The sequence below is a fragment of the Sinohyriopsis cumingii genome, unplaced genomic scaffold (genome assembly GCF_028554795.1).
Source record: "Sinohyriopsis cumingii isolate HCF-2022 unplaced genomic scaffold, ASM2855479v2 utg001196l, whole genome shotgun sequence".
Lineage (NCBI taxonomy): Eukaryota > Metazoa > Mollusca > Bivalvia > Unionida > Unionidae > Sinohyriopsis > Sinohyriopsis cumingii.
Genome location: NW_028315971.1, coordinates 332,687 through 463,882, shown reverse-complemented (window position 1 = coordinate 463,882; position 131,196 = coordinate 332,687). Strand labels below are relative to the sequence as shown.

The 131,196-nt window shown below is 36.7% G+C and overlaps 1 protein-coding gene and 1 pseudogene across 3 annotated transcripts; one reads left to right on the top strand and one right to left on the bottom strand.

The window, feature by feature from the left end:
• Window positions 1-50,356: 50,356 nt before the first annotated feature.
• On the bottom strand, window positions 50,357-115,545 carry LOC149772724 (3'-5' exoribonuclease HELZ2-like). Of its 3 annotated transcripts, XM_089947432.1 has the most exons (21): window positions 115,395-115,534; window positions 106,572-106,737; window positions 99,595-100,348; window positions 99,148-99,339; window positions 98,192-98,231; window positions 96,055-96,158; window positions 86,784-86,993; window positions 83,848-83,884; window positions 83,397-83,521; window positions 81,310-81,435; window positions 80,836-80,896; window positions 74,325-78,078; window positions 73,426-73,511; window positions 63,131-63,274; window positions 62,508-62,645; window positions 61,273-61,641; window positions 60,113-60,366; window positions 59,024-59,305; window positions 58,233-58,389; window positions 57,593-57,760; window positions 50,357-55,733 (listed from the first exon to the last, which is right to left on the bottom strand). In XM_089947432.1, the coding sequence occupies exons 3-21, from the start codon at window positions 100,327-100,329 to the stop codon at window positions 55,588-55,590; spliced, it is 7,128 nt and encodes a 2,375-aa protein (XP_089803558.1). In that variant the 5' UTR covers window positions 100,330-100,348; window positions 106,572-106,737; window positions 115,395-115,534; the 3' UTR covers window positions 50,357-55,587. The 3 variants fall into 3 exon arrangements, with proteins under 3 accessions (XP_089803558.1, XP_089803557.1, XP_089803559.1); XM_089947431.1 differs by lacking the exon at window positions 106,572-106,737 and having other exon boundaries at window positions 115,395-115,545; XM_089947433.1 differs by lacking the exons at window positions 99,595-100,348; window positions 106,572-106,737 and having other exon boundaries at window positions 115,395-115,533.
• Window positions 67,492-69,636, top strand: LOC149772725 (uncharacterized; annotated as a pseudogene).
• Window positions 115,546-131,196: the final 15,651 nt, after the last annotated feature.

Below are 131,196 nucleotides of genomic sequence, written 5' to 3'. Positions count from 1 at the left end.
AGACATGAGGCACATACAACGGGAAAACATACCTTGTCTAACCACAGTAATGATAGCCATGAAAATAGCCCACCCAGAATGTATGGATAGAGTATACTCCATAAACCCTAATGGATACAAAGGCTAATTAATAAGACCAAAAGGGAAGAAACCAATCTTACCATATGGGGAAATACGTATTGGGAAAGAAAGAGTGACAATAAAGGAACCAGAACCATTGCTAAGGGAGATAAAAATAACGAACAGGAGAATTACATGTTACAGACATCCCGCTGGAAATTCCAATAGAAGAAATAGTTAAGCGCTTTGAGGAAAAATTCAGTATCCCGGTTATCTCAGCAAGGAATAGAACAATAGAAACAACATCAATTTTAGACGGAACACGGATATTAGAAATAGAAAGCAGTAACATGAAGAAAGTAAAGAGAGCCTTTTACATATTCGGATTCTTAGCAAAGACGTGGTACAAAGGATGCATTTTTGACAGAACATGCAATAAATGTGGGAATACAGGTCACACACCATTCAAATGTCCCCAGAACTCGGAAAATATAGGACCAACAATGACATCTACAAAAACAAGCAGCAGACAAATAGGAAATATGCAGCCACAACAACAACAACAACAAAGAACACAGTTGAGCAGCAGCAACAACAACAGCAGCAGTTACAAGAACAGGGACAACAAATACAAGAACAGGAAATACCGAAACAAGCAGCAGAATAGATAGAGCAAATACAACAACAACAAGATGAGCAGCAGCAACAACAACAACAACAGCACTTACAAGAACAGGGACAACAAAAACAAATACAAGAACAGGAAATACTGAAACAAGCAGGAAAAAAGCAAAGGATAGAACAAATACAACAACAACAACAAGAGAGAGAAACTACACACCAGAAAGAAATTGAAAACAAAAAAAAAGGGCAAAATGTTCAACTGCAACAACCCAAACAGACACGAGGGCAACAACAACAACAACAAACAAAGATACCAACAGGGCAGCAACAACAGGTGATGGAAAATAGACAAGAATAACAACAAAAGAAAATAAAACCACAACAGCAACCAGAAAACATAGAACAGCAAGGGAATAAAAGTCAACAACAACAACAACAACACCAACAGACTCGAGATCAGCCTCCAGAAAACGAATCACAGGGATGTAAACAACATCAAATACAAATGCAAATACAAGAAAGTCAACAAGAAAATAACAAGCTAATCCAACAAGATATTGAACCTGGGCAACAACTAGAATGCAAACTACACCAAAATCAAACAAAACGAAGTCTACAAGAAAAAGAAGTGATACCAATACAGCAGTAGTGAATGGGGGCACTTTACGGACAATGGGAATTAGCATTACAAGACCCCTTGGGGCACTTTACGGACAAGGGAAAATTAACATGGAGAAAAATCGTGGGGCACTTTACGGACAAGGGGATTTAACATGGCAATAAATCGTGGGTCACTTTACGGACAAGGGGAATTGAACATGGGAATAAATCGTGGGTCACTCTACGGACAAGGGGAATTTAACATGGGATTTTTTTTTTTTTAAAAAAAATTTAAAAAAATTTTTTTAAAAAATTTTTTAAAAAAAGGGGTAGGCAATTCAAAGACTATCTCTTTTCGAGATATATGGCTGGCCCTGACAAGGGCCTTTGGGTTTTTCTTCTTCTTCTTTTAACTTCTTAACTTTTTCCACCATCCTCTTATTTTATCCATCATTCCTTTCTTCTTTTTCTTTTCTGTTTCTGGTATCCAGTCCGGGTGACCCATGGCTCGGAACTTGGCCTGTATTTTCATCCAGTTGTTATTCAGTTGGTCGAATTCTAATTTCTTCTTCTTATTCTGTTCTTCCTTTCTTTCTTTAGTCCACCTTTCCTTTATGTTCTCTACTTCTTGGGTCAGCACTCGTTTCATAAGTTCCTCGGTTTTTATAAGTTGGTCAACACCCCATTTCACAAAAGACCACTCACTCCAAACTAAGATATCTTGTAGGAAGCATCTTACTAATGTTGTATTATCTAGAGCTTCCTTCAAGCTACCTACTCTTACATAGGGAGGGTTAATTAATCCTCTTATTTTCTTCACTTCTTCTTGTAACATACCGTCAAGGAGATCCATAGCTAGTTTCAGACTCCTCACTTGTCTGGTCACAAAATCCCTTGTAACTGGATATTTCCATTCCTTTTCTAATCTTTCTACAACATATACTCCATCTACTATCCAGTAATAACAGTGTCTCAAGTTGTTGAACAGGTCAGATACAGCTACCATTTTCTTTCCGTTATTCCGTAGAATGGTGCGAACGACCAACACTGTGGGTCCTTATAGTGAAAGCGCGGACGTGAAGGAAAACATCCCCCTAAAACATAAAATTGATCTTACCTAGATCATGACCTAACAACGCGCGAACGTGAAGGAAAACATCCCCCTACTTTTTTCATTTCATATAATAAAACCCTAACTATACTCTTCACATACGCTAAGAAACAGTAAAAAACCCATAAACTACTATTCACACAAACGCACAATCACACAAACACATACCCTTCCACTATTTAAAAAAAGAGTTAGTGTTTATATTCACACTACTCTACCTACGCACATTGGCAAATCGATCGTTATTTCTTTTCTAGAGTATTGGGTAGCCCTGAAAAGGGCTGTTTTGTTTGGAACTTCATGGGCACCTGGTTAATGGTGGCACCTTCCAGGCCTGGCGCCACATACACATCTTATCCCCCAGTTACTTTTTACCTTTTGGGGGGAGAGAGCAGAGGCAGGATATGTCGCTTCAGAATCCCAATTTTCGCTCTCTGGGATTTTGAAATTTCTTCTCTCCTTTTCCTCCTCCTCTTCTTTATTTCTTCTTTCCTCTTTATATCTTCTTTCTTCTTCTTCTTTATATCTTCTCTCCTCCTCTCTTATCCTTCCCTCCTCGACAATGGCTTCCGCGGCCAGTTCATTTAATATGCGCCTGGCATATTCCAGATGCACATGAAGCTCCAACAGTTTCTCCAGTCTCGTGTTCATTTTTGGTGTTGATCAATCAACAAGGGTAGCTGGACTGCCGAACGAGTTTCAATTTATAGTGAAAGCGCGTACGTGAAGGAAAACATCCCCTAATAACATAAAATTCATCTTACCTAGATCATGAACCAAAAAAAAACAACAACGCGCGGACCTAAAAGAAACACTCACTCACTTTTTTATGCTACCCATTACTATTTTAAAATTTTTTATAAATCACTTCAATAGACTATCCACATATGCAAGGCAATCCAATCTAACCCCAAATATACACCTCAAACAGCCAAAAAAAACAAACATCATTTTAATCTACTATCCACACCAACCTACTTTATCACTTACAAACACGAACACACAAACACATACCCTCACATTTTTTAAGAGAGAGTTAGTGTTTATTTTCACACTACTTTACCTACACACATTGGCAAATCGATGGTTATTTCTTTTCTAGAGTATTGGGTAGCCCTGAAAAGGGCTGTTTTTTTGTTTTGCTATGGCATTCTTTTTTAGTTTCTAAGAATGCGATGTCCTCTGAGGATAGACTTTCTGGCAATAGGTCTGCTTCTTCGGAAAGAGAAGAAGAACTCTTTGGTGTCGATACGGCAATCGACAAAGCCTCTGTCAGGTTCAGGTTGCTGTTGTTGTTGTTGCTGTTGCTGCTGTTTTTGAAGTCTGTACTTCTCTGTCCATTCTTCTTTTTCCCTGTTCACTTCTTCTCTGAAGAGCTCTTCTATTAGGTCTTCAGTGATTTTTAACATTCTCACATTCTCTATTTCTTCTGGTTTCGGTATCAGACTATGTCTGACCCTATGCAAATTCACGTAGGCTTCGTTGAGCTTAGCTAGTTTGGAGCACATCTTCGTAGGAGGATGAGTCGACAATGGATGGTTAGACTGGGAACAAACCGGTTCTTAAAGTTAAAGCGCGGACGTGAAGGAAAACATCCCCCACACGGTTTTCGAACCGCAACGTTCATGAGAGGGATAGTAAGAAATGAAAGAGCATCAATCCAACATTCTTATAGCTAAACAAACCACAAAGGCATTTTTTTCTAAACACAACATTTTTTATTCAAAAAATCACTTAACACTAAACATCAACATTTTTAACAATAATCCAACATGATAACATCAAACAATTTTTTTCTTCAAATACAATCTACTTTAAACAAGGCTGACAACGTTGTGAATGAAATTGTGATTTCCACTGTTGGAAATCATTAGGCCATTGATGGACACTACGTTTCCTAGCTTGAGACAAAAGATAAGCATAATGGTCACAAAACCATCGATCTACTTTCACATCGTTTCTAGCAGAAGAACGAGGATCGAAATGAGTCACTAAATGTTCTAAGGAATAGCCCAGGCTGCGATGATGCAGAAAATACACACAATATTGTCCACACACCAAGGAATCTGTGCCTTGTAATTTCACATTATTGAATCGGGTGGTTTGAGCATTTCTTCTCATAAAGTCGATGATATCGTCTTCCAAAGGGGGCAATCCGTACGAATCGAAATATTCCACACAGCCTTCTTGAGGAAAGTAGACGGCTACCCAGTGGGTTCCTGGGAGATGACTTTCGTCCGTGTTGATCACGTAAGCTTGATGGTCTTTAGGTTTGCGATGAGGGAGTTCATCTTTAGCACAGACGACAGGATTCCAAGAAGCTGTATACGAACTGTGGTTCAAAAGGTAATAAAGTTCCCAGGTATCCATTGTTTTCTGTGTTGTTTTTTTCTTCTTCTTCACAGGTAATAATAAGTTGTCAATTCGATCCTGACTTTTTGCTTGAAAATGTCTGACGAATAAACGGTTATTCGTTCTGTTTCCTCACTCTGATTCAGGAGAGCTTCGATACGATGGATCTCTTGAGTGGTTAATGGTGGACAAGAATGTTCACGCAAGTCTTTATACCACTGGTGCAACACGTCTTTGTTTGAGATGAGACTCCAAGCTTCGTCCAGATACTCGTCCAATTTTTCTTCTTGACTCAACATCAGGCATTTATCGTGTTGAATTTGACTGGGATGATCGTTTTGACATCCATAGCAATTTTTCTTGATCAATTTCGTCATTTTGTCGACCAAGTGTTTGGCAAAACAGGAGACTAAATGGGCTTCTTGTTCTGGCCATCTCGACTTCATCATGACAATTTCTTCGTCTTTGTCTTGGGATTCTCCTTCCACGGTCTCCTCACATTTCATCTCCAAAGTTTCTTCACTAGGTAAAGAGGGATAACAGTCTTCCATGGCTTCTAGTAATCTAGAATGACTTCTCTCAAACTGTTGATTTCTATCGTATTGTCAAATTCTGCATACAGGATCACGTTCAACGTTGGATCAGCAGGGTCTCGATTTGCAAACTGAATTTCCACACGAATCTGGCCAGATTTTATAGGGTGGAAATGTCCCTCGTCGCTGCCTTGGTCTGGAGTGAAATCGAAAGCCCACAAAGCGTAGCCTCCTGCATAATCTTCGTACGTAATACCGTGACTGGTATTGGTTCCTAACTGTCCGGTGGCTTCGTACAGGGACAAGTACGATCTCAAGTAATTGTTCTGGGCACAAGGTCTTGCCGTCACGACTGACTTCGATTTTAGACACGCTAGAGTGTCGAAACTCAAAAGGATTTTCGTTGTGAAGTCCATTGAAAGCTGAATTCCTGACGATACCAACGATCAAACGCTTGGGTAACTGTCCTTGGAACAGATGATCTTCGATCATGGATCGCTGTCCAACAGGAATGGTGAACGTTTTCACTTCCACACGTCGTATGGGATACTTGGCGTTCGTTCTGCTCAACGTCTGACTGATGTCGTTTCCCACTTTAGGTAACACTTCCACACGGCGTACGTAAAGTCTGGCTTCTTGGATAACAGTTTTGTATTCGTTGGCATGGGCCATCAAATGGAAAGCGGCAGTGCTACGATTCAGTCTCAGGCGAATATCAACTCCGTTCAGTAAATACTTTTCTTGTAACCACATGTCCAAATGCAAACGATCCATCAGTTCTAAACTACGTCCTTGCAAAATTTTAGTTCTACGTGTGTTAAACCCCACATTGTGAGGATTGTCATCTTCTGTCAGGGCTGTGTCGCTAAACGTGCCTGCACCTGCCGTGTCAGGTTTCCATACCACGCAAGCATCCAGATGAGTATTCTTGGCTTCTTTTCCGTACGTCAAGAGATTTTCCAAGTAGGCACGATATGGGTAAGTATCCATGCTGCTGCTGACCAGTTTGTTATTCAAGTACAAGTCCACTTCGCTGAACAAGGAATGCATGAAATTGTTGACGGGCGCTACCCTATCATTGGCTCCAGGATTGGTGTTGTCAGTTTTGATCACTTTGACTTTCAAATACAGGTAACTGCTATTCAGATCGATGTAATCTTCGGGTTGTCCTTTGATTTCGAACTCGATGGGAGCTGAATCCGTCAAAGAGGAGACGGGATGAAATTCCACCCACTGCGATTCTTGCATCGTCATCATGGTGGGGGGCATGGCAAACATATCCAGTTCCGTCTTGGAACAAGCACATGACTCTCGGTGCATCATTTTTTTCTGTGTCTCAATAATCGAAAACGTCTAAGTCTCGAACGGTTCTTCTTTTCTTGGCTTTTCTAGCTTGAAGTCTGGTGAAAGGGTGTTTTCTTCGTCGTCTCTTTCTGCCTTGTCCTTGCTGAATGCCTGACTCGGTAGCGTGCAGGGCATTTATAGGTGTGTCTCGTCGGCCTAAAATGTCTTTGCCCGTTTGCAGCAGGACATTTTTGCCTGCCCTCATGAAGGCTTCTTTAGGGTTTTGTTTGTCGATGATGACATTTTGGAGAAATTCTTTGCCTTGCGTCAGTGCCGCATCTTTCAAGGCGTGCAATCCGCGTGTCACCATCGGTTTCAACACCGGGGCCACCGAACGAAAGGCCGATTTTAACATGTCTCCTAAACCGTGTCCTCGCTGTCGTGCAACCCCTTGGTACACTGGATACATGACTTACGAATCGTGAGAGAACCGTTTTCGAAAATGGAGTTTCACCGTGACTTTTCCTTTGGTGAATGGAATATTTTGTCCCAAATCTCCTTTTATAGTAATGTTGACCGTGTCCAAATACGACTTGCTGACCGGCAAATAATGAGGATGGACAAATTCGCGGTGAACGTGGTAAGTGTTTCCACCTTCCTCGTCAGCGTTTGCGGCAGAATCCACTTTGAAAGGAATGACACGCAGTAACGGCACGGAGGTGTGTCCCACCACGTTGTATTCCACCACATCGGAGTACACGAACATCAAATTCAGTCCTTGGTTCAGTTCTACTGGGGTACGAAATAACTTGCTAAAAGACTCGTTGTCGTAAACGATGGGTAATTCGTTGTTCTTGAGTATGGTCATTCTCAGGTTCATGTCTCCGCCCAACATGTCAAACAATTCAGGACAAAATAAAATGGACATGATTTTACTCCGCTCAAATCTCATCGAGAAGCGACGAGCTACTTTGTGGTACTCCATGGTGACACTTATTTTGGCATGCTCCAAAGCTTTCCCAAACACGCCATTAAACTTGGCAGCTATGACGTTGACCAAATGTTGACCACTGAAATAATAACCTGGGGGAATTAAAAAGTGGTAGGTCCATTTTTGAGTTTTCTCATTATAGATTTTATTGTCATACGTGACTTTCTTATTCAACTCCTGTTGCAATGACTCGTCATGAACTTCCACATTAAAAAAATTTTGATTGGGAATGACATTGAGGACTTGGGTCGGGTGAATGATTTCCACTAAAGCCACTTCCCAATGGGCTTCGTGATCTAAGGGGATGGCCTGAGGTAATTTGGCTGTGTAACAGCACAACGTGTTGTGGGGAAACACCTCCATGGAACTGTCACTGGGTAAGGTTAAGTAAAATTGGTTTTGGTGACTCATAATTCCAGAGTTCTGTGGCTGTCCGAGGGAATATTAGTGGATGTCAGAGGTGTGTCTCCGCCCAAAATGGGGTTCTGGTTGTGGTTGTTGGAGTGGTGACTGGCACTGGCACTGGACACAACGTTCCCGTTCGAGGAGAATTTCAGGGAGGGATTGGGAAGCAGGTAACCGATGCAACTGCTCAATAAAATGGTCCACAATTGTTTGTCTCCTTGTTGCAAACTCAAATTGGCGATGGCTGCCCCGATGACACAATACACCACGAAGATTTGGCAGAAAAAGACGATTTGCGTTTTAGGCACACGTTCTCCACACCACACCCACAAGGGTTGTTTTTGTAAATCTTGCACAGAAGAACTAGGGGAAGAAGGACTGGTCGACGTAGCTGCGTCTGCTGCTGTGTGAAAGGGCATGATGGTCACTTCTTCTTTTTATAGTCGATGACTTGCGAAGCGTCGATCCAAGAATCGAAACTGGGTGGATATCCTTTCCAACGTACTTTGACTTCTTTGACACGTCGTTTGCCCACTTTACGGGTTCTGCGTTCGAGAATGCTTTCGATGTCGTACACGTCGTCTTCTTTTTTGGTGACACGTTGTAACTCGGGCAAATAAAACGTTCCTTTGAGTACTTCTCCGTTCATGTCTTCCAATTTATAGACGGCAGGATGACGGCCATGTACTCGTCCAGTGACGCGAAACAGTTCGGTCGTCCAGTTAGGTAAGTAACCTTTGTCGAAAGTGCGTTTGGTTTTGCCAATGCGCACCCAATCTCCCACGGTCAACTCTCCACTTTTCTTGGGGACAGCCCTCGTCGGGGACGTACCGAACAGGCGCTCGAACACCAGCACTTCGTTGTCGGGAGTCACGTCTTGCGGGGCACGTCCGATGCTTCGATGGTAAGATTGGTTGTACGCTTGCACCAGGTGCGGTAAGATGTCGATGTACTTCAGAGTGTGGTGATGCGTAAAATATTTCCACATGCGTTCTTTCAAAGTACGTTGAAAACGTTCCACGATACTGGCTTTGGTTTCGGGATTCTCGGTGGTAAAAAAATGAATGTCACGTTTCTTTAATTCTTTTTGGAAAGCTTGGTTCAGAAATTCGGTGCCTTTGTCCGTTTGCCATCGAAGAGGGCGACGACCGCTTTGTTTCAACACCCGTTGCAGGGCTCGCACTAACTCGCTGCTCGATTTGGAAGTCAAGGGCACGACCCAGGCAAATTTGGAAAAGACGTCGATGACACAAAACAAATATTTGTAGCCGCGATTGTAGCTGGCCAAATGAGAGACATCGGCTAAATCGGCTTGCCATTGATGATCGATGCCTTCCACTCGGGTGCGACTTCTGGCAAACTTGCGTCGAATGGGTTTGTGTAAAGTGTAGGTAGCTTGTTCTTGTAACCATCGTTGCACTTGAGGTAAACGGAGACTTTTCAGTCGAGTTTTGGCAGCACGATACAATTTTTGAACTCCTGCGTAACCTGCAGGATGGGAGGGATCGTAGTAAATGCTGGCTAAGACTTTTTCCATTTTTTGTGTTGGTTGATGTGTTAATAAGGCACCCACTCTTGGAAGAGGCTACTCTTTTTCTCTTGGGGTATTTTCTTGGATTGCAAGGCTTTGCGTGTGCGACCAGCAATAGGTGTCGAAGAGGAGGAGGAGGATGTCTGTGCAGGGGATATCGGTTCTTGTTTCACTTCTGTCTTCACTTTCTTTTTCTCTTGTGATGAAGAAGGGGTGGCCATCATCTTTTTAATCCATCCAATTCTGGAGGTAGGTGGTGTTGTTAACTTGCGTACTTTTTCTGGTGGAGTTAGAAACCCTTCCTCTTCTTCTTCTCCTTTTTCTGTCTTGACCACTGGTACTGGTACTGGTACTGGTGATGGTGCTGGACTTTTCATCAAGGTCTTAAAATCTTTCAGAGTGGGTAGAGCTGTTTCGTCTAAAGCTTTCTGGTGAAAGAGTTGCAATCGTTGCAAGAGTTGACCGTACTTTTGCGATTTTTCTGTTTCGGACAAATCTTGGCGATCCATCAAGGACTGCAATTCGTGTTGTAACTGGGACATTTCGCTCAAATTGGGATTGGGAGGTAAATGCGGGGTGCGTTGTTCTTGCCACCGATGGTATTCCATCCATCGTTTGTAAGGCACTAAAGCTAGTTTTCGTCCTTCCATGGGGGTTGTCAGGGGTCGATTCTGAGATCTTGGAACTTCCGAGGCCTTTTTATCTTGCTCCCACCAGTCCTCCCAACATGGTTCCCAAGACTCCTTTCAGTATGGGGCCTAACAAGAGAGGTAAAATGCCTCCACGTTGGACCAACATCTTCTTTTTTTGACGAATGGGAATTTTCTTTTGAACCATTTGGCGAAGAACGTGACGATGTTTGCCTAAGCATTGTTTCTGGTGTTTGGACAAAGGGATCGTGCCTTTCAAAACGTTCAAACAACATTCGCACACGGTATCGATGACCTCTTTGGAGGCCGTTTGAATGAGTTTTTTTCGTAGGGGTGAAGAAGCTTTGGACAGGACAGATAACAGGTCCCCATGTTTAGCTAAACGTGGTGGCAGTCCTTTCCTTTTCTTTCCTTGGGGTTTTCTGGAGGGTGACATTTTTTGCTTGTGGGTTCCGGGACATTCACCGAACAGACACTAACGTCGATGACTTAACGCACGCCCTTTTATCTTTTTTTTTGGGACTATCGCTTTGTCATAAAGGTGACAATGTTTTTCCCAAAATCACCAAGGAATCCTCCCCTTTGTTGACGCCTCTTTTTCTTGGAACGACTGTGTCTTTTCTTAGGGTAATGTCGATGCTTGGCTAAGCGCTTTGTCGGATGACGCGTCTGCCTTTGTCTCTTTCTTTTGTGGCTTCTTGGAGGTGACATCTTTTTTACAAGTTCACTGATACCCCGACTTGGTCACAGGCTCTTTTTATACTGGAACGCGTCGCCACTGATTGTCTTTACGTTTTATCAGTTTGAGGACAGGCATGACACGTCGTGCAGGGGTACGCAACGGACTAAATCGAGCCAGTTCTTGCTTGGACAAATCCAGTAAACTTTGTAACATGCCCGATCTTTCTTGGACTTTGATTTTGGGAGAAGGTACTTTGTGAGCAGCAGCCACTGCCACTAAATTGGAGGGTCCTGCCACTGGGGAAGTTCTTTTGGGGGTCATCAACGGAGATGTTCTTGGTGTGATCAACGTCTCCAAGTACTCTTCAGTTCTGGGTGTCATCAACGGAGAAGTGGATGAACGTGAGGATGCCGGAGACGCAGTCACTGCCGTGGCAGGTCGTGGTTTGCGAGTGTAAGGTTGCGTCCTGGCCGAAGTGCCTCTCTTGCGACTAGTTTTCTTCTGTGGACTTTTCTTTTTCTGGGGACTTTTTCTCTGTTTCTTTTTCTGGGGGCTTCTTTTCTTTTTCCGGGGTGGTGTCTGGTAAGAGGAGGGTCCTGCCACTGGAGAAGTTATTCTTCTTGGGGACCTGGTCTTTTTCTTTTTCTTCTTGGGGCTTCGTTGGACTTTTGTCTTGGGGAGAACTTTGGGGGCATTAGGATCCCATCTTAAGAGTGAGCGAATGATGACCCCTCCTAGAGTACCGCTCCCTCCAGGTTTCAAAATGATTTGTTTTTTGGTTTGAGTGTCGATGCGGGGATCGGCCAGTTGGACCAAAGCGACTTTGTTTCGATCGAAAAAGCGTTGGGTTTGATGAGGAATCTGAATGATTCCTTGGAGTAATTGACGTGCCGTCACCGTGAACCATCGTAAGACTTCTTTGAGACTAGCTTCTAAGACACGGGCTCGTGTTTGTGGATTTTTTTCTCGACTGATGCCATACAAGGCACGAATCAATTTGACGGGAAGATGCGACTGAAGGGACGTCATGTTCACACTGTGTGAGACAGACGAAAAAGGGTCTGAGGTTTTTATAGATTTTTTGATGGGGAGTGAAATGAAGTCGAGGACGGAGACGTGTACAGGACAGGCCCTCCGTCTTGGCACCAGTGGTGAAACAAGTGGGTACGAAATCGCAAATCCTCGGGGGTCGTAGGTTTCAAATCGACGAGTAAATAGGCGTGTGGCGTTTGAGTGGCATCGTCGTACGCCTGAGTCAGCCAAGGCGTTCCTAACTGTTTGGCTAAGACTTGCACTTGCGATTTATCTCGAGGGCTTTTAAACAAGACCACGTAATGTGCATTGAGACTGATGGTGCGATGGGCTTTACTTTGTTGAAACAAATTTTGGGTGATGTAAATGACACTGGCATTACGGTGATGCCCTTTGCGCGTGAACCACAATTTAATTTCTTCTTCGTCTTCTCCTAACATGTCGTCGAAAATGACCAAATGGGTTTGACGGGAGTCAGAGACGATGCCGTCGTCTTCTTTAGGAATGCCTTCCACAAACACGATGGAATCGCCTTGACTTTCTCGCAAGAGGCTGTACGCCGATTGCCACTCTTTGTAACACCACACGATCCGTTGAGGGGGTCGATCGATCAAATGATGTTTATGTTCGATCAAACGTTTGACGAATTCGGTTTTGCCCGAACCGCTAGGTCCAGCAATGAGCATGTTAAAGGGATGGCGAAGATACAAAGCCTCCCAACTGGCACGATCTAAGTGTTCGTCAATGACTTTGACAGTAGAGGAAAAGGGAGCAGAGACAGCAGAGGTAGCCATGGTGTGAGAAATGTCACTTGTGACACTAAAAACAAACAAGACAAGAGTTTATATACTTTTTCAGAACACGTTTATTGAATGTTTTTTTTCAAATATGAACACGAAAGACAAAAATACATACAACCCAAATAGTGATGTACAGGAATATAAAACACAGCAAAACAATCAAAGTGAAATATAAACAAGTGTCTGTACAACATGTTTTGGGTAACCAAGATGTCCTAGGGACAGTGTGTAATGTTCTTACAGTCTCTACATGAGGTATTGTCACACAAGTGTCCTCCCGGAATGACCTTTCAGGCATGTCCATGACAGTCCTGTCCTGAAGCGAGTGGTTGTTCTCGGTGACGGGTTCTTCTGGCACCGTCACTAACACAGGTTGAAAAGTAACTTTTTTCCTTGAACAACTCTTGTGCATACTGGGCCACTTCTTGGGTCCAAACCTCAAAACCCCCCTTTTTCCAATCACGAACATCTGTCCAATGAGGGTGTAAGTCACAAGCTACACACACATCGTCATACACGTCTTGGGTCGCTAAAAGTTGACGAATCTTTTTTTCCTGTTGAGGTCGAGAAGTATCCAGATGAAAACGCAAGGCTTTGAACAAAAGGAGTTTTTCGTGACCATTTAAGGCCATGGAGGTGGTAAGTACTGATCGTAAAGAGTCCACAAGGAATCGGCTGGTAAACGAAATCCCAGAAAACAAGTCACTAAGACACACACCACTTGTCGTCCAAAATTGAATGGATACAGTTCTTGTAATAATCGATGGTAATGATCCACGGTTTGAATATGGTCATTGAGTTCCTTCCACGGAATCTGTTGGATGACATGTGACATAAGTCGTGGCATGGCAGCCTGTTTTTATAGTCTCTTTGTTTCGGAAACAATACACGTACTTTCTAGCCAGAGATCTTCGTTCTCCAGTAGGGAATCTAAATCTTGCATACTGTAACCGAAACTTCAGAGTTCGTTTAGAAGTTTCCTCTTCCTCTAAGTAGATTCCACGTAAAATATGTTGATAATCCTTTAACTTGTCTTCCTCAATGTATTGCTGTAGGTGAATCTCGAAGTAACCAAAATCATGAACATTTCGATCATTCACTAACTCAAAGTGTTGAACAAGGTCAGACCACTGAAACAATTTCTGACGAATCAGTTCTCTTATACCATTCAGGTACCAGTGGTTAAAGATCTGGTGACGTAGCGGATGCAATTGTTCTTTACGTTTGACTTGTATTTTCACCAGCTCTCGGTAAATGCGTTCTCTCAACTCCACAGGCAAAGCACGAATGTTCTCTTGTAAAGTATCCATGAATAGGTCATACTAAATCCTCTTTGGTCTGACACAAGAAATGTACTCTTTGCACAAACATGGTTTCACTTCAGTGTCGAATTTAAATCGTTGAGTCACTAATCTACACATTACAATTCGTTCAGAAGTTTCCTCTTTCACCAAGTTGACATTGTGTTCAAGATGTTGGTAATTCGTTAACTCTTCCTCTGGAATTCGATGCAGTACGTTTACAATGTAGTAGATAGAATCGTCAATACCAAACCATTCCTTTTTATAACCAGGAGGTCGTTGATCAATGTCTGTCCAATGGAACACTTTCAACTCAATCAATCCTTGTATAGCCTTCAGGTACCAGTGGTTCAAACACCGGTGACGTAACGGATGCAATTGTTCTTTACGTTTCACTTGTATTTTGACCAGCTCTCGGTAAATGCGTTCTCTCAACTCCACAGGCAAAGCACGAATGTTCTCTTGTAAAGTATCCATGAACAGATGATTATGGTAAGAAATTACTTCAATGTCTCGGTCCCACTAAAGGTAAGTAATGACAATTCGGCGACCATCGAGCATGTTCTACGTAGGCCGAATCTTGCGGTTCCCAGTGGTGAAGTGACACACCGCAACTGAAGCACTTGACTTTATCTCCTTCGCCCAAGTAGAAAAATCCGGCTCTGGCTAATTCTTCGGGGGTCGGTCCTCCCAGATACTTTGGCCATTTTCCTTTGAACGATTGAAGACGATTTTCAAAGTCGCAGTATTCCGACAAACGCACAGGAAACGAATATTCGTCTTTCACAGGTTCGTTTCGATGAGGGTTGAGTGACATGGGTAGGAGTTTGCTCAGGGCTGGATGACATCCGTAGGGGGGTAGACGTGAAGGTGAACATTCCCCTTTAAACCCGGTAAAATGTCTAAGAGGACGAGCAGCATCGCTTTCGCATCCCACAGGTCTGATACGCACAGCATCACTTTCCATGACAGGGGCAGTGAGAACAAAGTTCCCATGATGCTTTACGGCATCGCTCAGGTCACAACGTACAGCATCGGTCCCATCGCAAGGCTCACAATCGCACTCGTCTGCAAACTCCGTTACGCAATTACAATGGTAACCACATGGACAATCGCAGTTTCCTTCCGGACATTTTCCGTCGCAATGCATGGGTCTTATCCATCCAGTATTAGTCACACTAGAGGAAGATACAACTTTTTTACAATCCCCAAACTGAAACGATGTCTTTTTCAAAGTATTCATCTTGTTCGCTCGGTCTTGGTAGTCACAATGAACTATCGATCTTGACCATAGCCCCTTTTTATACTAGTCGCAATGCAGTCTCCAGCTTGTACATCTTTCCTTTTTTACGTTTTTTATGTCTTGTTTCGGAAGGTACCGTCTCTAAGGTACCGTCAACATTGTACCGTAGTGTGATGGGTGAAAAGGCCATAGAAAGGTAAGGGCAGTGCGGAGACCATCGAGTATGTTCCAGAATAGCTGAATCTTTATAGATACATAGATCCATTCGTAACTTCAGTCCGCAAGCAAAACACTGTACCTCGTATCCCAATCCTGACTCAGGTCCCAAGTAGACAAATCCTGTTCTAGCTAAAACATGCGAAGAAGGTAATCCTTCCCTATCCGTAGGCCATTTCTGAAACGTGTCCAATCGACGGGCACAATCACAATAGTCAGGTAAGAAGACTGGAAAATGGTAGGGTTTGAACTTGGAGTTCTCATCGGGTTTCTCACTCGATTCTTGCTGTGGCGAAGTCATCTTTCTCGTAACTATCCTCTTACAACCAATGTTTTATACCAACGTGTCCATACGGTAAGGTGAAATGATTGGGAAGTCGCACTCGCTTCTGGTATACAATTTGATAGACTTTTTCCAAGGGTCGACTGACGATGTGGTGAGTGGGTAAACGTACAATCTTGTTCGGTTGATAGGTGGTCACTTTAAAGTTTCCATCCTCTCCCGATTGCAAGGCTTCTTTCAATACCCCAAAGTTGACCACTCGACTGGTACGATAATTCAGAGTCAGTCCTTTCACTTTGCACGTCGTGTGCACTTCTCCTTGTTTGTCCCGGTATTCGTAGCCGTAATTTTTGGGACCGCCACTGACGAAACTTAGAATCTTGTCGTCGGGATGCTCGTCTGTCCAGGCTCCTAAACGGTCTCCTTCGATGTTAGGGTGATGTTGAATCGGGTGATGGATGTAAATGCAACTGTCCGTGTCAAAGTACAGGACGCGTTCCCCTAACAGTTCTAAAGCTTCGTACAATTTTAAGCGAGCATGGGCTGTCACGTAAGCCGCAATGATGACATTTCCAAAAGGGTCGTCTTGCACAAAGTCCAGATCTTCTTCGTAATTGACCAAGATCAAATTCTCTCGAACGACGTCCACGTGTTTCATGTATTTGGTTTTGTCGTGAATCATCTGGAAGTAGCGGGAAGGTTCTGTCAAATATTCCGTCTTGGGTAAACACGGTCGTTGTGCCATTTTACCCCACAAGCAATTTAACATCACTTTGGCAAACGATCTCCTGCCTTCGTTTTTCTCGATGTGGTCTAAAGAGATGCCTTCTTGTTCGTAGTATTTCTCTTTGAATTGTATTTGGTCTTCGGGAGTGTGACACCAGGAAGGATAGCCGCTGGCTTCTTGCTTCAGTTTCAAAAAGGCATCCACGTAGTCGGCGAAAATGCCTTTCTGAGTAGGGTCACCCTTGCGGTATTGTTGTGTCTTGGGAAAGTGGCAAATTTCGTACACTTCTAACAGTTGGTATCCCATGTCCATAGCTTTGAACAATTCTACGCTGACCCAGGTTCCCGTCAAGGCACGTTCTTCCTGGCTGTGCTGACAAGGTTGGTCTTGGTTACACGTTTCGGCACAAGTACGGCACAAGGGAAACATCAATTTGCCTTGACAATGGTGAGGTAAGACGGGATGGTATAGGTTAGTGGGAGGCAAAACTTTACACTTGATCAAGCCTTCGTATTGTCGAATGTTTTTCAGGTCGATGTGTTCCGTTAACAATTGCGGGTGCCCTACAGGAAAGCGACAATATTTGCACACGTAGGGATACAGCGAACACACGTCCAAGTATTTGATTTCTTCTCCTTTCTCTTCGTCGGCTTGGTACAGCAAACAGGTGGCATTGGTCCTTCCTCCGTACAAACTATCCCTCGGGTTCAGCGGGTCCATGAACTGGTAACTTTCCACGAGGCGTTTAAACTCGGGATCGGTTTTCAAGCGGTGATCGTATTCGTGTTCCCACATTTCCACCACTTGGTATCCTTGCTGTTCTAACTTTAGGCGTCGCTGACAAGTGTCCTGGTACAAGTCTTCCATGGTTCGTTGCAAAAACTGATTTTTAGTGCCACGGTCAGGGTAACAGACGGGACATCCGTGAAATAAGCAACCGTTAAACTCGTACACGATCTTGGGGTTTTCTAAGTCCCAGCCATCGACCGAATACGTTCCGATGGTCTTTTCGCCCCCTCCGTTGCGGGCATGCTGAATCCACTTGTCTTCCTTGTCGCACAAGTAATGTAACCAACGTAGGGCTTTGACCGAGTATTGACGCTTGACATAGTGGGTCGTTTGAGGACTGATGACAGCCACGGTGTTTTCAAGCATGAATCGTTGGCGGTACACTAAGGAACACGCTTTGGCAATGGTGCAAGCTTCTTTCAAAGGATCGACCCCTCCGTGTTCCATGAACAGTTCTCGAAATTTTCCACAGCAACGTCGTAAAATGTCCACGTCGGAACGACAATACTTTAGCATTTCTTCCTGAAAGTCGAAAGGGTCAGAAACGTGAGCCTGGTACCAAGCGTAGAAAGCTTCTCGTTGTTCGGTACGCATGTTGTCGGGGTCGTAATAGTGAGCCTCAGGTAAATGGGGTAGAACGGCGTGTTGATTGGCTTCCGTATTGAAAAAGTGTGGAAAGTACCCTTTAGCCATTTCTGTCATTCCAAACGTTTTAGGCATTCGACTCAAAGGCATGGCCAAGTAACTCATCGAATCTTTAAACTGTACTTGTCCCACTTGCATGAAAATGATTTTGGCTCCGTTCAAAGTCACTTTAGGACGCTCGGTGCCTTGTTCCGTATAGTATCTGAGAAGAAACTGTCCATCGTATCCGGAGAAATTGTGAGCCATCACTGTGGCATGGCGATGACAATCTCCGTAACGTTCGATGTCCTCTTGGCTCCACGTCTTGTCGACGGGGTCTAAGACCCATTGGGCAAAATCGGCAAACGTGTTGGGTCCCCGAAAGATTTTTTCACGTCCTCCAGGAATCTTGCTGCAGTGAGGGCAATGACTGAAGATAGGTTCTTGAATGCACTTCTCGCACGCTCGATGAGCCACGCAGAAATTAGGAATGTGAATGCCGGTTTCTTGCATGCATTCGAAATCGAAAAAGATGAAATTGCCTTTCTTCTTGTGACCGTCCTCTTTCTCTGGTGGGGGTTGGTATTTTTGCACGTAACATTGGTGTTCCAAGTCCACGATGTGGTGACAAATGTGACATTTTTTCTTTCCTGAACATACGTGTGCCTTGACACTATTGGTACGTATGCCTTGTCCACACGTAGAGCACAATCTCAGCAGTTGACAAGCGCATTTCTTCTGTGAACCTTGCGTTTTCAGATGTTGTTGGTAACAGGTAGGGCTGACAAACGTGCGCAGACAAGTGGAACAAGGCACTGGTTCTTCGCTCAGACAGGGTGAAGAGGCCAAACATCCTGTGCATTTCGATCCACAATGCTTGTGTTGCTCTCGATTGTTATAACCATGGTCACATTTCTCACCGTAATAACTGTATTTCAGGAATCCGGTGATACTGGTAATGGTATCGAAATGTTCATCGTGATAATAGACATGAATGTATTTTCCGTCCTTAAAGTCTTGCCCTCGAAACAATAGAGGTCCGCGCACTTCTTGAGGGTGCACTTTCAAGGTGTAGCGTGGAGCTAGGACATCTTGCAATTTTTGCATCTCAGGAATGCCACAGGGTGTGTCTTTGGACAGGCCAGCTTGTTGCAACAGGAGTTCTGCTTCGTTTCGTTGTTTGGCTCGGTCGGAACGTTGAATAGTGTCCCAGGTTCTTTTCCATTCTACCGTGTCGTTCTTGTTGGCATAGGTTCGTCCCACCACGATGGCACGGGCTAAACACATCTGGTCATGAGGGTTGCTAATTCGGACGAGACTCTTTTTGGTGTTGCGAAGGTCGTCCACCAATAACATCTTTTTGCGTCCTGTCCCTTGAGGAGGAGAGACGTGGGTCATGTCCAGTGTGGCTTTACCATCGGTGATGTCAAACTGATCATTAGATTGTTGTACGTGTTGAATCTTGTCCATGACTTTGGAAGCAGTTAATTCTGCAGGGGTGCTAAACTCGATCCAAACAGGGGATTTCAAACCGTCGTGTTGTACGGAAAGTCTCAAGCGATCGTCTTCTTTGGGTTGACATTGTTGCTTGAGTGCAGTGAGCAAAGAATCCCACACCTCAGTGATGAACACTTCTGCTTTCTCTAACGGCACTTCAGCCTTGAAATCTTTAAACTTCACCGTGTATTTGTAAGCCGTGGTTCTAAATTTTCTAGAGGAGCGCTTTTCCGTCTCTCGAATGGAATAGTACTTTTCAGGGTTGACTAAGGGTGGTGAACTTGGTTTAGAGGGTTCGGATTCTGGTTCACTCATGTCCTCTTCAAAATCACTGGCATGAATTTGTGCCAAGATTTCAGCCCTGGTACGAGGCGATAGATCACGTTTCTGCCTCTTACTTTCTTCTTCTTTCTTCTCGAATGAATGGGATCGTTTCATCTTGAAAGCAAAAAGTCAAATGACTCAAGTTCAAACACCATAAACTACTTTATAGTCATAGTAGACCAGCGTATATAAAAGGGTGTGTGTCTTGTCCTTTCACTATTCATTTCACTCTCAAGCCGAGCACAACGATGGAAGAGACTGATCAGATGGAACGTTTCGTCAGAGCTTTGCGAGGGGTCATTAGAAAATTCTCTTCAGACCAGCCTACGGACTACTCTCCTTCCTTTAGAGATAAAAGTCAAGATACTTGCTATATCTGTCAGAAGAAAGGGCATTGATCTTCAGAGTGTCCAGACCGTCAAAAAACAGGAGCTAAAAAAGACAAAAGTAAAGATACCTGTTATTATTGTAAAGAAAAAGGACATTGGTCTCCAGATTGCCCAAAAAAGAAACAAGAGGAGTCAGAAGAAAAGAAGGATTCTTCAGAAGAAGAGAGGGATTCTTCAGAAGAAGAGAGGGATTCTTCAGAGAAAGAAAGCAGACAGGTGAAGAAAAAGAAACAGGAGAAGAAAAGAAGAAGGGAAGAAAGTGAGGAGGAAGAAGAGGAAAAGAGTGTGACAGTGAAGAAATTCAAAAAACAGAGAGACTAAACAAGGAGAAAGAAGAAGTCAATGAACTTTAAATTAAAGTGTTGTGTTGTGAATTGGATTGTAAAAAATGGATAAAAGAATAAATGAATGATATAAGGTAAGAGTCTTTGAGTTCTGATTTTAAAATAAGAAGCTACACTCACGCACTCATACAAAGACACGTACTATAGGGTAAAATGGGTGGGTTATTATTTTTTTGAGTTATTGGCAAATTGAAATTGTATTTCTTTTCGAGATATGTGGGTGGCCCTGAAAAGGGCCTTTTTTCTTTACGATGATGGGGCAAGTTTAAGCAATCAACTTTAACTGCCTTATGCCTTTGCCACGGCCAAGGCCTACTTCTGGACTGCGTAATGTTGATGATGATGATAATGATTGGGTTGAAATCACTAAGGGTGGTACGGTAGGCTTAGTCACAGGGTTGACATGTTTGGCTCGGGAAGGTCGTATTCTCTTCGGTCGTGATAAAGAAGTCTGATACATTTGTTTCAGACTTCTTAACTCCGCTAAAATGTCCAACAGTACCGTGACCGTTTGATTTTCACCCTCTTGTTTCTTTGCTGCTACTTCTTCTTGCTGTTGTTGCTGTTGTTTTTTTCTTACCTCTTCTTCTTGTTGCTGTTGCTGTAGGAGAAAAGCCTGTTCCGCTTCCTTTTGTCGTTGTATAAATTTCTCCAATTCTTCTTTCTGTCTCTGTCTAAAATTCTCGACTTGCGGTAATGAAGAAGGTAACGAAGGTTCAGGAACAAATTCTTGCGAGGAGAGAAAATCCACAAAATCCCAATTCACCTCTTCTGAAAGTAAGTCCGAGTTCCCTTGGGCAGTCTCCCCTGTTGGTGCACCCCAATGGATCGTTTTCTGAGTTTCCGTCATGTTGAATCACTGTCGCATAGACTGAATGCACACAAGCGCTAGCGAATCTATATTGACTACGTGACGTCACAGACTGCTCTCTTCGGATTGGATGCGAGCTGACTGAATTCTGTAACGCGTGTTTGGATTGGTGAATGAACTCAATCCGTTTCAATCCTTTCTGTACCTATAAATAAGCGCCGTTCAATGCATTGATTCACCTGTTCTCGTCGCTTCAAGATGTGGACTACAGTTGAGTCATCCACCCTTGTGTCTTCCATGATGTTTCGGACAGACTTGCTCATGTATGTCCGATCCAAGTGGACCGTTGTCCACAGGACAAACACCAGCCTGTGGATACGTAGGATCTACGTCGAAAGACAAGGATGCCTGAAAAGAGTGCTGATGTACGGACCAACAGTAAGACGCAGCCTAAGGACAAGAAGAAGACCAATGCGGTGCCATTTATGTTAATGAATGCATTAACATAAAACCCAAAGGCCCTTTTCAGGGCCAGCCATATATCTCGAAAAGAGATAGCCTTTTGAATTGCCTACCCCTTTTTTTAAAAAAATTTTTTAAAAAAATTTTTTTAAATTTTTTTTTAAAAAAAAAAAATCCCATGTTAAATTCCCCTTGTCCGTAGAGTGACCCACGATTTATTCCCATGTTCAATTCCCCTTGTCCGTAAAGTGACCCACGATTTATTGCCATGTTAAATCCCCTTGTCCGTAAAGTGCCCCACGATTTTTCTCCATGTTAATTTTCCCTTGTCCGTAAAGTGCCCCAAGGGGTCTTGTAATGCTAATTCCCATTGTCCGTAAAGTGCCCCCATTCACTACTTACAGCCACCAATACAAGAAAATGACTCAGAAGTTACAGAAGTTACAGCTTTCAAATTACAGCAGATTCAGAAAACACAAACACCTAGACTATTAGAAACACCCCAAATAAACAAGATACCGCAGCAAAATTCAAATGAAGACCCAGAATTGCTACAAACAATGGAAACAAGCCTAGATATAAGGAAAGCACTTAGAAAAAAGACAAAAGTGAAAAGACAAGAAAGGAGAAAAAGTCAAAAAGAGACAGAAGAAAAACCTATGTTCAGCTACGATGAATACATTGAAAGAAAATATGGAATTTAATAAAAAAAAATAAATAAATAAATAAATTACACTTCAAAAAAGCAATAACACAATAGCTAAACATACAGAATACCAATCATAACATGTAGGGCAGGAGGGCCTCCCTAACTGGTCTGTGAAGATCAAAAGGAGAGAGAACCCTCCAAAAAAAAAAAAGTATATTGCAGTGGTAGTCAGTTATCGTAAAAGATCTAGTCCATATACATAAAGTGTTAATCCAAAAACTGACAGATCGCCCGTGTTGAATAACTTCTGATGCCTTTTAAATTCAAAACAGTGTTTCTATTACTTATTTACTATCAATGCTTTTGGAGAATTCGGCACAGCAATGCTTCCAAATTTTGATCCAAAAGAATATCCTTATATGAAGTATCCGCATTGACTGTAGCGTTGTCTGTTATTTATTCTAGAATTAATCAAGACCTGGACATTTAAATCGGAGCACAATGAATTTTATATATACGGATTTCATGCAGATTTTGCCATATTATTATACCGCTCCCTTCGTAACTCGCGCGTGGATAACTCGTGAACCCCGAAAACATTGCCATACTATTATATCCCAGTAGTGTATTTTATGGGGTTCTTTTATTATATGGAAATCGATAGTCTCACACTTAATTTTGGTGATGATGGATTCACAGTGATTTTTTGTTTATTTGGGGGGAGATGAATTACATTGAAACTACTATCCGTACAGTCGTGCTTACATGGCGGACTGATGAATAACATTCATTAATTCTTTATGTTAGACACTGTGTGTGTGTGTGTGTGTGTGTGTGTGTGTGTGTGTGTGTGTGTGTTATCTGATTTGTATTTTTAACGTAGCCTTGACACTTTTTCAGTCATATCACTACGATATATGTAGTGTGACAGTTTATAGTGATGTCTAGCACTGGGGCGTCATGCCGCTGACACATAGCATGATGTCCCACCCAGTCACACTATCCTGACACCATATATTGTATGCCTGCTTTATAGTAAACACTAGAGTGTTAAGAAACCAAAAAATTGTTTATTCTGATACCTAGCTTTGACGAAAAGGTAAGGAAAAGCCACAAAACGCTACTATCATGTAACTAAAATTGAAAAAAGACACTCATGCTTCGAGAGGGTTATAGTATTAAATGTTCAAACTTCAAACACAAAACTAACAATTACAATTTATTCAGTGAATTTTATCATCCTACATGTATTTATTTGAAAATTAGACTTACATTTATGATAATTTAATATTCAAACACACAGTTAAAATTAGTTGAGCAAATGATATTTACAAGTGCTTTAGGTCACAAAATATGTGTAGCTTATCATCATTTGTAAAAGAAATTTTAAAAAATCACGTTGGATGATTTTTTGTAGTGATTAAATCATTTCGTTTCAGTCAAACAACCCTCACTGCCAATTATGCAAGAGATTTCTTGAAAACTGGCCTTCATTTCTTCTGGCGAAATGGATGGATCAGGTCTACACAGTACTGAGCATTAAGGCAGTAAGAGGTCGAACCTTCTCCCATCATATATAGGTGGCACTCTAAAGTTTCGTATTTTGCATAGGTTGGATTTTTAAAGAAAATGAATTTCCCCGGGTTTCCTAACTGGCTATAACTGCCTATTCAAAAACCGACCCTATATATCTTAACTATTTTTGGAAGAACTTTCAATGCCCTTTATTTTGGTCTATGATTGATATGTGTATTATGGGTTATAGAGAATACAGTTTGGCCTTACTTCATATGTGCATCTTTCAAAATCTGCTAGCTCCGCTTAGTCATATTCATTTCCCGAACTTCAGAGGTACATTGTAAAACAAGCTCCGAAAACCTTTTTACATTTTATATATTTGGAAATTCAATCACTGTACTTTCAGGAGTTGATATTTTATACTCTGGCAAAATTCAATTTCCCTATTTTAATAACTGCTAAAGATAGTGTACGTTAGACTAATTCGGGCTGAATTTTTTAGCGCAACGGAGCAGTCATTTTAGTTAGCCGTGTGCTTGGATCATGTACAATTTCCACAAGTACAATATCATCCAAAGAAATTTCAGCCACAGTACATGAAAGAAACAAAGAGATATACCGACATTCTCTCCACTGTGCATGTTCCAAATGTAGACCTCTTCACCTTGCACCGCCAATCTTTCAGAAATTCATTATACCGCTAAAGACCCCCCCCCCCCGCATCAATGTTGACGTGTTACATTATATGCAAGGCTTCACTGCGCCAACGAAACACCATGAAAATGTGTGACTTGAATTTTGCAAGAAGATCATGACTGCTGTGACTGTCTTCATCTGAAGTCATATTCCAAAACACATAATGAACAAAGTGACAAAGTGTTACGACGAATCTGCAGCACCCGGAAAATCGCCCACCCCGAACAGTAGAAATAAATAAATAATAAAATAAAATACGAGACACGAACGTACTTGGTAGCCCTTGAAAGGTTAAACACTACCAAAATCCAACAGGTAGGTTGTCAATTACACCAAGCCCATCCATAACAACTTTAGCCGTTTCCAGTGGTTCCCACTTTTAGTCCAATATGGTATATAGTTTCTACTTTCATTTTTCGTAAGTTGGTCGATATCAATCCACGTATCACACTTTTGTCTAGCAGAAATAGCCGAGAAGGTCCGAATGTGATTTCGTCCTCATTCGGGTTCACTGTGTCGTCGGCTGAAACACTAGCCACTAATCTGCACCATTGTAAAGGCTTCTGCTATCTGGCGATTTACTATCCAGTTTTTCTATACTATCCTTACGCCAACAAACTCGGAGTTGGCATCTGTATGTTCAAAATAACAAAATAGTTCCAAACACATGACCCCATTACTTTGTTTATTTTTATAATCTGATAATTGCATTGTAATAATTTAAACTTCGTGAACAAAATGTGTTAACCTGCTTTTGCAAAAGAAAACATTTCCTATGCTTATCGTAGAACTTAAGTTGCCAAATCCTCATTGTTGCAGGTGCGTAGTTTTGCTTTCAGTTTGGGAGGTAATTACCCATCCAGGTACCTTGGGTCGATTGTTAAAATGCTTGCCACAGGCATACAATATGGAATGACGGAATCCATTGAAAAAAGCAATCTGTGGGAGATTGTTCAGTTTACTAAATAAATGTGACAATTCAATATGTTCTAGTGGGGACAATGCTTTATATTTGCACAAAATAATACAAAGCGCTGAAGGAAAAAAAAAGTTTTAAAAGAGAATGTCCTTAAGAAAATTTTAGTGTTTGTACCACTTGTTGAAACACGTGACAGTTCACTTGGCAACATGTCAAGAACAAGTACACATGGACCCCGACGGATTAAGCATATTACATACGATCACGACAGCAAATTTACACGCAAGCTTGTGATATTTTCGTATTTAGTAAAACTCAATCTTTTCCGTTAATACTCCTTACAAATGTTTAATTCCATCAATAATACCAAAATGGTCATTAGGTTTGGTTTAAGTTTTGCCCAAAAGCTACTGTTTGGTTCAAACAAAATTTTCAGATGTATATAATTCCTCTGTTATCATTCTTCTCAGAGCTGTGAAAAACATATCTCAGTGTACGAAGTTCAGACTGAAAGCCATTCTTATTAAACTGCATATAAAATGAAATAGTGCACCTGGGAAAAGAATTAACTAAAAAAGTATGGAATACATGCAACAGAATTTGAATTTGCTTACATAATGTACAATATAATTGTTATATTGTACCTTATGCATGTGTAATCAGATTCTAAATATTTTTTGTGTCAATAATTTTGCTTTATTTATTTAGTAAGATACTAGTGATTTTCTCAAGGTGTCCGGGCTGCAAATGCACTGACTGTTACAGTATTAAAAGGTTAAATAAAAAGGGCATATTTTCCATCTGTTATAAGGACTGATGCATTTGAGAAGGAAAACCTGTTTTTTTTTTTTGTTGTGTTTTTAAAAGGAATGAAAAATAATGTTATAACTGATAATATCAGGATTTGTGATGTGTATCTTCAACTATCCAAACACAATTTCACATATGTGTGATGTACATTTAAATTATATTGTTTGTTGGATTTTCTTATTGATTATATTTTATGCACATCTATATTTTGTACTTGACTCTTGTTCAAAGTCAAGTTAATGGTGTACCTGACCAGTCACATTTATTTTGTAAACAACATAATACATAGCTAATAGTTCTCTATAATTGTGGATTAAATATTCAGATCGTTTTTAGGAGTAAATCTGTTTACTTCAATTTGCGTTAAAGATACAGTCTTGATTCTGACCTTAAAAACTTCCAGAATGAAAATTTCCTATTAAGTTGACAGAGTATTTTGTGAAAATGGTAATTGTGACCCAGGTCGTGTAGAGGGGTATATAATATTATTTACATTGGGATTATTCATTCTTGCCTTCACATCTGTAACATAATCAGCCTTATTGTTGTGTCCAGTTTTAAAATTTGGGTGGAATTATATATTCAAATTATTATTCACCGGAATTACCAAGTGCTCAATAATTTTCCTGGACTAAAACATTAATTTGGAATTATGGTTAATTCAGACAATTACATTTTGGATTATATCATTGTGATACATCAAAAGACTGTTAACACGTCATCACATTCCAGGTCGTGGGCACATTAGCACGTTCAAGACTCCAGGCATAACAACACATTCAGTATTGGAATTTATTTGGAACACCACTGAAATTGAATTGGAACTTCATGCATTTCGACTTGTGATAGAACTTTAAGGACAATATGGGATTTAATTTACAATACTATAAGTTCTTTTTGAATGTTAACTTTCTATTCAAGCGAAATAAATTATGTGTTGGATTTTACAAAACTTGTTGGTCTTCATTCTTTTCTGTTACTTAGCTTAAGACCAAATAATTGTAACAGAAAATTGGGGGCTAGTCAGAGATACGAGTTTTTCCAAAATATTTTAAACTTTGTATATGAAATTTAAATTTACTTTGTTTCGGAACTTTCTAACTCTCAGGTACATTAATTTCACATAGCTGAGAATATATCGTGAAACCAATAAGCTTTCACAATGTCATCTAAAGTGGAGAACTTTATTGGTAATCCTGCCCATGAAGGGTTAGAGCGCTTATTAAAGGATGAATTGCTCCAGCTTGATAGACAATATCATCTTTTTGAGGCGAAAGCTTATATAACGAAGCAAAATATACAAACATTTGGTCCAATATTTGGTGGGGAAGGATTTTTTGGGATAAAACTGCTTTGGGTTTGATTAGTAAGTATCTATATGGCTCTGAAAGCAAAGTAATAGAATTGAACTTTAAACACCAGATGGAAATAGAGTCAACACGGTATCAGCTTCAGAAAGAGAAAGAAGAATAAAATGCAGTTGTAATTGGAGAAAGAGGAAAGAGAGGGAAATGCAGCTTCAGAAAGAAGAGATACGAATTAAATTTAAATGAAAAAAGAAGTGATTGAAAGACAAATGCAGAGAGGAAGAGAAACAGAAGAAGAAAAAAAAATTTAGACTACAAGAATTAGAACTAGCAAGTGGAAAGCACCCACCCACCCCTTTACATACAAGTTCTGGTTTCCGTGTTACTAGAAATATAAGGTTAGTAACCGCTTTTTGGGAAAAAGTAGCGGATAAATATTTTCCTCAGTTTGAAAACATTGCTGCAAATCTGAAATGGCCAAGACAGCTTCGGACACTGTCGTTACAAAATATGCTTATTGGCAAATAACTCTTTATTTAAAGTATTACTCATATATGTATTTAAACATTCTGAAGTGTACAATTCTGACTTGAGTACAATCACCAGGTATAGCGTAAATATTGGGAAAATTCCAACGAAGGGAGAGAAATCTAAATACGAGAAAATCAATATGACCCCATCTGCAGCATCTGTGTCGTGTGCATAAAAGCGTCGTTAGTCCATTTGTGAAAAAATGTTCACAAATTTCACCCACGTTAAAAATAATACTAGCTACTATGAAATTCACATATGGACATATGAAAGATTTTAATGCCTGGGGCATTTTGCACTGAAATTGTTTGTTAGTATCCCTCAGTCAGTTTCATTTTGTATTTACAACATGGAGTTACCCAGTTCTATATAGAAACTCCGTCACCCATTCATTGACCATCTTGTTATAGTAACACTCAGTGGACTCACAATGCAGTTTTAGTTTCAATGCACTATCATAAGGAAGAATGTGTTTATCAATACATAGTTCTTACTATGCATTAGTCAGGAATTTAAAGTCATTTAGAATTTTTTTTTTATATAAAAAAACATTTTGTACGGAATCAAATTTTTAAATGAGACACAAACAAGTCCTGTGTAAGTGAACACTTCATGTAAATGTTCTTTAACACAGTAAAGTAACTTTACATTCAGAATTTAATCTCTGGTACAATTCGTTTGAAAAACGTCTTTATACTTTAACAGAACTAAATGTTACTTTCATTTTTAAGAAAAGATTTTTCTAAGTTCAGTTTTGCTACTGACTTACTCTTCTCACTGGTTCAAAATCTTCTGTAATGTAGTGATTTGTAATCACACTGCATCAGTAATATTACATATTGTAATAAATTTGGAATAAGCGCATTTGTTCATAGCGCTCCGTTTTAAAGATTTCTTAGATGTTTGTGATTACTTGTTTGATTATGGGAAGTAGGTCCCATGGAAATATTCCTCAGACTGAAATAATTAGCCAATTACTATTAAGTGAAGTGTTAGTGAGTTTCCATGATGCCATGGTTTAGTTTTGGTGAATTGAAGTCAGAGCTGCATGAGTGTCCCTGGAGTTTATTAATCGTTATTAAAATATAATTTAATCGAATACAACTTTATACGGAGTGTCAATAGAAAAGACCGAAGTTTGCTAGATAGAAAAGTATCACAAGCTTAAAAGTAAATTTTCTGTCAAGATCGTATTCAATATGCTCCACTTGTGTTGGTTCATGCTAACTCATTGTTGATATGTTGCTAGGGGAGGGAAGCTGTTAGGTTTGGTTCTTCATTCTTCATGGCACAGCAACACAAATTGATTATTTAGTGCTGAGACAATTGCCCAAGGACACACCATAGTAGCTCTCCCAGGCTGGTCCAGTAGTAGGATTTGAACCCGCCCCCTTTTTGTCATGAGTCCTTAACGTTAACCACTGAGCCACCGCAGCTCATGGGACGGAAGCTGTCATGTGATCTAAATATATTGTTTCTAATACTCCTGATTGGATGCCATACAATCCTGGAATTTTCTCTAAAAGACTTCTTATGATGCCTAGTTGGTCCTAAATAAAACTGATGCAGATCTGACATCCAAGACGGAAGCCATTATGAAATCTTGTTATCGCTAATCCTCCTGAATGGACGGTCAAATCGACATGTAGGTTTTATTAAAAGGCTTCTTATGATGTCTCGTTGTTCCTCAATTAAAATAGTGTCAGTCTGATGTTAATATGGCATACACAGTGGCTACCTTTAAAATCATCGTATCGCTACTTTTTCGACGTGGATGGTCATATCTACATGGTGGTTTCACCAAACATACCTCTTGCGGTGTCTAAATGCTCCTACATGAAAATGGTGCTGATCTGAGATCCAATATGACAGCCATCTTGAAAGTCTTATCAATAATCGTTTTGAATGGACAGTGATGTCAACATTGGGTTTTCATCTAAAGATTTATAACGTCTAGTTGCTGCTAAATAAAAATGGTTCCAATCTGATGTACAATATCACCATCATACATCATGTGTTTTAACAGTCTTCTTTCTGGTCTGTCACTGTGTGGGGCCCCGAGTGGCCGAGTGGTTTAAAGCGCTCTCCATTACGGATCACTACCATCTCACCTCTGTCTGCGTGGGTTCGAGTCTAGGATTCGGCCAATGTGGGTATGTGAGAAAGCTTGCTAGTAGCTTCTCGTAAGTCGGTGGTTCTTCCCAGGGTTTTCCCGGGTTCTTCCTCTACCATTAATACTGGCCGCCATGTATAGCCTATCGTATGCTGAAAAATGGCGTTAAATCCCACAACAACACAACAACAACTGTCACTGTGTCTCCTGCAGAAACTTCAAAAGGTACAAACCACTGCAGCTAGGAACATTCTTAGAGTACCAAGAACTGATCATACCATTCCACTTCTACACAAGCTTCGATTCTTGCCTATACACAGTAGAATCAAACACACAATATCTTATCTCTCTTACATTTCATCGACTGCCTCTGGTTTGAAATACTTACATGATCTCACAAGCGTGTAGACTCCTCCTAGAAGCTTGTGCTCATCATTTAACACCTGTATTCATAGTATTCCCAAGGTAAAAAGCGTAAAAGCAAAGTCCCATGGACGACGTTCATTTGTGTGTTAGGGAAAGCTCCTTGGAATGAACTGCCTCTGGATAATAATAACAATACTAATAATGTCAACTTAGGTTTGCGTCTAATCTGTAGAAGCTCTAAGCGCTTCACAACATTCAATAACACACGAAACCATATAAAACAGCAACATTGCAAAACAAACAATAAATCACAAAACAAAAACATGCTGATAATAATTACAGAAGTAAACATTATTAAGAATGTCAGTATGGATCTCAGACACAAAGATACAATGTTCACATTCAAGAGTGCTCACAGGACACAACTTTTTCACCAGTAAGAATAAATTTGGCATTCATACATTTGTCATTTTTTTAAAACTGAAACTATTGTAAACTCATTTCATGTTTTATGTCATTTTTTGTAAACCCATTTATATGTTTCATGTTGGTAATCTGTACAATAATTCATTTCATTTGTTTAATGTTGTTCTTCTGCCCCTATATGCTAACTTGATGTTGTAAAAGCGCTTAGAGCTTTTCATTTAATACAGTTAAGTACTCTATTAAGTCGTCATTAATATATATATATATATATATATATATATATATATATATATATATATATATATATATATATATATATATATATATATTCGCTTTCCTGTTCTTTCAAAATTGTGGTAACTTGTAACTAGCAAAATGCCAGCTTTCTAGTATCAATTGTGAACCCAGAACATACAATTTGTCTGTATCAATTTCTTTGCATGTATACAGTTAAACTACCCCGCTCTCTATGTGCATCTTCCACTTTTTTCAAAGCTTAAATCAGTTTACAGGGAAAATCAGTGATTTAGATCGTCAACCAAACATGCTTCCATTTAAAGACATTATCCTTCCTGACAAGGACTGGTCAGGAATCATTGTTTAGGTTTAGGTGACTAGGTACGAGAAGGTTATTGACAGGTCTAGTATGAGTTTCCTTCGACCATTGCAACCCAGTTTTCATATTTGGACATTTATGCGGAGTTCCAATACCCCAACATAAATGTCCAAATATCACAAATGGGGTAGCACGGGACCCTACACCCCCCAAAAAATGTCCAAACATAAAAATGGGATGGCAAGTTAACCATACCAGCTCTTGCTAGATTATATTGTGACAAGAAGTCAGTTAACGATTTTGACCTCCAAATTTTAGACTAATTAGTCATTAAATTTTATGATATGCCATCCAATTACTCAAATATGTCGTTTCTTCTTTTCTTCTTTTCCTTTTTATTTTTATTCTTTAAATTTACCTCAGAAATTTCATTCAGGTAAATCAGATGTATAAATTGATTCTAAAGTAAGACCAAAATATATTCCTGATATCTGTGACTTGATGACGTGACTATCACACTCACACTGAAATGTTTGAGACTTTTAAGTTGGAAAAAGAAAATTAAAAACAAAAAACCAGTCTGACCAAGGTGAAGTGATAATTATCAACTAAACATTGCTTACATGATTCAAATTATTGTCCTATTTTTTGAGATATGAAATTAGGAGTCTGGTTTGGAAAGGAGTATTGCATCATAGCGTCACAATGGACGTTCAGTAGAAAAAATGTGGATGAGTAAAATAGATCTGAGTATTCTGGCTCAATTGAAAATGTATGAAAACACATCGAAATCGAAAGTAGATTCGTTAGACAATATATTTCTTAACTATACGATGAACCATTTTTTAGCCCACTTGTAAATTTATCAAATAAAAAACATAACATAACATTGAAAGCAGACAATAAATATCAGCAACGCCAACATTAAATTCACACAATCAGTACGAAACCTAGGTGTTACTCTGGACAGTACTCTCACATTGCACCAACATGTCATGAACATATCCAAAGCTTAATTCACAAATATCTTTCAGTTGATAACATTAAAACACTCGTGTGTTCATTAGTACTTTCAAGACTGACTATTGTAACTCAATTATGTCTGGTTCATCTCAATATCTGCTCCAGAAACTTCTAAAAGTTCAAAACACAGTTGCTCGGATCATACTTAGAGTACCACGATCAGAGCATACCTCCACGCTGCTCTGTACCCTACACTGGCTATCCATTCGATCCAGAATCAAACACAAAATTTGTTCTCTGTGCTATGTTTCACTGTCGGACTCTAGTCCAACATACTTATCTGACCTCACCCATGTGTACACACCAGCAAGATACTTACGCTCCTCTTCTGACAATTGTATACTCATTATTCCCACTATGAAAACAAAGTCATATGGACAGTGTTCTTTTGCATACCTGGGCCCAGCAACGTGGAATGAATTGCCCACTGAACTTAGACACAAAGACACAGTGATCACATTCAAGAGGGCTCTCAAAACTCACTTATTTGGACTGCAAGAACAAATTTAAAGACCTAATAATGTTTTCTACCTGAAATATTCTCATCATGTTTTTTTATTTTTTAATGTTTTTCTAATTTCATGGTGTTTGTTTTTGTAATATTAGTATATGTTTTATATCTTATAGGTGTTGTCTAATGTTGTAAAGCGCTTAGAGCTTCTAAAGATTAGGCGCTATACAAAGTCCTCATTATTATTATTATTATTATAAAACAGATTTCTTAACCACAGGATACTTTCAGACAACTTGTAAATTTATAAAATGAAACATAGAATGTTTAGAACGTGCGTTACGTAACCACACTAGCTTTGGATTTTTCTCCAACTTCCGTACTACCGCGTGACAAGTACATTAAATAGAATTTATAAACAAACAATTGAACCTTTTTCAAGATAAATGAAGGCACAAAACTTTATTTTGATAGGTTCATCAATTTACAGGAACATGTAAGAAATAATATGTGAGTTTAACATATCAGTGAGAATCTAAGTATCTAAAGATAATGTGTATTTGTTCAAACGTTTGGTGATATTAAAATATCAAAACAAGCACACGATATAATACAAATATTTCATAGATTCCAATTTTCAGAAAAGGCCCATCCTGCAATGTTTTAGAAAAAACGAAAATACAGATCCCATTTGATCGTAATAGCATATATTTTGTATCAAGAAAGAATAAATGATGTAGTTTGATATAAAAAAAAACTATACAAATTCATATTTGGTTACATTTACAGTAGAATTCGAAGATCTCGTACACTTTACAAGTTTTAATGTAACGTGCAATACATGGTGGAATCTTTAATGGAAAAAGGTTTGAATAAAAACAACACATGGTTACTCGGTGTATGAAGTTGCTATTTTTGAATCGACCATTGGAATTACAAAGTGTGACCTAAATCTGAAATAATCCTACGTTTAGAAGGAATAATAAAACGTCGCAAAATTGACCAAAACAAAGGTTCCAGTCGTAGATGTTTTCCAGTGCTGGATATTTATAGCTAGTTCTGATTTAATAGTTTTTAATATGTCTAATTCATTTGGCAATATATACGTTTGCTGACATTTGCTTCGTAATTTCTTCCTCCAGTTTTTTTAAAATGTTTGTCAAAATGTTCGAATTCATTCTCAAACATTTATTTTTTAAGCGGCAACTTCATCAGCATCTTTAGTTTAACATATCAGTACAGCAAATACCATTCCAACTTGTTTTTCTTTATCGTTTCCTAACTGCTGTCCTCTTAGAAGTTGGTGAAACGTTTCATCTATTTCACTGTCCAGTCACCTTATTTCATCTCCATTCTATGGACTGGTACGGATGGGTTTGGAGGTATGAAAGAGTTTCGGCTGGTGTAGGTTATCATCAGCTGGATTTGGTTTATCAGAAATAGTTATTGACATAGTTGTTTCACTTACCTTTACCAAATTTAACACGTCAATTATAGACTTTGTTCAAAAGTTTTGAATGATAAGATGATTCGTAAAAAGGTTTTAAAACATGATGTAATTGGTAGCATCTACTAGCAAAGAAAGCGATAAGCAACAACAAAGCACGATGTTACAAAACGAGATGTACTTTGCCAATCAAGTTAATACCATCACTGGACAGCCGCCCTTTTCATTACAGAATACAGACTTTGCTGTTGGTTTGCTACAATATTTCTGATGAATTCGAAAACAATATCTTTCACTACATCACTGGCTAGAAGGAAACAATATCTGTTTTAATACCTGCCGGATACTGAGTCTATATCATATAGTCAAAGATAGAACAACACCAAATTGTGATAATGATGAAAGTGTTTATGTTGAATGTTTGAGACACAACTCAGAAGATCAGATAACAACTTCACAGTACACGTAAGCAACTGCAATTCAATATTACTAAGATTCATTACCCAATATATAAATTCGGACAGCTGTTGAAGCTGATACATTGTTCCTTGTCCAGTCAGTAACACCAAACAAGGCTCTAATTCGTATAACGTGTTTACTAGAATCGTTGCCAGTTAAAGACGTTTATCGCGAAAATTTTATTTCCTGCATCGATAATATGCATCATAAGCAATTGTAGAAAGTTTAATATCCGTAGATTTACAACTTTGTGAAACACTGGTATTTTGTGTCACATTTGTCACAGTCATCCAAGCAATAGGTTTTCATTGAGTACCTTCGGGTATATTGTTCTAACTCGTCAAATTGTAATTCATGTTCTTGTTAACAGTAATGCAGACGACTTGTGATTCTTTCTCAAGGACTTGGATTCCCATACTCAAGTTTATATTCTCAGTTTGTGTAGCAACGAGTTGGTATCTCAAGCTGTTTAGTTCTTATCTGATCTTGTACGTCTTCTCCCTCAGTTCATCTTGTATTTCGTTTATCTTTTGTATGGATGTCTATTGTCTTTCTAATCTAGCATATAACATTTTCTGTGGCGCTAGATAGCCTTACAGTGTTGGTGAGCCGTAAAACCACAACCAATAAACCTTCGGGTCCGAGGTTGAATAATTGGCCCGACGTGTCCTCGCTGCGTGTCGTAAGAGGTGACTGAGTGAAGGCAACCTATTAGCCGTGGGTTGCGGCCCGTGTTTGAGGAGGAAAGGATCTTAGTAGATGAACAGAGGCTTTCCAATGCAATGCAACACTTTGGCCGCAGCTTCTTCTAGACGGGTGGTCGGGATGGGCCCGGTCTCGACAAATCCGCTGATCCCGTCGAGCTCTAGGAGACTTTCTTAATTTACTTCTTACTGTCTCTCCATCTATTTGCCATGTGCTTATCTTGATATGACCGTTGCCCCTACATTCTACTACTATGTTTTCCTTTTTCCTCATCTGAAATGTGTCCCCTTGTTGGACTCCGTTTCGGGTGGGTAAGCAAGATGAATAAACAAAACAAAACAAAAATAGAAAATATAAGAAAGTAAACTCCAGAGAACCAAAACTTATCGGCTCAAAGGATCGACCATATATCGTGGAGTCATTTCCACGCTTCATGGCCATTGAATCAAAAGACAGTACAAGACCGTCTGCCGCACTATCATCATTTATAGTCGAAAAGATTATACTTGGTCTAGTCTCGGCACACCAAAAGAGTGCAAAAAATAAAATCGGGTAGTTTGCTTGTTGAATGTGAACCAAGATGACAGACAAAAAACATTAAATCTAAAGACTTTCTCTGACATTCCATTAATTTCTTTTGCTCACACATTACTCAATTATTTAAAGGGCGTGATCCGCTTTCGTGACTTGGCTGGAGTCAGTGACACAGAAATCGTCGAAGGGATGAACATAAAGGTGTCACTGCCATACGTAGAATTCGTATTAAACCTAAAAATAATTTGCAGGACACAGACGTCATCATACTCACCTTAAATACACCAACAATACCTATGGTAGTTACGGCTGGATTTTTACAAGTTAAATTTGAGATATACATCCCAAACCCACTTCGATGTTCAAATGTCAAACGTAATGCCATCATGAAAACAGATGCTCGAAAAGCCCAGTATTTGGATAATGCGAAGAACCTACTCATCGGGAAAGCGAGTGCAAAGCACTCCGCATTGTGTCTACTGCAGAAAGGAGCACCACGCCAATTCCAAGGATTGTGAAACTGGAAACAAGTGAAGGAAATACGAACGGTGTAGTTTACATCCAACATCCCCTTTCCACAGGCCAGAATGATTGTTTAAGCTAGAACCTTCCTGCACAGCCTAGCCTTCTCAACTGTAGTGAAGACCAATCCAAAAGCAACTAAATTTCTGTTACATGGCCTGTTTCACCACAAAAAAAGACAATTAGTGGATGTTTTCCTGAATATAGGGGTATATCAATTTATAGTTCCAAGTAATAAAGCAGTTCCTTTTGTTCTCAGGTGAAATTTGTCCTTAGAATACAATTTTAATTTGACTTTATTTCCTGTGTTTTCGAAAAAGATTGAACGTTACTGGTTTGTATAGTGCAAATTAAACTGTTCACATAGATCAATAAGTATTTCATTTACTGGGTTCACTTGTGCATCGACACGAGGAGGTATCCCAGGCACTGGTATGTTGTCTGAACATTTAGAATGCTGAGTGTAAAGCAGACTTTCATAATCGTCTTTGATTTTATCCAGGCTTTGACCATCACTAGCATCGTTTCCACCTGTCTGAACTGCTATTGTTATGTAAGATATGAGGTCCATGTTCAATACTCTGAACTACTATTGTTCTGTAAGATGTGAGGTCTATGTTCAATACTCTATCAGTTGCATCATTTATGCATACTCTATCAGTTGCATCATTTATGCTTGCCCCTCTTAGTCTCTTTATATCTGTCTTTATTAGTCCTTTTGCTTTGATTCCTTTAACAATAGAAGAACCAGTAATTAGAGTTCTATCATTGTCTCTGCTGGGTTTTGGTTTACTGATGTGTCTATTGTTTGTATCATGTCTTAATGGTCTTCTTTCTGCTATGATGGGTGTAACTAATTCATCTTCTATGGAATCTGGTAATGTGCAGGCATGATGAAACGCTCCTGTGCTTAGTAAACTATTTTGCCACCATCATATTCATGTTTACATGCTTGTGTGCAGACTGAACACTTTCTTTTGGCAGGTATTGAAGTGGCCTGGATGTGTGCACTTGCCATTTCTGGAATCGCTGTTCATGGAGCAATCTCACAGGTTATGGTGATCCCTTTTCCCTGAATAGTCCATAATTGTTTGTCTCAGTTCTTCTAGTTGTGCCTTCAGGTTATTAACTGTCATTAAGTGTTTATCAGTATATATTTCTTCATACTGATAATGGTTAGTTTCTTCTTCTTCACTGCGTTCCCAGTTCTTCAGGTCTGATTCGTCTGCCTGGCCTTGGAAATTTGGGTGTATAAGAAATTTGGGCACTGGTTGACTTGTATCAATCAACGTGTGAAATACAAGTTTTGCTTTCTTGGCACATAATGAGATAAAAGTTATGAGTCGGGTGAAGGATGGTTGTGCTGATACAATGCTGGTGTATATCATATTACATATGATATACACCATGAAGCCATTATAAATCCAAGTTAAATATTGAATAAATGCTTCCTTGTATTATAACTGTATTTTTTGTTGGAAAGATTGAGCATGCAAAATGCTTTTCATTTACAGAACTGATTTTATAAGCATATCCATGTTGTTTGGAGTTTTTATTGAGGTAAAGATTAGTTCTCATTAGATTATTGACCTGTTGTAGATTTGTGTCATTGTCAAGATGAACTGTTATTCTTGATTTTCGGTAATATTTATGATGCCAGGAATTACCTTTTTGATTGGTTTGGATCACTCACGATAAAGAACGGAATTACAAGCGACTACGTCGACTAAACTGACCTCTCAGCAAGCTTTGATTGACGGCTGCTACTTCCATTTTACTAAAGATAAACCCCAGAAGTCCAGCAATATTTCCTATCCACAAGGTTTTTGCAACTCACTTTTAATAAGATTACAGTAAATGGCACATTGTACTCCTGGCCCTTATTTAATATTCCTCTATGTAGATAAATTTAATTATATTTGTTTCTTCCAATCACAGTGACCTACACCTTTGACCCTAAAATCAATAGGATTTTTCATTATCCCCAAGTGTAAGCCATCCACAAAGTTTGGTCTAGGTCTATGATATGAAAACCAATGTTATTGTGCAGAAGCCATTTGTCTTCTTTCAATCATAGTGACCTTGGCCCTTGACCGTTGACTCCAAAATTGATAGACTTTCTTTAACCTAACTGCAAGCAAATCACAAAATTTGGTAAGTTCAAATGTTGTAGTTATTGTGAAGAAACTAAACTGGTGACAGGCAGACTGGCGGACATCATGCCATAATACACTCCACCCCACAGAGGGCGTATTAAAAGATGGAGTAGTTGGAGTAGCTGTCAATGCAAACATGGTAGCGTTTTCAATTATTTTTACTTCAGAATACAAAACCATCTCAGGAATAGTTATACGAGCAAGTAAATTAAGCAGTTTTGTGTGAAAACAATACAGCATTCCTAAAGTTATTTGCTATAAACTTTCTTAGATTCCGTTTCAGTGATAATATATTCAATAAAAATTATGAGTGTATAATGGATTAATTTACTGCGTAAGTCTTTTTCATAACGACACATGGAACATTTTCAGTGCAACAGTTTAGTCAGCTGATGAAGCTCAACAGCTAGAGAAAATTAAGCATCGTTCATAATGCATTATCTTGTTTATTATCCATTTGACGAAAGGAACATAATACGATTGCAGAACTTCTTGTCCTGAAAGAATGACGATTTTTCATAAAAAGGTATAAAGAGGATATTTACACAAAAACATTATTCCCCTCGCCAACAGGAGTGCATTCGTGCATTTGACAATATATAAACTGGATAGGATGGCTAAATGTGCACTATTACATATAAAAAATACAAGCATCGCTCGTGCACAAAAGTTAAGTCAGAGAAACCTACTGATGCATCCATAATAGGTTCGAAGACAATAGAGGGGAAACAAACGAATAACGGCAATAAAAAGCCAATCAACCATGAAAATCAGGTCATTGTCACCTACTTCTTGTATACTGTATTCATGACTTTGAGATGTAAAACAAAGTACAAAACACCGAGGTTAAAGCAAACGTATGACAAAGGAGTATACAAACAAACGTATAGGAAATGAAGGAAGAAACAAACAGAGGAAATGTCGTATCTTCACGCAACTTTGTTTGGGAAAGAAATTACACACTTTTTGAACAGAAAAGATTTTTTTTGTTGGTCTCAGCAAAAGCTTCTTTCACCACGTCCTCCTTTCTTAACATCCAAATTACATATGCCACGTTATGAAATTATGAGATACTAACTCGAAATTTCGACATAATATGTCGTCATTTCGAGTTACTTTCCACAAGATAAATCAACCAACTTGGCAGTAATGCTCCTCGTACATTTCCAAAGCCGAAAACAAACTTAGGATATGACTGAAATGGATGGTATTTTATGAAATGTCTTATGAATGGTTAAACCCTTCGAGAATCAAGTCACATAAATGCGTTTGTACAAAAGTAAATATTGGCTTTATTTACATGCAGTTGGTAAATATCCTTATTTGAAGCAAACAAAATCACTTATGGATAAGCTATGATTTCAGCTATCCTAACATGCTGGGGAGGTTTGGGGAGGGGTTGTTCTGAACCCCTCCCCCCAAATATATCCCCCCCCCAATAGAAAGGTAAAGTCACTTGAAATTTGACCATCGTTTGATTCTTTTGCACATTTATTGGGTATTATGAACACTCTGAGTAAATAGGCACATAGATTTTTGCGTTGATGCCAATTCAAGGAAAGTCAGGGCCCTTTTTAAATTTTGGAACCCCCCTCCCTCTACACTGGACCTGTTACGGCCCTGACATTTATCAGCTTTGCCTGCCTTGAGTACTTGAGTAATAATGCTGCCTGAACATTTTACAGCCTACTCGTGTCCTTACGACATTAAATAGAAGACAAAATATCATAAACCCATAAAGTTTTAAAATAACAATTAACAAAAATATATCCGTGCATAGAATCACCGAAACGCTCTGGAAATACCGAAACGCTATTCAGTTATATCATATATACCACAGTACATCACAGATTATGTAAGCATAATTCATAACTGTGATTAAATAATTATTAGTTAAATAAGTGATTCAACAGTAAATTTTACAGGCACGAAATGGAAAGCAAATTAATAAGAAGCTGGAAATTGCCTATTTTGGCGACAGTGTTGAAGGTTAATAATTTTATTAACACCGTGTATTACAGACTATACGTTAGCTTAATGCTTAAGCTATTAAAATTAAATAAATATTTAATAAATAATTATGTATTAAGTTTATTATTATATTATGATTATTAATAATGATTTTGTTATTATTATTTTAGGTTTTGGAATGTGTAAGATTGGCAAGATTTGAAATTATGTTTGCAATAAAAATAGCGTTTTCAAGATAATACTATATTCCTTAATATAACCACTGCTTCCTTGTTGCAATTTAAAAGGATGGAAGGTCGTGTGGGCATAAATACTTAGTTTATTCCAAACTTTAAAACAGATTCTTGTTAATTGTCTTGAAACAAAATTTATCTATCTTTCCTTTCTACTTTTCCTTTCCTTTTATTTCCTATCTTTCTTGCCGACAGTACCTAACATCCTACTGATTAAGAAAAAATGCTTAACAACTAATGAAATTAGCCGTTTCCTGTCCACGAATTTCTTCCTTTAAAAACATGTAAAGATTGCCTACGAATCATTTGAGTGTAAAGATTGCCTACGAATCATTTGAGTGTGATATTTGAGTGTCCAGATATTTTGTATGACACATATTTATTTCCAAGTACCTAGCACTATTTTTATTTATTTAACATTATGTTACATAAGACCTAGAGGTATCAATGCTATTCATGCTTCTGTGAAGACTCTAATATGATGTGTTTCTTGCTCCAAAACGTGTTTACATCGTCAATGTATCCTTCGCTGAAATACTTGAACCCGTGTTTTATGTTATTCAAAGATAATCGATATCGCTCAAAAATTCGGAGGAAGATCGGCTAATGGTGTTTATGGTATAACGGTAGTAACAACTGTAGAACGTCAGGTGGGCGGAGATTGTATTCAGAAATAAACAAAAAACTAGTTGTGATTTGTGGATTATGTAAGAATTGTAGTTTATGTCAGGCTTCAAAACAAGTCGAGCCTTTTGGCAACATATGGGATTGTGATAATTCATTATTTAGATCATATTCTTTTTTTTTCTTTTTTTTATTATTATAAATGTGATACATACCATGGAAATTGATCTCTTATAAATGGATAACTCTTACCATTGTTTAGTTCCAGCTGAGTTATCTCTCTTAAATGCTTTGGAGTACCTAGTTCTGTCCTTGTCAAACTGACAATCAAACATTGTTCTCTATGACAGCGTGTAATAGAGCAGCAGAGAGGGAGAACAGACCACTAGCTTTAAAGAAAACACAAAATTTCATACAAAAGAAGTGAAAAATATAAGCTTAATAACGTCAAACTCAAGCCTCTAACCATAATCGAGAGTTGTTTTTTTTGTCGTTCGTGTTTTTCTAAATTTTAATGCGTGTCTTTGTTTACCCGTCGGGCACTCATTTTTGGTCGCACCCTGCTGCTGTAATGTGTGAGTAATTAATTCATTATTATATCAAGAATGGAATAGCACAAAGCTAGATTAGCTCGAGAGCGGCGAGCAGCAAATAAGAACAATATTCCAGTCCGTGATTCTGTCAGACAAAAATTATAAGCGCGTCAGGAGTCTCAGGTGGAATTTGTAATAGGTGCAGAACAAATATTTAAACTAAATGTCGAACCAACAAAGAAAATTGTTAAATCAACTTAGGCGACTGGACAAGCTCTTGAAACATTACCTGTTGATATTTTTGGCCGTCTTCAAGCAGCCCAACCACCACCCCACCAACCTCCTCAACCACAACCTGAAGTTCAGCAACAACCTCCTCAACCATAACCTGAACCTCCAAAAGCTAGAACCAGGATAACAACCAAGATAATAGATACATTTACGACCGAATGTATTGCCGCTATTCATGACCCAGACCAATTACTTAATATTACAGTGTTTGGATATCATAATAGAGATAAGTATGACAAACCCGAATATGTCTAACTCTAAAATCTGCCGATTGGATTAGGGATCTATATCGCATCGCTACTGATACTCCGCAAAGCAGATCTGAGAAAGATGTTAATAATTTTAATATTTTTAACCATACAGTAGATGAGTCTATTAAACAAGCAAAACAGGAAAGGAGACAAAGAGAAGAAATGAAGCAGCAGCTTGAATAAGCAAAAGCAGAAAGGAAATCAGCCTCAAGAACATGGAAGAAAAAGCAGATAAAACAACAAGCGAGGAGGAACGAGAACCTACAGCAGAAGAAATAACTGATGAAACTTATTATAAATATTTTGGTCCAAAAACTGGAAGTGTTTTTACTATTCCATGTCCAATTAATGTCCTTGCCGATGTTGAACGACTAGAAATTCTGGTTGGCAGAAAACGAGCCGGTAATAATTCCCCATAAATCATTAATGAAGCAGCTGATATTTGTCAACGATTATTTACAGGCGGTATCATGGCCATTAGTGTCTATCGTCTCTCCTCGATGAAATCGTCAATGATTATCACAGTGATTGAGGGTATGTAATTAGATCAGTGACAATAAAATAATATGATTATACATAATGCTCAACGTGGACCTGTAATAGTCAGGGTGATACATTTGCGATTACCAACGTACAAAGCGATCTACGGAGATGGACTCAGTGATGTTGTTCAGGTTTTATTTAGAAGAATAGCACCAAAAGCAATACCGAGTGCAAACCAACTGGGAATAAAAGTTATTGACGTTGTTCGTGATAAAAGTAGTGGTGCTGTTGGTGATGTTGCTAGTAAAGCAGAATACGAAGAAAACCTCAGCCAGTAAAATTACCCAGCACTGAAGGTATGGCTGCAAATGTTAGTAAAATAATAAATCAAGCTGTAAATAAAAAATTAGCTGAGTTGGCTGGTGTACCCATGTCAGAAAAAGAAAAAAAAAATATAACGGCAAGTTTAATAGCAGGAGGTGGTCTTCGTGTTAGACGATAACAATTATAACAAAAATGTTTAAACATGTATCCAATCCAGCGTTTGACATGGACGCACAAGTTCTCAAAAATGAATCTGAGCATGATTATCAGTATTATTCTTATCACGCACGTGTACCTAATGCACGTGGACGAATCGAATTACATGTTCAAGATAAATGTAGATATTTTTTTACCTGTTGAAGCATTTATTGAAGTAGAAAGTAGACTTTTGAAAGCAGATGATACAGCATACGGACTTTTAGATCAACCTGGTTTTGTTAACAATGGTTTTATAGCATTATTTAACAGTGCCATATACATGATTGACGGAAACAATATTGAATTATGCCTTGAAAATGTCGACGTTGCCACAACGATACTGGGTCTGGTAAGATACAGCGATAATTACTCGAAGTCAGCTGGTCCGTCAGTGGTGTTTGCAAAAGATATCACTGATCACCCCGAGAACAGCGACGTGAGACTAAATGCAGCTGGGGACCCAGTTGCATCGATGAATAACACTTTAAACTTATGATTCGCAGCACGCAGACAAATGTTAAATGGAGAAGAAAATTTGTCATGTGTGATTCCACTATCACATATATTTGGATTCTGTAGAAATGTCAGAAAACTTATATTTGGATCTAAACCCACCGTGGTAGTTGTAAGAAAAGCCACAGACAATGATGCAATCTGGCGACCCAACGCAGTTAATGCAGGTAAAGTAATACTAATAAAACTTTCGATCTGGATGCCAGTAATGACTCCATCGATCGACGAAGAACAACGGTTACTTTCTTTAATGAGCCAGGGTGGTAAATCAACACTATCATGGTTGACAATGAATACATATATCATTCAAAGTAATGATGCTGGGTTATTCACATGGCATCTAGCATTACCGCAGGGAGTGCCAGCACCACGACATATATTCATTGCGTTTCAGGAAAATGCCAGGGTAGATTCGCAGGAAAAAATCCAATGGTATTTGACACGCTTCGGGTTAGTGAGGTTTCTTTGCGGATAAATGGACATCAAGAACCTTCTGAAGTTTTGCTAAATTTTGATCAAAATCATGTTGCACGTGGTTATCATCGGTTGATGGCATTTACTGGGCTCGATCAGAATGTTGGTTCTGGTTTGCAGATATCTCAGCGGGATTTCATAACATTATATCGAATCTATTACTTTTCATTGGGTCATTTCGATTTGTTCAGACAATCAGTCGTTCAGATACACTTCCGATCTCATGTAGCTTGACTGCCCGCTGGTGGATATAGAGCAATCGCTGTTATACTCACAGATAAAGCAGTGTTGCTTGAAGGTGTTGGTGGACGAATGAGGAATATTGATACCCTAGTAGAAAATAATATAATTAAATCGCTCGTGATATTATAAATGTCATATCATCATCTTAGTGTCAGTCTGACTCCTGGTTAGATTTTAAAAAACTTCAATCAAAGTCAACAAAGAACTGGAATAAAAATATCACTAAAAAAAGATCAGATCACAGGTGGTCAAAATAAACTATCATTGTCAGAACATCAACTCAATGACGCCAAACAATCAAAAACAGGCGTTAAACTTAAATCTTTCTGCGAGCACCATTAAAGATTCAATCAAGACTGGCAGTATATTGCCACTTCTTGCATCTATACCAGCGTTAATAGCCGCTGCAGCCCCAACTGTTGCAAAAGCAGCTGTACTTGGCGCTTTCTGAACTGCTGTTGGAATGTCATTAAAGGACTCAACAGGAAAAGGAATAAAGACTTCTAAAACAAAGGAAAAGGGTCTAAGATTACCAGGAACCCCTCACTTGTACGGAAAAGGTCTGAGACTTCTAGGAACAGTTCACCGATTCGTCCTATTTCAAATTTTGATTTAATCCATACTTCTAAAAATTAAATATAAAAAATGTCAGAGGTATTTTTATGCGTGATCAATCACCAAAACAACCAAACAATATTGAAACAGGCATTATTAATCTCGATAAAAGTTCCGGTCCAGGTGCTCATTGGGTGGCATACACAAGTGATCCACGTGGAATTGTTTATTTTTAATCGTATGGGTTGGTTCCACCAAAATAATTTTTAAATTACGTAAACACAATAAAAACTCCAGTCTGGTATTTAACATTGCCAACACAGACAATATCAGACCCGCCAAAATGCGGACGTGATGTAATTGCTATACTCGACGCTGTATCATCATCAACAATACCACCTCATAAAGTCGTGCATGAGTATACAAGCAGATGGTCCGTCGTTTGAAACAGATCTTAAAATATAATTGTAGATATTTATGGAAGGTCTTCTCTGAGCAAAACTCCATGCAAACCTCAAGGCGACTTATCTAAATAAGCAGCCCTTGATGAGGCCAAGGATGAACTCGCTAATCTTTTGAGTCTTGCAAATGTGGAGCAAAATGAAGTCGTTGTTTTTCAGAATAAACAAGGACCATTAAAGACGAGTAATATCCCGCTGACAGATATTATTCTGCGGGTTTCAGATGCAACATAAGATAACTTAGTGGTGTTTACTAAAAATGGTAAAATTAAAAAATCAGAGGAATCAGTTCTTTCTATCACGGGAGAAAATGCTGGACGCGTCAGAAGAATTGGGGATATTATATACGGCGATCTCAACATGAGTAAAAATGCAATTATTAATGTGAGAGAACCAAAATCAGATGATGATGTGGCAACAAAAAGATATGTAGACAGCAACAACAACATGAACAAAACTTATATTAATGATCGTTTATTAACTGCAGGTGATACAATGACTGGTTCTCTCCATATGACTGATAATGAAATTGCTGTCTTGGAGAACCAGAATCAAGCGATAACACTGCAACGAAGAAATATATCGATGATAGCAACATTCAGATGATGAACTCGTTAATGACAACCAATGATCGAATGACCACATTTAGATCTGAATATTATAATCATGGACAAAAGTTTTTAATTTTTCGTAGAAACATAAGTCATTGACGAATTTTTTGGAAGTCCAGCGGGTATTGATATTAAGCTCTCTGACCTAAAACTTTTTTTTACCGACAGTGTAGTATATAGGGTAGCATCTGGATCAACATTATGGTCACCGCTTAATAAATCCATCAAACATCGCGCTGTGGTTACCGGGTTAAACCGATTCTCAGTAGTTGATACTACGACATTCACGATATCCACAACAATACCACGGCTTATCCAATTAACGAGTTTGCTGTATATATGTTAGTTATGTTGGATCAAAACGACGAGGGAACATTCTTGGTGGAGCCCGAAGAAAATGGTAACCCTGTGTTTTAATGTTGGTTTCTTGAATTAGCTGCTAAACTACCACCTACTTAAATTATAATGAGGTCCCCAATCAACGTTCAACATTACAAATACAATCAAGCACGTGAATGGCAAACTAAACTGAATATATCGTTGACGAGTATACAGTAAAAGTAAAAATATATCGAAGACTTGTAGTTGTTGACATAATTGTGTATTCGGCGTCCTCTGTTATCGCTGGAACAGGCGTATTGCTATCATTATTAACAATGACATCATCAGCAATTATAACAATTTGTGTTTCAGCTGCAACACCAAATGCTGGCGTTTTTAATATCATAGCAAAAAATATCTACGTGTGCAAATACAAACTACATGAGTATATAATAAAGTTGCATACAGCGGCGCTAGCATACTCCAAATTATCTTCGTTGATATCATCAGGCCTTAGTGATGGAATAATATCAGGTACTGAGTTCATGGAGATGATTAAGATTTACAAAGAAGTAATGACTGTGATAGAATACACGCCCATTTTAAATAATAATAATAATAATGGCAGTGCCGAACGAGTTACTACAGCAGATTGTCGTTATTACAACTCCGTTAAAGCTACAATTATATCAGCAAGCTCAGCCAATCCAGAATTTAGCATAAACTTTCCAACTGCAATTCCAGTGAAAGAAATAGTACTAGCACAATTACGAGTATATCATAGTTGGCCAAATATTAGATCAAATTGATTCGGTGGATTACCAGCAAATAATTCTTTGGTATTTTCGTATAAAAATAAAAATAAGCCCGATGGAACTCCCGATTGGCAAGTTTTTATAATTCCCATGGACAATTCTCAAATTGAACAAATCAACGATGAATTTCAGTGCAGAATTAAATCTTTTATACGAAAAGAATCTAAGATACCTATCACTGTTAACGAACCAACATTATCAGCTGCAATATAAATAAATTCTCTAGATTATGATGTAGGTATATACCAATCATCAATCCAAAGCACGTTAGAATGGCCTGGGATACCATCTGTTTATCAAGGACCACCAGAACCAAAATGAGATGATTTCCTCCAGGATAAGAAAATATTTATAAAACTTCCAGAATATCGACAAAAAGACCGCGAATTCCGTCGAAATCTACTTTCTTTGCATCTGATGGTACAAAGCTACCAGCAATAGGACTTGGGTTTTAAATATGTATATATAATAAGTATCTCAATAAAGACGAATTCTACAAAGAGTATGTTAATGAATTTTCCGACGATATCAAGTCAGAATAAAAACGTGTGTCCGATCAACTGCAAAATTTGTTTTTTAAGCGTCACACAATATTATAGCGACGATACAAAACAGCAGATTATCGCAACGATACAACGTTTAAATCAGGTTATATCCGAACTTGAGTTTGTCAATAAACTTATCATTGAAAATGTAATTAACCATGCTGATGAAGTAGTTAATGTCTCAAAAATGAAACCATCATTCCTGGACGCATGTATAATTACTAAAGAACAATTACCACCATGTGTAATACCATAATTTAATGCTGAGGAGCTAACAAATATCAATCAACAATCTTATAAATGAAAATTTTCCAAAAATTATCGAGTCGTGGAAAAAAATAGCCCCGCCATCAAATATTCTCAAACATAACAATGATCCATATGGCGGCGGCAGACATTTTTCTCCAGGAATTGTAAATATAACATCAATGATCGCAGTCAATCTTGTATGTGATGCAATTAATGGCAGTTACCAAGCAGATCTTGAAAAATCCAATCAGGATCAGCAACGATATAATTTATATCCATTTACACCTCAAGTACCTCCTGGATATTTGTTTGTACAAGAACCCATTAATCCGGTCTATTTGCGATGTCATAATCTGCTTTTATCATGGATACATTTCAAACTTACTGACCAATCCAGATAGTTACTTGATTTGCGGAATGAAATTCTGAATTTGAATTTGTATGCAAGATCATAGATCTTCATGTTCGTGATTGGTTTTTAATCTGATTCTGAATCAAAGGAAATAAAATATAACAATTTTTAAAAAAATACTGATTCTTGCTCAGATTTCAGGTAAATGGTACTTGAAATCATGAAAACCAGTCAGATTTTATAATTTGATGGGATATATGGTACTCGTAATTGTGAAAATCAGTCAGATTTTATAATTTGATGGGGTATATGGTACTGAAAATTGTGAAAATCAGTCAGATTTTATAGTTTGATGGGATATATGGTACTCAGAATTATTAAAATCCTACCATAAACAGAAAACATAATAAATATTGTTATCAGAATAAATATTATTATCAGAATAAATGTTATAATCCAAATAAATGTTATAATCTGAATAAATATTATTATCAGAATTAAAAAAATCTTATTCTTCACTGATTATTGAATTTTTTAGGGTATATGGTACCCGAGATTGTGAAAACCAGTTAGATTTTATAATTTAATCGGGTGAATGATACTAAAAATAATAAAAATCCTACTAAAAACAGAAATTACATAATAAATATTATTATCAGAATACATATTATTATCAGAATAAATATTATTATCAAAGTAAATATTATATTCTTGTTCTTCAGTCATTTTCAATTTTGATAGGGTGAATGGTACTAAAAATCATGAAAATCGGTCAGATTTTATAATTGGATAGGGTGAATGGTACTTTAATCCATGAAAATCTGTCAGATTTTATAACTGGATAGGGTGAATGGTACTTTAATCCATGAATATCAGTCAGATTTAATAGGGTGAATGGTACTTTAATCCATGAAAATCTGTCAGATTTTATAATTGGATAGGGTGAATGGTACTTTAATCCATGAAAATCTGTCAGATTTTATAATTGGATAGGGTGAATGGTACTTTAATCCATGAAAATTTGTCAGATTTTATAACTGGATAGGGTGAATGGTACTTTAATCCATGAATATCAGTCAGATTTTATAGGGTGAATGGTACTTTAATCCATGAATATCAGTCAGATTTAATAGGGTGAATGGTACTTTAATCCAATGAATATCAGTCAGATTTTATAGGGTGAATGGTACTTTAATCCATGAAAACCAGGCAGATTTTATAATTGGATAGGGTGAATGGTACTCGTAATTGTTAAAATCCTACTATAAACAGACAATTACATAATAAATATTATTATAAGAATAAATATTATTATTATTATTATTATTATTATTATTATTATTATTGAATGATCCTTGCAAATCTGTTAAATTGCTGATTCTTGAAGGGTCAAACCTCACACACTTTTCCAATTGATTTTAATGATCTTTTTTATAAATTCTCAAGAAACACAGTCTGAAGTAATGTTTTTCTTTAATATCTGATTCTGATTAAATTTCTACAAAAAAAATGAACAAAATGAATAAAATTATCAATAAATCCTAAAAGCACTAAAAGAATCAGTAACAAATCGACTAAAATCAATGCAAAAACTAGAAATATTGACTAAATTTTATCAGAATCTCAGAAAATCAGCATCATTAATAAATATTATTATCAGAAAAAAATATTATTTTCGGAATAAGATTTTATGTAGCTGTGAAGGAAGGTCGCTCTGTAATTCCTTTGTTTTTACATCACTGTCATGCTTGATATATCCGATGTACCATAATTTATCTAAACTGTCTGAATATATAGGTCATTTAATGATTGGTACAGTCACATAGACAATTAATTATCAACAATAACTCACAAACGACCAAGTCATTTAATTCAAATACACTTAAATCATCCCATACGTTCATTTGAAAGTTTATCTTATGACATTACATCAGTTAAAGACATTAATGTATAATAAGTATATAATACGTATTCTTTCCATTAATCAAGCATTAATATTGGATGAATATTCATATTGTATAATCTAATATTCATGTGTTAAAGAAGAAGAAAAAAATGACCATTTTGCTTACACTTTAATTTACTTTTATAACAGATTTTATCTTGACGAGAACCCTGAATGTTCTAAAATGGAAAATTAAATCAAATCGTATTATTTCCAGAAAATGCTAATTGTGACCTGGGTCAAGTAGAGTGCTTTATAATCTTGTTTACAAGAGAAATTAGTCATTGCTGCCTTAACATCTTTAGTTGGGTGGATGGGGTGATATGTAACCAGATGACAAATTACCTAATATAACCTAATATATATATATAGAGAGAGAGAGAGAGAGAGAGAGATTAACCCTCCGCCAAGTTGCTGCTCTTCTTATGCTGTATATTGAAAAATAAAATGTATTATTTATACTAAGAAGTATTTACTGAAATAAATACAATTAGTGGTGTTCTACATGTTATATTGTTTCTGTCAATGTATGAATTACTCTGTCTCAACAACGAATCGAGAGGACATGCTAAAATATGACCCAAATTACAGACTGATTAAAAGAAGAAATGCAAATGATGAAACTCACATAACTGGTTTATTTTATGTTTTTGCAAGCATAGTAATAAAATATAAAAGATAGATGTTCATCGTTATGAATCATTACTTTTATAAGCTACATCATGAACTTGACATGCATGATCAATACCATTTATTGGATAGCCAGGTCTCGGTTGATCTCACTTGTCAAGTCAGATATCAAGTCGGGTTCCAGGACCACAATAATTATGTCCTGGAAGATGTTTTTCTCCTGGGTATTTAGCCCATGGAGTTCCTGGTAATTTTCCTAATGAAGCAGCTATATCACCACCAGACATTTTGTGTCCTGACTGTGTCATGATGATAAATATATAATTTTTTGTACCACATTTTTCACATTTACCTATAAGTATTTATTTTTTGTTGTTATTGTTGATAATCCACTTGTGCGGGTGGATGCTCTGCATCGAAGACAGTATAAATTCATATCATTTATTATATTTGTACAACATGGATGTAATTGATTTCTCAGCAACACGAGAGCAAGAACCAGTAAAACATATTTCAGCATTACCGAATTCCATCAAAATGATAATAATAGGTCCATCCAGATTGGGTAAAATACAATTACTGCTTAATTTGATAATAAGATGGCTCAAATGGGATACATTATATTTAGTGGCACCATCTGTCGATGATCAGTTGTTGTTGTTGTTGTGGGGTTTAACGCCATTTTTCAGCATGATAGGCTATACATGGCGGCCAGTATTAATGGTGGAGGAAGAACCCGGAAAACCCCGGAAAGAACCACTGACCCACGAGAAGCTACTGGCAAGCTTTCTCACATGCCCACATTGGCTGAATCTTTGACTCGAACCGCCGCAGACAGAGGTGAGATGGCAGTGATCCGTAACGAAGAGCGCTTTAGACCACTCGGCCACTCTGGGCCCCGTCGATGATCAGAGATGCTACGATGTGCTTAAAGATTTTAATGAAAATGCAAACTCGTTGGATGAGGATGGTAATGATATTATTGATTTTATCAACAATATTGATGAAGCCCCATCTGTAGATGACCTCGATGGATTTATTAATAATCTCGTGGTATATGATGATGTAATACTGGACAAACAATCAAATCCAGCTTGGATATTTTCTCGAGGCAGACACAACAACACCAGTGTTATATATGTTACTCAGAGATGTACATAAACACCTAATGTGATCAGAGATAACTGCAATATTTAAGTTGTGTTTAATGGAGTCGATACACATACTCTGCGAAATATTCATCAGACTTGGTGTAGTGGGGACATGGACATATGAATAAGTTCAAAAATTTCTTTTCACAAGCACAATCTACCCAACATGGATTTATCATGATAAATTTACATGATCCTCAATCACAATATCGTATAGGTCTTGATAAAATTTTTGGTTGCGAGAGTGATATAATAATGATTTAATTACTCACACATTACAGCAGCAGAGAGGATGTGACCAAAAATGTGTGTCCGACGGGTAAACAAAAAGAGGCATTAAAATTTAGAAAAACGCGAATGACAAGAATGAAGTAACAAAAAAAACTAACCCAGTTAGAGAAACTATCAGTTTTAGTTAGAGACTTTGATTTTGTGTTTATTACGCTTATATTTTCCTTTTTTTTGTATGAAGTTTTATTTTCATAAATGGACTTTAAATTAAAGCAAGTCTCTGCTGCAAATAGTCATACTGAGGTAGGATAGAAAGTATATTTATTTCACCAAACATTAGCACTGTGGTCTATGGAAAAACAATTGGTACCATGATACCTTATGTTCTAGCGATGAAGACACCATATTTTACACTTGTTTGTCCAGTGATTTCACTAGGGTTGGTGTCACACAGTGCCGTAACTCATGGTGTCACCCCCATGGACCTCCTTCCATAACAGACCATACAAAATTTTTATAGACAGTCATTTTGGTGTCACCCCCTCTGATGGTGTCACCTGGTGCGGTCCACACCTCCCTAGTGCAGTCTGCACTCCTCTAGTGATGCCCACTGTGTATGTCTAAGTTAGCAACAGACAGGGTTATCTTCCATACGGGAGAGAGCTATTATACGCTAAGTGGAGAGATCAATTACGGGACAGCACCTCTTATTTCTAAACTGAATATCTGAACGTCATTTAAACCTAACATCTTGATTATTTCAAGGAAAAGTTTATGTCAGTTTGCTTTTTTTAACAAATCATTTCCTTCTTTCCAAACTTTATTTAGATTAGAAGAATTTGGCGGCAAATTGGGGTTTTAATATATGAGTTAAGTGTGCATGTATGATGTAAAATATAAGCCCTAAAATCACTTTTTTTTTATATATATATATATGTGTGTGTGTGTGTGTGTGTGTGTGTGTAAAATGTCTAGTATATTAAAAAATGCAACGACATTAGAATTTGTATCAATTTTGGATATTTTTGGTATTTGCAGTTCTCACCTGATTGATGAGAATACATATCTTTAATGGCTTTTGCTATAAAAAATTTCATATCATAAATAAAAGTTTGATATTATTGTTGCACATACTTGAAAATTCCAATAATAATGCAGATCATGAACAGTCTTGCAAACCTTTATTATGTACATAAATCATTTAAGAACACATCCATCTAACAACACAGACTATATATCCAAACTGATTCAATAAAGGATGTTTCAGCATCAATATTTAGAATTACTGAGACTTGCACTACATTATAAAACTGCACACACAGAAACAATGATCTAATATATAAACATCTCACAGACATTTTCTAAATATGCAGTGGGATTTCTCATATATCTTGCGAGATTAATCCAATAATCTCAGCTTCAGATATGTTATAAACAATTATATATATACTTCGAAAGGTTGAAGGTATGTGGAACCAGCATTCTGATGCTAGTCTCAAGTTTTCCATTGTCACAGACTGCAGAATGTTTTACACTGTGTCTGTGCTAGAACTTAAATTGACATACAGGATTCACAGTATTCGAGTGATTGAAGTGTGAATTATCAAAGTGTATGTATGTATGTATGTATGTATGTATGTATGTATGTATGTATGTATGTAAGCATGTCTGTAAAAAATCTCAAGACTTGTACTTAAAAATCGAACTAAATTCTAGAAGAACACCTTTAACAATCTTCAGATTTTTACTTTAACATGGAACTAGCTTGTCTAAGCAAATGTTTAATCAATAGATTAACCAAAATCAAATCTTATTTTAGTACACTGGAGATGTGTTTATATATGTATTGTAATGTTGAACATTCTAAGAAATTGCATTGGTCCACTTGAGAATGAAATCATTAGTCTTAAGTTTATATCATAATCATTTTCATATAGAAAATATTACAGAAAATATAGGTTACATAGAATAATTATGGAAAGACACAAAAGCACACATACAAACGCACGCTAGCATATTGCCAAGTTTTGGCTACATCATTTGCTATTTTCAAAATCATGTTTGTCTCGTAACCATTTCTGCAACTTTCAAATACACATTGAAAACCTATAAATATATACATTTCTAAAATCTTGTTTTAGACAAGCACTTTTAATGAACATGACTTTCCGAGCAATTCAAGACTATAAAACACATGCAAAATAGTATGATAATAAAGTCAGAAAATTTGTACAATCCCATGGAACTATCATATAAATATATATAAACCTTTATCAAAAAAAAGCCATGTCATGATTTCTAGCCAGGATACTTATGCAAATACACATGGCATAACACTGACCCCTCATACATGCATAAATAAATAGTACAGATACTTTGACAGTTTTACTGTACTGAATATTTATGTGCATCAGAAAGCATTTACATCAGCTTAACAGAAGACAAACATAAATCTTCATAAACGGGTTTCACCACTGACAGATAATGTGCATGGTACTGGATATGTAGAACAATGGCTTGCAATTTGCATTTATAGAATGTAGAACCTTTACTTCCTATTTACATTTATAAGAATCAAGAAATATTACTTGCTTTGTGCAATTATATTTATGACAACATTTTTATATTAATATGGGATTGATGTTTATTAATTTGTGCTGCCAGCAGCACAAATCATGAGATGATTTTCACTGGACATAGCCACAAGAGTAAAACCCTGTAATTCAACCTTTATCGCCATTCAATGTCCGTCCTACGTCTATTTCTTCTAGCAATTTTGGGTGGAAATTCCTCTGCAGTCTTTACACATCCTCTCTGGTCATACAAATTAATAAGTCGTTTCCATACTTTATCACACTGAAGCAGATTCCGGTTGCCTGCAGAAAATGTTGTACATATCATATCAGTAGAGCAAAGTATCGACAATACCATCTCAGAGTGCCTTTTTTGTCTTGAGGAAATCAAGGAAAGTTTTATTAGTGGATACATATTATCTAGCTATAAAATAAATAGCCATGCATGAGTTCCAAATACCACATATCACAGGCACTTCTGATGAAATGCACATTTTGTTTACAAAGTATTATGGAGAATATGAAATTCATGAAATACATTTCAATCACATATCTGGATGCAGGAAATTTCCAACCATTTATCTTTAGGCAAACGTTTCATAAAAAACAAAAGATATCTAGAATTAACAAACGTCTGGCAATGTGTATAACTTCTAATGATGGTGGCATAGAAGGGAAGAGAACTTTTCAAAGTTTTGTCATCCAGATACAGCCTCCTTCTTTGGCCTATCTTGTATCAAGTGTTCAGTCTCTCCCTCGCTTAAAAGTGGCATATACAGAAAAAATAATATTGATAAATATATTTTTCATGGATACATGTCAACCAATGCCACCTTAGGGGCCATCCATTTAATATGTACGCAAAAATCTGGCAACGCTTGACCCCCTCCCCCCTCCCTGTACACATCCATACTTTTTTAACCCACCCCCACCTGTGTATGTACACTTGACGCAATCCCCCTGAATTCTATATTTAATCCATGCAGAAATGATCAAGGATTAATAATATTGACATGTTTAATAAAACAGATAGTCCACCAATAATGAATGTCTGGCTGCATCAAAGAAATAAGCTGCATAACTTTAAAAAGTTTGTCTAGTGTCCGCTAAAATTCAAATGCCGACTGAACCCAGTTGAACAGGTTACGTATTAGACAAATTATTATCGAAGTAACCCCCCCATTTCATATGCGTACGTACATTATCAGTAGACACCCCCTCCAATATGCAAGCATATGCATGTGGGTTAACCACCCTCTCCCTCTATGCGTACGTACTAAATGGATGGCCCCTTATGTGAAACTTGGATCGAGGCCCTTTTCATTTAGCAACTGTTCTCAAGGTATATGTACATGCTTTTAAAGTATATGTACATGCTTTTTGTATACAAAGAAAATCTTGTCACTGTGCAATCTCCTCATAGCAAAAAAGTTTAGAACATAAAATAAATTTGTGTTATTGTTGAAACATCATCAATCCATATTTTTATATATACAGAAAACATTAAACATTGAAAATAATCAAGACATTGAAAACAATTCTTAATAGCCCTTGGGATGTATCAATACCAGAGAGTAATGATGGTCATTGTTGATGCATCAACTTTTATTTCAAGAAAGAAAAAAATCCAGAATTCCAATTGTATCACAAACAAATATGTTCAATTTGTATTATAAAATCCGAAAATTTCCCCCTAATGAAACAAACCTTATAATTGAAACTAATAATGCTCTTAGCTTGAGACATCATAAACGTGAACTTCCTGAAATGAGTTTCCACCATTTCATCATATTAATGTTCATGATGATGATCAACTTTGTACAAATATAGTGCAATAAAAGTTAACATTGCTGACAACATTTTCCTTTAAAAACCAGGCTGCATCCTTTCCTCCATATAAAACCATGAATTTTCTTAGCTGATCATATGGATCAGACAATTAGGTAAGGGGTGAGGCAATTAAAATGCATTCAAGATATCAAGCAGGTTTAAGAAGAACATATGGACAGCGCTAGATCCATGAAGTTATACTGCCACAATTGTTTTGTAAAATTTAACAATTTATAGCAGCGGGACATGATTGGTTTAATGAAGATGCAACATATGGCCCCAGTGAGAGGTGACCCACAATGTTGGTAATGTGACAAAGTGAGATAACTCACCCACAATGACAATCCCTTTTCTGGCTCTGGTGAGAGCAACATTGATCTGATGGTGGTCAGTGATAAATCCAAGGTTTTGTTTGCACCAGCCAAATGTTGGGTTATGTTCTATCATGAACTCGGGTAGAGACCTCACCGTGCTAAAGATGACGTAGTCCCATTCTCCACCTAAATTTTTAAATGAGAATAATTATAAGCAGTGTCTTTCTTAGGCAAAGTAGGCAGGAATTCTTGCATGCTACTAGGTACTCCCAGGTATAGGGTATGAACATATTAAAATATTGCATGAAAGCTATTATTTCATTAGACTTTTTCAATTAGAGTTCATACTATTGTAGGTTCCCTTTGTAGCTCAATCAATTTCACTATCAAGACAAACAATTATGATAACAATTACTTAAAGTTATTATCAACTATCTCGTACTTGTTTCAAAATTCATATATATTTGGCTTTAATTTTTGTTGGCATCCCTGTCAAATCTTTCCTTCATAAAAGCAATCATAACTACATTTCAGAACTCATCCACTTTCCTTTTGGACAAATTATCACTATGTGCATTTTAATCATCTTCGTGTAAAAGTTGAATATGTGTTTGAACATTTGCTTAACATTTGTTGTCTATAGTGTCTTGATATATACCTTGACTGGCAACGACGGTGTTCACGTTGAAATTTATGAACCCCTGTAATGAGAGTGCTGTACGAAGTTCATGGCATTGGGCATTGTACTGAGAGATGACATTGATCTTTGCACTGTCAACCATCTCAAAATTCACCATGTGGGAAAACACTTTCACCTTTATAGATAAAAAAGACTTTTTATAACAACAACAATAAATGGAGGAAATCAAACATTAAATCGAAAATAAAATTTCAAAATAGACCTTAAAATTTTCTTTTCAACTTTAACCTAAATCTTCAATATTATGTTCTCTAACAGTCAACTTATTAAGAAAGAAAGAATTTCCCTTTTAACGGAAGCACTCATTCGTTAAAAGTGTCATTACAGTGTTCTATCACTATTGATTTCTGTTTCTAATTTTTAAACATTTCATTTGAAGAGATATTCTTCTCAAACCCTGCATCGTATTAGCCGAACATTATAAGAATATGTGAAATGAAGTAAATACTGAGGGAGACAAAGTCCATTATGTAGGATACATTATATAAGTCCAAAGTGTCAAGTAATGTGCATAGTCATGCTGACAGACATAAGAAAACAATACTTGTCTTTGAAAGAAAAAAATCAATGTTTTGAGATAAAATATCCATTAAAACTAGTTATCGAGAAGACATTAACAGACAAATAAAAGCTATACTGAAAATATTAACAGTACATAAACTACCTTTCATAAAGACTAAAAGTATCAGCTTTATACCAAAGATTTTTAAAAAATGATTCAGAACAACTGGATGCCAGCCAGTACTTACCATTTGTTTCACTTCTTCTTTATTGCTTCTCGAATGTTCATTGCCTTCTTCTGTTGTAACAGTCAGTACTTCTTCCTGACCTTCAATATGGCAGAAGACGTGAGTAAAATTTTCATGAGTGTGCTTGTTTTGAGGCCACATTTTCAGTGGATTGGGAATCCAATGATCAGGCTGACCATTAAAACCTTCCTTCCATTTACCTTCTCTCCAAAGGTCAGATGGCCCTGTTGTTAACTTGTTTTCATAAAACTCCATGGAAGGAAAATCACAAAGCCTTGGGTGCTAGATAAACAAAATTTTATATATATATATATATATATATATATATATATGGGAGACAGGAACTGTTTCCAGCTAAAATTTTAAAGACTGGTAATTTAAACAATTCATTTAACATAATCTGCAAAACACGTAAGCTAAGTCTCTATAAACCTACTTTTACAGCAACATTATCCACCTGTCACAAGCTTTGGAAAGATCACAACTGCAACTGACAAATATATTTTTATGAAACAAGAAGTACAATAAATTACCATTCCTTGAAATAAAAATTGCTGTTTAACTTTGTTTATGTCTAACTACAAAATTTAATAGGATGACTATGTAAAGATATGGAATCTAGTAACTTAGTAAATTGGATTAGATTCATAATGATTCATCCCAGATATGAATAAAAACTACCAAGGAGTTTAGGAATTATAACCAGGTGAACCACTTTAACCAAATCCTTAAGGCCAATTTTCCTCACAAGGTAAATGCAATGTTCAAAGGGTGTTGTATAATGAACTTAGCTTCAACTCGACTATAAGGGCTTTAGGAAATATACCCAAAAGAAAAATGTTAACCAATAACTTCACAAACTATTCACACTGCCACCATCGGAAATGTGAAGCTATGTCTCAGTTCCCAACTGTGAGCAACAACAAAACATTTTTTCCAATACCCTACAGTATGTGTGTACTGTGCATGTCAAAATGCTCCAGAGTAATATACCAACTGCTGTTCATAAAATGTGTGTTCAAATTTCAAAGTATAAATTCAAATCAGCCCAAATATTTCAACTGAAATCCTAAGGTTAGGTGGACATACCATACGGTACTGAATTTCCAAAAGTGTGTACTGCACATTGTTGCTGTCACGGAATTTTGATAAGGCATAGCGCTCAAACAACGACTTCTCAAGTCCCAGTTCAGCTGCCTCCTTGCACAAAATAATTGGTTGCAGCTGCTTGTGGTCCCCTATGAGGACTACCTGCTCTGCTTTGGTGGCAATGATCGGAACCAAACACTGTGGCTCTGGGCACATTGCAGCCTCATCGATCATGATTTGGTAGATATCAGTACCTGGAAAATTACATAGTAGATACTTAAGCAGCATTTGCATAGTAATTATATTACGTACAAAGAAAACAAAAGGAGGACATACCTTGCAACCAGTTAATCAGTAAGATGGATCAAAAATTATTACAGTTTTGCACTCCTTCAAAAAATATATAGTCAATATTTCAACTTCAAAAAACTACAAAAAGGTCATATCTGGACACAAGTTTTCAACCAACAGCAACTTTTGGCCATAATTTGAGATATGTATATCCCTGGAAAAAAATCTTTTCTCTAAATCCAGTGCATGAAGCTCAAATTAATGAAAGAAAAACCATACTAAGAGAACATAAGTGTCATCATAAGAAAAAGGGAAAGATATTAATTATTTGAACTTGGATAAACTTATGTTTAAAATAACTGCTAATAAAGAAGAAGGGAATCTTCAACTTCAAATAACAACTAATCCATATAACAGATTCAAATGTACCCATGCAAATTGTTTGATACTGATAACACAAAGAACAAAATGTAAGCAAAACATCTGAAATAGCGTGAATGAGAATAAATGTTTAAAACAAACTATTTTGCAAACAGAAGACTGCAGCTTTTTCATAAAGAACAACAATATCACCACATTTACACATCATAAAAACATACTGAGATAAAAAAGACCTTGGGCATTATTTTTCTCCTAAAGATTTATTTAACATAGCTTTAAATTCTTTTAGCTATGAAACATAATCTATTTCAATATATTAATGTATTGTATTAATTTTCCTATACTGGGAGATGAGCTGCAGTCATTCTGTTAAAGCGTGAATAACACATTCTGTGCCAAGGACTTTAGAGGCAATTAAGATAATTTCAAAACAGAATTAATGTTTGGTATGGGAAAATGGCGTTTAAGAAGGAAAATGTCTATCAAACCTTCCAGTAATTTGGCGTTTGAAGCTACAGCTGTAGTACAAAGGATGACGTCATGCTTCTTCAGCTCCTCAATAGTTGCGATCCTGAGAAGATGGATGTATTTTTGAACCTCTTTATGGTCTGGAATATAATCTGGTAGTTTAAATCTTTTATCAAATGCATTTATTTCCTCTGCATACGGTTTACTTTTCTTCCTAATGAGATGATGAAGGGAAATATCTGTAAGATCTTCTGCTGCTTTGGAATCGCGCATGCTCCGTTTAGACAAGAATGTTTTTCCTGGGATAGGAAAATCAACTGCCTCAATTGATCTTCCATACATGCGGACAATGTTGGGACAGTGCTCTTCAAGTCTGTTGATCATCCAACCTGATAGAATGAAGGATAAGTACAGATTGCAGTGAGTATTTTCACCATATTTGTCCATTAATAGCACTGCTGGTCGTTACCATTATAAAATCACAAATTGTCAATTCAATTATTTTGCACCATTTTTTGATCGAAGTGTCTTTAGTGTTAAATGGCTGCATGAAATGTACTTCTTGGGCGAAATGTGCTGTGACAAGTATGCTTAATCTATCTGATTCACATCTAGTCTGAATTGTTCTAGAATATCACCAAATCTAAATTTAGAATTGTAAGCATAATAACTACTTCCAGGTCTGTAAAAACCGGACAACAAATTTTGCATTAGACTCGTATCATAAAATAGTGTGTAATTATATGTGCTTTTTCTTTCAACTCAATCATGATAAGCAGCCACGATGGCCACAGTCACATAGTTTGGATTTGCAAAAGTCTGTTAATGATGTCATGTATAGAAAGAAAGTAATGCAGGAACGGATAAATGTTATACTGGCCGGAATGGTTCCAATGGTAGAGCACTCGTTTAAAGTTAGGGAGGTGATGGGATTGACCCCACCACCTAGTTAAGCTGTGCATATTTCTCCCCATTTACATTTGGTGGCAACAGTTTGGACTCACGCATGCTACATGTCATACTTGCCAAGTGTTCAACTTTCAAACCCAAATGGTATCTATCCGTGGTATGAATAATACAGACATGAGGATTTATCTTCTAAAAGCAGGGGTAATATGAATCAGAAACATATCTGGTGCAGTTTGTGTGGTAGAGTTCTAATCTGAAGTTTGAGAGCTACCAGGTTCAAGGACACTTACACTTGGACATCTTGCTTTTAATACAAATGACAAGGACTTTAACAATGTTAACTTACGTGCAATCTGATCAACGGATTTGTTAGAAGGTCCACAGAAGAGAACTTGCTTTCGTGGATTACCCTCCTTCTCCCACAATTTATTGATTTTGTTGAAAAGGTAAAGAAGTTTAATGCCTGTGTATGATTTTCCTGTGCCTGCAAAATGATAATGATGTATATTGGCATCTCTTCTGTTGTGTTGAAAAGAGTTAAATTCACGATGGCTAACAACACGTTTTAAGAATTATGATCAGCAAAAATAATTTCAGCTGAATAATACAATATCTAGTGGAAGAGAGTCGGAAGCATAATTTGTCAATATGGCTTGTAATGAAACAGACATATAAAATATTAATCATGCAGAAAACACACATATACATAACATAAAAACTATAAAGTTACCATTCCGTAGTTACAAACAAGATGAGAAGACTTCACCTGCTGTTCGCATCGGTGGGTTCTTCAGTCCACCGGGTTTGTTCAAATAGATTTTTAGCAATATTTACAGATTTCCTCAGCGTGCATGTATATATGAAAACACAGAATAAGTTAGCAGATATTATTTCTTACAGGTCTAGCATTTTAATTTGTACGGTGTGCTATTTGCTTACTCTTTGCTAGGATGATGCATATTATGTTACCTGGTGGACCCTGGATGAGCGAAAAACGTGATCTGAGGGCCTTAACAATAGCTTCTAGCTGCTTTTTGTTGTTTTTTGGAAGGTTTCCAACATTTAACTCTTCCTTGTCAATTATTCTCTTTGCCAGAAGTTGGTGGTCTTTGTCTGAAATATCAAAATCTGTCTAAATGCAATGAAAATGAGAACATGGCCATTAACAGCAGCAAGCTGTGAGACTTAGATGACTTTTAACCATTTTTCAGAATATATTCTAAGGAATATTCATTGTTAGCTCTATTAAAGATGTGCGCAATTTATATAAAAATTAAAGGTCTTGAAACAAGTACATAGAAATCTCTCAGGACCAAAATTCCTCTGGAGAAAATCAAAACTTTGTTCCTGCGAAGTTTCATTTTGCTGAACTTCTCCTTTTTCATTTAGAAAATACCATGTAAACATTTTGTCCACATACACATAAGTACATACAGGTGCGTTTTGATGAATGCATGCTTTGATGAAGTGTGAGAGATAGTGGGTGTGGGTTATAAGGGGTAGTGGAGTGTGTTTTAAAGAAACAGTTTGTTTTGTGACCATACGCTGGTTACGTCCCTACAAAGGGGTGAATGTTTAGGTTTAATTTGTACTGTCAAAGTAGCACATGGGAACAAAAATGTATTTTGATTTTCCTAATAGACTGCTTTCAGTTTACTGAGCAAACAGTATTGAGGTTTAAGAAAAAAACATTTAGTGTCTAAAACATTTCAATTTTGAAAGCCTTTGGGCTTACTGAGGTTTAAATATTCAAAGATTTGGATGTAAATAACGTTTCTTGTAATATGTTGTTCTGTGCATTGCTAAACAAAAAGTTACTTTCTACTAAAAGTAGTCAATGTGCAAATAAATGTGTCATTTGATTATAATAATGTGCAGTTTATAAAAAAAAAATTTTAAACATTGTGGTTTTTTTGTGTGGACAAAGTCCAGAAGTACAGTTTGCACCATCTCGATTTCAATATACGTAGATGTATGTCTCAGAACTTTGGACAGGGATGAAGAATGTAACAAAACAAAGCAATGAGGATCAAAGGTAGATGAATACGAGTTGTAAAAGAGATGCACACTATGTAAACTGATGTTACTGGATCAGGGAATAATTGCTTAAACAAAATGATCTTCATCGTAAATTAATATTGAAATCTTTAGTTAAATTGAACACTAAAACATGCTTTTTTATATAAAAAAAGAAACATTATATAGCACAAAATGTATAAAAAGCAAAATATTATTTGACCCCATCGCTGCAATTCATGTATCACAATGAATCAACTTCTCTATATTGATTTCAAACTTGAGAAGATAATTAATGAGAAAGTATGTATTCTCAATGATGACAAGAATGTCTAATAGTAAAAGCTGTATATTGAAATCTCTTTGGAACTATGACATTCATTTAAATTCTCATATTATTAGTAGATGGAATAAATTACTCTTTAATTGTGTCATTTAATTTCATTCTTAACAATGCATGTTGCAGTTAATAGTTGTAGATGTATCTGTATACTTGTAGGTATGATATATATGTTCTTTTATATTTACAATGTTTTAATTTATATCTATATTTTATTTTAGTGGTATGGACTTTTTAGTCTGAAATAAAGAATTCTTATCTCTTATCTTATCTTAGTATCAAAATCGATGACAGGTCAGACCTTGTCAATGTGGTTATAAAATGTACGGTAAACTAATTACTTGAAAGACTGGTTTAAATGTGGGGTCAAATACAAAACTTCATTAAATAAATCAGTTACAAAATCCTGATACACATGTTAAATAATGGCAGTTTTGGCAACAGCTAGTGAAGCGGATAGATGTAAATCGGCAAAGTATGAAGCATGAGAATTTCATACAAACAACCAAAGCGAGTAAACCCCTACTGAAACACTGCGTATCTAATCATTATGCAAAACATTTATCATTTCAAAATGCTGCCATTAAGTCTGTTGTAGCTAGAAAACTTGCATGAGTATTAACTGAGCAAGTGGCTCGTCGTTTTAAAAGGATCTCGAGCTGGAATAAGGTGCTGTGACCCTGACACAATTAGCAAATCTAGAACATAAAGAATCCTATAAATGTAATGGTGCATATGCTCTAATAGCTGCAAACAGTAACCTTCAAAGGTTCATCTCATTTTGATTGGTACAAGACTGAAATAAACGTTGCAGTCAAAGAAACTTTAAAACTAAATTTCGCTCAGATGACATTCATTTGTTCCCTAAAGGGCAGTGGCACCTTTATAAGTTACTTCGGGGAGCTCTTCTCAATGCATGTTATAAAATAACGCATAATCATTCAACGATATCTAGGCTAGGGTAGCTCTTGTACTAATTTTGCAATTTCATTTGTATCTGCCCACAAAGGGAGATATCAGGCCAGGTCCCATACCTGTTCCTTTGTTTTTCATAAACAACCTTAGTGTCTGCCATTGTGGAGGCACTGGGTCAGGTCCCGTACTTGATCCTTTTGGGACTTGTTCCTGGCAATCCACTCTGGTCTACATAATAGGGGTTCCCCACAATAGTTTGGTGCCCCCCCCCCAAAGTTTAATGATCATATACCAAGGTATCCTTGTAATTAATTATTAATTATTTCACAAGGGGTCCTTTATGAGTGGCTTCCTGGAACATGTTTAAAATCTTTTGTTATCTGCTCACTTTGGGAGATAACAGACCATGTCCCGTACCTGTCCTCTTTTTCTTTTGCACTTTTGCATCAGCCTGTTGGCCTGATAACAGGTCCGGTTGCATACCAGACCGCCACCTTCTATACATAGGCCATTTTTCTAAGGACAAAAAGTTTATATACATATGTATGTGTATATGTGTCTATCAATGAAGAAATTATATCAGGTAACCTTACATGCATCGGTTTGCCAATGACAATTTGTTTGTGCATTTTCCATTAAATAATAACATGCCTTGTGCATAGGACCATACAAGGTAGTCCATATTACTCGTTTCTTACTATTTACCATTACGTTTAATACATTATTTTTTTCTAACTTAATCAGATCATGCCACCCAAGCACAAAGCATCAGCAGGGGTTGAACGGGCTGTAAAAAGGGTTCAGTCATCTGGTTCATGGACTAGATCAGTTGATCGCCAAAAACAGCAGCATGGAGCTGGAGCAACACATGCAGATACAGTTGACCAAGCTACCATTGACCGGATAGCACAGCAGGTGGTACAGCAGATTACACATGTTATCACCGCTCAAGTGGACAGAAAGCTGGACCACATCTTGGAGATGCTGCATGGGACCACTCGTCCACAACAACCTGCCTTGTTGTCGCAGGAAACGGAGCAAGGGCCATCTGCCTCCTCCAGAGCCCAAACAGAAAGCAATGTTGAAAAGTCAGTCGAGGGAAGCATTGCACAGGCTACCTCAGCCTGAACTGGACTCTCTCATACAGGTATAGGTACTCTGAGTGATTTATTAGCACCTATTAATACCTTAGATACACACAGTCAGTCCAACTTTGTAAGCTCGTCAATTGATATAACTGTCTCTATAACTGATAAAATTAAGCAGCAGATTTGGGCTGGGACATACATAGATTTTCAAACTCTCCTTTCGACATCCATGGACAATGCATAGAGATTACAGTGCAATATCACATCAAACACATCTGAATTTAACCTAGTCCCCATGGCCAGGAAGTCCCCGCTCTCGATCAATCAGTGGTTGACAGCATGGAACAGATTTGCTATAATAATATGCATTAAATCCCCCAGGTTGAGCAGTGTTATCTCACCACATGGAAATTGTCATGAAGTTGTCTGAGCACAGGGCTCATTGGAGATACTACGATGAGCAGTTTCGGCGCATGATAGAGAGGGGAGAGGCAAAGTGGGGTTCCACCCACTCTGAACTTTACATGTGATCTGTTCTGGACAGCATTGGTGACAGGAAGGCCACCAGCACTGCCACATTACCATCCTCAGTCTCAAAATCGAATCCCCAGAAAGGGGCCTGCTTTACCTACCATAGGGGGCTGCAGTGTTCAGCAGGGCTAGCTTGTAAATACCAGCATAATTGTTTCAACTGCTTGGAAGCCCATCCCTTCAGCAAATGCAAACTGCCCATTCAACACCCAAATTGTTGCCAAAATATGCCCCAAAACAAGCTAGAACTGACAGCATGCAGCCCTTTCATGGTGGCTACAGACCTACTCAGTCCCAAGGACCTATATCAAACTCCTTACAACACAGCCAGCAAGGAAAAGGGGACCTGTGAAAATAGTAAGCTTCCTACTCCTGTTAAAGCTGAAAGGTTACAACATTGGTTGAAAGGGTACAACACTGCCATGATATAAATTTTGATACATGGGTTTACATTTGGATTTAAGGTGGGGTATGAGGGTCCTCTGTCCCCTATTCAAGCACATAATCTAAAATCAGCCATACAAAATCCACAGATGGTGCAAGACAAAATAGACAAAGAATTTGAGCTGGCAGGTTTGCAGGGCCTTTCAAGAACCACCCTTTCTCACTATTTAAGATATCACCCCTTGGCTTGGTTCCAAAGAAAACACACGGTACTTTTTGCATGATTCACCATTTATCACATCCTCAGGGGTCTTCTATAAATGATGGTATATCCCAGGGAAAAAGTGTTGTTCAATATCAAACTGTGGAACATGCTATTGCAATCATTAAAAAACTTGGTAGAGGTTGTGTTATGGCAAAAACTGACATAGCTAGTGCCTTCAGCATTGTTTCGCTGTGCCCGACTCAGTATCATATGTTTGGCTTCTCTTGGAATGACCTATATTATTATGACAAGTGCCTTCCCATGGGCTGTAGCTCCAGTTGTAAAATCTCTGAATATTTAAGCACTGCATTACAGTGGGTGGCAGGACACAAATTGGGCATTGTCCACATGGTACATGTTTTTGATGACTTTCTTCTGTTGGAATCAAACTATAACACCTGTAAGGAGAAATTAGACCAATTCTTAATTCTTTGTGCAGATATGGGGGTTCCCATGTCTGAGGAAAAACCATTTCTTCCCAGTACAACATTGACCTTTTTGGGCTATGAACTTGATACAATCAAGATGGAGGTAAGACTTCCCATAGATAAACTCCAGAACTGCTACAGTCTGATAACACTCTGCCTACAAAAAACAAAAATGACGCTCCATAATCTCCAATCCATAATTGGTACATTCAATTTCACATGTGCAGTTGTCCTGCCAGGCAGAGCATTCTTGAGAAGGTTGATTGATCTGACAGTGGGTGTGTCAAAACCACATCACTTCATACGCATTATGAGGGAAGTTCGGGCTGATCTGCATCTGTGGTACACATTCCAAAGAGAATTCAACGGTAAATCTTTATTCCTCCCTGATCACTGGCTGGACTTGGATGCCATTCATTTGCACACAGATGCATCATGCACAGTTGGCTATGGCGGTGTACTAGGCAGCAAATGGTTCTATGGCACATGGAATAAAGAATGGCGAGAGCTAGATATCACAGTCCCTGAGCTATATCCAATTGTTCTAGCCATCAAAATTTGGGTCCCTCAACTTGCAAACAATTGCATTTACTTTCACACTGACAACAAGGCATTGGTTGATATTGTAAATAAGCAAACCTCAAAGAACACTTCCATTATGTTCCATGTTAAAGACCTGGTCCTTGCATGCCTCAGATACAACATACTATTTCAAACCTGTCACATCCCGAGAAAGAAAAATGTTCTGGCTGATACTCTTTCTTGATTGCAGGTGCACAGATTCCGGACCTTGGCTCCACATGTGGACCTGGAACCAGTGTCAATACCGGCACTTCCCAACTTGATTCACTAAAAACACACTTGATACACTACTGGATAGTACCTTGACACAAATGTCAAAAGCAACCTACCGACACAGCTGGAACTTATATCAAGCTTTCATTCCAGAATATACCTTGGAAACCTCAATCCCAGTCTCTCAGGCTAATTTGGCACTTTTCATCTCTTATCTGGCTAACAAGCACTATGCCTCAGCAACAATATCCTCATATGTATCTGCCACTGGGTTTGTACACAAAATCAATAATTATGCAGACCCTTCAAACTCTTTTCTAATACAGAAACTGCTGCAAGCATGCCACAGGAATAAAGTTTCTTGTGATGCGAGATTGCCAATTGACAAGTGTATGTTAGAAAAACTTATCCATGCTACAACTTGCACTATAACTTCTTGGTACAAACAGCTCCTATTTCAAGCTATGTTTTCCTTGGCATTCCATGCCTTCCTGAGAATTGGGGAGATCACAGTGCAGTCCCTTAGCCTCCATAACCCTAATCTGTTGCACATTGATCAGTTGGCTCTTGATCACCATTCCATCACTCTAATATTTAACACCTTCAAACACTGCCAGGGTCAGAAGTTCACTTTAAAAATAAAAAAAAAAACAATAATGCTGCAGTGTGTCCGGTCTCAAATCTCCAGCGATACATCCAAAGGCAAAGTATGGGTCCAGGCCCAATATTTATGTATCTTTCAAACACACCTATAACTCGAGCAGAATTCAATGCACTGCTAAGACTCGCTCTGCAGTTCTGCAGATTTGATCCAAAATGCTTCAAGAGTCATAGCTTTAGAATCGGAGCAGCAACAACTGCTGCAGTGCAGGGCTTGTCGGATAGTCAGATTCATCAATTAGGGCGATGGAAATTGGATGCTTTCAAACGATATATTAAGATGTTCTGAACGTCACTCCAACCTCTAATTCTTTCGGTTTTCAATTAGGTTAGCACACAAAGAGGTATCGGGTGTTCTTAGTTACATTTTGTAATCCACCTTCAAGTACATTTTCCAACATAATCATACCCTGGGTAAATATAAGGTTCACCACTCATCCCTACGTTATATATAGATATGTTATATATATGTTATATCACATTATTTTCATGTCACATAAATACTCACGCAAACGTTTCTTTCCATTTCAGGTCTAGTGGGTTCACAGACCTGAACACACTGTATAATCACATCAGAATAGCAAGTGGGTTCACTGCTGATGAATATGACAGGAAAAGTACACATGATGGAACCTCAGCTGAATAATTACAACAACCACGGATCTCTAAATAACTTGATTTAGTGGAAGTCAAGAACAATACAACTCAAACGTGAATATAACAGCATTGATAGTTGTTCACTATGTGCAATCTTCACAGTTGGCACTTCTATTGTTCTCACTTGGGAGTCACAAATGTTGGTGAGCAGGCTGAGAAAGGCATGGTTGATGCGGGCCACAGTCCATTTTGGGGCTGCACATGCCCCATGCAAAGTGGGTGACTTGCATGGTTCCCGTGTTATGGCGGTCTCAGCTCCCAAATGGATTGTTTTTTGGTTTGATGGTTACAAATTTACATTCAGGTCTGAATTTAAACTGTGTAGTTTATCACATACTATGTTAAAGTAATTTTGTAAATAACCTTATATATGTTAGATCATATGAACATATTAGTATTTTCAATACAATTGTCACTTATGTGGCCTGCATCAACATATCATTTTCAGTATTATTCGTTATGCTCAAATTCTTACTTTCCTCCTTTGTGTTGTTATTCTCTCACACACGCTTCATCACAAAACTATTTGTGCTAGCGCAAGGATATTTGTGATGAGGGGTGAATGGGTCTTGTTATGCACTGGAAACAAAGCAATATCGACCATTGGGGGGCCAGCTGAACCCAGGAAGGGGGTCACATGACTTGTTCAGGCAATGGATGATAGTTAAGGTTTATGAATATATGGGTCAGCATCCTTAGCATCACTTGCAAAGAATTCTTGGAGATACGGGTAGTATATTTAGAGAGCATAATTTTTACATTTTCCACCACCACCCCACCAACCGCCTTGGGGTATAGCTTCCTATGTTGTAGTTAAATTTGGTAAATAATTGTAGACATGTTATATCATTTGAACATAACTTGTCTTAGCGTCATATGAATTTCTCAGCAGTAACACTGTATGATGATAGTGTTCACACCGGTACTACAGACATTATTCAAGTGTCATATCTTTCATGTCTTTGTATCCTTTGTTATGTGTATACATACGAAAACAATTTTTTGTATATAATTTTATTTTATATATATATATATATATATATATATATATATATATATATATATATATATATATAAAAGTAATAGCATGGTTCTTTCGGTTACATGTACATTATGGTGGTCTCAGCTCCCAAATGGATTGTTTTTTGGTTTGATGGTTACAAATTTACATTCAGGTCTGAATTTAAACTATGTAGTTTATCACATACTATGTTAAAGTAATTTTGTAAATAACCTTATGCATGTTAGATCATATGAACATATTAGTATTTTCAATACAATTGTCACTTATGTGGCCTGCATCAACATATCATTTTCAGTGTTATTCGTTATGCTCAAATTCTTACTTTCCTCCTTTGTGTTGTTATTCTCTCACACACGCTTCATCACAAAACTATTTGTGCTAGTGCAAGTATATTTGTGATGAGGGGTGAATGGGTCTTGTTATGCACTGGAAACAAAGCAATATCGACCATTGGGGGGCCAGCTGAACCCAGGAAGGGGGTCACATGACTTGTTCAGGCAATGGATGATAGCTAAGGTGTATGAATATATGGGTCAGCATCCTTAGCATCACTTGCAAAGAATTCTTGGAGATACGGGTAGTATATTTAGAGAGCATAATTTTTACATTTTCCACCACCACCCCACCAACCGCCTTGGGGTATAGCTTCCTATGTTGTAGTTAAATTTGGTAAATAATTGTAGACATGTTATATCATTTGAACATAACTTGTCTTAGCGTCATATGAATTTCTCAGCAGTAACACTGTATGATGATAGTGTTCACACCGGTACTACAGACATTATTCAAGTGTCATATCTTTCATGTCTTTGTATCCTTTGTTATGTGTATACATACGAAAACAATTTTTTGTATATAATTTTATTTTATATATATATATATATATATATATATATATATATATAAAAGTAATAGCATGGTTCTTTCGGTTACATGTACATTATGGTGGTCTCAGCTCCCAAATGGATTGTTTTTTGGTTTGATGGTTACAAATTTACATTCAGGTCTGAATTTAAACTATGTAGTTTATCACATACTATGTTAAAGTAATTTTGTAAATAACCTTATGCATGTTAGATCATATGAACATATTAGTATTTTCAATACAATTGTCACTTATGTGGCCTGCATCAACATATCATTTTCAGTGTTATTCGTTATGCTCAAATTCTTACTTTCCTCCTTTGTGTTGTTATTCTCTCACACACGCTTCATCACAAAACTATTTGTGCTAGTGCAAGTATATTTGTGATGAGGGGTGAATGGGTCTTGTTATGCACTGGAAACAAAGCAATATCGACCATTGGGGGGCCAGCTGAACCCAGGAAGGGGGTCACATGACTCGTTCAGGCAATGGATGATAGCTAAGGTGTATGAATATATGGGTCAGCATCCTTAGCATCACTTGCAAAGAATTCTTGGAGATACGGGTAATATATTTAGAGAGCATAATTTTTACATTTTCCACCACCACCCCACCAACCGCCTTGGGGTATAGCTTCCTATGTTGTAGTTAAATTTGGTAAATAATTGTAGACATGTTATATCATTTGAACATAACTTGTTTTAGCGTCATATGAATTTCTCAGCAGTAACACTGTATGATGATAGTGTTCACACCGGTACTACAGACATTATTCAAGTGTCATATCTTTCATGTCTTTGTATCCTTTGTTATGTGTATACATACGAAAACAATTTTTTGCATATAATTTTATATATATATATATAAGTAATAGCATGGTTCTTTCGGTTACATGTATATTATGGTGGTCTCAGCTCCCAAATGGATTGTTTTTTGGTTTGATGGTTACAAATTTACATTCAGGTCTGAATTTAAACTATGTAGTTTATCACATACTATGTTAAAGTAATTTTGTAAATAACCTTATGCATGTTAGATCATATGAACATATTATTATTTTCAATACAATTGTCACTTATGTGGCCTGCATCAACAAATCATTTTCAGTGTTATTCGTTATGCTCAAATTCTTACTTTCCTCCTTAGTGTTGTTATTCTCTCACACACGCTTCATCACAAAACAAAAGTAGTTTTGAAAGGAGAAAGTCAAACACTAAAATGTTTCTCAAAGTAGGAATATATGTATCTGTACTGAAATAATGAAGAGTTATCAGGAAATCATCTATATATACTTACCCAAATTAGGTATTTCTCTGTTGATGGCAATTTTCTTTGCCAAATCATTGGCTCTATCGAGGGATTTTAGATATATTTCTGTTCTCCTGAAAGTGACAAATGACCCAATATTTGATGACTGAAATTGTTCTTAAGAAATATTAACAAACTGTCACACAATTTCTGCTATAATAATATTCCTACTTTGTATAATTCTTCTATTGCAAGAAAATCTCAGTCTTACTTCATCAAGGATAAACTTGACAATGAATAACAACTTAATGCATAACGATATAGTTTACAAAAGATTAAATACTTAATTTGAAAAAACGTTATTGTGTCAGTCACTAATATTAGTATGAAATATTTCCATGTTTAGTTACTAATGTCTGCACATAGAGGTATATGAAGTAAATGTTTAAACAACGTCACCAAATATGTATTTGATCAGTTTCAAAATTTGCCAAATGAGCTCAACCCCAATCCTCGTAAATTAGTAAAGGTTTGCTAGTTTCCTTCAGTTTACAGCATCTAAGGATCTCTATTCATGATCATGCCTTTCTATAGATTGCTTTCTGGGCATAAAAAGCACTTTGTTTTTAATTTTATCAGGAACTTAGAACATTGTTAACCTTCTTGACAAAGAACTAGCGAATGGGGAAAGGATGCAATGATATTTCTTTCCTAAATAGTACATAATTGTTTTTTTTTTTTTTTCAGGAGCTCCAAATGTATATCCTTTTATTTCCTTAGAGACTAATAAAAATGTTTCAAACTCTTAAGAAAAGAAAAATATGAAGCTTATGTTTTGAACGATTGAAATGCAAAAATTATATTAAACACTTATTTCTCAAAGTCGTGTTTTGGCATTCAGATCTGTAATCTATTTTCTTGTATCTTCTTTGGAACTGTATACACACCTATCTACATCCGATTTGATGAGAAGTTCCACCGTACATTTTTCTACTTTCATGTCTTTTGGGATAGCACTGAGTGGATGAATCTGAAAGTGGACAGAAATTTCTTCCCGTTCTTTTCTCTTCTGAACCTTTGTGATCTGGCCATGAGCCACCCACATGGAATTAGGAGTCAAAGAGTCCTGTTTTCCTGGTTCTGTGTGTCTAATGCAAAGCCAGTCTTGAGATGCTGAAGCACTTTCTTCCTGGCTTTCATTTTCACCCAACTCATCAGTTTCCTCTGCTAATCCATAAGCACCACGACCACTGACTTCAATATTGCGTTCGAAACAAAATGCTTTTTGGAGTCTAAACTGACCGTTCATTCTGGAAAATTTTACAGGGAGATTGTTGATGGTATAACCTCCCTCACTGCGCATGGCAGTAGTTGCTGCTTCCATCAAAACAAGTGGAAGCCATCTATTCAGATACTCTTTGACATTTTGATATACTTCCAAGGTTGGTTTTGTTGAGTAATAATGAAGACACTTGATAGGATCTTCTATATGTTGCAGGCAACATTTTACATTCCTTGTCATATCATATAGCTGTACACATGGTGCAAGAATCCCTTTCTGTGCAGTTGCCATCATCTGAACCTTGACAACCTGTCCATACGAAAATGTAGTACTAAATCTGGAATGGGGTTGTATGAGTGTTGAGTCATTGGTTTCTGTGCTGACATCTTCAGCTGTTTCATATGAGCTTGGCAGCCGATACAGCCCATGGGTGATATTTCTAAAGGCCTCTAAAATACCATCTGCATTTTCTTTTAATGCTGAATGCAACGCACGTACCCAATCTTTATATGGTACATAAACCACATGCTGATTTGGATCAATTCTTGAAATTTGCCTCCTAGCTGTTGAGGAAAAACCACTGAAATCATACAAGCGCTTCCTCCATTCTACAGTCACAAAATCTCTCTTTGTTTGTGTATCTTGCTTTAGAATCGGCTTTGAGCTAATGTCCAAGAGGTTGAAAGGCAGTTCTCGAAAGTTACGATGCACAAACCTCAAGGCCGGAGTGCAGAAGTTCACACTTCTATCTGTAACATTACTAACAATGCAAAAGAACATGGATGGTTTTTGTTTCAGTTTCTCAGCAATTGCCAAAGATTTGCAATTCTTCTGGTATGCCTTTGCTCTTTGGGCGACTGTATTGATTCTCACACACAGTTCCTCTACTTCTTTCTGGGTGTAAGCTGCTGCCTTACCATCCATAAGACAATGAAGTAGCCTGTGGACAATCTGATCAGCATATCTACGGATTGGAGATGTAAAATGTGTGTATGGATACATCTCCAAGCTAAAATGTTTCCCTTCTGTGGTCTTGTTCTTCAATGCTCCAGAGCATCTGTAATCAGCATGCTCTTGAATCTGAAGCCATTCTTGGCGTGCTAGACATTGTAATGGATGAAGTTCATCAGTCCTCATACATTTTGAGGCTTTTGAACTGGACATGCTATGTAAAGCCTTAAATACTTTCTCTTGCACAGCAATCAAAATCTGTGAATTATGTCCATGTGTTGCCTCTAGGGATGGCACTTTGTAATTTGAAATGTGTCGGTCCTGAAGGCAAAGCAGCAAATCTACAATTTCTCCCTGTCTCTTTAACCAACTCTGCAACTCTCCATCTGGAGGTGGATTCTGACATCGAAGTGGTACGAGGCTTGGAAATTTCTTAATTAAAATTTCAGCAATTGTTTTGTTGGCGAGAACCATGAACTCTTCCACAAGATAATGGGCTTCAAGAGTTTCGGACATTACATCTTCATCAGTTTCATCGTCCAATTCCATGCTCAATGCATACATGGAATTTCCAAGTCTTCTTTTTCTCATTACTGTAGCCAATTGGAAAAGAATATCTATATCCTCTTGGACATCCTGATCAGACTCTGTGCTAGTTTTATTAATGATGCCCTGCACCTCTGCATATGTGAATCTCCTTGAGGATTTAATGACAGTCTTTTCTATGCTTGGTTTTCCTACCACATTGCCATCCTTTGTCATGTTAAAAGACAATGAAATGCACAGTCTACATTTTCCAGGCAAAAGACTGCAAAGATTCTGGCTAAAAGGTTCTGGTATCATATGATGTGGACTTCTTACTCCAGAGTAAAATGTTGTCGCACGTTGTTGTGCTTCTATGTCAACGGGATCCCCTTTCTGAACAAAGGTCGTAACATCAGCAATGTGAACCCCAACTCTAAAGCCGTCGCTCATCTTTTCTATGCTAAGAGCATCATCCAAATCCTTAGACCCTGGGGGATCAATGGTAAATGTTCTCAAAGATGTTAAGACCTTTCGACCCACCCTCAATGCTTCAGCTGGTTCAGCATCTGGATGTCTACTCATAACGCTTTCGATGCGTTTCACTGTCTGAGAAAGATATAGCCCTGGGACTTCATACTGAATATCTAGAAGCTTGATCCCAGAGTTCAAGTCTTCAGCACAAGGTAGGACTTTAATCACAGCTCCTCTTGGATAGATGTAATGCCTGGTCCATCCCATGTAGACTACAATAAATACAAAGCTATTTCTCTTCTCGGGTGGAACGTCGATCCACTCTTTAAATTCTAGCTCTTGGGATACAGGATTATATTTGTGTATTTCAACTCTATACTTTTTCAGCTTTGGACATTTATTCAAAATGTTTTGGTTCAGTATATGAATTTTGGGTAATGTCTTACAAATTGGCTTCATCAGGTGACTTTCCATATCGTCCATTGTGCATGCGTACACTGGATGTTGTACGTTTTCCCTTCTATTTCGTTTGATAACTTTTACCACCTTGCCAAAGACCTTCGCTTCCTGTGCAGTTGGGTCTCCCTTGTCTAGAATTTCAACCCATACCCTATCATCACTTAAGGCTTGGCCTGCTTTAGATCTCCCTGAAATCTCAATTTTTCGAATGTTTTCATTTTGATCCACGGGTGTACAATATGCCACATGCGAAGACTCAATCAGGAGATAGCATTCCTTGTATCGATCAGGTTGCTCTCTTCTTCTCTTCTTAAGTTCCTGTTCTGAAAGTTCTTCCTCATAAAAGGGCGGCCCTTGTGACCTTTTGTTGAACTTTCGCAAGAATTCTTCATCAAGTTTAAGTCCTTCCTGAAGCATCTTTGCCATAGTTATTGTTTCTTCGTCACTGATATCATTTTGTTCATTGAAATACAACCTACTTCTTTCAAAATAAGACACGTCAACACCATTCATTTCGCTCTGGTCCCTACCAAGTGCTTGTGATGTTTGTTCATCTATATTGGAATAAATACTATTAGAACTACTGCTGATATCTTCTTCTTCAGACTCCGACCAATGCACACATTCTTGGCTCTCAATATTCAAGGAAATGGATCTTTGTCGAGATAGCATGATGCCTGTCTGAGTACCAGTATTCCCTAAACTACAGGTACTATTCCCAGAAAGGTTTCGATTTCTTCGCTTCCTTCGTTTCTTCCCTACCTTGATTGGGGTGCTTCTACCAGAGGATGAAGCAGAAAAATCCAATGCATTTTTATCATCTTCCCCGCTAGTATTTGATCTTTGATACTTCGTTTCAGAAATGGGTGTGTCAGAACCTGATCCTGTTCTCTTGTACAGTAATTCTGTTTCAGGGAAAATAGAATCTGATGAATTAGTTATCTCCCTTGTTACTGCCTCTAAGGGACGATGTGTAGTATTCTCTTTGTCTGGCGACTTTTCCCTCCGCTTTGCTGTGAAGATTAAGAGTAAGGAATTACATTAATATGATGACCAATTCACTTTGTTGTCATCTAACTATATCTCTGCCAAAGCGATTTATAGAAGTCACACGAAAAATACTTTCATGTCACACATGTTCCACAGCTACACAGCTATACTTTAATCCAAATTTGAGAAAGTGAAACTTTGAGGCTTTAAGTGACTTTTCGACAATTTGAACAAATTGCACGATAATTCTACTACAAAAGATAAGCCACGTTACAACCTGTGAATCCCTGAATAAAGTCTTTGCTTTACATAACAAAAGAAATATAACGTTTGCAATTAATTTCTAATCTGGTTAGATACTTAATAATGAATTAATTTATAGCTCAAGTGGAAACTATATCACTATTGAGGCTTACATGCAGTTGACCACATTACCAACCAGATTTATGTAGTATTGTAAGAACATGGCCTATGTAAACTCCTAACCATTATATGTTGTTGATTGTACCTAATTTACATTGTTCTGAGAAAGATCCATTTAAAAGATAAAGGCTTAAGTTATACTCAATGTCTCTTGCTCATAGATCTTTCAAAAGTTAAATTGATTGCGAAATCTTTAATTTGTGCTCGATAGTTACATGGTATTCGCCAGAACCAAAAGTATGATTGGGGATGTGTCATGGCTTTTGTTTATTAAATCTGGAAGTGTTTCCTTTATTAAAAGCTAAAATACAAATTACTCTTTTCAAATAATGTGTGAGTAATAGCAATAAATATATACATAATACATGTGATAACAAATAAATGACAATTATGACATGGACTTTTATATGACAATTCTTGCAGTTGTAAAACTCTTATTTATCAAACATAACAAACTTGATTCCAAATTTTTAACCTTTCCAAATGCGTCACAACTCTCTGCAATTAAATTTATAAACTTAGTAATGGTTTGTACAAGAAAAATGTTTTATCTAATGGGAACAACATCAATATCAGATCAAAATATATATACAATTTATTTTTAGCTGTGTTAAAGAAATAATGATACTTCATTACAAAACTGCACATGGACTATATGATAGCCTGCAATTGTATATTCTTTCTAACGTCAAAGCAGATATTCAAAAGTTTAATCAATTACTATGTCTTTTTAATTGGTGTGCATCAGCGATACACAACATTTTGGTTTAGTTAGACTACATTAATGGATTTTATCAACCTAAAAGTAACTTTTGAGCTTTCTTATCATCAACTACTAACTCTTCCTACTACCACAGCATATCATTACAGTGTTGCAAGATTGTGTTGATTCTTTGGCTTACGAACTGAATTTATAGCCATCAACCTCACTTACTTAGAGTGTTCTTTGTTATTATTTAAACTATTGCTTTGGTTACACATTACAAACTATTTCATTTTAATCCTATTACGTACTGTTCTATTATTTTATTTATTCATTTTAAAAGGGAAAATGAACTGATTACATAACACACACAATGAAAACTAACTCTAAATATAATAAATTTCCTGCAAATATTTTGTCTACAATACAACCTATTCACCAAGTTTTCAGAGATTCAGTTTCTAGAGTGATAATATATTCAGCCAATCAGATGCAAAATTACTTAATTAATATATATGACTCCACTAATTAACGAATTTATCTGCCTTTATTTGAAGTTGATCACAATCAGATCAGAAATATAGCCTTCCAAGTGCTAACCATTTCAGCGAATCAGATACAATATCATCTCATTATGAGGCCTGGTTCTTGCATATTAACTGAGGTGGAATATTAACTGAAGTGGCATATTAACCGAGGTGGCATATTAACTGAATCAGCTGCAAGATCATCTTATCATTATGCATGGATTGTACTAGTAACGAGTTCATCTGAAAACTTTGCGACATGAACATGTAATTTAAGTTCGCTAAAAATTGGATGGGAATATGGACTCTAGATAGTGGCAAACTCAGCCAGCCTTATTAATAAGATAAATCTCGCTCATTATCAAAGGCATAGCTCATTATCAAAGGCATTTAAAACTGTGATCATATCGCATATATTCGGAGTTGGATCACAATCACATCAGAAATAAGGTATCCACAGCGGTAAAAAGTTGATGATGCAGAATCACCTGATGAACATGAATAGATCTTGGCAATATTTGACTTTGTCGGAAATATCAATAATATAGAGATAAGTTTCAAGGTTGATCAAAAACATGACATTCATGGTGGCAAGAAGCAAGTGTTGATGGACAGATGGACAGCAGTAGACGGAGTGTAGATTCAGGGAAATACCAAAAACTCATTTGGTCTTACAGACAGATGAGCTAACAATAAACACGAAATAAAGAAATGTTGCAGATGGAAACATTTACAATTTATGGTAGCCAGTGAGATTACAGAACACTGGAAACTACAACTGCATCAATAACAACGCCATGTATGTCTCCTAACCAATATCTAACACAACTGAAGAAGCAGTAAAATGACATATATCCAATAAGCAGACATCAATATACAAAATGCACCATCTGTATGGCTTGTATCTGGTGTCATTGTATTTATTAAAATTTAACTTTGAAATACAATAATCATATAAATTAGCAAGCAGATTAAATTATTAGAATATTAAAGAGACATTTTTAGAATAATAATGGTACCCTAATCAAACTCTCAAAGCATTACAATATGAAAATATGTGAAATTATATTTCTCTGAATTCTGAATATCTGCCTAATTAGGTTAGCATTGGCTTGTATTATACATACGTCTGTGTCGCTTTGTCTTTTTCACATATCTGCTTCTTGCTTCTTCTGCTTTTTGTCTTTCCTTATATGGGAGAAAGGTATAAAAATGTGTATAGGTCTAAAATGAAAAAGTTAATCAACTGCCGTCAATTTAAAATGGTAAATGGATGCCAGAACCAATGCTGTATTTAACTCTCCTTTATTCTGGTTTATGAACAAGCCAGTTTTTAAGGTAACTTCAAGCAGAAGTTAAGTACTATTATGGTAATCCACAATATAATATGAATATCTTCTTGCAAAACTAACTCACACCTTTTCTTTTGAAATGGATTGAAGTTTATGGCACTGCAAGTTCACTAATGTAAAAATACATCAAATAAATGTAGTTCTTAATTTTGGAACATAACAAAAATTATCTCTCCAATGAGAACACATACAAAAAATTAAAATGTCTCTTTAAACTAAAACCTAGTTTTACATGCAAATTATCTTCACCTCTGCATCTTTTCCAGCATTGGTTCCCTCCAACCAGTCAGATGGATCGTCCTCAGGTTTCCCTTGTTCAAGGTTTCGATGAATGTCTTCTATGAATTTTGCAATAACCTGTCTGTCTGTCTCTGACTAGAAAAATAAATAAATATAGCTTTGAATCATATCCAGAATGATTGTGGAAATCTCCATCTTTGATCTATTAGCTAAATACGATGAAGATACTGAACCTGATAATGATCCTAATTCTTCTTTAGATTCATGCTTGAAAGCATTGAATGAATTAGATTGTGTCCATCATGCAACCAGCTCAAAACACCTTTGACCTAGATATACTGTTCGATTATTGCCTTACTGCCTTCATCCAAGGGAACTGTGCTCCAAACATATTCCCTGGTGGGTATTGTGTAAACGAACAGCTGACATAGGAGATTGGTTTAGTGGTTTGGCTTTGATGTTATACTGCACAGCGACACAAGTAGGTTGTTGTCGATGTTGTTGGTTTAACACCATTTATCAGCAAACAATACATGGCAGCCAGTATAACTGGTGGATGAAGAAACCAAGAAAAACCCAGTAAGAACAAGTGAACCACAGGAAGATACTAGCAAGATTTCTCACATACCCAAATTAGCTGAGGCTGAAAAAGAAGTAGGTTATTTAGTGCCAAAGCACTTTGGAAGTGAGAAGGACACATGACATATCTGACTCAGGCTGATCCAATGGTAGGATTCAAACCTGAATCATTCTGCTTGTGAATTTGACATACTAACCACTAAGCCACTGTGGTTCATAACAGTTTGTATAATACATATGATGTAATATGATGTGATATGGCATTCCCTCAGCTCTATTACTGCATAAAGTGTAAAGACTACTGGTAAGGTACAGACTCTAGGCATCAAGAGGAAATGCATACAGTCCTAAAAGAAATACCTGTATTTAGCCAAATTAAATTTGATAATTTATTATGCTATTTAATAAATGTGCATACTGTCCGATGAATATGGTCTTCAATATTCCTTCTACTTTTGACTGTAATGGAAAAGACTATACCCCAATTTAGTCAGGAAGAAATGAGTTTATGGTACATTATATTATTACACCCAGGTTTAATATAATCTTTTGTAAAGATTGCCTGAAGTTGAGCACTTTAATAAAACCTTACTAATCAATCTGATGATCATGTGATCGTGTGCAGCACTATTTACATTCGCTTCGCCCATAAATAATAGAGAAAGAAAGGCTTACATAATCACATTTGTGTATAAAAGAATTACTTTGAATAGTCCAATAACTTAACACTAATATTATAAAACCTGTTACAAGTTTTATGGCATAATGATACATCTATGGTGAAGCTGTTGACTCGGGAAGGAAACTGATATCCTCAGAAGAAAAATGAAGTCAGTAAAAAACAACTAATTACTTACCAAACACTGTGTTCTTTGACCTCATTTATTTTGTGAAAAAAATCTAACAAATAATAATAATTTTAATAACAATAACGATAATCAAAATAATAAAGCAAATACTCATCTGCATTTCAAACTTAAGTAACTCATTGTAAATGAATATAGTGTTTCAACAAATTTTTTAATGATCTTACAATAGTATATGTAAGCCTTTTCAACATTATCATGTATTCAGAACAGTTATTTGTTATCCCTATATGAATGTCATTACTGTGACTTTATATACAAAGAATGTAAAGCCTAAGAACAATTTGGTTGAACAAAGCGACTAAACGATAAAGAGGACTTCTGTAGAGTTCATATAAAAGAAATGTATATATTTATCCTCACCATACAACACCCAGCAATGCATCAATTTATCCTCACCTTAAAACACCCAGCAATGTATCAATTTATCCTCACCATACAACACCCAGCAATGTATCAATTTATCCTCACCTTACAACACCCAGCAATGTATCAATTTATCCTCACCATACAACACCCAGCAATGCATCAATTTATCCTCACCTTACAACACCCAGCAATGTATCAATCTATCCTCACCATACAACACCCAGCAATGTATCAATTTATCCTCACCGTACAACACCCAGCAATGTATCAATTTATCCTCACCTTACAACACTCTAAAGCTCTTTCGGCTTTCTTTAGAGCAACATCATATTTCTTTGTCTCCCTCAAGGATATGGCCCACAGCATCAAGGCTTCCACACAGTCATATTCACACAGCTGTTCCAACACTGAAACAATGTAGACAATCTAATAGTTCCCTTAGCTCTGATTTGTTTTCCTTTTAAGCCAGAAGTCATATTACAGCAAATGATGTAAATTTTATTCCAGATACCCAAAGTGCCTGCCCCTTTTATTCCAAGTACACTATTATAGCAAATGAATTATGGATTACTTTGTGTAAAAATTGCCAAATGTTATCATGGATTAATTCGTGTAAAAACTGCCACACATTATTATGGATTAATTTGCATAAAAATTGCCAAATGTTATTATGGATGTAGACATAATGATGATTTATAAATTACTGACCTACTGCAACACAGTATATACATACCAACTCGGCAATTTTGATTGAGTGCAGGAAAATTTTTCTGAAAAAGGTAAGCACCGTTATGAGAATGAGTTTTTATATTTGTCTTTTATTTTCATGTAAATCTTAATCTGTAGAACAACTCTGAAAACTTAAGTGATTCAAATTTTTGTATCAAAATATCTCGTTGTACATAGCTTTTTACTGAGAAGCCTACACAAAATAACTTCAAATGCCAGCTTCATATATTGGAGAAACTAGGATATAAAAGAAACATGTGAAGCATTATCATCGTTTCATCACTATAGTAGTTATTAAGTATAAATGTACGTGCTCTTTGAATCTAAACCATAACACATATACATCTATTCAAATACAAGTACCAATATATATATATATATATATATATATATATATATATATATATATATATATATATATATATATATATATATATATAGTATGTACACTGTATCAATGATATACCATGAGATGTATACATTTTTAATTAAAAGGAAATGAGGCTTGCCCGAGTTTCCTTTTAATGAAAAATTTATACAACAAGTGGTATATCATTTATACAGCATACTTACTATGCATATATTTTATTTATACCACATACAAGTTTTAATTTTATATGGGAGATAAAACTGACGGCCATAAACAGTGCACGCTCAAAGAAGTTCTGTAGTAATTCGTAATTTTTCTGTACACTTCATTCATATTAATTCCTATATGTTTCCTTTAGCAATATTAAATGAAACGAAAACACAAGGCTGATAGTTAACATTCACATTTTTTTAAATAATGTGCATGCAAACAAAGAATTTGTAGCGTTTGTTGTCATGAACAGTATAGTAACAGGGCGGCCATTTGCATTTATAGCACAGTATGATTCGAGCCAGAAACACCAAAATAATGAAGGAACAAGAGGTAATTAAGCAATTTAACTTTAACCACATTTCACTGATATCGTTTATGTCCATATTTCGCTATTTGTACTGATTGTCAGTGTCACTTTCAATAATTCTCTTATGTGTCCGCTGTGTGGGCCCTGTTTGATAATTTGCCTGTTGAAAGAAGTTGACCCAGCTAGGGATCTTGTTCACGTTTTGCAGGAGGTTCATAACAAACATATTTTGTACAGTGATGTTTGATTCATAGAATGGGTTGCTGATAATTTGATTCTTTTGAATATTACAACTTGGGAACTTGATATACTACAGTCTGTTGCTGTGCAGTTGGATATTTCTTTGTTGTGGGGGTGGGGGTTGACAGCATCGTTACTTGGGTGGCCGGTGTTGCTCAGGTAATTGGAATACGTCTGTTGTTGTTTGTCACTAATGCTTGAGTAGCTGTTTATAGACTGTACATTTTTGTGGCATGAAATCTGCATGATATCAGTTGGGGGGAATATTTTTGTCTCTTAAATTCTGAATTAGGTACTTTCAGCTACTAGTGTTTGTTAATTTCTTTCTATTGTGATATTTGCCTTTTCTTTCATTTTTTTTCATGATGCATCCAAGTTTGTTAATTCCAGCTACTTGTTTCTTAAACCATTTTGGGTTTGTCACTGAGATCGGCATAGTGTTGGGCGCAATATAGAAAGGATCTTCACGTTGACAAAGATCTGCTGGTCTTAGTTCAGTACACCATTTGTAGACAGCAAGTGGATCTCTCTCTTTGTTGTTTTTGTTTTCATACATTTTAGGATTAATATCCCTGATGTCCTTGACATTGTCTCCTGTTCTTGTTTTTGTCTGCCTTTCATTGAGTTCAAGTTCCTCGAGGCCATTCGCATCTTTCTTAAGTGTAAAATCCACCCCCCATTTCAGACTGTAATGTTCAGTCACTCCCCTCAAACCAAAATGCACAGAGTTGTTAAACCACAATGTGTCAACAATGGCTACAGGTGTTTCCATCCCCATTAGTTTTTGCTATACAAGGCATTTATTTCTTCGTCTGCGATCGGTTGACTCTGATTGGGTTTATTTCCTTTTCCTTTAGATTTTAAATCTTTTTGCTAAGCCCAAAGAGCTTCCCTTGTTAATGCAAAATTTGTGTCTGTTTCTCTCATGATTGTACACTGTACTTGCATATTTCTTGAATTTTAGGTGGCAATCAATGGAGCTGATGATGCTTCTTAAGCTGTTCGGTTCAAACTCAGATCATCTTTTCTCCTAACAATGAGTATAAAACCAGCCAGATGCTGATCCAATTCAGATGAGTGTATCTTGTGTAAATTTCTGAATTAATTTTTTGACTGCAAGAATTCTGTCACTAGCCTTACATCAAAAAGTCTTTTTTAAAGTGTTTGCATTAATCTGCTTACTTTCTATAAATTTCTGTATATCATCAGGCTCGTGGTATACAAATCTGTCTTCCCTAATGCATTGATCATTTTCATTTACAAATGTCTCAGCCATGTCTGTATCAAACTCTCCAATTAACTCACAGTTTAGTAAATTAAATGTTGCTTCATAATCCTGCTCCTTATCTGATGTCATTGTTTTCTTTTCTCCACAGAGTTGCAGTGTTTGATTTTTGCCAGAGGGAGAGACTGGAAACAGCAGTGTTGACAGAGATGATGACAGCAGACGACACCGGGTGGAGCTCAATAATATTTATTTCCTGGATTGAGTATGGTTGCTTTATTTGGTGTAAAAATTTTAGTTTCTATAAAAAATAGTTTACAAGAAAATCATTTTCTTGTTATTTTTTTCTGTTTAAAATAATATTCCAAGAAATTCATATACATGTTTAGAGAGTATAATAGCTATAAAAACTTGTTTATTATGCGTATTCATACACCATGGGCAAAATCACAATTTGATATATCAATACTATTGGTATATCAAGTTGCTTTATGCCAACACTTCAAAGGCCACGTTATTTTTAATGTATGTGGTATAAATATATTTATATATATATTTTTGTGTGTGTGTGTGTGTGTCTCTCACAGTTTGATAAGTGCATCTCGCCATTCGAAGAACCATCCTCTTCTCACTGGTTTTGATGGAGTTATGATTCCAGAGGTTACGGCGTTCAGCATGTACATAGGAAGTGAACAAATTATGTGACACAAAACAGCACTTATCCCATTTTTCTTCTCGCTCCAGTTCCTCTGAGATTTGCTCAAGTTCTTGTAAAAGAGGTCTGAATTCATGCATCTAAAAAATAATGTGTGTATTAAGACATTTCAAGTTGATAAGACTGGTAAAGACAAAAGACAATTAATAATATCCCCACCCCAAAAAAAATAAAATAAAAAAATAAAATAAAATAAAGTACCATTCTCAAAAAAAGAAGGAACAAACTAATATTTGCAAATAAAATCCATATCTGATGAAACAACGAGACCGAGTGGGCCATTACCTCTAACATGGCTTACCCAACATTACAGTTGATTATTTCACTAAGCAGGCTTATGTGGTATAGTAATTACAACCCTTATAGTACATATGGTATAGTAATTACAATGGTATAGTAATTACAACCCTTATAGTATATATGGTATAGTAATTGCAATGGTATAGTAATTGCAACCCTTATGGTATATAATATGGTATAGTATTTGCAATGATATAGTAATTACAACCCTTATAGTATATATGGTATAGTAATTACAATGGTATAGTAATTGCAACCCTTATGGTATATAATATGGTATAGTAATTGCAATGATATAGTAATTACAACCCTTATAGTATATATGGTATAGTAATTACAATGGTATAGTAATTGCAACCCTTATGGTATATAATATGGTTAGTAATTGCAATGGTATAATAATTACTACCCATATAGTATATATGGTATAGTAATTACAATGGTACAGTAATTACAACCCTTATAGTATATATGGTATAGTAATTACAATGGTATAGTAATTACAACCCTTACAGTATATATGGTATAATAATTACAATGGTATAGTAATTACAACCCTTATAGTATATATGGTACAGTAATTACAATGGTATAGTAATTACAACCCTTATAGTATATATGGTATAGTAATTACAATGGTATAGTAATTACAACCCTTAGTAAACTGTCTCCCAAACTTTATATCATGTAACTTATTTTACTATAGACTGATAAACCACATTCCAAAGGTAAGACACAATTAATATACATAGTATCTTGATCATAATCAAAGTCACTCAAGAGCTTTAAATTAAAAAATTAGTTTATATTCTAAACTTTATTTGTGGTCAAAAGAGTCACATGACGTTCAAATTATTGTTCAGATTTGGGCTTTCAGATAACCTAAGTAATGCCACTGAATAGGACAAGTGGTATAAAATAACGTATGCTACAAATATTAGCCCATTATTCAGGCACTGTACGATGTGAATACTATGAACTATCAAACTCTTTTTACCAGAAATATCAAACTCTTGTCCAAATAGTCAAAGATTTTAATGGAAGCAGAGCAAAGTTTTCATAAACAATTCTCAGTAAATAATTTTATAAACTTAGACAAGATTTTAGCAAGACACATTTTTCAATGGATCAAAATCACTATTAATAAAGACAATTACTCCCAAACATATAAAAATAGTTGCCTAATGTAACTATGATTGATAATTGCAATATTTGACATAATTCATCTGAGTCTACAATTGTACATTTTGTCTAAAATAATTGGATATTATACTTCTCTTCATTTTCAAATTACAAATTGTTCATTTTATCAATAATGTGCATTTTTTTTGAACTTTTAAAAAAATGTTTTTTAAAATCTATATGCATCTTGCATTCTGGCATTTATTTTATTGTATCTAGTTTGCATACATTCTGCAAGCATGATGAAGAACTCTTGTGTAACCTGAAACAATCTAGTCTCAATAGCAAATATCATGGATTGCTTCCCTTCCTTCGTTTCGAGAATCAATAATACAAAAATTTAATGAGTATCGTATGAGTTGAGAATTATTTTTAACTATGCTGAATTTCAATAATATGCACAGATCTTTCTTATAATTAATTTTGCTAAGAATAGTGATCATTTAAGCATATATACTGAGGTATACAAAATACAGTCTTAAGATTATTAACAAATTCTGACAATTAACTGTAAAATCAACTTAATAATATGAGGGGATTTCTCTCACAATTGAGCTTGTCCAAGATCTATGATATAAGCATGAATTCTAAGCTTGTTAAAATCAGATCAGAACTATGGCGTTCAAAGTGGTAATAAACTTAGCCAGTCAGATGCAAGATCACCTCATTTATGTCATCACATTTGTTAATGATATGAATCTATATTTTAGGTGTTATCCAAACTGAATAAAAACATGACCTCCTGAGTCGTCTCAAGAAAATGTTGATGGACGGACAAACAGCATACGCAGAGAGCCAGAGCATAAACTCAGTTGGTCTTTTGGTCCGGTCAGTTAAAATAATATACGGGCAAGGAAGATGTACAACACTAACGTACAAGAGTTAAATGAGGACATGAGACTAAATCTGCTCGTAAATTTCTTCATTAGAAATAATGAATTTAGACAGTTTGTAGTACTGTAAGATAAATGTTCAGCTTAGACACTAAATGTATTGCTTGGATGGTGATCGGATATGCATTTAGAAATGCCAAACCAGAGTTCAAGTCATCAACGAAGGCCAGGTGAGTTGAGAACTATTTAACTAGCTCAGTTCTCAGCGAACAACATTGCATTTGCTCTTCTATATAAGACAATTTGATTTAAAAGATCTCAAACTTTACAAAAAGTATCTTTTGAGGCTATAAAAAACACTAGCATATTCCCTTTTACATGAATGAAGATGTGGCCCAAACCAATGCTATCAATATTTTTCTCTCGTGGTAAGCAAGAGTGCAAATGTGCCGTAATAAGAGTTTGATTCTTGGTTTATACGCACGTTGGGGTCTGCATGTGACATTGCCAGAGAACAAATCAGGATTAAAATCTTATGGAAAATGGATAAGTGCAAAATAAACCTTAAATTTAAGGAAAATAAGATGCTAGCGTAATGTAGTTGAGATAAATGGGATTATTTTGTTGAAGAGCTAAGATGGCAGGCACAACCAACATTTTACCTTAAACAAGAGTATATACACAAGTCTGGTTTTTGGCTGTCATATTAGATAGGCTCTGAACCACACACTATATATATATATATATATATATATATATATATATATATATATATATATATATATATATATATATATATATATATATATATATATAAGTACCACATTGATCATGCCATAAATGTATGTATATATGTACTGAGGTGAGTGCAAATAACATTTTAAAAATATGACGATCACTTGAAGCCGACACAATTAATGGTACAGGCATACATGAAAATACAATTAGGGTAAATCTGTCATAATTAATGTCTCACAGATGAACAGTTGGTAATTTCTTTTTCTAATTTTGAATGCTTCATACAAAACATCTGCCAAGTGTGCAATGTGGCCTTGGGTTAGTCGTGCATCTGTTCATAAGTGCAATTTTTAAACTTCTTTTCAAACACCACAGTATCAATTTAGACCAAATTGGCAGAATTGCAATCTCGCATGAAATGCTTTCCAATTTATCCAAATGATGCATCCTGCCATCATATTTGGCCTTCATTACTAATTGGAGTCAATCGAAGGAACTGACATTGTACATGCCTTAGAGAAATTCCACGAATCAAAGATAAGATTGTTTCTTCTGTCCTTTATTTGTTTTAAACTTGTTGATATTCTTGAGAAATTCCAACATACTAACTTTGCTAACAAAAATATTTTCTTACAAGTCTTAATTAAAACATTCACAAGATACATGTAAGTACATTACACAGTGCTTCATGGACTTTGACCTTTAATCTGATACAAGAATTTAACTGTATATGTACAAGTCACTGCATTCATAAGTTCAGTGAAGTACAAATATGCATGAAATGACCTTTGACTTGACCCCTAAGGTCAATCAGATCTTGTTTTCTAAACTCCTTCAAAATGGTGCAGATATGCTTCAATGTCAGTCAGAATGAATTAAATATTGTAAGAAGTCTTGTATTTGAAACTCCATGTCAATTCTACCATTCAGGCAAGAACATTTTTAAGTGATAACATGATTTTCCAGACAACCACTATCGTACCATATTGAAGGTCAAGTAAACAAAATGTTGTCAGAACCAACTACATAATAAAGTTAAGTGTTCCAGTAATATCCAATTTAGATAAGATTGCCTTTCAGGACAAGTTATGCATATTAGTATTTTCAGGATGGCCAAAAACGATGTCAATTTGCAGGTTAGATATGCGTCAATGTAATATGGGAAAAATCTACAATGCAAGAAAAAAAGTGTTTCTTCAGGGAAGGGGGTCTTTTCTTTTGGGGAGGACTAATTGTCAGTGCAGACACCCATTCAACTGAAGTATCTGCTAGCAGTACTGATATCAGCTTCACATGGACCAACTGCATCTAATGATTAATGCTTTACTGAAAGGCCCATATCGATATGACCATCCCTTCAACAGGAGATGTTGAAAGACCCATATCGAAATGACCATCCCTTCAATAGGAGATGTTGAAAGACCCATGTCGATATGACCATCCCTTCAATAGGAGATGTTTGAAGACCCATGTTGATATGACCATCCCATCAATAGGAGATGTTGAAAGACCCATATCGAAATGACCATCCCTTCAATAGGAGATGTTGAAAGAACCATGTCGATATGACCATCCCTTCAATAGGAGATGTTTGAAGACCCATGTCGATATGACCATCCCTTCAATAGGAAATGTTGAAAGACCCATATTGATATGACAATCCCTTAAATAGGAGATGTTGAAAGACCCATGTCGATATGACCATCCCTTCAATAGAAGATGTTGGAAGACCCATGCTGATATGACCATCCCTTCAATAGGCAATGTTGAAAGACCGATATCGAAATGACCATCCCTTCAATAGGAGATGTTGAAAGACCCATGTCGATATGACCATCCCTTCAATAGAAGATGTTGGAAGACCCATGTTGATATGACCATCCCTTCAATAGGAAATGTTGAAAGACCCATACTGATATGACAATCCCTTCAATAGGAAATGTTGAAAGACCCATGTCAATATGACCATCCCTTCAATAGGAGATGTTGACAGACCCATATCGATGTGACCATCCCTTCAATAGGAGATGTTGGAAGACCCATATTGATATGACCATCCCTTCAATTGGCAATGTCGAATGACCCGTATTGAAATGACCATCCCTTCAATAGGAGATGCTGAAAGACCCATGTCAATATGACCATCCCTTTGATAGGAGATGTTGAAAGACCCATATTGATATGACCATCCCTTCAATAGGAGATTTTGAAAGACCTATGTCGATATGACACATCCCTTCAATAGGAGATGTTGGAAGACCCATGTCGATATGACCATCCCATCAATAGGAGATGTTGGAAGACCCATGTCGATATGACCATCCCTTCAATAGGAGATGTTGAAAGACCCATATTGATATGACCATCCCTTCAATTGGAGATGTTGGAAGACCCATGTCGATATGACCATCCCATCAATAGGAGATGTAGGAAGACCCATGTCGATATGACCATCCCTTCAATAGGAGATGTAGGAAGACCCATTTCGATATGACCATCCCATCAATAGGAGATGTAGGAAGACCCATATTGATATGATTATCTCCTTAAGAGGACTATAAAAAGACTTTTAAGAAAATGGCAACAACTGATCATCATCATTTTCAACTAGGATCAACTAGATATCTTAATAGGGTACCCCACAATTTGTCCTTTATTACCAGTAAAGCTAATGTACACAAATCAAATTTTTCAACAATGGAATCTCAAAATTGATGAATAGAATTTATAAAACTTTGACAGAACGCGTCATCATGGCATGGAGGCCTTTCTGGTTTGTACAAATGATGTTGATTCATTGTTAGATATGACTGCGGTTACTCAACCCATTAGATGCCCGCTATCACTTGTCAGTGTTTTAAAACCCGTAAGTCCAATTTCACTCAGTCATGAAAAAAAAAAATTCCTAGCATTAAGTCCTTTCAAATATTTACAAGTATCATTAATAAAATAAGTAAAACAAGAAAAAAAACTCAAAATCCCAGTTGTCTGAATAAATTAAACATGCTACACAATTTCATTGCCTCTCCCTTAAATATACCGGTATATATATATATATATATATATATATATATATATATATATATATATATATATATATATATATATATATGTATGTATATATATATATATGTATGTATGTATATATATATATATATATATATATATATATATATATATATATATATATATATATATATATATATATATATATATAGCTGTAATGAATAACAATATGTGGTAATCTGTGGAGAAAAGAGACTGAGCTAGAAAAAGCATTGAACTTGAAAATGTACTTAAACTTCCACCATGGAACCTTGAGGTACTCGAGCCGATACAATAGCATGTCTACACTTTCCATAGAATGTCTCTACTAACGATACTGTAATCTGCTTGATGCTTTATTTTGGTTTGTTTTTTTAAACTATAGCATGGTTCTAAAACATTTCAGTTTTACTATTCAAGTGTCTAAAAGTCCCTCTCTCTCTCTCACTTTCTCTCTCTCTTGGTCTCAGTCTGTGTTGAATGGTCAGACAATAGGTCAAGTTTACCTAATACTTGATCCATATCTCTCAATCAATCACTGTTAAAACTAACATACTTAACCCAGCAACATACTCCACCTATCCAACTATCAAAACCCAAGAGTCAAAACATAACAAACTGGTCTTATTCCTGATATTTACAAAGTACTTGATAAAGCTGACTGAAACAGATTAATTGAATCGTTCATAATTCAAGGTCGATTACCAGTCAGAAACAAATGACTGGAAACGTATAGTTAAATACAAAGTCTGTTCTTCTTATGATCACATAAAAATGATTTGAAATGTAGACTATGGTAAATGTAGACTAACTGAATATGCATCGCCCAGAAGCTATAGCTTGAAGGCAGTTTGATCACGTCAGTATTTGCAAGGAAGTTTTCAGCTTCTCCTGAATCATGTCAAATGGTTGCCAATATCGTGTTCAAATTGTTCTCATCAGCGATGTTGTTGTTTTCATAGGTGAATGTAACTTTCTTAAACCAGACCGGGATAGGTGTTAGTGCCACATTATTGATAGATTCGGAGGTATAAGTTTACAAGTACTTAGATTCATTGGCTGAAATTGATTTTAACAATACTATTCTGCGAATGATCTTCCAAGATTTTTTAGTTCCTATTAGCAATTATCAAATTATGAATTTTCTTCTTCAGTCTATTACGACTGTTGTTTCCCTGTGGAAAAGGTACAAAAGAAATGTTTGACAGGGCACTATCATAATATCCAATGTGTTATATAACCCTATTACTTATTTAACATGTATGCTTAGTGACATGATATCAACTTCTGTACTCTATTTACTATCTCATTTAACATGTATGCTTAGTGACATAATGTCAACTTCTGTACTCTATCTACTATCTCATTTAACATGTATGCTTATTGACATGATGTCAACTTCTGTACTCTATCTACTAGCTCATTTTACATCCTCAGAGTGTAGAATAAAGAATCAACTAATCATTTTGCCTAAATGCCAGAAATGTTCTGGGTAACTTCTGTGCTGGATGTGCAGGGTTCACATAACCCTGTTAACAAGTGTACCCTGTGTTTAATATTTCATTCTTCTTTCCTCAAGTAACCACTAAGATTTCCTTTGTTCATCCCTGATGTATTTGTATTACTGATTGTCAACTTCGTAATATGAAATCTCTTTCTCTCTCAATGCAATGGTATCACTGGACTTTTGATGGTAAAAGCATCAACGACTGAGAGAAAAAGAGAGATACAGAAGATAAAAATGATACTATCATCAGTAGCAACAGTCAGTATAACATAATAATGGCTTTGATCAACTGATCATAACTTTTTATGTTTGAATTGCCTCTTGTGGGTTCATCATTTTACTTAGCCTATTCAACACTTGTTTCGCCAATGTTTGTATGGTCATGCTTTCACTGTTCAGAACACTAACCATTCAGTTTTTGTTTGCACTAGTTTCATTTAAGTCAAATTTCATATTTAAATTCAAACCCTCTCTTTTATTTATTTGATCAATGTGAATGAAAATAAAAGCTACAAAAATGGAGTAAATGATCAATTTCCTAATGACTGTGAACAGATGCAATAGCTTCAGAACTACATTTCGTACCGGACACGACGGAAATCAATGTGAATTGAATACATAGTTTCCTGTTGTCAACCTTAACTTCACTGGAAACGTATATGTATTTATGTGTGATATGTATTCTATATTTGTTATATGCAACTAACTGTATAGAAAAAATATCTTAGCCTCCCCCCATTCTATGCTGGTTGTTCTGCCACTATGTCAGTCCCCCACCCATGACTCTCTCTCTTTAATCACTGCAAGCCAACAAAATTCTTAAAACATGTAAATCTGGTGGGCAAAGCGACTAATAGAGAGAGAGAGAGAGAGGAGGAGAGAGGGGGGAGAGAGGATAGACAAGAATCTTAGCAATGGTAAGTAAAGCGTGTATTATTGACTTAAACTGGTTACAGATAACTTCCCATATTTGAAGTACCACTTGCTAGTTCATTGATTTGATTAGCATATTCCCCATACTCACCAGTGATTTCAGGCCACGCTTTCGCTGTTAGGGACGTTAGAGATGCAGTATCTGTAGTGCTCTAGTTTCTTTATGTAAAAATACTTTCATGTTTAAATCCTATGCTTCTTTTGAACGTATCTCATCAACGTGAATGAAAATAGAAACTGAACAATTGTGCAAATAAGCATTTTCCAAAATTGCTTCAGACCTACAATTTATGGCGGACACACTCGATTGGGATGCGAAGTGTAAACTCACTTCATCAATACGTGCTTTTTTGAACTCCATTGGAAACTTATATATATATTTATATGTAATATAAAACATATATGAACAGGATGTGTGCAATATCTACATTATGCCACTTGTTCTACAAATAGACTTGTTTCCTTTTAATGAAACATGTATAGATCTCATGGTATATCAGAGATACAACATCCATCCATCCATCCATCCATCCATCTATCTATCTATCAAGCAGGTGTTCAAAACCTTGATTGTAATTTAAGGTTAGTAACCACTACACTTACGATTTCATGACTGAACACATTAAGAACCTGGAAAAACACCGTCCACAAAAGGCCATTTTTAGTCAAAGAGGGTAATTCGTTCCAGCAGGAAGAATATTTTATACCTGAAATATAAACTTGCTTTTGATGCCAAATCGTAGAATGTGTTTTGTCAAACAAATTAAATTGACAGTTTTATACTTCCTAACTTTTGAAGAATTATTACCATTATGTAAAACCCACAGAAAAAGATCACGAGACAATTTCCATGGTTTCTATCAGTACTGAACAGAGCAAATTTATTAAACATAACTCAGAACATATAATAGCACATTAGTATTTGTGATTGGAATTAATAATTAAACATTAAAATATGAAAATGACAAATGACTGCAAGGAAAGTGTTATACAATCAGTAGCAACAACTTTTACATTAAAGCTTTTTGAAATATACACTTATGAATGGCAGACAAATGGATGGAAAAGGGAAGAGAATTGCGAAGATAGTGCTAAAAGAAGAATCAACCGAGATTCACAATAATCTGTAGAATTTCACAAAATATATCTCAATGAATGTTAAATATTTCACTATTTCAACAAAAATCTGTTCCATTATTTTTATTACAAATTCACATAAATCTAAGGGTTTATTGTAGGATTTGCAATTTAGAAGTTCTGTTGTTGTAGTGTCTCTATATTTTCACCATAACTTCCTGGAAGAATGGGAAATAAAAAGATAATTAAATTTATCACAAATAATGACTTTATCAGACAAATGACAGTTCCTGTTTGGAAACTCAGTACTTTTCCAGAACAACAAAATTGCACAGATAAATAATGAATTTAATAGCATCCAAATACATGTATAGTTTATTAACTAGGACTTTGAAATATATTTCCTATGTAAGGGTATTTTGCTAAGTCTGTAAATTAGGCCCTCTGGAAGACTAATTTGAATTTCCCCACTGACTTTCCTTGTTTTAAAAACAAATTGATCTTAAAGTATATTTAAATTCATTAGCTTGCAAACTTTATTTACATTTTCATTCTGATAGATCTAGATATTGTATCTTCCCACTCTTTACATTTTCTAACCATTTAGTAATCTTGAGTTTTCTATTTATTAAATATGCAAATCTTGCTCTTTTGTATAATTACGATGATCTAGTATCAAATAATCCTAGACAAAATTGGACAACAATGAAGCTATCATCTTATATGTAAAGCAGTGTAATTTCAATATTTTGTAATCCACCCTGACAAACAGGTATGTATACTTTCAAGCACTGTCACCCCAACCCACCCTGCTGGCGCAGGGATATACACTAGCCTGCATGTGATAATGGGCGACTACTGTTGGAGGGTGGAGCAATGGTGGCTATATGGTCTGCATGCTCACTCGATAAGCTAAGGGTGTAAATTGCATCGTATCATCAGATAGCCCTGGACAGCTATCATGGTGTGTGCCATTGGGCGTTGACCTGTACTCACATTACCTCAGAACCAAATAACCTACTTGTCTTGCTGTGCTGTAAAGCACGAAACCAAATTAAACATTTTCATGTTCTCATATCCCTAAATCTCATATCCCTAAAGTTTAGGTACATAAGTAAACATTGTTACTAATACTGCAATATACTATTATATATATATATATATATATATATATATATATATATATATATATATATATATATATATATATATATATATATAACTTTCAATGGATGCATACATCAAAGAAACCTTACATTTTCTTATTACAGTTGATATGATGGTATAACAGGAAACAAATACATACATAATGCACAGTTTCACCATAGTGTTAAAGTGTTAACATGTATAGTATTGATGAAATGTAGATAATGTGTGTAAGCATATAGATTAGAAAAACTGTAGTTTTCCAAATTTTCTTTAAAGTATACAGACCTTGTTGGTATCATATGATGAGATTGAATCCAGTGTCCCACTGAAGTGACAATTCAATACATGTGCAATTACGTAAACTGTAACATTATTCATTCCAATAACAAAATTATCTTCATTAAAATAACTTTTTAACTTAAAAACATTTTCTTCCGCTTGCTTTTAAAATTTTCATTGAGGTAATATGAGGTTTCCTCTAAAAGATTAGCCATCAAGAAATACGTGTACTCACCTGTGTAGTAGCTTTTAATTGCCATAGTCAATCTGCCAGTCTGAAAAAAAACAACACAAACGCCTAAAATTCTCTGCAATAATCTTCTGAAAATATTACTATGATATTGCTTTTGATGATTACCAGTTAATATCTCGTTTGAGATCGCGTCAAAATATATATCTCTGTGTGTGTGTGTGTGTTTATATATTGCTTGCTCTGTTCTAAAAATAAAATTCTGAGAAAAGAATATTGGAGCAAATACAATAGCTATGCAGTATACATATATCTTTAACTAATACTTGTGTACTTCCATTAATTTACACTGGTAAAGCCAGAATGAGGTTAACTGAGCTATGTATTAGACTTGGTTAATTTAATTTGCAACACGATGAGTGTTGTTACGGCCGACAATCTAACAAACAAGATAATCCACGAATAAGAAAGTTTGGGTCAACGATGTAAAGGACTATATACATGGTGAGTGTAGGGTAACAAGTGTCAGAAATCTACCAGGAAGTCAATGAATTGCAATCAACAACGTCCTATACAAGCACAAATGTAATCTGATCAGTCCAGGATTTTGTGTAGTGTAGCCCTTTAAATATCTATGTTGAGTGAATCTTTACACTCCCTTAGTGTAGAGAATATAGCCATCTCTAAAAGGAAAAGGTTTCAGTTTTCAGATGAAAATGTATTATCAAAAACTTTGTATAAATGTATATTAATGGAGTAAACATTTTGTTTCTAACCTAAATATTGGACATGGACAGACTTAAGTTGATAAATATTATACAAATCTCTAAAAATAAATAGTCATGACGGATACCATTATTCCTCGTTACATTTAACGGTCCCTGGAATGCAGAAAAATACAAATCACTTTTGACTGTGTATATCATCTTAAGCATGTCTTTAAAAAAAAGTCTTGTTGAATTGTTGGATTACTTGGTAATAACCGTCGAACTTCAACTTACCCCATGAAACACATCACTGCATGTTTCGTATCCGAGGGCCACAAAATAATCCTCCATTCTATTTGCCATGGTGCCTAAGCTTTGGTATGCTCTGGTAACAAGATTATTTGCAAGATCACGCTGACCTGCAGATAAGGCCTGTTTGGCATGATCCAGTAGCAACAGTATCTCTCCAGACCCAGTTACTACTGTCTGAAAAAGTACATGTACTGCTAATCATTGGACAAAGAAAGGTGTGTTAAAAAGGAAGGCATACGCATGATATGTAAAATCTACTGACAAATTTAGCTAATTAATGTTTTCAGTTACTCTTGACAGGTAATATTCAGCCAATTCATGCTATTCTGCTTTTAAGTAGAAATCATTGTACGAGATCAAGAAAATGCACATAAAGTTCATCGGTCAGGATTTTTAACCTAATTGGTTTTGTTCACAAAGGACACGTACCTGATCAGTTTCAGGAGGAAAGACGTGAACTGCCAAATCTTGACCTCCAGCCGTCGAAATTGCCAAGTTATCTCCTCGCTCATCTTGGCCTCCACATGCACCAGATGAGTTGCAAAGATCAGAATCACTATCCATCTTTAACGTTTTGTCCCTGTTGTGTTCCAAACCAGACAGTGGGACAGTGTCATCCAAAACTGTCTGCTCTTCTTCATTTTCAGCTCCTGGTGTTGAACAAGTTTGTTCTTCAATTTGATTTTCTGGACCACCACGTATACCACTAGGATTACAAGAACTAGAGTCATCAACCGTCGTTTCATGCCTACTCTCTTCTTCTCCTATATTCATTTGGGTTACTCCATCATCCGCATGAATTCTTGCCACTTTTTCTGTCAGATTAATCTCTGATAATCCCTGGTCATCCAATGAAGGCATACGATGTAAGTCTGCAACCTCCAACTCATCCTCGTCCGATTCAAAGTCCTGGCTTTCATTCGAGGTTAAACGTGGTGATACCTTAAACGAGCCTACTTCAGACAAGGCACTATTATAGGACGACGATAGGCTCTCATAAGCCGATGCAGTTTGTTCTGAGATTTCAAGTCTATCGTTACTAACATCTAGATTATCAACTGATGTCCCTGTTGTCATCACCTCTGGTTCGTGCTTTTCTGGCTCTTCATTGTGAGTTTCCTTGGCAGAATGATACAAGTCAGTTGTGTTTAAAACGTTCCCCATTCCTGTTGGACGTATTGTTCTGAAAGCATGAATACTACGAATTCGTAATACAGTCGTGTTGATGGTGATGGTGATGGTGGATGTAGTAGGTGTGGCGCGCGTTCGTGCGCGCTAGTGTGTGTTCATCATGCGTTATTTAAATTTAAATGCAGAATCCGACAAATGTTGTGTTCGGTGCCCAGGGGATAAGACAGTACTGGATATGGGATACGGAAGTGAATTTGGCTACCCTAGTAACCACAATATATGATTATAAGCTGTGCATTGTCTTCAAAACTTAATTTTGGAAATATTTACCAAAGGATGATTAATATTTATGTCTGGTAACGAGGAAAAATAAAAGTCTTGAAACTAATGCCTCTCTTGGCTTACTGAATTTAAACTAGGCTACCAGTTTCTTTTCCTGGTTGCCCGCTGGTAACCCTCTGCTTCTGAAATTTATAGAGCCCTGAAAGGAAAAGATATATGGATACAATCTTGGAGTAGTTCCCTGGTCCTCATAACTTTGGTAAATATTTCAGCTTGTTTCGTTTTAAAAAATGTTGCAAATTCAACCGCTTGATCAACAACGTACTTATTGTAGGTGACCATAACAATAAACATTACTGACAGGGGAAAGTAATCTGGCAAGGTTTCCAAATCGTATCTCATTCTAGGACGTTCTTAGCTATACAGCTAAAAAGTGTCAAGACCCATACTTGTTTTGAACAACTGCTGGCTAACACACCAGTTGTGTCATTACATGCCCTTCTTGACTCTTGCAATATCCATGGATTACGTCAAGAGTTATGAACTGCCTTATGATTATTGGACTATCTTCAACACACACACACACACACACACACACACACACACATATATATATATATATATATATATATATATATATATATATATATATATATATATATATATATATATATTCAGGATTAACACACACAAGAACCATCTGCAAACAACTTCCATCCCTCAATAAACTTCACGGCAGAAGTCTCTAACTCAAACCACGTCTTCCTGGACAAAACAACCAGTCTGGTTGAAAACAAACACCACACAATCATCTACTCCAAACCAACCGACAACACCAGTATCTCCTCCCAAGCAATTGTCATACAAATCACTGCATTGGGAACATCCCATATAGCCAGGTACTGAGGATACACAGAATTTGCTCCGACCATGAAACATTCCTAATAAAGTCTGAAGAGCTATCTAAACAATGAATTACCAAGGCTAGGACAAAGACATGATTATGGAGGCTACCCAAAGGGCTAAGCAAACAAACCGCGATGACCTACTAAAAATATGGAAATGAGGAAAAGGCAGAACACTTCTCCTCCCCTGGCCACACTTTCAGTGATATAACACTTAGTGCAATTTCTCACAACGCCAGCTGGAGTACCCAAACCAGTAAAGAAAAGGAATCTTACTTGATACGCCGCCTTAGAATATTGAAACAAAGTAGTTTAAACCAAGAAGACTAGAAAAAGACAACCATGCACAAATAAAATTGTATATTTTCTTAAATAATTCTCTAAATTTACTTAATAGCCTATGACTACTATAACAATGAAATATCTGGGATATAATTTGCGCTTACATAAATTTACATAAAATAACAGATGTCGTTATGGCTCATCAATTTCTAGGTCAATACAAATATTTTCCAGTATCAGCAACAAGTTGAAATAAACAAGTTAAAACAAAATAAAGTTAAAAGGTCGAATTCCTGTAGAAACAGCCATATAACGTTTCGCAAACATAACCGTTTTTCTGTTTTATTTGTTTGTCTTGTCTGTGTTTTGTATTTGCCTTTGAAAACGACTCATTAAAGAGTCGAAAGCGCTCATGCTAACTAGATACTAGTTTCGCACTGTTCGTTGTCAGTTTATTGCATATATATATATATATATATATATATATAGGGGGGTCACTTTTTGTAGATCAACATAGAGGTAATAAGTCTAGATAATAAGGATTTTTTAAAAATCCATATGCATGCAGAACGTGGACTTCCCTTGAAAAGAATGAAAACAGTGTGTCAGCGACAAGGCAGGAGTCACGTGTTGTAACAAACGACTACCATAGTCCTGACGATTCTTTAAACTCTAGGGCAGAATGAATGAGGTCGTGCATGTAGTTTTATAAGATGCATTTTCCATTTTTTTGGTACAAATAATATTAATTACTGCTCAGATTTAGGACATAATATATTTTGTGTGCCATGTGCCTTCATCCAAGACTGAATAAATATCTCATATAAATAGGTCTGATATTTAGGTCAAACGTGATCACCTCCCATTTCTATCCTTACGGAACCTAAGAATGGAGAACAGAACATTGGCGTCGACATTGTAAAAAGAATCCATGAAAATTAGCATTATCCGTAAATCTGATTAAAATCAGAACTCCACTGTCCTCGGTGAAGATCTGACAACGACCGCTTTGGGGTCATGTTCTGGTGACCTTTGAGTTAGCCAATGGATATGCAGCTTTCAGAAATTTTAAAGAGAATCAAATCGTTAGGCACACACTAATGCTCTTCAGCTATATTGCTAATTCTCCCGACGCTTCATCTGACTGGCTGATAAAAATAGCCAGTATGGTAACACCATAGATCAACAAAACATGGCACCCTAAGCGGTCGCTGCTAGATCTTCACTTAGGAGAGTGGAGATCTGATTTTAATCAGGTTACATTCTCTGCTCACTCATGCTGGCCGAATAAAGTTGTTTACAGGTTGAAAAGAACTGCAACATGAAATATATGGTGATCTGAAATCAACATAGTGTATGATTAGATACATTGTTGGGCGGGAGGGTGGGCAATGATATCACAAATGAAAACATGACGATGGAGATAACTGGAGAACGTGTGCAGAATGCCTTGTATTGCACTACCCAGGGTAGTCCTGAAAAGGAAACCAGTCTCCTATCCTAAAACATGATTCTCCCTGCCCATCCCCAACCCCAGTGATATATTTTTTTATTATTACGTACAATACACATCCATGTAAACTATCTCCATACGGAACTTAAAGGCCATCTGCTGTGCCTATTTCATTGACATTAATTGCTGTGTATCGATTTCAGCTGTAAAGACTCTTTCCATTATGTGCAATACAACTGTGCAGATAAGGTCAACTGCACATCAACTCAGCAAAGTAACTGTAAATAACACGGGGACTGGAAAACTCCAGAAAGCTGTCAGATATCGCCCGGTTCCTTTCATATGCAAATGAGGTTCCCGGTCATGTTCTGGTTAGCAGCACGATCAAAGGCACAGCGGGAGTAAATTTTCCCCGAAGCTGTAAACCAAGGCGTGTTTACTTAGAGCTTTAAAGTGTTATGTTAATACTGTTTACATTAAGACTATTCAAAGTCAACACTATTTCATTAACATCATACACATTAATACTGTTTACATCACAGGTGCGCAAACTTTCCAGTGCAAGTGCCGCATACACAAATTTACACCTTGTCGCGGGCCGCATAGTTCATTAAGTAAAATAATTAATATTTGAAATAGCAAAAACAAAAGATTTTTCTAAAAAACATCATAATTAATTTACAGTCGTTAATATGTTGTTAATATTTGAAAACTTAAACTTCAAAATAAGCACATTTATTTGATAAACAGAGTAACATAAACAGAGTCAGTGCGAATGATGACTTATTCCTAGGCCGCATGAAAACCCTTGGCGGGCCGCATGCGGGCCGTAGTTTGCCCACCCCTGGTTTACATCAAGACCATACACAGTTAACAATATTACATTAAGATTATACACAGTTAATAATGTTTACATTAAAACCGTACACAGTAAGCAATATTTACGTTAAGACTATAAACAGAATGTAAGTTTAAAAGCTGAATACACTAGTCTGAATCTAAACCTATTCTAAATAAGTTGGAACGCAATTTATGATTTCTACCTTTCCTACTTTAAACTGGCAGAATATTTTCCTAATGCAATTTTTAAAAAAATTCCCGTCCATTTTGATAAATGTTCGTAATTTTATGACAGAAAGTGACAGAGATAGTGTCAGTGGTGCAGACAAAATATGTGTAAAATATATGCATGTATATGGGACGACGCAAAGTTATCTATTCAAATATACAACATGCCATGGTACACATTATCTATTAAAATTTACAACAGAACATGGTACACGTTATCTATTTAAATTTACAACAGAACATGGATTATCTATACAAATTCAAAATACATATTTTAGCTCTCGTTTGTTTCCAAAACTTTGCTACATGACAAAATGAAATACATTAAAGTACTCTCACAGCGTGTACCAACAAAGTATACATTTTAAATGAATTACACTAATATACTTTCACAACTTCTGCCAACAAAGGATACAATTGAAATGAATTACACCAATGCACTGCCATAGTTTGTATCATCAATGATACATTTTAAATAAACTACACTAATACACTTTCACAACTTCTGACAACAAAGGATACAATTGAAATGAATTACACCAATGCACTGCCATAGTTTGTATCATCAATGATACATTTTAAATGAATTACACTGCTACACTTTCACAACTTCTGACAACAAAGGATAACATTGAAATGAATTACACCAATGCACTGCCATAGTTTGTATCATCAATGATACATTTTAAATGAAAACACTAATACACTTTCACAACTTCTGCCAACAAAGGATACAATTGAAATAAATTACACCAATGCACTGCCAAAGTTTGTATCCTCAATGATACATTTTAAATGGATGACACAAATGCACTGTCACCACTTGCGCCAACAAATGATACATTTTAAGTGGATTACAGTAATGCTCTGTCACAGGTTGTGCCAATAAAGGATACATTTTAAATGAATTGCAGCAATGCAGTGTCACCGCTTGTGCCAATAAAGGATACATTATAAATGAATTACAGTAATGCACTGGCACTGGTTGTGCCAATAAAGGATACATTTAAAATAAATTACAGCAATGCACTGAAACAGGTTGTGCCAACAAAAGATATATTATTTTCTTATTTAATAATGAAATATATGAGCAATGTGGCTTGCAAAATAGTTGATGGGAATGGGCAACTCAACAAAAAGTCTTAAGTCATGAACGTACAGAGTACACTGGGAAGTTGGGAGCTCAGCTGCATAGAGCTTGTAAACACGTTGGATCTTCCGGAATATGTAGAGAGCTTCCAGTCCCCATGTTGTGTAAGTCGCATTGTTTCCCAATAACATATATAAGGATCCTGGTAAGTTTCTTTATAGAAGCGATTTCATAAACCATTTTGACTTTCATCAGCAGATGTCTTTCATGTTTTGCTTTTTGGATGAAATTGTGTGCAGTTGTAACTAAATAATATGGAAAGGAATGACAGTACACACTGCACCAACTGTTACAGTATGCCGCCATAAACTCATTCTCAAGGAAATTTCTGTTCATTAAAGAAAAACAGTGGCGTTGTGTTCAATAAACGCAATAAAGAAGTGAGGGAAAGCATGTTACTCAGATGCGGGGGTGGTGGCAGGGCAATGGCGAGCGCAGAAAAGAAAGGGAACGCCGTGCCGACGCGTTCCCACAGTACTACACCACTGGAAATAAGGCCATACAAACCTGCGTCTTATTCGAAATTAATATCACCTCGCGATGCTCCTAACAAGTACATTTTAACACATAAGCCATTTGAAATAGGTAAGTTTTTCCTTATTTTATAAGCTTGAATTCATATAGTTTTAATTGGGGTTTCTTGATTTGCCTTGATGGCGTAACTAGCTGTGAACAGCAGTATGAATTAAGTCCAATAACTGACAAAATGTGCAAATTTTCTCATATATTGTATCATGTTGTCAAAAAGAGTGATTTAATATTATTTAAATTCATTACAGAATAGGTTTTGATTAATTTAAGCTATAATAACACTCATCCACAGTGACGGTGTAATCCAACCACAACAACCGGTTATAAATGACCAATACACTTGACCATATTACGCAGTGCGTGGAATGGCTAATACATGAAAAGATTTTTGGCAAGCAAAGGTATAAAAGAGCATAAAGCACAGAGCCTTTCATGAGAATAGAAGTGTAATCATAAACCTACGTTCAAGTGTACTCAAAATTATATATATATAACATCAAATATTTTAGGTTTTTTTTTTTTTTCCTGCATTATTATAGCATCCTATGTATCAGAGCCCAGAGCAGTCTAAGGCAATCGCCTTTACGAATCAGTCGCTTCTCACCTCTGTACGTGTGGTTTCGAATCTTGACTCGACCAATGTGGGTATGAGATGAAGTTTGTCTGTAGCTTCCCGTGGGTCGGTGGTCCTTCTCGGGGCCTTCATGGGCTCTTTCTCCAACAAATATACTGATCCTCCATGTATGGCATGTCATCATCAACTAATGGCACTAAACCCCAAAAATCACAAATCACAATCATCAAATGTATTTAGTTAAACCATTCTGCCATTTTAGGGCCTAAAACACAAAAAGCTACAGGCAAATGTTAAGACAAATTAGTGGCACATGATATATAGGTCACAATGACTTAGCTTTGATCGAAGAGTGTAGTAAAACTTCCCACGAAATATATGCGGGCAAGAGTGTCAGAGAAACTTCGATAAACAAAAAGGCCAATGTGGGTAACTTAAGTGTGAAATATAGGTCACAGTGACCCAGATTTTACTGTAGGCTATAGTACTCTTCATAATACATATACGTACCAAGTTTCATTAACCTGCGAGCAATATTGTCTGATAAACATTTCTAAAAGCAAAGGTTAATTGTGGTCGCTGTAGTGAAAAAATAAATATTTCGCAGAAGAATCTTGTACCCGTAATGATTTTTATCCCAAGTTGTATGCCTTTGTAAGTGAAAGTGTCAGAAAAAAAACTGAGCTAATTACAAACCCAAAGCCAGGAGGAACTGAATTTAACGCAAAGAAAAACATGTTACGATATCAGCATGTCTGGGACATGTAGGGTTGTCCCCAAAGTCAATTTGTTGGCGGCCCCAGCGGTGGTAAGCCACTAGCCCTTGTTCATCCCCCCCCCCACCCTTGTCTCGAAATAAGTGTTAAATTTAGTTACAGATTCTTTTTGTTGTGTAGTTTTATATACAATCTTCAACAACCACTCGCATATGTACTTATTAAGCATGATAACAAGAAAAGAGAAAGAAAACGCTTGAAACATGTATCACTTGCATCGGCAAAGATGTATCATTTCCAGCAGCAAACACGTATCATTTCCAGCAGCAAATGCGTATCATTTCCAGCAGCAAAAATCTTATTATCGTCGCGCTTTTAGCAGAAAAAGTGGACACCTTTTTATAATGCCTATCTATCTGTGTGGATATGTGGGCACATGTGTCCGTGGGTATGTGGGTACGTGTGTGCGTGGATATGTGGGTTCGTGTGTGCGTGGGTATGTGGGCACGTGAGTGCGTGGGTATGTGGATATGTGTGTGCGTGGAGATGTGGGTACGTGTGTCTGTGGTTATGTGGGTACGTGTGTGTGTGGATATGTGGGTACGTGTGTCCGTGGATATGTGGGTATGTGTGTGCGATGATATGTGGATACGTGTGTGCGTCGATATGTGGGTATATGTGTGCGTAGATATGGGGGTACGTATGTGCGTGGCTATGTGGCTATGTGTGTGCGTGTGTATGTGTGTTGATGCGTGTTAACTATTATGAAAATTTTACACACTCTTTGAGATATGACTGAGGTATTTTGTGCACAACGGTTCCCCTGATACCTTGGGGTGCCACTATGAAGTGTGATAGTAGTCTGGCAAAAAGAACGATATAAACTGATAAAAAGCCTAGTTACATACTGTTTCACCACATATTTAAATTCTGTTTATTAATTTCCAGGGTCCAATATCCAAATATGATAAATATGTCCAAAGATCATTTTCAGATACTATTTTTAGCTGGCAAAACTTGTCCCATATCCGCATCCGGTACGGTCATGCGCATTTGACATAGGGCTACTCGCGAGACCTACACTTCTTACATGAATAGAACTTTCATCCTAGAAGACGACAAAATGCCTCAAATAGTTCCATCAAATAATCAATTTAAAAAATTTAAATTTAAAAAAAAAAGATTATTAAAAGATATGAAACAGGTAAAAAAAAGATAATAAAAAATAAAAATTACATTATATATATATATATATATATATATATATATATATATATATATATATATATATATATATATAATGTAATTTTTATGTTTTATCTTCACACACACACACACACACACACACACACACACACATATATATATATATATATATATATATATATATATATATATATATATATATATATATATACTTGTTCAGAAGATGGTAACACATAAAATAAATCAAAAGAATATAGCACAACACAAGTATGGCAGGAGGGCCTTCCCAAATGGTCTGAAAAGATCAACAGGGGAGAGCACCCTCTCCCCCCCCAAAAAAAGAATAGAACTTATGTCATTATAGATCGCCGCAGATAGTAGTAAACAATTATATGCCAGCCCACAAGTATACGAGTTGAAATGTACGTTTTCATCAAGTATTTTTTAATAATAAATGAGTATTTATTGCTTTATGTTACTGCATCGTGACTCTCATCTTAACTCCGCCCGCCACCCACCCCCAAGACTGCATGGTAATGAATAATCCGAAAATAAACAAGTTAACCTGTCTATTTAGCAGTAAACAATGAACACCAAAGGCGGCACATCACATATTAAGCAGATTCCTCAAATATTTGTCATTTAGTTAATAAATTAAATGGGAATGAATGTGAATCCCAAAACTGCTTTTGATACATTGAATTGGCTAAAAAAATTATTCTCTCTCTCTCTCTCTCTCTCTCTCTCTCTCTCTCTCTCTCTCTCAGATGTCAGATGTGTAACTCGTGTGGCCTGTTGCTACAGTACTATCAGCTATGTGTAACTCGTGTGGCCAGTTGCTAAGTACTATCAGCTATGTGTAACTCGGGTGGCTTCTCGGAATGGGCTTGGGATCTGATTACATTGGCATTGATGATGTTGTGTTCACCTGTATGCATATATCCACTATGAAATGAATTATATGCAACAAACAGGTGTATAAGGCCTCATGTTTTCGCGAGTCTTGAAGAATCATCCACCCACCCCACTCCTTTCAGAAATGGATCATAGTCCTATCCATGACCGCGGACAGAGTATGACAAATTCCTCCGGACCACAACGATCAGGGCGTCCACCGTTGCTTCAATGTGTGATTCAATGGGGCCTATTGGATCATTTTTCATCGGGCCCACAAATCCTGTCCGCTGCCCTGGTCCTCTCTGATACTTTTTGTGCTCATATGTACTTTTCTGTTTTAGGGAGGTTACTGAACTATGTACTCGTGATTTTTAAACACACTATTTCTATGAAGGGTGTACAGATATCAAACCTTTAAAAATTTGTTTGAAACTTTCTTCACGAACATACACTATGTTCATGACAATTGTTTTTAAGTTGCCCTACGTTGATTGCGCATGCGTTAAATACTGGCGTGGAAAAAGCCAGATTCGACTTCCTGAAAAAGGTCTATACTTGCCAACATTCTGGAGACAGATAGACTATGATACAGGAAATATGTGCGAAACGTTGATATATAGGCTGCTACACAGCGCATTCCAAGTGATCTCTCTCCCTCTCTCGACATAAATATCCATGCCCCTCCATAGATTAAGAGAGAGAGAGAGAGAAACACACAGACAGACAGACATATATGCCGTAATACTTTTTTAAAATACTGTCTCTAAAAAGAACATTACACAATTGGCATCACATAGCCATGTTTCCTGAAACCTACTAATGTTTATAATTTGTGTGCATATTCAGTTCTGTTCAAGGGTTTAGTTCCTAAACGTGCATGTTGCCTTTAGTAGTCTCTATGTCATTTATTTCGAACTCTACGCAACTTAACATTTATCTCTATTTATGCAAGATACGCGTTTTAGGCGCAACTTGCCAGTTATTTAGCTCACGATATTTACTGCAGATGACCGAACTTATCCATGACTAAAAGGCCGTGACATTTCATTACGCTTCCTCCATACTGTAAAATTTCATTTTCACGGTATGCTTATCACATCAAACAACTTTCGACCGACCAAACATTACTCTACTTCATGTATGTCTGTTTCTCCACAACTATCTTGGTCACGTAACCGAACAGCAGCAGATGGTGCAAACTGAACGAGTAATTTGATCAGTTACGAAAAAGAGTCTTCTGAGCAATCTGTGTTAACACTGTCAAATTAATCCATCCATTTTGTGATCTCATTGTTTGAACCTCACACAATGAGAGTGTTATAATGACAATATGATACCTAGGATTGACCTTGAAGTTCGAAAGGTTCCATCAATATCGAGGCTTCATTTATTCGAAACGGTAATCGGAACACCTTCGGCATTTTCCTTCGAGAAAGAAATCGTTTTGATCATGTGACCTGGTCGTATTTGTATCATACATAGAAGATGGAAACGTACAAAGTGAAGTTGGGTGCAATTACAACAAGCACAATGGAGAGAATCTTAACATACATCTATGCTGCTTTCGCGTTCTGTGACTTAAATATCTTTATATGTGATATTAGAGAAACAATGCGCTGCCTTAAAGCAGACAGATGAATGTAATGACTAATCCCATCTGCTTGAGAAAAGAACCTGAAATAGGCCAAAGTATATTAACTTTAGCAATTTAATTTTTTTTATTAGAGAAAATGAATTTTGCTAAAGTAGACAAACACTAACTTTTGAAAGTACAATTTTAAAATGCAAAAAAAATAAAATAGTTATTGACTAGTTCGTTTGTGTTGTTGCTGCTGATGTTGTTTTTCTAAATCACCTTTAATCCGGGAAGTGAAAATAACCAAGCGGAACAAGAAGTTTTTTTCACAGATGCATATTTGAAGTAAAGGCCATGATGTGTATTCGATAACCCAAATTACACTCATCAATAATAAATCAAAATAGAGTGGATTAAAAGTATTTTCTTACAACATATAAGATACAAGGTCAATCATAAATCACCAGAATAACCAGTGAGGAAAAACTGGGAAATTAATTTTCCTTAAAAATCACACCCTGTACAAAGTACAGAAATGTAAAGCGGAACCAATGCTGAAAACTGTCATTCGGAACATCTCGATTATTTAGGAAACAATAATTGCTTGAACAGCTACGAACGCATGGAACTATTATTTAATTCGCAGATTCTCAGTCAAACCTAAGGGCAACGAAATAGTAAACATGGCAGATGTTGCGAATAAATTGCGGTTTCTTTTCTTTGCAAAGAAATTTCCGGCGAACAAATCTATATAAAAAAAAATTCAAATTACTGCGCCGACATACATCCGAGGCATAATTTTGTCTTGCAAAAACACCAAGGTTGTCCGAGTGTGTGTTGTTAACGATCGCATTTGATACCAAAAATATGCTGTACAGATCGCAGAAAGACCACTTCAACCAACGGTAATTCACAATTCCCGGTAAATACTTGTAAGTGCCTAAAAACGAGCGATATATGCACTCACATAGTGCGGACAAGTATGTTGGCAGTAGATTGTGGATTTTTTTTTATGAACAGGTAAGAACAGAAGACAAAGGAGACTCACACGCATACATAGTTATGAAATGTTTGATTTTCATGATTCATCGCCTGCAAACCAAATTTTACTCATAAGATAGCTGAGACATTATTATTATTATACAGTGAACCCTATCAAGATCAAAATCCCATGGGACCAAGTAAGAGCATGGGGTGTGATGAGTTTTCATTTTAATGAAGCTCTCATATTTCTTTGAAAATGAGATGCAGTCGGTTATGTAATTATATGTTACTGCATTTGTGTGGGGAAATATGAATGAGTTTTCTCGGATTAATACTTCACGACCTTTGGGACAGAAGTGTTAATCCAAGACAACGAGTTCATGTTTTCCCATACAAATGCAGTAACCTTTTTCTAAAACTCATTTTCTCACTCTACCTAAGGCTTATTTAAAAAAAAAAAAAAACACTTCAAGAAATAAAGTAATTGAATTTATGTTGTATTCCAAAATAAATACACAGCCGTTAATTCATCAATACATAATAACAATATTAATGGACATATATCCCCACCCAGCGGCCTCTGAATTTCCTCGCGCGCTCGACATCACTTTCAAAAAGAATTCTCGTTTTGGTCGACTTAAATTTAAAATTTTGAGTCATATTGTGAATGAATGCGCATTGTAACAACGTTTCCAGTTGGTCTGAAACGGATGGATTTTTTTCTTCTTCTGACGATTCTACTCAATTCTGCTGGTTATGGACTGGATTTATTTAACTGTGTCAATTCCACACGAAATAAATGTGATTTGAGCAGAGCGGAATAACGTGTTTTTCTTTTCTGTCATTGAATGTTTGAAATCATAATGTGGGAAAATATAAACTCTTTCAACTGAAATTATCAAAAAGATGCTATGGACTATCACTTTCATTTCATTCTGAGTGCAGTAAGAAGTATGTTATTGCAGCTGGAAATGTAGTCGATATTTCAGTACAATTTCACGGTGTATAATCAAGTTTTAGAACCCATGATATAGCTCATGTAATTCGGATTTCTAGAACTAAGAAAGAACATTTTGATGAAATTCAAGAAGCAAAAATGTAAGTATATTCTGCCATTCTTATTGCCATCTAAAGAAGGCCTGTTTATGCTTTGTCACATGTATGCTCTTTGTAGGGACCCCAGCTATGTTTTAACCTGTATGCGTCTATAGCTAGCCTAAATCCGAAACACTATAAAAAAGTTAATGTGGAAAAATGCAAAGCAGCTTATGTGTGTAACAGGTAATCCAACCAGCGGAAATAAGAATTCATCGTCGTCTTGGCTTATTGGCTCTGAGGCTCTTACTTTACTACCAAAACATTCAGTTTCATATTTTTTTCAAATTGAATACTTTGATCTATAAAATGGTTCGCCTCTGATAAATATGCCACAACCCTTGGCCTCAGTATGCTTTTCTATACTGTATTTATATTCCCCAAAAGTACTGGTCATACTCTGGACCATCCCATTCACGAAAAGTTACGAACATTTCTCCTAAATAAGAGTTTTAATGATCAAAATGGTATTTTCAATACTGCGTCTCTCACGTTTGTTGTGGATAGTGCGAATATCATGTGCATTCGTTTGCTTGCTTAAAAATTTCACTTGTGACTCAGCAAATTCACACTGAACTCATCTAAATTCATCTAAACTTTCAGATATATGTAACAGCTTCTTTAGTTCACCCACAAACAACTCTAATTAACTAAAACCTAAAGCGTCTACTACATGTGTGTACATGTTTTGTTTACATATTACTTATTAAGACACTATAATTCTTCTAGACGTACATGTCGTGCAGTATTTAGGTGTTCAGCATCGCAAAATACTGAACATTTATGACAACGTGAAGTTAACGGAGAAAAAAATCAGTATATCAAAAACTTAGTTACAACATAATGTAACTATTGATTAGTGCCTACGGTAAGTTTTAAGCTGAAACATGCACTGTGATTACAATAATTTGTTTCGATATACACCTTTCTACTTTTATGTGAGTTTACATCACTTCATAAAACGTTAATAACCAATAGAAATAGAAGAACATTATTGCTAACTTGTTCTTTTCTTGGTTTGTGTAGGCAAAAATGTAAAAGGTGAGGGCGCAAACCTTTTTTAAAATTAAAAAGCCAGTTGATCGAGGATCATTTAGGTGTATATTATCGGACGGTCAGATGATCGGCAGATAAATATAACAGCCTTTGTTTTACATAGCCGCTGTCACTCTATTACAGTTAACTTTTAAAACCGATACATCAGCCGGGTCTAAATAGTTCTCATTGGTTTAGATGCTAAATATAGAAGCGAGAGAACGCAATAAAAAAGTGAGGGAATGCATGTTACTCAGATGCATGAGGGGAGACTACGGCGAACGCAAAAGAAGTAATGGAGCGTGCAAGAAAAGTAAGGGAATGCCGTTCTCACGGCACCGCTCCCATGATTATACTGATTAGCCTGCTGGTTACTATGGTTGAAATTTGTGCCATTACGTTTGCCGGTCTTATTTCCGGACAGATAGCAGATCTATAAATTGGGAGTTACTTAGCCATGTTTTGAGGAAACTTCCGTTTTATGGGGTTAATTTCAGTATAAGTTTGTTTTTACGTTTTCTGAATAGATTCTGAATTTTAGGTTTACTAAATATTTTTTGTTTTAAAAATAAAGGAGGAAAAGCTTGTGAAAGAAAATGTTTCGGTTTCATGAAGATTTCGGTTTACTGAGGTTTCGGCTGTGAGAAGTTTAATCACATTCCTACCCATAATAAATCTTGTTTCTAGTTTCGGTAGCTGCTACCGTGCGGTTAGACAAACACTTTAATATTGTGTTTTGTTTTCCATGATTGCAGCAAAATCTTATACGAGATTTAGCATATAATGACATATCCGGTTGCCAAAGAGGTTAGAACGTCCGTCTCGGATGCGGGCGGTCGCGGGCTCAAACCCCGGCCGAGTTGTACATACTTATAAAAATGGTACAAGCTGCTTCCTAACTAGACACTCGGCATTAAGATGTTAGTGTGTTAGCGCTGGACAGGCTGATATCAGGATAATGTGACTGGGTGGGACATGATTCTACATGTCTGCGCCATGATGCCCAAGTGCTAGACATCACTATAGAATGTCACACTGCAAACAACGTAGCGATATGACTGAAACATTGTTAAAGGTACGTCAAAACATCCAAAGTACACACACACACACACACACACACACACACACACACATTAACGTGAGTTCAAGTAGGTTACGGTTTAAAAAAAGATCTGAGATGCTGAGGTTTCTCAGATTCAGCAGAAACATAAAGGGTTGTAATTCCATTGTGTATAAGAGATTGAGACAGATATACATTGCTGACCTAGTTTCACTGATTGTATTATAACTTAGTATTCGACATGATAATACTATTACACGTATGCAACATCTTCATTTACTTACGTATGGTATCGCTGACGTTAGCTGTTAACTGTAATAAAGTGATGATTTGAAGTGTAATCCAGGCCTAATTTGCGCAATCCTTGTTTTTGCCATTCGTTTGCAAATGGTTGCCTTCAACTCTTCCGTTTACAATTTAATACATATTGCAGATTACGTCATTATATTTCCAAGGCACCATGTCTATTTTTAGAATCGAGGGGGATCCCTGGTCGATCGAACAAATGTTTCCTTTTTGGAAAAGGTACTGTTAGTTACGTGGAAATTGAAAGTAGAGCTTTTAGTCGAAACTATGGCCTTTGATTATGATTTTTTTCGCTTCGATGTGTACGTCTCATAGTTACGGTTATGATGCAATGATTTGTTTGTGTTAACATTTTCTCTCCGTCTCAGTAGCCTTTGACGTACACATATACCCTCTGTTGATGTGATTTTGAAGAAACAATAGTTTACATGGTAATTGCTAGAGTATTAGTAGTTATTGTTGTTTCTGTTGTTTTTGTAGTTTTTTGTAGATGATGGTGGTGGCGGTAAGTGAGATAGTAGTAATAATGGTGATGGTGGTGGTGGTGGAGTATTTGTAATACGAGTAGTAGACACAATAGTGATCCTCTGTAAATATTAACAAAAGTTGACTGGCGATGATGGTATTAGTGTGGGGTGGGGATGGAACTACGTGCGTGCGAACGCCTGTGATCCCATTCAAGAGTGCTCTCAAAACTTACTTATTTCGGCTGCAAGAACAAACTTAAAGACCTAATAATGTTTCCTACTTTACATATTCTCAGCGTGTTGTTATGTTTTCTAATTTCATGGTGTTTGTTTTTGTAATCATATCATTATATATGTTTTTTTTATCTTACAGATTTTGTCTAATGTTGTAAAGCGCTTAGAGCTTCTAAAGATTAGGGGCTATAGAAAGTCTATTATTATTATGCAAATATGCGACTCCTTAATCAGTACATCATAAACAGAGACCACGATTGCACTATTTTTAAGAAATGTTGGTAATGGTATTAGTGCACAAATTTATAAGAAAATCATGTGTGTAACAGACATCATCACAGGTGTACGAGACAAAGACACGTACATCATTTCCGACTTCTAATATTTTCATGTTAGGTGTAACTCTTGTGAAATTTGTGCAAGCTGTGCTTTGGAATTCTAATCGGGAGTGGGTGGGGGTATCAGATAAGAAAGAACAAGTTTTTCGTTCAAACCTTGACATCATTAAGACCTTAATAAAGGCGAATGAAAAAGAAATAACATCCTATTATGGTATTATGTATGAGATCTTTCAGAATGCAGATAATTTTCTTCCAAGTAAACGCTAAAATACAGCTACGTTTAAACTGAAAATATTGTAAACGTTCCTGGCTCTCAGCCAAGTGGCAGGGTTTTTGTGTGACAATATCGAACTTGGTAAACCTCTACCGTATGTGTGTTGCTCATGGAAAATGTTTGTACCAGCCTTTGTTTTGATTTATAGTGGTGATATCGATCGATTCCGTTTATTTAATCAAACCTTTTTGGGGAATTTGTTGGCACACTTCATAATCAAAATACAATACCGGAACACACATTATGGCTTCCTTTAATGTTTGTCTACTATTTATTTATTAATTCAAAATACGGTGGAAATTTAAACAGAACTGGGCAGATGGGTGTTCAACATCAACTAGCAACATAATTCCAATCAAGGACTTCGATATAACACAACCTATTGATCTAATAAGATTGGATCATCTAGTAGAATAAATCGATTTAATTATTTTATATTATATTCATTTTGGGTGTATGAAGAAGAACATTACACACACACACACACACACACACACACACACACACACACACATACATACATACATACAGGTGGGTGGATTAAAGGTTGGGTGGATTGGTTAATACTTATTTACGTCTCTCTGCCTGTCTGTCTTTGTGTGTCGATCTGTATGCATGTACTGTATATGCATATGCGTATGTAGATAGGTAGGTAGAGTACGTAAATTTCTTCATTTTTTGACATCTTCTAATCCACTTTCCCTATATCGTTACCCCCCTCTGTCATGATGCGATCGTCAGTTGAATTATGTGCATATTACTAGTAAGCGTAATGGTTCGCGTGCAGTGAGTCATTGCTGAATAAAAGTAAAACACTGTCATAAGAAATAACAGCTTCATATGTTTAATAGATTCGACCAGTCAAATGTGGCAAACGATGAGACTGCATTTGAGTCATTATATCAAACAAAACTTCGTTTGGCTGTTTCAAAAAATACATAGATTCGTAAATATTGGAAGCGTTGGTGATATAGTTATTTCAAAGCATTAATCTCTCTCTCTCTCTCTCTCTCTCTCTCTCTCTCTCTCTTAGGGAAGGAATTTGAACATCTGAGTAACCTAAAGGGTGGGACTTACCAACGTATTTTAAATAGAACGCAGGTGAGGAAAAGACAGAACGACAGAATAATAGCAATAACAGAGTTTTTCGAGACTGTCATTTGTGAAGCATAATGATTATTATGCACATTTTGGTAACTAGTACTTTGACATGAAACATGATAGGCTTACTTTAACGACCAGGAACTATTTTTTAAAAAATATATCCTTGCCTTATGCAATGATGCAGCATATACCTTCTGTTCGACGGGGTGTGTGGGTGGGGTGGGTCTTATTTTCTTTCTTTTTCTTTTCTCGAAACGTTTGACTTCCTGCCAGCATTGCTGATCGAAGTAAACGCAACACCAACAAACGAACTACCCAGTATGACTGGTGTAATCAGCACTAAAAATAAATAACACATATCTACCTCTGGCATATCGTATACATGTATTGTGCGTATCGCGCAGCTTTCATAACCGTGTGAACAGTATGGGTTGGTGGGTGGGTAGGTGAAAGTGTGTTTAGTACAATCTGCTGATTAAAAATTCTCTTTCTCTTCAAACTTATACCTACTTAAATAACTGAGAAAAAACTTCATTCAATTTGCTAGTGCTACTTTTAATTATTACAATTTAAATAGGGGTGGGGTGCGATTTTCGTTTCTTTCCAGCCTGAATGTTAAGCTTATTTCTTGTGCGAGGCACGGATTTATCACCCAGTAATGGGGAACAAATAGAATGGGGAGAAGAGATTTCCCAGCAAAGGAGAGCACGAAAATTCCTTCAAAACAAGACCCCTATCCGATCCCGTTGGCACGGATTGAAAATTTGGTGGCTGAAGGATTTAAGCTTATGTCAATAATTGTATCAAATGAGCAGCGCAAAAGTAATCTTAAATACAAGGCTTGCGAGCAGAGAGTTTATAAATATGCAACGTGAATCAAATACAATATTTTTGACCAGGCAAATTACATGTTTCGTTGACTGTACATATTAAATCTCTGATGGTGCCTACGCTCAGAATGCAGTAAGGTAAAAGGTACCATTGCATCACTTTTGTCCTTTGTTTATTTGGCAAACAAAATAATAGTATGTTTCCGGTCAGCCAACAGTCCCTGTTATAAGGTGCCGAACCTAGGATTTTTTTCTCCAGGGTAAAAAATAAAAACTCAAAGAAACAAATTACAAAATTGATTGGTGCATCTAACTGAGCCGGTTTTGCCGAGTACTCCTAGCACTTAGTACATTATACATACTGATCATTATAATTATTATGAAGTTATATACAAACAAAAAAATAAATTAACCAAAAACACAAAAAAAACCTACCTACCTACCTACCTACTACCTACCATAATTTTAAAACCAGTGTAATAGGAGACATATTTTTTGCATTCGTTTTGGTACTTCTGCATTTATTTTACCTTTACCTCGTACCCCGAGGCCCCGAGTGGCCGAGTGGTCTAAAGCGCTCACCGTTTCGGATCACTGCCATCTCACCTCTGTCTGCGTGGGTTCGAGTCCAAGGCTCGGCTAGCGTGGTTACGTGGGAATGCCTGCCATTAGCTTCTCGTGGGTCGGTGGTTCTTCCCTGGGTTTTCCAGAGTTCTTCCTCCACCAGTTATACTGGCCGCCATGTATAGCCTATTTTGTGCTTTGTGCTGAAAAATGGCGTTAAACCCTAGAACAACAACAACAACCTCGTACCCCTGGACACCGTAATGGATGGATTGTGGTTAGGTTTTTTTTTTTAAGCTCTTCTTCAGCACATGATAGGATATACATGGCGGAAAGTATGGTAGAGGAAGAACACAGGAAAACCTTGTGAAGAACTACCGACCCTTGTGAAGCTACATGCAAGCTGTCTCACGCATCCACTTCAACCAAACATGGAACTCGAACACACGTGGACAATAGTGAGATGTCAGTGACAGGTAATGGCGAATTAGGCCATTTAGCCACCTGGGACCACACCGCAAAATGAAAGAAGTGCAAAATAAAATGAACGTCAAGACACTTACACTTAAGGGTAAATACGTATATCGACCCGGGTTGGCCTGGGTGAGTAACAGACCCACGACCATGGCTTACGAATTCGACACAGGGAAAGAGAAACGATAGCGATAGCACATGAAAATTGCAGCAAAGGCGAGTTTGAAAGTTCATTCAATTTCAAATACCTGTCAAAAACAGTTAAAATGTATTTTTTAACAAAAATTAAACATCCAGTAGTTCGACAATTGCATGTCGCTAATCACATTTTCAGCATGCTGTTTTGTCGATTTTTACACGCCACTGCACAAGTGTGCAGGAACCATTCGCCAGCAGTTGGCAATGTCAGCCATTGAATACTCGCCGCTGCCCACTGTCCGGGGATTGCAGAGATCGCCATTGACAATGTATCGACCTTGCCAATACGGTGCCTGAGTGTGTGTCACTGAATGCATTTAATAAGCACAATAGTGCACAAGATAAGTAAGTGGGTCTAAATACGAGTCGACATTTGATAAAATAGAGCAGAATACAAACTTATTCATGTATTATTTATCAGCATAATAAAATGGCCTAAAAGTACAAATTACACACAGAGAGAGAGAGAGAGAGAGAGAGAGAGAGAGAGAGAGAGAGAGAGAGAGAGAGTAAATGTGATATTTGTGATTGTTTTGGAGTATAATCACACAAAAATTATATAAACTAGACATCCATAGACATGGTAAATCCAATGCTTAACCGCATAACTAATTTGTTAAACTCTATTAGAAAGACACTCTACCTTGTAAATTCCACCGTGATTATTAATGAAATGGTAAAATCGTACAAATTTGTGTGTGTGTGTGTGTGTGTGTGTGTGATTTGGATTTTTAACGTAGTTTTAACAATGTTTCAGTCATATCGCTACGATGTCTGCAGTGTGGCAGTTTATAGTGATTTCTTGCACTGGGGCATGATGCCGCAGACATGTAGCATGCTGTCCCACCCAGTCACAGTATCTTGACACCAGGCCGACTAGTCCTAACACTAACTTGATGCTGAGAGCCAAAGCGAGGCAGCTTTTAGATTCAGTTTTAAAAGTCTTTGGTATGACTCGGTGGGGTTCAAACCAATGACCTCCCGCATCTGAGGCGGACGCTCTAGGACTCACTGTACTAATACAGTTCCCATAGTAAACCAGCAGCAGAGAGGGTGAACAGACCATAGAATTCCGACAAAACAAATAAAACAAACAAATAAATCATCTCGTAGAAAGGTCCAGATTTTACAAATGAACTTTCCTTGAGATGTTTATTTTTGCAATGACCGATTGTGCTAATAAAACCTCAGTTTGAAATAGTATCTGAAAAAATAAAGTACTCTACGTGTTTATTTATTTCTTGTTTATTTTTTTGACGACCAACGTTGGTAGGTACCCTCTCTGCTGCTATTAATTTACCACCATACCAAGTTTGATGAATATTTTTCAACGCGTTCTCGCTGTCGTTTTTCCTCATCTGTTTCATCTTCATCTGAATCTTCGGAATTTGTTCTATGTTTCAAGTAATATTCAAGTTCTGATGGTGGTTTTTCTATTTTTGGATTATGTTCTTTCTGTGTTTATAATATATCATCAAACTTCGATATCGATCTCCACCGCAATTTTTGCAAATCTGATATAATCCTCTAACGCCGTTGTTACATCCAACACATCTTCGTGGACCAGCATGAGGGTTTTTCTTTATAAGATAATTATGTTTCTTGCAATATTCTCCACGGCACCTTTTGTTGCATTTATCTGTTGTTCCTTGACGCAGCCACGCACAGTTGTTCATTATATTAATGATATCTATTTAATTAAATTTAATTTTATCATCACCCCTGTTACCCAAATATTTTATCAATACCCACACGATATCTTGTTCTTGGATCATGTAAATTTATTGTTATAAATCCATGCGGGGTAGCTTGCGCTCGTGAGAAGAAATTTTTGAATTTAATTATATCCATGTCACCACCACACCAGGTTTGATGAATATTTCGCAACGTGTGTGTGTCTACGCCATTAAACACAACTAAAATGTTGCAGTTGTCTCTGATCACTTTTGGTATTTGTGTATATCGTTGAGTAACATAGATCACGTCTGTATTTTTATGTCTCCCTCGGGAAAATATTCTGGCTGGATTTGATTGTTTATCTAGCATCACATCGTCGTATACAACTAAATTATTAATAAATCCGTCTATGGAATCTACGGATGGTGCTTCATCAATATCGGTTATAAACTCTATAACATCATTATCCTCATCCAGTAATCGCGCGTTTTCATTGAAATCTTTAAGTACATCATAATATTGCTGATCATCAACGGATGGTGCTACTAAATACAACTTATCCCATTTCAACCATCTCATTATCAGATTAAGTAATAATTGCGTCTTACCCGATCCAGATGGTCCTATGATAATCATTCTGATGGAGTTCGGTAGCGCAGGATGATGCTTAACTGGCTCTCGCTGCCGAGTTGCTGAGAAATCAATTATATCCATATATGTTATAACATGAATTTATATTGTTTACGCTGTAGGGTTAAAACTCCAACTATTGATTTAGCTACAGTTACAACAAAAAATAAAAAAATAGCGTACGGTGGAAAATGTTCTGTATGCTGTAGAAAGAAATTTTCATTTTTACCTAATAAGCGGGGGGGTGATATTGCTAATTTGATGTCAAAGTTTCCAGGTGCTCCATGGGCTAAATACAGTGGAGAAAAACATCTACCAGGATATAATTATTGCGGTCCTGGTACCAGACTTGATATCAGGCTCGATGATCAAGATCAACCAAAACCAGGCGAGGAACCAATAAACGCTATTGATCGAGCTTGTCATGCTCATGATGTAGCTTATAAAAGTAAAAATCTACAAGATAGGCATATTGCAGATGTAAAATTATTTCATTCATTAAATTCTATAAAAAATAAAAATATTAGAGAATCATTAGCTAATTGGTTAGTAAGATCCTCGATGAAAGGTAAATTAGCGATTGGGGCTGGTAATTAATAATGGAATCAATTTATTATTCGCCGAGAGGATACTGGAGAGGCAAAGCAGCAATTGGTAAACTCGCTGATGCAGCGGCGGTTAAACATTCTACTGCTAAAACGTGGTTATCTAAACAAGCAATATGGCAAATTTATCTACCACGTCCTAAACAAATTCAGTACGCGTATTTCGATGTCAGTGTTCCTAATGAAGTTCATCAAGCTGATATTCTGTTTTTACCGCATGATACTGTGCGTGGAAAAACGTACAAATACGCGCTAACCGTAGTTGATGTTGCAAGTAGATATAAAGAAGCAGAGCCGCTATCAGCGAAAACATCATCTGAAGTAGCCGATGCGTTTGAACGAATTTATCAACGAGGACTTGGACCACAAGGTGGTCTGCGATGGCCACAGCTACTACAGGTTGATCCTGGTAAGGAATTTCTTGGTCCAGTATCATCGTTGATGAAACAACATAATACCAAAATACGACGAGGTCATACTGCAATTCACCGTGATCAAGCAATTGTTGAGCGATTTAATCGAACACTTGCTGAACGGTTATTTGGATATCAATACGCGAGGGAATTTATTCAGGATAAGAGATCTCGCGAATGGGTTGCAAGATTACCAAACGTGATAGCTGCATTAAATAATGAGATCACACGAACAACCAACATGAAACCCACTAGCGCGGTCACAAAAAAAAATATACCAACACAACGAAAAGATGCTGGAAAACAAAAAATATTAGGTGATGTCACAGTCAGATATTTATATGAGCCTGGTGAACTTGAAGGTGGTAGCGTGAGAGCAACTGATCCTATTTGGAGTGTTACCACACACAAAATATCTACCGTGACAAGATCCACTGGAAGAAATGTAGGCGTTTCCAGACCTGCAATCTACAGATTAGATTCTGCTGCTCCTCAACGTGGATTTACACGTGAACAACTACAAATAATTCCCGCGGATACACAACTACCGCCGCGATCACTTCGGTGATTTCGATCACTTAACTAGCACCCAAGGTGCCAGCACCCCGACGTCGATTACACTCAAGACAGGTTAACATGGTATTTTCTCGTGTATGACCGTGACTATTATCTTTTCTATCTACGGTAAATTGTCTTGAATCATTACTCGAATACCGCCATAACATTATACAATTACAACTGGTGCAATGATTATTCTGCTGCTGTTTTAACTCAATAATAAATTCAACATCAAGATCAAAGTCACGTTTATTTTTTTTGTCAGATTGTTTGTATCCGATTAATTTTTTTCTTATTATATCATCATCGATGATGTTAAATTTATCAACGATTTCAGGAATTATAATTCTACGTAATTGAGATATATTTCTGACCCTCGATACCGCTAAATAAACTAAATTTGACCACTCGATGCGATCGTCTACAATCCAGACTCGTGTATCAGAAATAGTTAATCCCTGAGACGAGTGGATCGTCATGGCGTATCCCAACACCCATGGAGATTTGTCAGCGCGTAATGCATCTTCAACCACACTGATATCAACGGCGACAATATCATTTAATACGAGATTCTGTTTCCTTGACTCTGTCTGTCCTGGAATATCAACATTAATATTCTGTTTTCGTGTATCTGATGGTCTATAACACAACGGAACGGGTAGTTCTGAATATCTTTCTTTATGTAGTTGAAATAACTGTTGTTGTAAAGCGTCTCTGATTATTTTTCTACTTGCTACGATCAAATCGTTGGGCCTCCATAAATTTAAAAAATCACTCATTGATGTCTCTGAGATCACTCCACGTAATATTTCGCACTGAATTTTGTTTGATTGTAATCTGATTAATTTTTTAAATTCCTTCAAATTTGCATCAAGAGCTCTATGATCATCATCTATTTCTTCATAATAATCAACGAAATTTTTTAACCAGTCATGTGGAGATGGTCCAACAAAGGGCGGCGGTTGACCATGATCGCCACACATTATTATAGCGGTATTTTTCGTCAACAACCAATCAAGAAACGTTTTTAATGTATCCAATGAGACCGTGCATATCTCGTCCCAAATAATTATTTTAGGTATATATTTTTCTCCCATCCGTTCAGGAGTCCATGTATCTCCGCGCCATCGGAAGAAACTATGATACGTGCACGATTGTACTTGCCGCTGTTTCATCTCACGTGCAAGTCTATGTGTGGGTGTCAGCACGATTATATCTGAATTTCTAAAAACATTAATCGTTCGAGTTGTTTTGCCGCATCCACCAGGTCCATTGAGATATACTGTCTTATATCTCGTTATTGGATCACTCAACGATGGTGCCTTCGACATTTCTGATATTTTATTACCCTCACGATAAAAATCTCTCACTGGAACATCTGCTGATTCTGTGTAATTGTGTAATAGTTCCTTTTTTATTCTCCACGAACCCCATCGTTCATCATTACTTGTAAATTTCATAACAGATTCTAAATATTTACTTGAAATATAAAACGAGTCCGTTGCGACTCTGACTGCGGTCTCAGGAAATCTATTAATCATCGATAATAAATTTATAGAAACATAAGCCAACATGGAAGATCTTAGATGAGTATATTGCGGGGATACGTCATTTATGTAACTAACGATCGTACCTAATTTTGTTCCGTCGGATAAATAAACACTCTCTCGATTTACAAATATATTTTTCGCCGTTGTATCAGCGATTATAAAATCGTACTCGGCATCATCTAGAATTAATCGTGCGTGATGTCTTTTATAATCATATGCACCACCTTGAGTAAATTTACCTATAATTTTTCTACCGAGATCTTTTGCGGTTTTGAGTTTATTAGGAATATCATCCTTAAACTCGCTAATAACTTCAGAATCTGACATGGGCAACCAAACTTTGGTCTGTGCATGATATGATATAATTGCCTCACTGACCACCAACGATGTCAGTATCGCACAATCTAGCATATATCGTAACAAAACTATAGGTGCCCAACGTTTTTCACAAAAATGTCTGCCAAACCAAACATAACAAATCTTGTGAAGATTTTCGTTAAACTCGAATGATTCAATACAGGCGAATCCAGTCAGATCAAAATCAGGTAATGGTCCATTAATTGCCACTCGCGTCATCTCGTTTGTTGGGTGACCAAATCTTTCAAAGAACGTAGAACAATCTCCGTATCCCAGAAAACTTCCTGGATAACATGCAACCATATCAACCGAAATAACATCATTGTAATTGTATTTGGTATTCCATAATCCGCCATGTCCATATTCGACGCAACTTGCGCGTACGTCCTCGAGTAAATCAAATCGTGTTGGTTTCCATGAATTTCGTTCTCTGGCGAAATGAGCCGCAACAGATGGAACGGTAAAACAATTAGTTAGTAATTTGTCAGTATTTTCCGCGTGCTTGCACTGTAAAAACGTCGCAAGATTTTTCATCTCGTCATGGAGGGATTCTGTTCGATATATTTCACCGTTCGGTTTGACAAACTGATCAAATTCACCCTCCTCATTACTTTTAAATAACCATACCGATACAGGATCGGTTTTACTTATTTCGTTGATAAAATCAAACATACTATCTGCCCCAGAATTATCTGCCACAGAATTATCTGTGGGGTAAAATCTAACAGTTCGATCATGTGGAAATATTGTTACTGCGTTAGTCCATGCGTGCGCGTTATGATCGATAATATTTATTGGAGCTCCCTTCGATTTATATTTCGACTGATACAGTACTTTTCCCGTTATTGTCGCCACAGTTATTGGAAATTTTAATATTTTTCCTAACCCAGCAACATCTTTTATTGTAGCACCGGTATCCTTAACTGAATCAGCCCACGAGTTTATTTTTTCACGCCTTAAATCAGTTAATCCATTTCCACGCATCGCGTTTGTAAAGTGTTCTATTACTCGTTCAGCCACACAATTTAACCTTGAAAATTTCATCGGCGCTAGTTTATCAACGTTGGGTTTTTTATTTATCTCATAGATTCCATAAATAACCGCCGTTACAGGATACACTCGTTCATAATACGGTTTATCAATACCTGTCAGTAGACCCGGTCTGGAATTTTTACTTAATATGATAGTTTTGTTATTGCCAAGGACAGGATCATATTTGTCACGGATAATCCAACTATCTGTTTCTGTTAATACAATAAATTTTACTCTGAAGAAATATTTTTGATTGCCCTCGTATTCAGCGATGTAGTTAATGATAGTTGCCGCTCGCTTGTCGTTCATTGTAGCGTCCGTGACAGTGTCCTTGACTCCATCAGTGCGTATAATCTTGAACGTTGACCATGTATGAGATGCACCATCCGTGTAAAATTCTTTCTTGGCGTCGTGAATTTTCGAGATCAAACTTTTATTTTTCGGATCAACCAGATCTCGCACTGGCAATTGAGATAATCTGTCAAGGTTGAATTTATACTTAACAGGCCTAGTTTGGGATAATCTCTCAAACTCGTTCATATAATTAAAACAAATATTTAAATAAAGAAAATTATATATATATATATATACAATGTCCCAATGCAGATGGTTGATGATCGGCTCGGTAAATCGATGCAACAAATCCTGTAGAAAGGAATTTTGTTGGATGCACTCACAAAACATACGACGAGGAAGTCTAGGACCAATACCATGTCTACGGTGTGGTATTGGAGTGCGAGGAAAGACAGAATTATGTGGGAAGTGTGGCGGGAAACGGTTCAGAGAACTTAAAAGATATTATGACAAAAAAAATAATAGCGGTGAAAACGCTATAAAATCCGTGAGGGATTATATATCAAGATTTCAGACAAACAATGATTTAAACATATAATATTATTATAATGGAGCAAAATATATTTGTCCCACATCCTGTCATAACAAACTATGAATCAAATATTAATGGTATCATCAGACACTGCAAGTTGAAGAGACAAGTTGGTCATATTAATAATCATGGTTATCAAGCGTTCACATTCACATGCGAGGGGGGGAAAAAGGGTTATTTCTGTCATAGATTTGTGTATGAGTGTCATAATGGGATGATCAAAGACGGTCTTGTTATTGATCATATTGACGGGGACACTCAAAATAACTCCCTACACAACCTTCGAGTTGTCACTCGAAGCGTGAACTCTGCATGTGGTAATACAGGAAGATGTAAGACAATCGGAAAGAGGGCGGTAATTTCTACAAACATAGAAACCGGTAAAGAAATTATGTTTCAGTCTATGAACGCGGCTGCGACATATTTTGATATTGACTCGCGTGTGGTAAAATACGTCGCAGAAAATATAACCAGATCTACTTTCTCGAAAAAATATAAGCAGAAAATTATCTTTAAGTATCAATAACTATCATCACCACATTATTAACTATCATCACCACATTATTAACTATCATCACCACATTGAATTAATTTTTTTAATTTATGTCACAGTAGGTCCTCCATACACTACTGAATTTTTGATTACATAAGGGAGATTACTTTGTAATATATAGTTTTCTTCGTAGATGGTTGGTTTTTTATGATCGTAATTAGTCAGTTTAACTAATTACATCGTATAGTGCCGACGAACCTAACTCGTTAGACTCATAAGTATTATTTATGTTTTTTAAATATTTCCCCATCATACAACACATGATAATGTTATTGATCCGTAGGAAGCTGTGTGTAAACAGAAACCGTTTGTCATTGTAATTGACCTGCAGTTGTGTGTTCACTGAACTTACATTCTGGAAAGTTCTTTGACTGGTGCATTAATGCCACTGTTATTATTGATTTTCGGTCTGCTTAGGAAACCAGCTACAAATACAGAAACTATTATTCAGAAACTGTTATAAATACAGAAACTATTATTCAGAAACTGTTATAAATACAGAAACTGTTATTATTCAGAAACCGCTACAAATACAGAAACTGTTATTATTCAGAAACCGCTACAAATACAGAAACTGTTATTATTCAGAAACCGCTACAAATACAGAAACTGTTATAAATACAGAAACTGTTATTATTCAGAAACCGCTGTTTACTGTAAATATTGGTTTCTTAGCTATATATTAACTTCCGAAACATATGTTCGTAACAAGGTTTGATAGCTCGATCAGTATGGTATTGGACTGTGGCGCTCGCGGTCCAGGATCAAACCCCCATGGCTGACAATTTGTCGGTGGTGCGCATAATTGCGATTTTTATAATAGTGGGGAGAACCGCAAGAACCCCTCCGCTCAGCAAATTCACAACCACAATATTGACTTGTGGTTGATACATATTTTCGTATCACCCACTGGATTAATTATTGTGGGTGTGATTTTGCTGAGCGTACATGTTTGTACTGTCCTTAGTTAGTGCCGTTTCATTCATAATCTGAGCTCGCTAATACACTCGATAGGGGCTCTTCATTCATTGTATATAACCATTTCATTGTATATAACCATTTCATTGTATATATGTTATATGTATGTCCGATAAACTTGGTAGATTGCGGTGGCAAGCTACGAGTTTAATGAGGACTGTGCTGTCCTTGTGCTGTCCTTAGTTAGTGCCGTTTCATTCATAATCTGAGCTCGCTAATACACTCGATAGGGGCTCTTCATTCATTGTATATATGTTATATGTATGTCCGATAAACTTGGTAGATTGCGGTGGCAAGCTACGACTTTAATGAGGACTGTGCTGTCCTTGTGCTGTCCTTAGTTAGTGCCGTTTCATTCATAATCTGAGCTCGCTAATACACTCGATAGGGGCTCTTCATTCATTGTATATATGTTATATGTATGTCCGATAAACTTGGTAGATTGCGGTGGCAAGCTACGAGTTTAATGAGGACTGTGCTGTCCTTGTGCTGTCCTTAGTTAGTTATATGTTATGTGTATATCCTCTAAACTTGGTAGATTGCGGTGGCAAGCTACGAGTTTAATGAGGGTTGTGCCGTCCTCCCTCTTGGGCCTCTAGACCGTTGTTTGGCGGGTTAGGGGCTCTCGTAGAGGGAATATTTACCTAATGAACTTGGTAGATTGCGGTGGCAAGCTATGAGTTCTTGGTTGTGCTGTCCCTGAAACATCCCGACGAACTCGCTAATACACTCGATAGGTGTTCTAGGGATATTTTTTTTATTTTAAAGATTTATATATTATATAATGAACCATGAAAATATCAATGATGTAATTGTCGCTATTAAAAAATTAAAAAAAGATGGAATTAATATATCTGATGAACTTAATCCTGAAAAAATAGTTTCTGATTTTGAGATTTTACAAGAACGTAAAACCATGGGGACACACACACTATCATCTGAATACAGGCTCATGAAACGGATTCAATCGGCAATGTTTCAGTCGCTAGCTACCGTAGAAGATGATCATGTGAAGGAGTTCGTTCCTCTTTCTTCCGCCGTAGAAAGAATTAAGTCGTTATTATCCCACGAGTATGAGGCAAAGAAAACGATTAGTACTCGCATAAGACAATTAAGAAAAATAATGTCAGAGAGTAACCTCGTTACTGGTGAAACGATCCAAGGTAACTTCGTTACTGATGAAACGATCCAAGGTAACTTCGTTACTGATGAAACGATCCAAGGTAACTTCGTTACTGATGAAACGATCCAAGGTAACTTCGTTACTGATGAAACGATCCAAGGTAACCTCGTTACTGATGATAATGAAAATGAAAGTTTTGGTAACTGGGGTCCATGTCAACGCTGACCACGTGTATTGGTAGTCAAAATCAAGAAAGTTCTAACCTTGTCAAATTGTTCCTAATAAATTTTATTTATTATAAATTTTATTTTTACTGAGGATTTATTTTTTTTTTACTAAAATCAAGAAAAATGCACAAATTACTTGATTCTGACGGGGTAGTTGGTAGTCAAAATCAAAGAAAAATGCACGAACTACTTGATTTCTGACGGGGTAGTTGGTAGTCAAAATCAGGAAAATTGAGCAATTTCGTTGTATTTTAGTAAAAAAAAAAATAAAAATTTCAGTAAAAATAATATTATTAATAAATAAAATTAATTTATAATAAATAAAATTTGTTAGGAACAATTTGACAAGGTTAGAACTACTTGATTCTGACGGGGTGGTTGGTAGTCAAAATCAAGTAGTTCGTGCATTTTTATGTTTCTGAGGGGGTAGTTGGTAGTCAAAATCAAGTAGTTCGTGCATTTTTATGTTTCTGAGGGGGTAGTTGGTAGTCAAAATCAAGTAATTTGTACAATTTCAGTACAAATCAGGAAAATTAATAAATATTATTTTTTTTATTTTTTTAAGTTGATCGAATTTGAGTCTGATCTCTGTTACAAATGTTCTTCTAACTGTTAAGAAATCCTCGCGTGTAAAAACCCTCCTCCACATGAAGATCTACGACAAAAGTCCTTACGACGGAAGTCTTTACGACAAAAGTCTTACGA

Coding starts and splice junctions, on each gene's coding strand:
- LOC149772724 (XM_089947431.1), bottom strand. CDS start 100,329: ATGGGGAACGTTTTAAACACAACTGACTTGTATCATTCTGCCAAGGAA. Junction 78,079..80,835: donor AAAGACAAAGCGACACAGAC/GTATGTATAATA, acceptor TAATCTTCACAG/CAAAGCGGAGGGAAAAGTCG. Junction 55,734..57,592: donor AAAAGGGATTGTCATTGTGG/GTGAGTTATCTC, acceptor CATTTTCTGCAG/GCAACCGGAATCTGCTTCAG.